This window comes from Canis lupus, chromosome 9 (assembly GCF_003254725.2).
Source record: "Canis lupus dingo isolate Sandy chromosome 9, ASM325472v2, whole genome shotgun sequence".
NCBI classification, from domain to species: domain Eukaryota; kingdom Metazoa; phylum Chordata; class Mammalia; order Carnivora; family Canidae; genus Canis; species Canis lupus.
Window position 1 is genome coordinate 26,579,529 of NC_064251.1, and position 144,179 is coordinate 26,723,707.

Genomic DNA, 144,179 nt, shown 5'->3' on the forward strand with positions numbered 1-144,179 from the left:
CCTGAGCCAAAGGCAGATAGATGCTCAATTACTGAGCCAGCCAGGTGGCCTGAATTTTTACATTACTTTAAAAGACTAGAATATGAGCACTGGGTGTTATATGCAACTGATAAATCACTAAACTCTACCTCTGAAACTAATAATACACTATATGTTAATCAATTTTAAATTAAAAAAAGGTTGGAAATAAGAGAAATATGCAAGCAAAGGGATGAGCAAAGAGTGCTTCAGGGAGATCCTGGAACTGACTTTCTGAGGGGCATAGCCGCAGCAAGGCCATGAACTTGCAGTGTGGCTTAGTGGCCACTTTGCTCCAGGACTCAGTTTCCTTACCTATAACATGAGAGCCAAGATTCCAGGACCCTGGGATCATGACCTGAGCCGAAGGCAGACGCTCAACCGACTGGGTGTCCCTACAGAGTTCTGACTCTTGAACCTGTGGCTCACTGCCTGATTTATTCCCCTGCTGTGTGGAAAACAGTGTGCCCTGGTGACTGTCTTGCACATCAGTCTAGAACACCAGGGTGAAGGAACGTGGTGAGGGTGGAGAAGGAGAAGCATGTGCTCAGGGCCCAGACCTCAATGAGTGTGTGCAGAGGGAGCATTGGGAGGGTGGTCTCAGGGACAGGCAGAGGGGCTGTAGGACATGGTGGTGGGTGGCCCGAGGGAAGCCGGGGAAGCAGAAGGGCTGGAGACAGATCTGCCTGTTGCTGGTCATGTGGTCTTGATGGAGCCTGATCTCTTGTCATTCCCACAAATCGTGGTTCCATTTGCGAGGTGGCTCTTGGGATTCACCAGAGTGGGTCCCCCACTTCGGTGGAGGTTTGAGATTCTTCATCATTGGTGTCTTGAGCTGAAGTCCCCAGCTCTCTCTCTGACGACGTGTCTCCAGGGTCTAAAAGCTTGGATCATAAAGAAGTGGAAAAACCCAAAACCCTTGAAAAAGGTGCTGTTCTTTCACTCAAGACAGTGGGTGTGAGTCCTAATAAACCCAACCCAAACATGTCACATCATCCCCAAATACATAATTCCACTAATTCTCCTTGTGGTAGGGATCTGTGCAAAAAAATGCCCCCCCCCGCCCCCCAACCACGACGAGGAAGGTAAATAAAAGAGTCTTAATTTGTAACTAGCTCATGTTTGAAGTTCTAATTTTGTAGCTTTCCAGGGCGAGCATTATTCTGTGGTCTAAGATTGTCTGGGATCTTATTTGCTACCCTGTTATTCACCTCAGCTGGCCTACATTCCTGTTCTTTAAAAGTTCTGTGGCTCCAGGCCTGCATCAGGCTAGCATTTTCCCAATGAGTTCGATGGATTTTAATCCACCACCGTTCTGGTCTCCAGCAATGACTGTCCTCTCACCTGGGCCCTGCAGGAGACCTAGCAAAGACCCAATTGTGAAATCAGTGCACCAGTCAGAACAGCTCAGAGCCTTCCTAAACGGATTTTCACAAAGTCACAACTAGAGAGCAAGAAAAGTAATTTCCACACACGGAATACCCACTGTTCTCATTTTTCAGTTCAATATTGCTGACTCCGGGGGAGCATTCCTCATTACTCTGACTGGTCAATCTATCATTCCTCTGCTTCTGACCCCCTTGAGGCGGTCACTTCACACATGAGGGACTGCTGGGGGCTGTGCTTCTGCATTCATCTTGTGGCAGGCCCCTGTCCCCCTACCCCAAACATCAATGCCTGTCCATTTACCCAAGGAGGTGCGTGTCGGGGGTACTTCCCAGCAAAAGTCTTCTTTGGCTTGATCTGTGCCCACCCACTCAGATTGGCCACACTCTGTGGGTAACATTCCTGTCATCCACTGACAACAAAACCAAATGTGACTTACCTACCATTTGTGGTTATTAACACTGCGCATCAGTCGGTAGCACAGAATCCTAATCTGCAGGGTTGTGGTCCTGCATGGGTTTCTTGCCTGGTCTTATCTTTTTACATCAGGTGCATATTAATGGATACCACACTACAGGTTGTTGGGATAGATTAGCTGTGGCCTTAAGCTGGGTTCCCTGGAAACGTGATTTGGGAATAGGAGGCTTACTGCTCACGCCACTACTACTTCTTTTTTTTAAAATTTTTTTAAATAAGCCCTCAGATAGTGATGCTGGCACAGGCCCTGTATCACTCAGGGCTCTACCAAAGAAACAGACCAGGAGGAGGTATCTCTCCCTCTAGCTGTATTTTTATCTTCATATCAATCTGTATCATCTATCTCTCTGGAGATTTACTGCAATGAACCGGCTTGCACAGTTTTGGGGACCAGCCAGACAAACCCAAAATTCAGCAGGCAGGCCTGCAAACCGAAACTCTAAGGCAGGAGGGAACATGGAATTTGTTCTTTAGGAAAACTTCAGTGTTGATCATAAGGCCTTTCAACTGATAGGATGGGGCCCACCAAATTATCAAGGATGATCTCCTTTACTTAAAGTTAACTGACTATAGATGTTTTGTTTTGTTTTGTTTTGTTTTTTTTGACTATAGATGTTAAATAGCATTACAGCAACACCTAGATTCACATTTGGCTGAATAAGGGTGCTTTAGCCTAGCCAAGTTGGCACATGGAACTAACCATCACAGGCCCTGTGGCAGGAAAGGCAAACCCATTCTTGGAACACGTGTTGATTACAGTCATGGTTAATTGTTGCCTCATCAATTGGAAGGTATCCAATCCAATCAATTGTCATCAAGTGGCTAGTTGATCTTTTTGAGGGATGGTGACGCCATATTAGGGGCATAGCATTGGTCTCTTCTTGAGAGATTGGTTGATAGTAGTACTCTAGATGAATTGTGTTGAGTGGGAGCTCATGCTAGTTGGCCCAGTTATAGCTTTCATTAGTTACTCCCACGGATCTCCATTCATGCACTTGTTGAGTGAGCACTGGGCTGACTGGTGACAGGGGCTGGTTAATGTCAATTGGCCAGTTAGTCTACTTAGTTGTGTAAGTGCATCCTCATGGTAGATGCCCTCTGATGGGTATGAATGTGTAATATGAAGATCTTCGCATCTCATGCCCATTCCCACAGGCCCATCCTCATGTCTCTTTACCATGCCTCTTTGCTCCTGATCTTCTAAATTTTGTTTCTCAAGCCTCTGGCCAACTACTCAAGCCATTTGCTGCTATCCATGTCTCTAGTATATTCTTACCTGGGACTATTTTTTTTAATTTTTATCTATTTATGATAGTCACAGAGAGAGAGAGAGAGAGAGAGAGAGAGAGGCAGAGACATAGGCAGAGGGAGAAGCAGGCTCCATGCACCGAGAGCCCGATGTGGGATTTGATCCCGGGTCTCCAGGATCGCGCCCTGGGCCAAAGGCAGGTGCTAACCCACTGCACCACCCAGGGATCCCTATTTTTCTTTCCACACTTAGTGAGTGTCCAGGTGTACTGCCAAAGCTCTACCCACTGGGAGGTTCCCCTCACTGCTGTTTTTCAGGATCACCCAGAGTAGGACAGTAGTGTAGGCAACGTCTATTCCCAGCTTACATCCAGCAAGCCAACCCATCTATGAACCAAGCTCTGTGTTTTTACCCTCTACCTTCAGATGATTGTAAAGGACCCTCCACCTCCACTCCTGCTCCCGAGTAGCCATCACACGTGTAAGCTAAAGAGAGGTACCAGTGTCATTGTGGAGGATCGCATGGGTGGGGGGCCACATGGTTATGTAGCAGACTCACACATCTTACTTGTGTCCTCTGTTTTTGCCCGAGTTCACTCCTGGAATATATTCTTTGCGTCTCCAAGTGCTGCTAGACCCATGTAACTTTATGAATTGGTGGGTCTGACCGAATTGAGCTCGTGAGGGAAAGTTCTGGCTGCACAAACACTGATGGCTCTGATCAGGTGTTCTGTTTCTATCAGGATCCAGCAGCATTCCAGCAGCTATTTTGCAAAAGGTTTCCAGTGATCTTCTGCAGATGGCATGGGCCCGTGTCTACATAATTCTAATGGGGCTTGCCATAATCTCCACATAATTTCTTCATCGATGCCTCTGATGTTACAGCTGTGTGGCCCTTCCCTGGCAAGTGGTAGGCCTGCTTACACCATGGTCCGGACCTGCTGAAGGACCTTTCCTATTCTGGACCTCACTCAAAGTTGGCATCCCTCTGTGCCGTCAGCTATACGAGTTGAAGCAGGATTACTCAAGTGTGCAAAGATGCCTCCAGGATCCAGAAAGGCCTACCAGACATTGCACTTCTTTCTTTCAGGGGGTAAATGCAGGATGAGGTAATGTGTCCTTTATTTCAGATGCCCTGAGTCCTTGGACCTATAAACATTTCACTGGCACCACAGGGCCTTAAATCTTAAGGCTTACTTTCCACCCTCTAGAATACAAGTGTCTTAGCAAAGCCTCAAAATACTTCCCACTTCTAGCCCATCCAGTCTGATTAACATAATGTCACCAATGCAGTGGATCACTGTGATGCCCTTTAGGATGTCAGGTAGTCCCTTGGGACCGTATTATATCAGAGGGTGGGAGAGAGGTAACACAGGTGGGGGGGATTAGACCATTATGTATACTTTTATCTGTCTAAATGAATGTAAATTTTTCCTGCCTCTCCTTGGCAGGGATGGAGAAGAAAGCATTCCCCAGAACAGTGACCACAAACCAGGTACCCAAGGCCACGACAATCAGCTCTAGCTAAGATGGCCCATCTGGCACGGCAGTTTCAGCAGGCCTACTACCTGTTGAGTTTGCAGTGGCCCATTTGAGGCTCCTCGGCTCTGTCTGGTTTTTGAAGGGGCCAGACTGGTGAACTTAACGGGGCGGTAATGGAGATTACCACTCCTGACGTGTTCTTTTTTTTTTTTTTTTCTGACGTGTTCTGTTCATCAGCTCCGCAGCTCTCTGCAGATCAGCACCCTTCCGCCCTGCCCCACATCTGACACGGCCACTCATGAGAATTGAACTCACCTGCTTCTGATGCTGGCTGCCATCTGGCCTCTATTATGTAAGGATCCTATGATCCCCATTGCCGTTGGGGAGTCTAATCCAACCTTATGCCACTTTACACCCACACCCCTTGATCCAAGCCCGTACCCCTGTCCTCGCTCCTATGGGTCCAGAGTGGCAGGGTCCTGCAACTTCAGGATACAGAGCCTTGTGTCAGAGTCCAGTGAAGAGACAGAAACCACACAGTCCTCAGAAGGGGAGAGTTTAATATGTAAATAATGAAGTCTAACGGAACTGGAGTAATGGAGCACTGGCTAGTAAAAAACAAAGAGAACTCAGAAGTATATAAGAACAGCAGATAAAAGGACCAGCCACTGGCCCTAATGCTGAGATAGAGCCCTTAAGTGGCCTCCCCAGGGCTGAGACCTAGATCTCATTAAGAGGACACAGTCATGGCTCATCAGATGATGGCAGGAAAGTCGTCACGCTGAGCAGATGGGTCTTGAGGGAAATTTGCCCTGCAGAACTCCCCAAAATCTGCCCTCTAGGGTGCCTGGAAATCTCTGCATGAGGAGATAGGTCACTGGAGGCAGTACACACTGAAGTGCCTGAGGGGAGTGCTGGGGAGGCTGTTGGCCTCTGGGTGCTGCTGACTGCCAGGTCTTAGAACCAGACAGTGGATAAGCTGCCCAGGCTGTGGAAGTCAGATGCTGGAAAAAGCTTCAGGAGCTTGCCAAGAGTTTCACCGTAAAATGAGGAAGGGACCCCCTTTCTCCTGCAATGAAACAAAAATTGACAACTGGCCCAGTCCTTTTCTTCCTTTAGAAAGGCCAACATTTCCCTAGCTAGGTTGTGACTTGACCCTAGTTACTGGTCTGGTGGCCAGGAGAAGAGGTGGGGTAGATATCCAGAGAGGTGGACCGGCAACTGCATTCAGCAAGAGGGGAACATTATCCTTTGGCCAGGAGGGGTAAACCACTTCTGGCTTCCCTGAGGGTTATAGGCGATCTGGAACTCACTGGACCCAGATGTCCCCGTTACAAATGTCAGAGTCCCACCCTTGCCCAACCAGACCCCTGACCTTGCCATAGTAGGTTCTCCGTGGATAAGAATTCAACTTTATCTGGAGCTCTGCTACTTTTATAATCAGGTTTTGGGCCTGATATTCAGCTTTTCTGCTTGCTGGCTGCAAAAGATGAGAGCTGCTCCTTATGTTGCCAAGGCAGTTAGTTTTCTGTTGCTGCATAAAAATGACCACAAGCAGGGTAACCTGGGTGGCTCAGTCAGTTAACCATCTGACTCTTGGTTTTGGCTCCTAGCTCATGATCTCAGGATCGTGGGATTGAGCCCTGCATTGGGCTCTGTGCTCAGTGCAGAGTCTGCTGGAGATTCTCTCCTTATCCCTCTGCTCCTTCCCTTGCTCATATGTGTTCTCTCTCTCTAAAATAAAAAAATAATATCTTTTTTTTTAAGATTTTGTTTATTTATTCATAAAGACACACAGAGAGAGAGGTAGAGACACAGGCAGAGGGAGAAGCAGACTCCCTACAGGAAGCCCGACGTGGGACTTGATCCCGGGTCTCCAGGATCATACCCCAGGCTGCACGCGGTGCCAAACCGCTGTGCCACCGGGGCTGCCCAATAATATCTTTTTTTTTTTTTTTTTTAAATGACTATAAGCAGCTGCTTAAACACCCTCCATTGATTATCATGCAATTCTGTGGGTTAGGAATCTGGGCAGGCCGGACTGGGTACTGCTTGGGATATCAGGTCAGCTGTACCATGAAACACAGCATTATCATGGAAGTAGAATTTCATCCTAGTAACAGGTTTCAGGGATTACAGTGTGGAATCTTGGGGGGCCACTTGTAGACTTCTGCCTACTACAGGCTTGCAGATTCACATCCCTCCCAAATGCAAAATACATTCACCTCCCTCTCCAGGTTTCCAAGAGTCTCATCCTGTTATAGCATCAATTCAGAATCCAAAATCTCATCTAAGTATCCTCAGCTCAAAAGTCCAAACTTGCATCATCTAAATCAGATATAGATGAGTCCCCCTGAGTATAGCTTCTTCAGTGCAGCTCCTGGACACAGTTCCTCTCCACCTAGGGACTCATGAAACTAAAGAATTAGTTAGTTACATGCCTCCAACACTCCCAGTATATGGGGTGAGAGAGGCATAAAAACAAGTCATATTCTGGTTCAAAAAGGGGAAATGTCACCACTCTGAAGAACTTTGAAAATCAAGTTGAGCAAACTCTGTTAGCTTGTAGGGCTTGGGAATGACCCTTCATGGCTCAAGACTCTGCTCTCTGGGCTCTTGTATCCACCCTCGGAGTCACTCTTCCTTTCTCGTGAAAGATAGCACATGTTTACTGCATGTTTGGTCAACTTGCTTTCTGTTAGTAAAATTTGGGGAATCCAAAAGCTTCTTTCAATTTCTATAGTCATTTTTGAATTCATCTATACAAAGTTTCTCCAGGTATAAAGTTTTCAAGAACCCATGGGCTTTGCATGGAATGTATGGGTATCCATTCATTAGACAAAAGGCTCTCCCACAGACCTTTCTGGGATGATCTCTTCTCTCTATTTGACTTCTGCTGAGAAGGCTAAGAGGCAACACCCCCTAACTTCCTTGAGCCCCCCTGCCCTGGTTTGATTGAGATGATGAAGAATACCCTTGATATAAATTGAATTGTGTCCCCCCCCAAAATTCATATGTCAAAATCTTAACTCTCAGAACTTCAGATGATGACTTTATGTGAAAGAGGACTGCTGCAGAGGTGATTAGCTAAGATAAGGTCAACCTGGAGTAGAGTAGACTCTTAATCAATATGCCTGGTGTCCTTATAAAAATGGGAAAGTTGGACACACACAGGGGAGCAGCCATGTATAGATGGACGCAAACACGGATGACACTCCAACAAGCCAAGGAATCCAAAGATTGCCAGCGGTCCACATGATCTAGAAGAGAGGCATGCAGGGATCCCTGGGTGGCTCAGCGGTTCGGCGCCTGCCTTTGGCCCAGGGCGTGATCCTGGAGTCCCGGGATCCAGTCCCGCATCAGGCTCCCGGCATGGAGCCTGCTTCTCCCTCTGCCTGTGTCTCTGCCTCTCTCTCTCTCTATCTGTGTCTATCATAAATAAATAAATCTTAAAAAAAAAAAAAAAGAAGAAGAAGAAGAGAGGCATGGGACAGATGCTTAGCTTTGGAAGCAACCAACTCCACTGACACTTAGCTCTTGGTTTTGTAGATGAGACAATACATGTTTATGAGAAAAGCCACCCAATAGGTAGTATTTCATCGTGGCAGCCCTAGCAAATCGGTACAACCCTTGACCTCCTGTGACTGGCCTTTGTATATTTCTCAAGTTTCAGCAAAAGGTCATAGAGGCACATACCTGAACTTATCTCTACACCAGTGTTCAGTGGACATTTCTGAACGTTAGTATCTTTTGCAGTCTGGATAGGCTGAGAATTTCCCAAATCATCACGTCCTGGTCCCTTTTTTAAGTTTACTCTCTTAATTTCTTTCTCTCTTCTTGCATTTTAATGTAAGCAGCAAAAAGAAATCAGACTTGGTCTAGGAAATCTCATTGAAAACATCAGGTTTATTGCTTCTAAGTTCTGTTTTGTACGTAACCGCCAGACACAATCCTGCTAAGCCTTCTGCCACTACGTAACAAGAATTGCCCTTCCTCCAGTTCCAATAATGTACTCCTCACCTCCTTCTGAGTCCTGACCATCAGTGTCTTCACATGCGGGCTTCAGGGTACAGCACCGGGAGCACAGTCAGTGGTATTGCAGTCGTGCTATGTGGTGACAGGTGCACTTGTTGGTGAGCGCAGCATAGTGCGTAGACTTGTGGAATCACTAGGTTGCACACCTGAAACTAATGTAAACTGCGTGTCAAACCTCATTCAGTTAAAAACAAGACACAACAAAACACCAACTACGGCAGAAGCAGCTGCCTGGCACAGGATGTGAAATTATCCTAAAGCATATGGGATGGAAGAGGCAAGTTCATTCCTTGTCATCACAAAAGTCATTGCAAGGACAGTGGAACACCTGAACCGATCTGCTATTGTTTGGACAAAATGAGAAATCTTTGTTTTTCTCTTTACAAATATATATCTCGCAATAGCATTTGCCATGAAATTTTTTATTACAATTTTTTATCAAAGATTTTTTTAAAAAGTCCAGGTTTCCACCAACAGTCTGCTCATGGAGAATGAGCCTGTCTCTAAGGCAGTTCAGGGTCGAACTTTTCCTCATGTTCTTCTGACCAGCAGTGTCTTTAACATACATATTTCTACTAATGGTCTGTTCAGAGCAATCTAGGCTTTTTCTCGAAGCCCAGAATGCTCCTCATAATTCCTGCAGCCTCCACCCACTGCCCGATTCCAAAGCCATTCCCATATTTTTAGGTATTTGTCATGGCACTCTGCTTCTAGGTACACACATCTGTTTTTATTTGCTGTGTAGCAAATATCACAATACAGTGGATTTAAACAACCCGAGGTCCCATGACTTTCACATTTGCCTTCCATTGGTAATTAAATGTCAGCCACTCATCATCTTTCCCTGCTGTGTCAGTGGCACTCACCAATAGCCTTCAGATTCTGCTGTCCTTAGAATTAGTCCTCCCCTCGACCTCTCAAAAACCTGTGATATTGCCTTCTCCCCACACTAAGTGCATCCCCTTCTACCAGTTCCCCACTAGTGAAAGTTTGAGCAATCCCACCACTTCAGCACAAAAGCCTGTCAGTTCCACCTACCACTAGTGATGGGGTCAGCAGCAGCAGCTGCCCAGCGAGGGTCCGAAGTCCCATCTCGAACTGTACTTCCCCAAATCAATCCAGGCACCAACTCTATCAGATCAGGCTCCTTAGGAACTGACTTGAGTGCTGAGGATCAGAATCTGGAGAGGGCCTCAGATGAGCTCTGTTGGCACAAACACTCTTGAGCCTCAACTCTGAAAGGGGGAGAATCTGGGTGGTATCCCACAGCATCCACTATAATTATTGTCTGTATCTCCTAATAGCTGGTATTTGTACTTTGTATTGTCTATTGTTGCTTAATAAGTTACTTCCAAACTCAGTAGCAAAGAACAGCAGTTCATCATTCCATAGTTCCTGCTGGCCAGGAATCTGAGCTCAGCTTAGATGAACATCTCTGGCTCAGGTCTCCCATTAGGTCATCAAGCTACTGGCTCAAGGCTGCTGTGGCTGGCGAGCCCACTTCCAAGCTCACCCATGTGGCTATTGGCAGGCCTCAGAAGACCACTTCCAAGTTCACTCACGTGGTTGCTAGCAAGCTTCTGTTCCTGGCCACGTCCTCCATAGGTGGCCTGTATTTTCATGACAGAGCAGCTGGTGATTGGAAAGAGAGGCCACGCCCAGTCTTTTTGTAACTAATCTTGGAAGTGACATCTCTCACTTTGGTCATATTCTATTCTGTAGAAGCAAGTCACTGAATCCAGCCCAACAAAAGGGGAGAGGACCGCACAAGGGCACGAATACCAGGAGGCGGGGATCACTGGGGCCATCTTGGAGCTGCCTGTCACAGACACGGCCTGCCAGACACTGAGCTCAGCATTTTACCTGCATTGCTTTATTTAACCCTCACCACGACCTTAAGGAAACTGCTATTAATATCCTCTTTTAGCAGATGTGGAAACAGGCTCAGAATGGTTAGACAGCTTGCTCACCACCACACAGACTACTGTGTGGGAGAGAGAAGATGGAGCTCAGATTTGCCTTTGAACAGCCTGCGTTTCTCTTTTACTACAAGGTCTCCCTCAGTAACATCTCCAGAAGGATCAAAGTTGTGGCAGAAAGTTGGAGCTAAATAGGGTGTCACTATGCTTTCAGTGCCGGCATGGAGGCTGAGAGGTGCCAATCAGGGCTCTGAAGCCTGGCGTTCCCTAATGCAAGAGGTTCAGGAACCAGACTGGGAACACAGAAGAACAGGCCAGAGGACTGGCTGGAAGGGAACTTTGAAAATCAACTGTGGACATGGGGAAACCCTCCTTCCTTTCCAGTTTGCAGCTGCTAAGTATGGACTGCAAATGGGGGGAGAAGGAGCCTAAAAACAAATGAGCTATAACCAGTATTCAGGTGTGGCCAGGAAAGGTTAAGCTTCTTGCATAAGGAACTGTGCAAACTTACAAGCTTTTAGTAACTAGTTTGACCTAAATCTGAGGGCTGTTCTAAGTTATCTACTGCTGTGTGAAAAAAACACCCCAAATTTTAGTGGCTTATTGCAATAATTTACTGCTAGTGATTCTTTGGATTGGCTGGGCAGTTATTCTGCTAGTCTCGCTTGGGCTTCTTTTTGTTGTTGTTGTTGATTTTATTTATTTATTCACTAGAGACACACAGAGAGAAAGGCAGAGAGAGAAGCAGGCCCCACACATGTAGCCTGACACGGGACTCGATCCCGGGACTCCAGGATCATACCCTGAGCTGGAAGGCAAACACTTAACCACTGAGCGACCCAGGCATCCCCCACTTGGGCTTCTAAGCACACATTGCATCGGAGGGTCAGCTGAGCTGAAGGGTCTGCGATGTCCTCACCCACATGTGTAGAGTCTAGCAGGGACAGCTGGGACCTCTCTCTCCACACAGGCATTATTCAGTAGTCTTGCCTGGGCTTCTGGTCTCACTGGGCAGTCATATTCCAAGAAAATAAAGGCCGAAACCACATGTTATCTTCAGGCATGGGCTCCAGACCTTGCACCACATTTTTGCCATTCTACTGGTCAAAGGAGCCACAAGAGAAATACAGATTTGAGTTGAGAATGACTATACCACTAACTGGGAGCTTACTGGGAGGAAGGTTGGGGACACATGATAATAGGGTGGGAACACAAGGGTATGAGACTCATCCAGGGTATTATTCCTATTTACAGTGGAGATCTTGAAAGGGAGTTTATCTTTGAATTGCCATGAAGTACAGTTGACCCTTGACCCACATGGGTTTGAATTGCATAGGTGTGGATTTTGGGGAAACAGCACAGTACTGCAAATGTATTTTGTCTTAACGATTTTTAAAAAAAGATTTTATTTATTCATTCATAAAAGACCGAGAGAGAGAGGCAGAGACATAGGCAGAGGGAGAAGCAGGCTCTTTTCAGGGAGTCCGATGCAGGACTTGGTTCCTGACCAGGATTATGCCCTGAGGCGAAGGCAGATGCCCAACTGCTGAGTCACCCAGGAGTCCCTCTTATGATTTTTTTTTTTTGTAAAGATTTTATTTATTTATTCATGAGAGACAGAGAGACAGAGAGAGAGAAGCAGAGACACAGGCAGAGGGCAGAGGGAGAAGCAGGCTCCAGGCAGGGAGCCCGATGTGGGACTCCAGGATCATGCCCTGAGCCAAAGGCAGACGCTCAACTGCTGAGCCACCCAGGCATCCCATCTTATGATTTTCTTAATAACGTTTTTTCTCTGGCTTACTTTATTGTAAGAATATAGTAAAACTGTATATACAGTATATATATAAAATATATGTGAACCGACTGTTATCCGTAAGACCTCCAGCCCACAGGCTATTAATAGTTAAGTTTGGGGCACGGGAGTCAGAAGTTATTTATGGATTTGTGATTGCACGGGGGGGTCAGCACCCACAACCCCCATGCTGTTCAAGGGTCAACTGTAGTCCCAGTTACTCTCGTACTGGCAGTGAGGTGCAGGCCCCAGGAGAAAGGACCGCAATGTGCCTGTACTTTGAACCATTTCCACTGCAGGGAGCTGGAGTAAGCAGTGGGCTAATCTGTGTAGGGAGCTTCAGAGTTGGGATCTAGTCAGGATAGAAACACGGAAGGCTTAAGATGTTGGAAATTCCAGTTACAACTAATTCTGTATGAAAGTGAATTCAGGCTGCTGTTGGAATAAAATAATACACATTATACACTGCTCTAGAACAGGATTCTTCAAATTGCAGGTGGGACTTAATGAGATTCATCTTGAATTTTTAATTCACTTAAATAAATATACTTATAGATCTGTATATTTGATTAGCTAAGTAATGAAAAGACACATTTCTTTACTATGGGTCACAGTCAATGTTTGAAAGCCACTGATTTAGTATATGTTGAGGTGGGGGAGTATCTACATCTACAAAAAAAAAGTGTGTTTAGTTCATGAGTCAGAGTTTCGAGATGATAAAGAGCAAGAATGGTAATTCTATGATTTAGGACAGTTTTGTACCATTCTATGAGGCCTTAAACAAAGGGAACTTGAACAGTAAGATTTCTTTCCTACATCCTTCTACTCCCTCCTGGAATCCTCCTGCGGGAACAAAACAGGGTGGATCCCCCGCGGGAAAGGCTTGTGACCCAAAACAGTTGATCTTCCAGTTGGCCAAGGTAATAGTTCTGAGGGAAGCCTCACCCAGCATCTCGCTACCTGACGCTGTATTAGGTCATTATTTGTTTATTGTTGAGTTTCTTCCACTGGGGACATGAGCTCCAAGAGCACAGGGTCTCCCTCCTGTTTACCACATGAACTCCCAGTGGCTAGATCAGTGCCCAGCTTATACTGGGCATGCAACGAACATTCAAGGACGAATGAATGGGGGTAGGTGGAGGAAGAAGAACCTCAGCCCAAGTGCTGTAATTCTGATCCTTTGCTTTTCACCAAAGTTACTTTGGTAATAAGCTCTTTCCATCTGGGCTTCCTTTTCTTCAGACTGCTTTAAATCTCAACACGATCATCTCCTCAAATACTGTTTTCCAGGGTATGTTCAGACTTTCATGCAACTGGACAGGGTAGTGTTTACCAAAGCCAATAGGCACTGAGGCAAGCAACCCTGGCAGATGAGAACCAGTCACTTTAACTGTGGCCTGCAGACCTGGAACCATGTCATCCTTCAGATGGAGGTCGGAAGTCGGAGGTTGTTGGGTTTGTGAGCTGGGCCGGACCAAAGGCCACGGATGACAGCAGATCAGGACTGTTTGTCTCATGGGGCGGGGGTGGGGGTGGGGGGGGAAGGACAATTCGCTGAGCAAGGAGACCTCAGAATGTCGCTGACAGAGGGTGAGGAAGAAAGGAAGTTAAGAAAGACACAAAACAGATATGGTTACTTTTTTTTTTTTTTTTTTTTTACTTTGAACATTAGCATTAAGTTTGTTACCGTACACATCCAAAGGCCCAGCATGTCGGAAATATCATGAAGTGGCACACCTTGTACCAGAGTCTCACAAGAATAAAATAGACAATGCTACATTGAGTGGTTAAAAATACACAAAAAAAGTAGTTTTAACAGTCTATAAATTTTTTATACTTAAAATCATGATTGAGTTGAAATAAAAAAAGTGCATTTCAATTGCTAAAAAAATAATATTGGTATAGTTAACACAAGGGGAAAATCAGTACGTTGAGGGATCTGACAGGATGCTGGAATAGAGATGACTCAGGGAAGCTAGGCTAGCTTGGGGATTCAGGGGGAGTTTGGTTCTGCCTCGCCACAGCTGCCTGGGGCCAAGAGCTCTTCTCTCCCCCGTATCTTCCCCATCTGAAGAGATCCCATCTTACCTACCTGTCACCTCCCCAACTGAAAGACTCCTCTAAACTTTTTTTGCAGCAAGAGAGGTACCTGCCCTAACGCGAGTCCAACTTGACCTTCAATTACGTCTTCGCAGAGGTAGGAGAGGGACACTGCCCCCTTCTGGACTTGACACGAGTACCCCAGCCACATGGTCTTAATCCTTGCGACCTAGCAGGCGGAACAGGGACCAAGCAGCTTCTGTTTTGTCAAACTCCTTTGGACAAATGTTCAACATTCAACAACAAGCTTTGTAAACCTAACGCTAAACGATTCCTGGCAAGCAAACTGGATTTTCTTTTCTTTAAGAAATGAGGAAAAGTGCAAGTGATTTCAGTACTGTTGGGGAAAACAAAAATAACCAACAAGTTACACCTGACCACCTGTTACCTAAACCAATCACAGCTTCAGTTTTGCTGTTGAGTGTGGGAGTGGGTCAGACTTAGCCAGGCAGGAAAAGGAACCAGGCAGAGATTCGGTAAGAAGGCCATTCCAGGTGCAGATGCCTCTTGCCTCTACAGGGTAAACGGTTTCTATCGGGTGTTTGCCCCCAGTTACTACTGACCAGCCAGCCCCTTGAGAGGAAGATGTTGCCGTGAGAACAAACCTCGTAGTAAGGGCACCAATGAAGGTCACGGGCCCCAGGACAAGTCCTAACCCAGGACTTGCTCCCTGGTGTACCAGACATCCCCTGGAGCAGAGGTGAGAGACACTTCCCCCTTCAACCTCCAGTCAGCCCTGCTGCTCTTGTCCCTCTCAGAGATGTGATCCCCCTGCACTGCTGGCAGGATGTGTAAGAAAGAAGGGCTGCCTTCCTGCTCTGCACTTCTGTGCCCCCAAGGGTGGGGCTTTCCATCTCAGGGCATCATTGTTTAAAGCGGATAATTAAGATGCGGAACCCACAAGGACCTGTGACCGCTCAACAATCTTTGCATCCTGAAGGCTGAGCAACTACTGGACTTAGTAATAAAGGAAGATGTCTTAAAAACAAAGATCTATAAATAAGCACTGAGCCAAGAGAGGATAGTCTATGAGAGACTTTACAGCAGGATCTTTCAAAGTTTGAGAATGGAGAAGCTAAAGTACTTTGTTGCTCTCTTGTGGACAAAGCCAGTACTGCTGATGGAAGAGAATCCCACAGCCCTTGACAAGAAAAGAGTAAGATGCATATTGAAACTAATGAAGATTGAGAGGGATTCATCCGCTTTTCAGAGGCTGCAGATATATCCTTTGGGATACAACTTTAGAAGTAAACACCAAAATCATGCCACACAGTCTCCTTCTTTTTACGTTTTGGAAAAACCTAATGAGTTGGATAATCAACTCATTAGGATATTTCCTAATAGGAAATTAGGAAAGGATATTTCCAGGAGTGTAAGAGATTCTAAAATAATGAACTTTCAAATGCAATTAAACACAGCCTTGAGTCCTATGCAGGATGTGATGTGACTTCTCTGTCTCTGCCCTTGTGATCACCTGGTCCCTTTTCACCTGTAAAAGGCAGGCAGGGAGGAAGTTGTGTTCGCTCAGAGGAGATGGATATTCAAAAACAACTTGATTCTTTGGCACATTCGAGTCAGAGATTGGCTCTCTGGCTGATCAAAACCAACGAATGTGAGCATTAAATTTCCTTTAGGACTGAAGCAAAATTCAGCTTCCATCCCTTTCTGCCCTACCACCATTTTTTATGCATCCCCCCAAATTGTTTCTAAGTAATTTGTAACCTCTCTGATCTCACTAGAGAAGCTCGAATATTGTGAAATGGACCCAGACACCTCTCAGGAGCAATGGCCCTTTGATACCTGCACCAGGTGTGCCCTATTAGAGAAGACTTGAAACACGCCAACAGTGAGTCTTAGGGATGTGGCCCATCCAGGTGAAAGCCTGCCATGCCTCTCCCCAGTTGGCTGTACTGCCTGTGACTTTGAAGAGAAGCCATACATTTCAAAGCAGAGACTTTAGGTAGCCAGTTACAAGGAAAGAGGCAAACTTCCAGGCCAGTAACGGGGGCTGTCAGGGCAAATGAAAATGAAAAAGTATTTAAAACACAAAACTCTTGTTGCTTATTTCTGTAGTCTACTTTTTGCATTTTGTAAGCTGGTCTTTAAATTCCAAAGAGCCAGGGAGGCTTTCAGGTGTCTTGAATGTATTCATTACCAAACATAACCAATTCTCATAATTTTGCACTATCTCATCAAATAACATACTGCTGCTAGACAAAAGGAGTTAGGAATTTATTAACAGCTGCCTTCATAGACTCCCACTTTGTGTGGTTATTAGTCTTGAAAACCTGAGTATTAGTATTATTAACTTTAAGAAAAAGGGACATGGCATTTTTGGTCAGATAGGAAAAATTTCTAAGACCAAAATACTCAATAGCTTTCATTTCCTTAAAAAAAAAAAAAGAAGAAAGAAAAAAAAATGCAACCCAATTTCCTCATTTTAAAGAGTTCTTTTTTCTATTTGTTTTCAGCTTTGGAGGAGAATTGAACAGGAGGCAAGAGACCCGCACAACAACACACACATCAGTTTTGACTGTGAAAGATTAGCCGACTGCTACAATGGTTTATCAATAAGGTGCTCATATCACATGGAGAACACACTGCAACCCCTTTTTATTACATCCTTCATATATTATGTATTAGTCATACTTTAAAAATTAATGAGAACAAGTTAGAAAAAAAGGTAACTGGAAGTTTCTGAGGGACAGGAAAGAAGGTAACTGGAAATTTCTGAGGGACAGGTGGGTGAGAAAGGCAGAAGGACAGCTAATAGACTTCTGATACACCCAGAGAGTGATTTTAAATTCATTGGACTAAACTAGAATTATGGGCACAATCTTCTGGAACGTTCCTGGAAGAGAGAGGGCATGTAGGAGCAGGGCGCAGCAACAGCAGCGTTCAAGATCCTTTAGTCAGAAAGGGGAGGCATTCAGGGAGACCCACGATGAGGAGATGATATCCAAGAGAAGTGCTCTGTGACCTTTAACTTTAAAGGAACATCTCACTTCTGGTGAAAGAAAAGAAAGTGAGGAGTAAGGATAAAACCTTTCATCATTAGTGATTTAATAGGTCAAGAAATAAGATAGAAGCAAAAGTGTAAAACATAATCTACAAGTGATGTAGGGAGACAGAACAGGAGTAGGTCCAGAATTCACATCCAAGGGTCTAGCTAGTTTGTAGAGCCCAACCAACTGGAATAAGGGTGACTTCCAACACTTCAGGAGAATGAAATAAGCAGAGGTAGGATTTAGACCAGGGAAAGAATGTTTCCGGGATGCTGGCTTTTTGAAGGCACTCAAGAACAGAGTGAAAGATGGAGCTGCAGTGAGCTAATGGGGAGTTGTGGGGTGGTGTGGACTCACTGATCTGTCACAGGAAATAAACACAACTCCAGGAATGATGTGACAATACATATATTATCGAGTAATACATAGAGTAACAAGGTAGTAGAAATCCACTTCATAAGTAGTTTCTTACAACAAATATAGCTTCTACTTAGGGAATAAGAAAGAGAAGTCTGTTTTCTGGATATGCCACTCTGCAAAATAGCTGTGATTTAAATCAAGAATTGGAAAAACGGTACACTATCTGGTTCTTTAAACAAATTTACTGAAGCAAAAGCTTCAAAGTTGGGACAACCAAGGAGTTTGCTTTTCCTTTGAATCCTGCAAAACCTATCCTCTAAGACAAAAAGATCTGATCATAGAGTCTATAAAAAGTCTAAAGAGTATAAAAGTATAGAACTATGAAAGTGGACATATTGATGGCAACTTTTATGGCTTCCATAGAAAGTGTGGAGAGGATCTCTGGTTTGCTTTATCGAGGTAGTGTCCAGGGCTGGAAGGCCATTGTTATTTAGTATAAATGCTACAGATGACAGGAGCAGGGTAGTTCGGTTGTTCTTATTGCATAAAAATGCCACTGTCTCTAGTGGCTAATGACCTTTCATTCCTGAAAAAAAAAAAAAAAAAAAAAGATCTTTTGGGAAATTTCCTATCTTGGTTTAGGCAAAGAGAAATTAAAATCCAGTATTTATCTGCTCAATTTTATTGTCTGAAGAATTCTAAACAAGCTGTTTTTTGTAATGGTAGAATAGTTGATAAAATTCTTAAATGTAACTTATACCCTTTTCATGAAATACTTCCCACATAGTCTAGAACAGCACTGAAATGTTCATCATATGGATCAGCAATGTAATAAAGGTTGTCACTTCTATACAGTAGTTCAAACAGAAGGGTTTCCCTAACTTTTGTTTTCTTCCTTCATCTTCCTCTTCTTTTTACAAAAAATCCCACCTACCATTCTGTTTCACTGCCTGAAATCTGCAAGATGGGGAGAATAAGTATCATTGGCAATGGATTTCTATCTGCCCGATCTTCTCATAATTTAAAACTTCCAGTGACATAAAAATTAAACATATATATCCATTCGACAAACGTTAAGTACTGAGAAAAATTTCAAGAACTAGAAAATTCAAAGTTGACAAGCATCTCTTTAGCGTATTTTGCCTTCACTTAGTATATGAGGGACAATCAAATTATAGGGAGCCTTCTAACCACTATGAAAAGGTACTTCCAACAAATGTAGTTTCTAAAAAGGTGGTACAACCATGGTAATGTCATGCTCAGTCATTAATTTAGGACAATTCATGTAAATGGTAGACTGTGAAAGTAGACATAACTGATTTGCAAAGATTTCTTTGAACTTCCATAGTCTTACATGGAGACTCCCTGCTTGCTAAAAATAAGAATCAATTCACAAATATATGCGGAGATGAAGCTACGTGGCTTTAAACTGCTCATCTTATTTTCTTCATTCAAATTAAAAAAAATCTAACTCCATATGAGCCTACCTGCCTCAGTCTGAGAAAGTAGCAAGCAGCCTTTCGTTAAGGCTAAGGAAGAATTTAAACTTGAATGACCAATCTATGAGAACAGAACAGAAAAAGAATAATAAAAAAATGCAATGTCAATTCAAGAAAGCCCTTGAGAACTTTCCTTGAGTAAGACTTAACCCTACCAGTGATACAAGCCTTTAAAGAATGGTAAAATCAAGTAATGAGAAAAAGCCTCAACTGGATATCTATATAACGCTGAACTGCGGCCTTTGTTGTCTTTAAAAGACGAAGGACAGGTAAGGGCTAAGCACTCAAACTCCCCTGTTCTTTTTTTCATAAATGGATGGTGAGCAGGCATGAAGTTCTGAAGTAACAGGTTGCTGTACTCTATGTCGGAGGGAACATACCACAGAATGCAACTTTCTTCTTAGTGAAGGACCCCAATCAAATTTCCAACCCTGAGTGTGAGTCTTGAGCGTGCTAAACCTGATGCACATATGTTTAAGGCTTAATCCTGCAGTTGTTGTATTCAGAAGCATGAATGTTGCGAATATTCTTAATGCATTTCATTATTTATATGTGATAGGACACTGGCGAGGAGTCATTATGTTCTGAGCAGTGTTCCTGAAGACCACAAATCCCAAGTCAGGGAAGGGATACTTATGTAGGGGGAAAAAAGAAACGAGAAGTTTCCAGATTGTTCCATAATACGTTTCACTATGAACTGTATTATGTGACAATGCTGATTTAAAAAAAAAATCTTTTTTTGCTTCTGTTAAGGGTGGTGGTGATTATTTGCTTAATACTGGTTTTCCTATGTAGTAGGCATTTTCTTATGGCTATATTCACTTGGATGAAAAATCAAATATGACTACCTGAATTTTCCAGTTTATGATTATAGTACACTTCATAAAATGGTTGATTTAATGGTCTCAAGACTAGAATTCAGAATTGCTGCCCAATACGGTAAGTTTATGTAGAATAAAATAAGGTACTATAGCCAATTAAGCTGCAATTTACATCTTTAAAAAAACCATTTTAACATTACAGGCTTGGCCACTGAATAATGATATCTCTACATGAAGGTGTACATCCATCTACAAACTTGTCATGGAACGGGAAGGAGGCTGTGGAGTTAAGGGGAAGCAGCCACTAAAGAAGTAACAGTCACAAACAAGAAATTAACTTTCCTTATTAGTTTGGGTACCTGGGTGCAAAAACTGTATACAAAGATTTAAAATAATAACATTCTTTAGAAATTACATCCAAAAACAGGAAGAAAAGTAGGTCTTGAGATACTTTTCTGCCTCATTCCAAAAATTTTCCTATGCTCATTACAGAGGACGAAAGGCAGTAATTGGAAGGAAAAAATGAGGAAATTTTCAACCAAAAAGCTAGTAGAGAATGTGATATTTACAAAATAGGGACTTGACCTCACTTGAGAGTTCCATTTTTTCCTACCACAGAGCTAATCAGCCAGAAAGTGCTTGAAGCATATCTGCACATTTACTATTAGAAATTAAAAATAAATAAAGCCAGGGTTCTGATTTAGGCAACGATCTAAGAGCCTGAGGAAAGAAGAATGAAGAAATGTCCACATTAAAACACAGAGGAAGAGGGAGAAAAAGCAGACCCAGCTTTGGAACTCAATTCTCTGAGATGGAAAAAAAAAAAAAAAAAAAACCAAACCACAATTTTTAGCTATATAGAGTCTGGAGAAATCTAATCAGTTAAATATGAGCAATAGGTTAGCCCTTCTAGTCAGCCTTTTCTATGTAAGCTCCTGATTGATCATGCTCTTTTGAAGCTTCTCAAACCTGAAAAAGTAACTTATCTTAACGGTGTTAGAGATGCTGCTCTCACTGCCTGTGAACACCACTGTCACATAATTATCTGCAGAGAACAGGGCAGCACAATGTAGGAATTTTCTTTCCCTTGCTACAATTTAAACCGTGATAGGATAGTCAAAGTCGTGGATCTATCCATAGGTGAACAGATATTTAAAAGCTCATAGTCAATTTGTTCTCATCCCAGCTTCTCAGCTACTGTCAGCAACATCATGTTTGTGATTTTAGTGTACTATTTTATCATGTCACAACCATTCTAGGAAAATACAGCAACCTCAAAGCGAGCAGTGTATTCTGAGACTTCCACTTGTCGTTGCCACGGGTGGAACGCAACCAAGCTCTGGGGAGAATGAGAAACGGACACGAGTGAGAGCAAACAATCCCCACTGCTGCCGCCTCCTGATGGGGAACAGCTCTACTCCGATTTTTAATACCTGCAAGCTCTAGGTGACTTCCCTGGGAAAGGTCCAGCTCCCTGCAAATCATCCCATTTAACATGGTAACCAAACCAAGTGAAACATGGAGGACAGGAGCGTGTCAACAAGCCTAACGTGCTGACACACTGAGTGTGAAGCCAAGGTTTAAAAGCTAGCAAGGACTTCGCCACGTTCTGCAAGCCAAGCCTCACTGTGCAGTAAGCTGGTGTCTGGAGACCCTTTCAGATACAGCTAGTCTCTGAAGCACCTTTGAGTGGTACGGATGTAAGAATAACTTTGAACGATAGAAGTTATATGCATCTTTAAGAATCACATTTTGATGATTATAAAAAATTTTTTTCCTATTTTACAACATAGGCCCAGCTACACTGAAAAAATTACACCGCTTATTGAAATACATTTCATTTTAGAAACAGACCACTAAAGAAGTCTATACAAAAACTCTAAAATAATTTCTGTAGTAAAATAAAGAGTGCGTTAGGAGAGCTACACAAAAAGAAACTTCCCGTCTTTCTCTATAATGCTGGATATACTGGGAAACGCAGCCGGCTCAATTCTGAAGCCAGCACCGAAAGCTGCAAAGAATTTGTTAACGATACACAGTGATACAATTAATGCTCTGGATTAATCTCACAGCCTTCCCGATTAGTACAAAGGAAACCGGGCCTGTCCCCTCTTTGAGGAGAAGTCCGGAATATAAAAGCAAGCATACCTCATCAGCTGATATGAAATTATAAAATTCCACAAGTCTGAGTATTTGAAATTTATAAAAGTCACCAGAAAATGCACGCATATTGGGCTTTAGTGCCGCGGTTCCCCTGGTTTAGATGACCGTTCCCTCCGTGAGCTCAAGGGTAGTCTCGTTCACTCTTGATGTGTTGATTCCCCAAGACCATGACGGGGCTCCCGGTGGAGGCGAGGGAGAGCCTGACAGCTACCGAAAGGCTCGCCGACTCCCCCTCTGCACACTCACACGGGGGCACAGCTCATGGGGAACTGTGCATGGAAGGAGGTGGGTGTTAATGGTGCTGTGCTGGACTGCTCTTCTCTGCCAGGTGCCGCAGAAAGTTGTCCTCACCCTGGCCTCTGTGATTTAAAGGCTCGCTCTTGAAGAGAGCTGGAGGTGGGGGCAGGTGTGGGACTGGGGGGATAGGAAGGTGGTGTGGGTGGTGAGGGTGCGGGTGGATGTGGAGGTGTGAGAAGGGGTGGGGGATGGGCCGCGGGGGAAGCGTGCTCACAGGGTTCATACTGATTGGAGGGGTGGGGGTGGTGGGGGTGTTCACCACAGAAGGAACCGGGGTGGCTGGGGAGCTCGTGAGTGGGATCTGGACGGCAGGCGGCACGTTCACGGGGCTGGTCACCCGGAAGCACTTCTCCTTGTGGGCCTTCAGCATGTTGGAGAAGCGGAACCGCTGGCCACACACGTCACATGGATAGGGCTTCTCGCCTGTGTGAGTTCTGCGGTGCCTCTTCATGTTGGGGCGGCTGGTGAAGCTTTTGCCACAGATTTCACAGATAAAGGGTTTCTCTCCTGAGATGAACACAGACACAAAAAAAATGATTAACATCCTAGGCGGTGATTATGTGCTCACGCTAGTCCTCATATTTAACGAGGAGATTACCTCTCCTCTCCTTTATGGTATATTATATTCTAAGGGTCATAAAAAGAGTCTCCCCCAAAGCTGGGACTTAACAAATAAGAGCAGATAGGAGTAAAACTTACATACAACCTACCATCTGGGCATGGTAAAAAAAAAAAAAAAAAAAAAAGACTCAGGCAGTAGTGATCCTTCACATCCGACATGAAGAACTGTTCAAATTGTTCTCCTGCACGCAAGGCAGCTAAGGCTACGGATGTATCTCTGCCTCTTAAATTTAGGCAAAGTTCGTCTGTTAGCAATTTCTGAATTCCAAGCAAAAGAAAGACTGCTAAAATGTCCTGTGGAGCAAATAAGTCTCTTTGTGTCTACTTGCCTATAATCCTTAGCATGTGGCTTACTTTTTGGTATTGGACTTGGGAAAAGGCTGGATGGCTCATTGTCACCAGGAATCTTATGCTGCAGTGGCTCCCAGTGGGAGAGCTAGTGGCATTTCTGCAGGCAATTTCTTCATTATTTGGGACTACCTGGCATATCTGAAGAACACATGGCATTCCTGGCACCAGCCTACTGACTGCCTCTAAGAGATTCTGACAACCAAAAATGTTCCTACACCACTCCCAAATGTTCACGGGTGTGGGGAGGGTTGGCAGGGGCGCTACTGGCCCTGGTTGAGAAGCATGGATCTATGAGTCAAAAAGGAAACAATATTTCATAATTCTGAAGGCATCTAGACAGGAAATAAGGGTTTGATTTTTAGGGTCCCTTAACTTTCCTTTGGACCACCATACGGTTCCATGCTGTCCACCTGCTTTTCTACCTGGGCTATAGGGAGGAAACAAAATGGTTTCTGAACATATACAACCATTAATCATTTTCATGCAGATTGCTGTGGTGAGTACCTCTGTACATGTGCTTCAGTAACATATGCTTGCATTTATTAATTCCTTCATCAATTCTCAGTGTATGTAGCTTGTACCTTTACTGTAACTCCAGCTGCAAGAGGCTGGCACCTCACCTCAGTTACCATTCCCTTTCGTTCTGTCCTCACTCTACTCAGTATAAATAATAGCTATGGTGCTGGAGCCTTCCTGTGTGCCTAGTACCATTCTAACTACTTACATCTATGAACTTTGGTGATCCTCACAGCGACAGCCTGTATGAGGTAGCTGTTGTCATCCCGATCTTACTGATTGGAAAATTAAGAAACTTGCCCAGAGTTCTACAGCTAGAGGACAGCCAGGATTTCAAACTGCAGTCTGGTTCCATCCTGAAGTGTGCTTTTTTTTTTTTAAAGGAAAATTTATTTTTTTATTTATTTTTTATTTTTTTAATTTTTTTATTTATGATAGTCACAGAGAGAGAGAGAGAGAGAGAGAGAGAGAGGCAGAGACGCAGGCAGAGGGAGAAGCAGGCTCCATGCACTGGGAGCCCGACGTGGGATTCGATCCCGGGTCTCCAGGATTGCGCTCCAGGCCGAAGGCAGGCGCCAAACCGCTGCGCCACCCAGGGATCCCCTGAAGTGTGCTTTTGACACATAAAATACAGGCACTTCCCACATTGAAGCTCTGTGCATCCCTGTGCGTATGAAGGGAAATAACATCCCTACTGTTCTACATTCTGGGACCCCTCCGTACGCGAGGAGAGAACACCTCTTCACCCATATCGTACTCATTTCTTTTCTCTGCCTTTGAAAACTGACAGTTCCCATTGCCCTTCTTCAGTGGAAGCTAGAATTTTCCTTGCTTCCTCCAGAGACTAGACTGTGCAGTCAGGAGGAATTAGTCTTGTCTGTAATCACCAGAACTAGGTTCTAACATATTTTGCTTATCTTTCAGCTTTTCATTATACATTTGCTGCTGGTGGTAGGCTCTTCACTGTGATTCATATTCAACTTTCTTGATAACTTCAGAGCTCACCTTTTTTCCTTTTTTATCCGTTTCCTCCAATTACCTTAAGAATTTCAAATCTCTGTTAAACAGAATCAACTGAATCAACATGGCATACCCATCTGATGGAAAGCGCGATTAGAAACAGTACTATGGAAGTATAGAAATAGAATTACTAACACGAAAAAAATGGGTACAGAGGGACGCCTGGGTAGCTCAGTGGTTGAGCATCTGTCTTCAGTCAGGGTGTGATCCGGGGTCTGGGATTGAGTCCCACATCAGGCTCCCCACAGGGAGCCTGCTTCTCCCTCTACCCATGTCTCTGCCTCTCTCTGTGTCTCTTATGAATAAATAAATGAAATCTAAAAAAATGGACATAAAAAATATGGAAAGAACTACAACAAATACCACTGATTCTCTCTGGGTAATGGGATGATGAGTGATATTTTATTTTTTTATGCTTACGTGCACTTTGTTTTTCTCAAATAAACACGATTTCCATGTATAATTTTTTAAAATTATATTTATTTAGCATCTTTTTTCAGAGACTCAGTACTTTTTTTAAAGATTTTATTTATTTATTCATGAGAGACAGAGAGAGAGAGAGGCAGAGACGCAGGCAGAAGGGGAAGCAGGCTCCATTCAGGGAGCCCGATGTGGGACTCGATGCCGGGACTCCAGGATTATGGCCCCAGCCAAAGGCAGGAGCTAAACCACTGAGCCACCCAAAGATCCCTATATATATATATTTTAAAAGCACATCTAAATTTGACAACCTCTCTAATCCCACTGGGCCTCTCCCTCCTGGACTCCCCATAGTTAGTACTCTACTCCCAGCAGCTGTATGGAAACACAGCCAAAGGACTCACTCTCTGAATTATTAGTCTAATCTGAGCAAAGACTCTCCACTTGATCCACTTGATTCATTAATCACTTCTCAGGCACACGAGACCCTGCATTCACAAACAGTACATATTCATTGTAAACTTACTGAAATTTATGGACATTAACTTCTTTTTTTTTTTTAAGATTTTATTTATTTATTCATGAGACACACACACACACACACACACACACACACACACACACACACACACAGGCAGAGGGAGAAGCAGGCTCCATGCAGGGAGCCCAACATGGGACTCAATCCCGGGTCTTGAGGATCAGGCCCTGGGCTGAAGGTGGCGCTAAACCGCTGAGCCACCCAGGCTGCCCCGACATTAACTTTCTATTGCCTGCTCCAACCTGGACCAAATTTTGAATTTCTAGTCATCACTCACTTGTAGTCTTCTGGGCTATAATGATTTGCCATAGAAAGGCCAAAAACTATTAGAACCTACCTACCAGAGGGGCACCTGGGTAGCTCAGGGGTTGAGTGTTTGCCTTTGGCTCAGGTCGTGATCCTGGGGTCCCAGGATTGAATCCCACATCAGGCTCCCTGTGGGGAGCCTGCTTCTCCCTCTGCCGATGTCTCTGCCTCACTCATGAATAAATAAAAATTAAAAAATCTTTAAAAAACAAGACACCTACCACAAATCCACGGATTCAAATTAAAAGTGGGTCCTTTTTATTGCTCAGTAATCTCTTATTCATTTCTTGAAGTCCTACCAAAATTTCTGCATTTGTTGTTCCAGATGTAAGCCTACAGTCCCACTTACCTCTAACTCTCACTACTCATCAGGCCACATCTCCTAATCATACTAATGAGTGATGTTAAGGTCTCTGGGAAACCTCAAGGTAAAATTACAGTGAGGTTGAAACAGGAAAAATAAAGATGTGACACTTGCAACCAACCACCTGCACAATGTCCTACTTTAGGAAGAGCTGGTAAATGGGTTGCTGGAAGATACATGAAAGCTAAGTCTATGAAAGTAACTAGAAAAGTATCTGTATCAACATCAATACATCTAAGGATGTGACCGAACCATTATACACAAAGCGAAGCTGATTGTAAGCAACAGTACTGTAATGAGTCTGAAGAAAGAATGTTACACATGAAGGCAGAGAGTCTATAGGGAAGATAGAAAAGAACAAGAATTTGGCTGGCTAGTTAGTTGTTTGGTGCACTGTTTGGTACAGCGAATAAGTGCTGACTTCCAGTCTGCTTAGTACAAATATCCTCGAGCAGTGATCAGAACTCTGTAGATCTATATATACAGCCGAAACCACTCTCAGGTCTTTAGCTTAAATCCATTTTGCAAACTGCCTACATAGTATTTCCACTTGAAGGTCCTGTAGGGGTCTCAAAACAAACAAGTGCAAAATTCAATTCATTATCCTACTTAGCAAATCTGCCCCTTCCTCTCCTGTTCTTTATCTTGACAAATGGCATTCGAGATCCAAACCCTGGGACTATCCCTTGATTTCCCCCTCCCGTACCACCTTTATCCAGTCAGTCACTACGTTCATCTGACACTATTTGTGTATTGCTCTCACTTCATCCATTGCCATCACCACAGTCCATATCATCATCCTCATTCCCCTAGATTACTGCGACATCCATCTGACTGGTTTTACCACCTCTTCTCGCTCCCTGTCTTCTAGCCCATTCTCCACATGGTAGCCAGAGTGAACTTTCAGACTTGTGTCACAATCTGTTCAAAGCCACTCAAAACCTTCCCACTGTCCTTAGGATAAAGTCCAAACTTTTTTACGTGGCTTATGGGGTTTTGGGTGACCTGGCACCTGCCTACTGCTTTCCAGTATCATGTCTCATCATACTTCCTGCCTGGCCACTCTGACATCCACCAAACTCTAGCCAACTTCATTTAGTTCTGTGTACTTGCTATGTGCTCCTCAGTGAACCAGTGTTATGCCTTGTATGTCTAAGCAGCATGTCTGCAAGCCCTGTGAGCCCAGCAATGTTTCAGTCTCGTTCACTACAGTAGCCCAATTTAGTAATTCTTAGTAATGTTCATAAATAAATATTTATTAATTCTAAGACATGCATTCCCTGGCATATTGACATCTCTGAAACTGACACATACCTTATACTTGATGGCATGCCATTTTTTATTTGCAGCATTTTATTAGCAGTATACAAATTAAGTTTGTCTTACAAGGGGTGGCTTCTTGGATTTGAGGATGTATGGTACTCACCACTAAGATCATTCAATGATCTTCCTCTGCTGTAATGCCCTGTTCCTACCAATCTTATGATAATTTAGCTTCTAATATAGATTTTTATTTAGGCAAAGAACATGGTGACCAAAGAAATAAGAGTTCTGAACCATCTGCCACTCAGCTTTTTCACTGTAAATTAAGAAATCAGAAATTTTATTTATATATCATTAAGACTATTTAACACACATCAATTCCTCTGATCCTGATCTGCTTGAGTGCATGGACACATTCTGGAAGCTGAAAAGCAGACTCTGGGATGGTGCTTTTGCCCTCATGATGTCCTGCATATCCCTCCATTTTATGGCTTGCTATGTTAAATTATATTAGAATCATTAAAATATGTGGTTCTGGAGTCAGACTGCCTTGGACAAGTGATTTAATCTCAGAGCCTCAGTTTCCTAATCTGAAAAATGAAGATCATAATAATAGGTGATTGTGATAAATTGAAAATACAAGGAAAGCACTTAGAATAGTATCTGGCGGGATCCCTGGGTGGCACAGCAGTTTGGCGCCTGCCTTTGGCCTAGGGCGCGATCCTGGAGACCTGGGATCGAATCCCACGTCGGGCTCCCGGTGCATGGAGCCTGCTTCTCTCTCTGCCTCTCTCTCTCTCTCTCTCTCTGTGACTATCATTTAAAAAAAAAAAAAAAAAGAATAGTATCTGGCACATAGGAGACACTCAATACATTTTAGTACTGCTATGATTATGATTATGATTATTATCACCGCCATCACTGTCCCTGGACTGTAAGCTCCTTGAGAGCAAAAATCAGGTCTGAATTCATCCTTGTGTCACCAGGCACTTAGCGCTATACCTGGTACAAGATCAATCAGCAATTGTTCTATGTTGAATTCATCCCACAGTCCACACCATCCTAGGAAACACTGCCTCAGGGCTGGGCAGACTCCCTAGACAAGGTCTGCCTCACTTCTCTTTAACTGTAAAGAAAGAGCCCACTCAATGGCATTTCCTGTGATGGCCTTAATCCCCAACAAAACATACTCTAAATGTGGTTGCATCCAGCCTTAAAAGAGCTATCTCTTTTCTTCTTTAATGCTAACACTTCTTGTATTTTCCCAGGTAGTACTGTCATCCTTACTTAATACCAAGGAACCAGAGACTCACAGAGGCTGTAGTGAATGGCAGAGCCAGGTCTGTCCAACCCCATTAGCCAGCTACTTTCCCCATTTGAGCATTACAAGCAATATTAAAAGGCAGATGACAAACCAGGGGAAAGAACTTTAATACTGGTGTTTTTGTTTTTTAAAGATTTTTTAAAAAGATTTTATTTATTTATTCATGACAAAAAAAGAGAGAGAAAGAGAGAAGGGGAGAGAGAGAGAGAGAGAGAGAGAGAGAGAGGGGGGCAGAGACACAGGCAGAGGGAGAAGCAGGCTCCATGCAGAGAACCCAACGTGGGACTCGATCCCGGGTCTCCAGGATCACACCCCGGGCCGAAGGCAACACTAAACCACTGAGCCACCGGGGCTGCCCAATACTGGTGTTAAACAAAGTCCAGTATATGTAAATATACAGAGAGAGTTACTATAAACAATACAAAAAAGTCAAACACTGTAATGGAAACGTGAATACAAAAAAAGCGCAAGCAATTCAGGAAAGAAAATATACTAACATTCAGTAAGCACATGAAAAAATGTCCAATCTGGGGTGCCTGGGTGGCTCAGTGGTTGAGCCTCTGCCTTGGGCTCAGATCGTGATACTGGAGTCGTGGGATTGAGTCCCACATCGGGCTCCCTGTGAGAAGCCTGCTTCTCTCTCTGCCTGTCTCTGCCTCTCTCTATATATCTCTCATGAATAAATAAAGTATTTTTAAAAATTCCAATCTTATTTAGCTACTAACTAAATACAAATTGATACAATAAGAAACCATTTTCCACCTATCAAATCAGCAAGGATTTTATTTAGCACTGGAAAGGGTTGGGGAAATGGGTATTCTCACGCACAGCTAGTAAGAGTGCATGTGGATGTTATTTTGCAATACATACCACCAAGTCTTAAAAATGTGTACATCTCTTTGCCCTAATAATCCCATTTCCAGGAATTTGTCCTAAGTGAATAATCACAGACATGTTAACCACAAACCTCTTTATCACAGTATTATTTATAACAGTAGAAAAATTGGAAACAGAAATCATCTAAATGTCCAATAAGGAACTTGCTAAATAAAATGGAAACAACATCCTTTACTTTATAGGACTATTGTAAAAGTTGCATTGATTATATGAGGCAATGTATGTAAAGCACTTAAGATAGGGCCTGGCACATACGTGCACAATAAATGGTGGCTATTATTACAACAAATTTACCAGAAGGAATATCACACAACCATTAAAATAATATTGCTGTTAAGGACATAATACAGTAAAAAGGAAAAGCCAGTTTCAATAAAGACCCAATTTTTGTCTTATGTCTATATACATGAATACATCAACATTTATACATAGTATCAATCTATATGTGTATAAAGAAACTAAAGTATTTTTTAAAAATGTATGCCAAAATGTTAACAGTAATGATTTTTCAGTGATGATTTTTTAAAAGATTTTATTTATGAGAAACACATAGAGAGAGACACAGAGACAGAGACATAGGCAGAGGGAGAAGCAGGTTCCCTGTGGGGAGCTCACTGCGGGACTCAATCCCAGGATCCTGGGATCACGACCTCAGCCAAAGGCAGACGCTCAATCACTGAGCCACCCAGGTGCCCCCAGTGATGATCATTTTTATTCTATTTTCAACTTTCATATTTTCTAATATACTTTGTTAAGTATGTACACTCTTTTAATGAGAAGGATATTAGATGGCAATATTTCCTTGGAAGAAATAGGAAATGTTGAGTTTGCCAATTTGGTCAAAGAAGAATATTTAAAATAAAATTTTATTCAACAAATGTGTTAATCACAAAATATATACTCTGGTTTCATATTATGGACATTTAAGGGTCTAAAGAAAGAAGGACATAAAGGAAGGAAGAAAGAGAACAAAAGGCAGAAGGAGGAGGGAAGAGGGAACCGGGAAAGAGATGTCCAGAAGACACGCAGAGGAGAGGAGGGGACTGCCGAGGCAGAGGTTTCAGTGGTTCCACGCTCCTTCCAATCATACAGCAAACACTCATGGGGCACCTGCCACGTCCCGATAATCGTGTGTGAAAATGACACAGCTTTTGCCTTCAAAAAAGCTGATTTTCTATCTAGTTCCACAGCTTCCTACTTTACAACAAAAAACGGGATCCTAAAAGCAACTCAGAACTCTTAAATTATAAGAGGAGAATATGTTAATAACTCTGATATATCCTGCCGTCCATCCACTTAGGCTTCAAAGTTCTCATTACCCTTTAAGGTGTTAATTTATTTAATTAAACTCCCCTCATGACTCTTCATCTAGACTAATCCTTAAAGTTGGAGGGTGCCCTGCTCTCTTCTCTGAATGGGAAAGAAGCCCACCAGGCAGGCATTCTTCCTTGGATAGGAACCAGGACGGAGTTTCCTCACCTCTGGTTGGGCAAAAAAAAGAGCAAGGGGCTAAGCAAGATAATCTATTGTGGTTCTTTCTAGCTCTGCTACTCTGTGGACTAACAGAATGTAGACTCCTATGGCTATGATTTTATTTAGAAACCTGAAAAATGGCTCATACTGTTCAATTTGTACAAAGATAGCTAATCCCGGAATATCAAGTTAAGGCTGAGATACAACGACACAGTGTTTACAGGGGAAGCTACAAGATTCACATCAATGCTAGGACGAAAACCTCTAAAACACTAAACGGTTAAAATATGATTTAACCTCATCTGATGGGAGTTGTTCCTGAAAAGTGGTAATTTGGGGGAAACCCAATTCAATCAAACTTTAAGCAACTAAGAGGGTATCCTATTTAAAGCAGTGTTCTTCAGTTTTTAAAGTCCAGAAGACTTTCCTTAAAAAAAAAAAAAAAAATCAGGGATCCCTGGGTGGCGCAGCGGTTTAGTGCCTGCCTTTGGCCCAGGGCGCGATCCTGGAGACCTGGGATTGAATCCCACGTCAGGCTCCCAGTGCATAGAGCCTGCTTCTCCCTCTGCCTGTGTCTCTGCCTCTCTCTCTCTCTCTGTGTGACTATCATAAATAAATAAAAATTAAAAAAAATCACATAGGCACATACACAAAACAAGCTGTGTACAATTTCAGAAGATCCTGAGCCCTAAGTAAATAATCCAATGTCTTGAAGGAACCCCCAGTTAAAAGGTCTCACAAATAATCCTTTTAAAAAAATGAACAGAGTTATGAAAACCCAATTTTTCAGGATAATAAATCTGTATTTTTATACACTAGGTTTATTTCAAGTCGAATTTGCACTCAGAGTGCAAATATGCGCTTTTGTTTTTTTACATAAACAGACCTACAGGTGATCATCAACAGGTGCTTGAGACATATCTGAACTTTTCCCAAGAAATTCTTACCAGTGTGTGTTTTCATGTGTTCGTCGAAGTACTGCTTCATGTTGAAGTCCTTGCCACACCACTGGCACATGAACTGTTTGTGCCCGATGTGGATGCTCATGTGGGAGCGTAGCTGGTACTTGTACTGAAACCTTTCGTCACAGTTCTGCATTGGACACAGTGGAGATTTTTGAGTGCCAAGCATAGTAGCTTTACTTGAGCCCACCCTTACGAAGTCTCTGAGATTAGGGTTCTTTTCCACACTTAGAACAGAACGTGCTATGTCAACTACTTGGCTCTGCTGTCTGCCCGTCAGTTACTAACGAAAGGGAAATTTTCTCAAATGATTATCATGGAAGTACACCCAACTTCTCTGGTTTACTGAGTGAAGAAAAAGGATTCTTCATGTGTTATTCCCAGGTTTAACCTAGCCTAAGAGGGTCAGGAGCGGGTTAAAGATGACCTCTCTCTACCTGGCAGCGAGGGGACACACAGCACCTGGAACTCATCTAGAGGGTCTGTGGAAACGCAGCCTCATGCCTGTCTCTCACACATCTCTCCCTCAGGGCTTCACCAAGGAGATAAAAGCTTGTCCCGAGCCCTGGGCCTGGGGGGCGGCGCATTCCTTACCTCGCATCTGAAGGGCTTCTCTCCAGAATGCTGCAAGGAGTGCACCTTGAGGGACATGCTGCGTTTGAACGATTTTCCACAGGTTTCACATGTAAATGGCATGTCTTTTGTGTGTGCTGCAACACAGAACGCACTACACTCAAAATAAGCCCACAGAAAAGAAAAGCTCTGACTGAAAAGACTTCTGTCCTGCTGCAAGGTAATTGTGCCATCTGAACTTTCTATACTTTAATTTGTGAGGCCTTAATAGTAACGTTCTGAAGAGAAAAAGAACATCGTCGGGAAAGAAACCTGGGGTGGAAGACTGTCCCGTGCAGGTGGGTGACACTTAGTGAGGACATGCTGCAGTTGGTCTCAACAAGTCACAGTTGATGAAACCAAGGCTGTTCCTCAGAGCCTGCCCGATCTGCAGCATAAAACACACCAAAGGACAAGAAACAATTATAAGCATGAGGGAAAAGCAGCAGGAGGAACTTACCAACCATGTGTTTCCGCACATGAGCCATGGTATAGAATTTCTTCTCACAAATTTCACAGGAAAACTTCTTTTCTGCATATCCATGGACAATCTTGATGTGTTCATGAAGGGACCAGAGTTTCTTGAATGATTTGTTACAGGAAACACACTGAGCAGGATAAATAGAAATAATCTTTATTTACAGGGGCTCACAGAAACCCACAGCTGCCTACGGGCTGATGAAATGGGCATGCTTTAGATTCGTGCACAAGAACCAGAATCCAAACAGATGCCAATCTTCCAAGGAGTCCAGATGCCAACATCAACATCTGGATGTTCTACTTTTCAAGATGCATCTTTTAGAGATGCTTTGGGAATATGAAAACAATGGCAGAAAGCCAGACAAAAACAAATGGAAAGTTCCACCAATGTAGAAGACTTCTCTACTTTTCTCAGATTAGTATGGTACCAATAGGGAAGAACCAAGTTCTTAAAAATAAATGGATTACCAAGAGCAGCTGCTTCCTACACACAGGTCACTGTGCAGTTAGCAGGTATTTACCAGAGAGTACAAACTAATTTTAAGTTAGCACAAATAAAAATGAGATGAAACACACATTTAATGGTTATATAGGTCTGTGGAAGCATAACAATGTTTCCATATGTTAAGAATGCATTTGAAGCCTTCATTAACACAAATTATTGAGATTTTATTATATTTTCCCATATCTAATGTACTCTATGAAAGATTTCCCTCTGGCAGAATTTCCTGTAACTTTTTTTTTAAGATTTATTTATTTATGATAGACATAGAGTGAGACAGAGAGAGAGAGAGAGAGAGAGAGAGGCAGAGACACAGGAGGAGAGAGAAGCAGGCTCCATGCAGGGAGCCCAACGTGGGACTCGATCCAGGGACTCCAGGATTGCGCCCTGGGCCAAAGGCAGGCACCAAACCGCTGAGCCACCCAGGGATCCCAATTTCCTGTAACTTCTAAGCCATCAATATCCTCCTCCCTTCCCCTGATGGCCAGCACCAAATCTCTTTACACACATCTATAGAAAACACACGCAATGGCACCTAGCTCCTTATATTATGAATCACTAATAGTCTACAATATGAGGTATAAAGCATATAAGAATAAAGTGCTTCTGGTTAAAGCAAAACAGTACTAGAAAGTTCTAGGTAGCCACTGACTCTGAAACGTTTAAGGGAACAAGTTACAAGTTAGTTATTCACTGGAAGTAAAGATCTCTGAACATCATGGTCACTTCAGGAAACAAGGCCTCTGAGAGGGTGAAAAAAATTAGCCACTGGTTGGACCTGCTTGAGAGAAGGACAGACTAAAAAAAAAAAAAAAAAAGAGAGAGAGAGAGAGAGAAGGACAGACCTACTCCTACAAGCCACTGTACCAGGGCAGGGTTTTGATTGTTACTTGTTATTAGGTCACCAGGATTATGAGGATCTATATGTATGAACAAAGCAGTGTTCTTTAGGAATGTAAAGGGAGAGAGAGCTCTCTTAGCAGAACCCACAAAACATAAATGCAAATTTAAGTGCCTTACAGTGAGTAACAGTGAGGAAAGTCATAGAATGAGGATGCATTAAATGTTTTCTTTCTGTAACTTAACGAATCAAATTTAAGTAAAACATATAAACAAACACGGGTATGTCCAGGTAGGTTCAGTCAGTTAAGTGTCTGCCTTCGGCTCAGGTCATGATTCCGGGGTCCTGGGATCCAGCACCACATCAGGCTCCCTGATTGGCAGAGAGTCTACTCCCTCTGCCCCTCCTGCTGCTCATGTTCATGCTCCCTCTCTCTCAAATAAATATGTAAAATCTTAAAAAACAAACACTCCACTGTATACACCTTTTAGCAATGAGTCATCAGAAAACCCAAGTCTGACCCCTAGGGTGCAGCACCACTTCACACTACCCTTGGCTTGAACTATCACAACCAATTCATAATCAAGCAAGGGCAGTGGTAGTGACTGGAGGGTCTGGGTGCCATGAATCAACCTTCTTTGATTACCAAGTGTGTAAGAGATCAAGTCACAACTGATGAATCAAAAAGCAGTGAGTTGTTAGCAAACATAGTTTATATTTTAAAAAATCTCTTTAAAGTAAAGCAATATCAATTGTTGATTAAAAGCGAGAGGTAAAGTGAAAAAGGAGCACTCCAGATCAAGCGCATTCCAAGAAACAAACCAAAAACAATTTCATTTTTCAAAAGAAGTCTGGCTTAAATATGGTACAACACAGTTGTATATTATGTATCTTATGGAAACAGTAATAGGCTTACCTTTTATGAATACTTATTAATATGCATTCACATGGATGAATCAATACAGCTCAACATGATAGAATTCACTTGACATAATATAATTAACACACCTCTTAACCTATCACAATATAGTCCTTTCAATACATTAGCCTGGTTTGAAAACCACATTCTGTTACCTTAATAATACTGTACAGTAGCATTATATAACCCTACTGCCAGGAGGGCAACATTTTCAACCAGCTCAGCCTCTGTTTAAAGTTTGCATATTCCCATGGGCTCAGCCTCTTGATAAATTTAATGTTGTCATCTCTCCACTGGTAAAAAGCAAACTCACTCCTGGAGATCGTCCATTTTCACCGGTCTGAGTCATTATGGGTTTTGTCCCCATCAGCTGCACTAGAATCTGGCACCCTTTCAAACCTAAAAGGGGACCTCTCTCTATTCCTGACCTTTACTTGGAATTTCCCACCTTGACAGAGAAGATGCCAGAATGAATTATATATGACATGTCTCACAACAGTGAATCTCAGTGCAAAGTCGGTGTTGACTTTACCTCCCGGGCAATCAATCACCCACAACAGATTCCCCCTTCCAATGTGCCCGGGTTCCCACTAGTCCAGCGGCAGGTGAGTGTAATGCTTTTGAAAGAAAATGTTAAGCCTGGGTTTTGAAAAGACCAAAGCAGGAGCTTTTAGAAAGATAAATCGGTGAAAACTGTCCCTTCGGCCTCTACCGTATTTATTCTCTTGGGCAGATACCAGGTGAGTCTCAACAGCCAGGTTCTATCCTGGAAAGTTTGCCCTCTTGGTGATGAAAAACCTACCTGAATATTTTTTTCACAGTCTGTTTGCTGGTGAAGGGACAGCTCACTTTCCAGGACAAACTTCTTGCCACACTTATCACAAATCTGCATGCGCCTGTGGGTAACGTTCATGTGCTTCTCCAGGTACCAGCGAGTATTAAACACCCTGGGGCACTTCTCACAGGTCAGAGTCTCTTTCTCTTCACACTTAGCCTTCTGGACTGGTGCTTTAGGCTCCTTTGCGGCCCGCTTCTTCCGCTTAGGTGGCTCTACGCTCTTCCTACGTCCTCTTGTAGTCCTGGGAGTCGGGGAAGTGGTAGCCGCAGCCACGGAGCCGGCTCTCCTGGTTCTCCTTTGTGTGACAATGGCCTTCTCCGCTGTCTTCTCCTTCTTCTTCTGCCTTCCGTTCTCCCCATAGTCATTGCTGTCATCGGTGGCCTCTTCCTCACTCTCCTCCTCATCCTCCTCACTGCTTGTCTTAAGAACAGGAGTCTCTTTGGACTGAGAAGAGACACCCTTTTCCCCTTTAGATACATTTAACGTTTGATTATTAAGGTTTACCTCCACTATGATCTGCTCCCTTTTGTAAGAGACTTCCTCCTCCTCCTCCTCCTCCTCTTCTGTGTCATCAGAATTCTCCCGGTCTTCTTTAACAGCATGCACGTCAGACACTGCTCTTGTCTCCCTGAAATACGGCTGTTCCTCTGTTTCGTGGAGATGTGGTTTGCTCATCTTGGTGTCCACTAACACCGAATAAGGACTTCCCGATTCTCTTTTGTACACTTTGGTGGACAGGTCAAGTTCTTGGTTGGCACCATGATAAAAGGTAGATGGCACTTGACCGCGACGACTATCTTCTTGTGCCATTCCTGCTACATGCGCAGCACGGTTTTCAACCAGCTCTGGACAAGAACTGGCTGTGTGGCTCATGGGTAAGTGGCCCAATTAGTAAGCAGTTCAGACTATAGAGAAATAGCTTTCAAACAGGGTAATTATTACAACTCAAATCTCCCTCCATCCACAAAAAAAAAAGCACTCGAGTGAAGAAAAAGGTATTCCTGGAACCTGTGTGCAATTCTTCCAGTGTTGCAGCACCAAAGCAGAAGTCAAAAGGTTTGGTATTATGGCAAGAGCAGAGCACTAGTGATTTTTCTTTCGAGGAGAGCTGCGATTGACTTGGAGCATCTTATCTACAAAGAAAAGCGAAGAGGAGAAAAGGTCAGATACCATTATTTCCTTCCTACAGCCTATGCACGTACATCCTACAACACAGATGAAGATGACTGAATTATTTACAGAGATAATTCTTTATCCTGTTTCAGTGGTCCAGTGTGGGCTATTATTTTACTGGGCTACCAGTTTATTAAACTCAACATGTATTTTGTTAGAATGTAAATTCTAAGATAGCAGGAGTGATCATCTGTCCAGTGCAATGAGATATCCTTAGAGCTTAGCACAGTGCCAAGCACTTGGTAGGTATTCAGTATGTATCCAATGACAAAACAAATAGGTACGATTGCATGGCATCCATTATGCTAGATGCTATAGGACACATTGATACAGCAGAATATATCATCTCTGTCCACAGAAAATTTACAGTCTTGTCATAAGAACATGGGCAGGGATCCCTCGGTGGCACAGCGGTTTGGCGCCTGCCTTTGGCCCAGGGCACGATCCTGGAGACCCGGGATCGAATCCCACGTCGGGCTCCCGGTGCATGGAGCCTGCTTCTCCCTCTGCCTGTGTCTCTGCGCCTCTCTCTCTCTCTCTCTCTGTGACTATCATAAATAAATAAAAATTAAAAAAAAAAAAGAACATGGGCAATATGTGAAACACACCACAGCTTGACGCTGGCTGGCTTGGTTTTCAACATTAGTCAGTACCATACCCACCACAGTTAGGGCTCAAAGAACTAAGCTGGCATAAGCTAGGCACTGTGGACCAGGGAAATAGGACAGCTGATTGACGTAATGACAGAAGAGGCAGAAAATGGCCTTACATAATGTCAAATCTCTGTATAGATGTTTATTATAGATATTACTGGTTTCAGGTTCATTAATTTCAAAGTTGGCCTTACATAATGTCAAATCTCTGTATAGATGTTTATTATAGATATTACTGGTTTCAGGTTCATTAATTTCAAAGTTGCTAAGTACTTCTAAGTTTGTTCCAGATGTACCTCACTAGATCCACTCGGCAGCTGGGGAATTTTTCATGTGTCAGTTGCACAGAAGTCTAAATTCTAAGAAACAGTAACCATCAGGTTGATATAGTTCCAAGAAAAATGAAACCATTCATTAAAAAAAAAAAAGAGAGAGAAAGGCACCTAACCTGCCTTGTGACATGCCTCACATTGCCGTTTAGCCAACCACTTCATCCCTGGGTCATGACTATCCCTGCAAGCGCATACCTCGTCCAGCCAGCAGAAGGAAGGACACTAGTATTTACTGAGTGCCTTCCATGTTCAACAGGCAAGGGTGCCTCTTCTTATTCCTACTTAGCAGCCACCACAAGACTTTGGGGTTGGCTTTTTTCAAACATTTTTTAAAAATTTATTTATTCATTAGAGACACAGAAGCAGAGACATAGGCAGAGGAAGAAGCAGGCTCCTTGCAGGGAGCCTGTTGCAGGACTTGATCCTGGACCCGGGATCACACCCTGAGCTGAAGGCAGATGTTCAGCCACTGAGCCACCCAGGTGTCCTGGGGTTGGCTTTTAAACTCATTTTCGATTTTTTTTTTTTTATCAAAGTGGTCACTAAAAAAAGAAAAGCACACATAGTTGTCCAAGTTGCATACATGGCAAGGTTTGTAAGAAGAGTCCTCCACCTACTCCATCCTATCTGATCCCGTAGGTGAGAGACGTAAATGTTCTTTTAAATGACAAAAGCAGGGGCACCTGGGTGGCTCAGTGGTTGAGCATCTGCCTTTGGCTCAGGTCGTGATCCTGGGGTCCTGCGATCCAGTCCCACCTCAGGCTCCCAGCCGGGAGCTTGCTTCTCCGTCTGCCTAATGTCTCTGCCTCTCTCTGTGTCTCACATGAGTAAATAAAATCTAAAAGAAAAAATAATAAATAAATGACAAGCAGTGTTTGACCCAGGCTGTCTGCCTCCATGGCTCATAGTCTACTTCTACCAGGACAAATGACACTCCAAAAGAATTTAAACTTGGTTGTCCCTGTAACCAAATATCTTTTCGCACATATCAAAATTTCACACCTCATATTTTAAGTAGGAAGATCCTAGTAGCTTTTAGTTCTACTTAGCCTTATTTTGCCTATGCCAAAACTTCTGACCCATGGAACTAATCTAAACTACTGCAAATACCATTAAACTTACTCACATTAATTATCTCAAATTAAGCAAGGGAGGAGAGACAGTAAAATTCAATTAACCAGCAAAAGCTAGGAATTAAACAAAAACCAGGAAGACAAAGAAAAATAATTGAGGGGAAATCCTCTGTGGTCATAATTAATATGTTCTTCCCAAAGACCTCTGGGCTCTCAGCCTTTTGGGCACGTGGCAGGACTGCATGTTCTGACCCTGTCCCCTCCTCTGTAGTTGGGTGGAGCCCCGGGACTACTTCTGGATGGTAGTACATCACGAGTAGAAGTGGCAAGCAGAAGGACAGGACATTTTCTAACTGATGAGACCTTCTAGACTGCTCTTCCCTCTGCTCCAGGAACCACCAATCTTCAGGATGACAACTGCTATCACCCTGGGTCCCGGAGTGACTATAATGACCTACAGGATATGCAAAGTGCAGTGGATTTTATTTTTATTTTTCATTTAATTTTACACAGAGTGTGTTTTTAAAACCTCTGATATCTTGCACTGGTTAGTACTCTAGAATCATGCACAATCTGGCCTTATCCTAGCTGATGCAGATGGAATCCAGGAGTGGGGTGCTGCTTCACCCCCAAAAAACTCAAATATATGGCAAAGGCTTAGGAGCTGGTGAAAAGGGGCAAGGAAACAGTTACCGGAGGCTAAAGGGACAGCAACTCTTATTATGCAGTGGTGCAATTATCGGTGAGACTATCACCTATTTATCTCAGAAGATAGAGAACTCACAGCTCTAACAGGAAAATGGACTGTTAGGACAGTGTGTTGGCTACTAGTGGCTGTATCTGACAAATCATTACATGAAAAGGATGGATTCAGAAAAGGACTGATGCGTTTATAATCAGGATTAAAGAAGTTCAGAAAGTCAGTGACTTGGAGGGTTAGAAGAAGCAGATAGATGCTTAATAAAAACAGAGAAGGTCTTGAGCTACAAATGCCAACTAGAATTCAGTCTTGAGGCAGAATCAAGGCAAAGATGTCCACAACCACTGATAAAACCTCCCAATGGACCAAGGCAGTACCCAGTAAAATAGCTTTTCTAAAAGAGACCAAGGAGGAGGTGCTTTCACCAAAGCAGTTTCTTGGTGTATTTTGCTACAAAGCCTATTTCTCTAGCGTGAAGTGGTTCGAATGCTATTAGTAGACGGGGAAATCAAAAAAAAAAAAAAAAAAAAAAAAGTAGACGGGGAAATCATGTCCGTGTAACACCAAAGTCCTGTTGGTTAAAAATGATATTTTCCCCTGTAAGTTAATGTTTAAAGGGATCAAGAGAAAGCTTTCTCACAATGAACAAGATAGCCTTAGCAATATATGAAGACTTTAAGAAAAAAGCCGAACATCCTACTTCTTCTGTACTTTCCTTAATGCAAGTAGTGGCTGGGTCAGCTGCTTCATGAACCATTAAACTTTCCATGTTAAATCTGGTGAAGTTAAATATGTTTCCCCTCCTGTGTTTAAAAAAGTTTTGTTTTTTAATATTCATTTATTTATTTGAGAGAAAGAGAGAGAGCACAAGCACAAGCAGGGGGAGGGGCAGAGGGAGAGGGAAAAGCAGACTCCCTACTGAGCAGTCTATTGTAAGCAAATGTCTTCAAGACCCTAATCTCAGAGGAGGAAACAGTCACCCAGGGGATTAAGTCTGTAAAGATTCAACTGATTGATACTGGGTGCATATGCCAATGGAGATTTAGTATACTTATAGTATATATTTAATATGTTTATTATATTTATAATTATTGTTTTTATTAATGTACTGGTTACAGTGTTTCACAGATTTTGAATGCTCTGCCTCAATCTGATTTTTTCCATAAGCCCCCACTTATTTTAATGTACAATTTTGTTTTTTTTGTTTTTTTTTTGTTTTTTTTTAATGTACAATTTTGAAGAATCCAGGAAGGCATATATGACATTATAGGAGAAATACCTATACTCAAAATTAAGTCAAGGGAGAAGTATGGGACCACTAAGACAGAGTTATGTAGCAAATTTAAGTATGATTAGGATCTTTTGTGGACGTGGCTAAGGCCCATGTTGCTGACTGGAAACTAATAAAAAGCCAATTAAGTTTTTGAGAGTTGGGATGCCTGGGTGGCTCAGCAGTTGAGCATCTGCTTTTGGCTCAGGACATGATCCTGGAGTGCTGGGATTGAGTCCCACATCGGGCTTCCTACATGGAGCCTGCTTCTGCCTCTGCCTCTCTCTGTGTCTCTCATGAATAAATAAATAAATGAAATCTTAAAAGAAAAAGTTTTTGAGAGTTATACTGCCAAAAAACCCCTCCAGACTGGGTTAAAAGAGACAGTTACTGTTCAAGACTTAAAATGGTCTCTGGGTTCTCAAGCGTCTATGGCAGGAAGCAGGATAGCTTGACCATTCCCCTAAGGGGGTATATTCTTCATTGTCCATTTCACATACAACCAAAGATGGTAATAGGAAAAGAAGAAAGGAGGGACCAAGAGGATGAAGCTAGGGAGCAAAGAAAAAAACAAGTGAGCTATTCCTAACGAGCCTAACCAGGGTCTATTCAAGAACATTCCCCAACCCTGAAGAGGCCCTCTCAATGATTGCTCAGAGATTTCAGAATTTCCTACATATCTATTCCTCCCCCTTACAAATGGAAGGATTTTTATTATGCTGCCGGTAGTCACGACTGCGTTTTGTATGTGGGGGTAGGGACCATGTGTCAGTTTCTTTCATGAGTCCGTGAGCCAAGAAAAACAACATCTGGATCCAACATCTGCACATCATCTACTTACCATCATCATACCCTGTGTCACTCAGAGATCCTGGACTTTGAGCTTCGTGCCATGACTGGATAGGCCCTTGGGTTCCCTACCTTGTGAAGGGAGTGAGTGTATTTTGCCTATGAGAAACAGCAGCCTGAGTGCCTGATGGACAAAAGGATGGTGCTGTTTATCAAGTACTTCCAGCTGTCTCTCTGGTGAAGGCAGTGGTATCTTCCCTGCCTCTACCATAGTCATGCGGGAATACCTGACTGGTTCTAGCCATGATGCTGTGAAATAAGAGATGTACATCAGCTCTGAGCTATTGTATTTCATTGCTAATGAAAGACCCTCCAGACCTCTTTTCTTAGGCATGGTAACCAGTAATGTACAAGAACATGGTTGTTCCATCAACCTGCATCATTGAGTGATATGAACAGAGCTCCCCTGCTGATTTATCACGGCCATGTAGTGAGAAAGCCTTCACTGATTTAAGCTGAGACTGGGGAGTGATTTGTTATGGCAGCATAACCTAGCTAATATAGTTCTTCATGAATATGTACGTGTATACATATTACACGTATCCGCTATCCCAGTCCTCAGCTAGATAGCATGAACAGAAAAATTAAGTCAAAAGTTAAACAATCAGAAAGACAAAGGGCTTAAATTCACAGGGGAGTTCTCTACTTAGTTAGAAAATAAGACCATTCTTTTAAAAAAATAAGTGCTTTATTCTATTTTAAATGATGTGTACATACATGCATTCCCATATGAACCTGACACTGGTATCTAAGGGAAATTCACAAACATCAATAAACCACACAATCACAAGAGAAGATGTGGTCTAACTGTTCACTTTGAAACACACATGAGCTTTCTGCACACATTTTACTTTTCTTCACTCAATTTTGGCACCTTTTATCTTATCTCAGTTTTGATGATAATCTTCCTTTATTCTCTTTCCAGAAGGTTTAAACTATCTCCTAAGAGCATAATCGAGTAACCTTTACAAAACCAAAAGCACATTAGGGAAATTAGAACATTCCATGTTTCATTATCCAACTCTTAATGTGTATGCTCAGTTCTAACTTACTCATTACATATAATCTTAACTTCATTTTTTAGAATACTCTCTAGGTGAATACACTGAGCTCTAAGAACCTGAAAGCAGACAGAAGCAGCAAATAAGAAATAGCCCTCATTGATATTTAAAGCTGTTTAAATTCATCTCTCTTTGGTATTAAAACAAGTTCTTAGAGATCATTTCTCCTGCTTCTTAAAATAAATTCCAAACTAAAGTGGGTCATTCTTTAGTGTCTGGTTATAATTAATATTATACAACTTAGGAAAAAATGTGGTATGTTTGTCAAAGGGTATACAAATTGAGAAGCAACCAGTTCTGGCACTCTACATGCTTGACCAGCTACTGGGAAGAAAATACAGTTTTAAGAAAAAAAAACCAGGGGCCCCTGGGTGGCTCAGTCAGTGTCTAACTCCTGATTTCAGCTCAGGCGCTGATCTCAGGGTTGAGATGGAGCCCCACGTGGGCACTGTACTCAGCAGGGAGTCTGCTTGAGATTTTCTTTCTGCCCTTCCTCTGTCCCTCTCAGAAAAAAGGGGGGAGGTGCCTGTATGACTCTAAGCATCTGACTTCAGCTCAGGTCATGATCTCAGGGTCCTGGGATCAAGCCCCATGTCAGGTTCCATGCTCAGCAGGGAATCACCTTCTCCCTCTCTCTCCCTCTGCCCTTCTCTCCACTTTTGTGCTCTCTCAAATAAATAAAATCTTTAAATAAATAAATCTTTAAAAAAAGAATTAGAAAATATAATAGCATATTATAGTCAAGTACAACTTCCAGAATGTGCTTCTTTTCTCATGCCATTTTTCCCCAAGTAGACTACAAACCAAGTTACATGGTCTTCTAGAATGTTTATTTATGTTTAGTCTTTAAGGAAAAATAACTTCGTTCCCTGAAAAGTTTTAAGAGTTAATTTTTGACAAATCCAACAGGGCTTTTTTTCTATAAAAATATGTATCTATTCATTCTCTTTTTATGTTAAAAAGGCTATTTGGGGCGAGTCTCTTCAAGTTAAATGGGTAACTGTGTAAAACATATCACTCTGCCACCTATGCTTATCCTACTTGCAGAACCACTTCCATTAACCTGTTTCCAAAGCTCAAACTATCTATGCACTGCCAGACCATGAGTCCTGCTAAATGGAAAGTTTTCTGAAGCGGACAACTATCCATGAGGATCAGGCCAAAAGTACAAACTACCAAGAAATGGAAAGGAACAAGAAGGGAAAGATAAGTGCATATCAACAAAATTCTTCCCCCCCTCCAAATTCACTAGGAAGAGTGGACAGGATGACAGTTGGGTCTGTGATAATAATGGTCTGATACTTTACTCAAAGCTTTATGGCTTTTGCAGAAGGCTACTCACTTCTTTCCTATTAGGAAAGTATGTTAGTGATACATCTGCCAAGTGACAACTAATCTCAATGTCTCTGGACAGTCAAATAATAGTATTTAACAACTATATACACTTGAGTAAAAAAAAAAAAAAAGGAGAAATCTGGAAATTTAGAAGATAAAAATCACATCTAGTTAGAGAACTCAGAAAAAGTCTGTGAAAGTCCGTGGATTTCAGAGAAGCTTGAATGTATGTATAACATATTACATGTAATAAAACAAACACACAATTGAGCAAGATAAAATAAATTTAAAATAAGTAAAAAAAACTGAAGTAGGAAAGATAATACCAGGAATCAGGATAAAATAAAAGCACAAACCATCTCATACTAAATATTCTATCAGTACTGACAAAAATAAAAATTTAAATATTTGACTTGTAATTTTAAAAATTTTACAAGAATGTGTACTTTATGAAATAACTATTTAATATCTCTACCTGGTAATTAAGTTGAGTTTAAAACTCATGTCTACACTAAAAGCTTAATTGTTTTCTTTTTTTTAAAGATTTAGTTTATTTGAAAGAGAGAGAAAGAGAATGAATGCATAAGCGGGAGAAGGGGCAGAGGGAGAGGAAGAGAGAGAATCCTCAAAGCAGATTCCTTGCAAAGTGCAGAGCATGACATGAGCCTTAATCCCAGGACCTCAGATTGTGACTTGAGCCAAAATCAAGAGCTGACTGCTTAACTGATTGAGCCATCCAGGCACCCCTAATTTTTTTCTTAATACAGTAGATTCTACTAGTCTAAAATGAAATTTCTCTGTGTCCTTGTCTTTTTCTTAAAAAGAATCTCTAAGAGTAAGACAACTTCCAAAATACCTATAGAGGACAATAGAAGTCTCACGACTTAAGATCCTAAACTGCTACAACATAATTTTAATAAGTACAGTAAGAATCATTTAGATCTCTCTGATCTTGTTCTTTTATATAAGACAAACTATATTATTATGGCAAAGAATGTGTGACCAAAAAGGCTTAGTGGGGACCAATAACTATAGTTCATTTTTAACCCAAGTTTTGGTACTGTCAACTGTTAAATGTTACCAATCTATACCTCAGTCTGTCAACATGAAAAGTGGGAGCCACGAAAACAAACTGCAAAACTGAAAGCTCAGTAAATTCTACTCTTTAATTTACAAAGTGTACATGGTATTAGTGATAATAATTTGCATTTATATGATGTTTTACAGTTTGAATAGAACACATTTATCATGCATTTATTAAACATTTATGAAGTGCCCACTATGTGTTTGGCATTGTAGGAGCTGGAGCCATCAAGGTGTTCAAAGGTCTAAGTAGGGGATCCCTGGGTGGCGCAGCGGTTTGGCGCCTGCCTTTGGCCCAGGGCGTGATCCTGGAGACCCGGGATCGAATCCCATATCAGGCTCCCGATGCATGGAGCCTGCTTCTCCCTCTGCCTGTGTCTCTGCCTCTCTCTCTCTCTCTCTCTGACTATCATAAGTAAATAAAAAAAAAAAAAAAACAAAAAACAAAAAAAAAAAACAAAGGTCTAAGTAGGGAGGCAGACATGAAAACCCATAATCACAGTATAGTGTAATAAGAACAACTACAAAAGACAGCACAGCACAGCCCAGCGGTGAAGAGCACAAACTGAAGCCTGACTGTCTGTATCAGAAATCTGGCTCCAACACATACCAGAGTTAGGAGGCCTTGGTTGAATTATTTAACCTATGTCTCATTTTCTGTATCTGTAGAATGAGGATAATAATTATGTTTGCCTCATGGCGTGTTACTGGGATTACATGAGTTAATAAATATAAACGCTTATAAGAGTACTAAGCAACAGTAAGCACTGTTCTAAGTGTTCTGTGAATAAACACACTCACCTATACACGCAAGATACAAAGGCCGTGTGGAAAAAGGAGGTGATTAACTGGTGTAAAATGTGGTGGATCTCTCAGAGAAGTTTCAGAGATAAGAAAAAGTTAGAGCTGGTTTTAAAGGACAAGCAGAAGTCAGAGAGATGGAGAAGGGAAGTAGGAAAGTTGCATGCAAGAAACTCAACATGAAAAAGACAGGAATGAAACCACATAGGGTTTTGTTTATCTCATTTAAGCATCATTGCCCTCTAATGACTTGGGACTGTTGTTCCTAATTCACAGCTGAGGCTCAGTTTAATAACTTTCCCACTGTCATTGCTGGTTAAGTGATGGAGCAAGCACTGGAAATCTGGTTTTCTCTTTGCCTCAGTTTACCAATCATCTCTTATGAGCTAAATAAAATTACTTCAAAAGATGTATTTAGGCCTTAAACAAAAACATATCTTGAATGACGCAAAGTAAAAAATAAAATTCTAGACTAGTGTTCAAGGGTATAAGTTTTAACCTTAGCTAGTGAATGCCCACTTCTTTCCACAATGCCTTGAATGTTCGATTAATTCACATGAAAGGGCAACTGCGTGACTTAGTCGATTAAGCATTTGACTTCAACTCAGCTCATGATCTTGGGGTCCTGGGACTAAGCCTCACTCACATCAGGCTCTGAGATCAGCGGGAAGCCAGCTTGTCCCCTGCCCCTTCCCTTGCTATGTATGCTCTCTCTTTCCCCCCAATCAATCAATCAATCTCTAAAAAAAATTCACATGGATACATTTCAGTTTTCAGTGTGACTCATCTGCACTTGGTGTTTCACAGTAACCAATCTGACCAAGTAAAGATTTAAATTATGTTTCAGTTTATTTTCTTGCAACAAAATCATTAAGTTTTCAATGGATGAAACCTAAAGAAAACTGTGGACTTTATTTTTTTTTTAATTTTTAAATTTATTTATGATGGTCACACACACACAGAGAGAGAGGCAAAGACATAGGCAGAGGGAGAAGCAGGCTCCATGCACTGGGAGCCCGATGTGGGATTCGATCCCGGGTCTCCAGGATCGCACCCTGGGCCAAAGGCAGGCACCAAACCGCTGCGCCACCCAGGGATCCCGAAGACTGTGGACTTTAAACTTGATGTGTAAAGAGCAAGTTACAGATATAAAATTGACAGTGAAAAAAGTTCTGTGTCACAAGATTAGTAGCATACTATAAATGTCCTTCATTTCCAAGGGTGCGCACAAAATCAACCTAGGTTGCACTAGAAAAGCTACAAACATAGCATGTGGAAGTCAACTTTACAACAAGCAAAATCTCAAATGACACACATCACTCGGCCATATTTTAGATAAATATTATAAAGTGCTCTCAGATGCCTATATTTTGTATAGTTGAAAAATACAACTAATTTTAATGCAATCTCACCTAATACAATTTCACATGTCAATTATTTTTTAAGCAGTCCACCTAATCCATTATCTGTAAGAAATGGAACTGAGAAATTCCTGTCACCTTCAGTTTTAGACAAAGCTTTTATAAAAATAAATTTTCACTGTAGTTATTTTTTCACATGCATTTAAATGAGACTGCCATTGTGTTTCCTCAATAATACGCAGGAGAAGCTAGGAGAAAGAGGACAAAGAAGGGGTACTCCTCCTAAGGTACTACCTAATTACCTTCAAGCATCAACAGTCCCCACATCTCCGTAGAAGACAATAAAAATGAATGTGCATTACTCATCACAGTGGCTTAAGCAACCTTAGCTTTCACCCGGAACCCCCTAGGGCCAAAGAAGAAATCAAATACTAAGTAGGCTACACTGCAGGACCTGGATGATCACACAGTATATTCAGAACATCTTTCCATTATTCAATTCACAAACGTCATCTAGAGACAGGAGAATGTAATTTAAACAAAGGAGTTCTTTTTCAAAGAAGAGTAAGAGTTTTGTATTACTGCTATCTTTTCCGTTAAAATCTGACAAAGCCCTGGCTGCAGGAATGCTCAAATGAGATTCTGTACCCTTAAAAACAGTCAGAACATATCCCCTCTTGTAGATATATAATCTTGGAAAGTCTCAGTCTAGCCTTGACCAAAGTTGTTTTACGGAATGCAACTAATTAATGCACTAGTCTGTTTTCAAAATGGCTATCTGTGTGAGTACCCTGACCATTATGAACCCTGATATCCTGCTTATTAGCTTTAAGAAAAATCAGAGACTAAAGGCCTTGTGAATCATTCTTGTTCACACTGTGGCTCCCTATAATGTAAGCCTTTATGGGAGGCCTATCTAATCTATATGTCTTGTCATGATGACAAGATTATCATGAACTTGAATGAAAAACTCATTCAGAAAATGAAAATAACTGAGAAAGGTCCTCATTACATTCTTATATTTTACAGAAATAAGAATCACAAATATTTTAGATGTGTAAACAACAAATATTTCAAATGCGTAAACAACACCAGGAAATGTTAGAATTTAGACCCATCAAGACTGTTACTATTTTCTAACTAACAGAGCATTTTTTACACTTCAAAAATTTAATACTTGGAAAGTAAATTTAACTGAACTAGTCTTCAACCAGCAGTTGAATTCTAAAACAAAAATATTTGATGGTAGATGGGAAGGCCAATATCCTACTTAACCCAGTTTACAGCTTTGGACAAGGCAGCTGATCTCACCCATTCCTTTTTTTGGAATGTTCCTCACCCGTTTTCACCGTGTCCCCCTGTAAAACTAGAATAACAGTACCCACACCTATATAATCTGATAACAGGCAAAGTTCCCAGTACAGGGGGTGTTTCACTGCTGGCTTCTTTCTCCTTCTTATTTGAGAAACTCTTTCTTAAAGAGGTTGTAAATTATGGGTGGTAGAGCAGAGATTTATGTAATTTTAGTTGGTTGCATGCATTTTTCCATAGTGAACATGAGGTAATGAAGATGAAAAAAAGCAAAAGATAGGGAAGGCAAAGTAAGTTTGAAAAATGAAATATGAAGGGTGCCTGGGTGGCACAATCAGTGAAGCGTCCGACTCTTGATTTCAGGTCAAGTCATGATCTCAGGGTTGTGATACAGTCTCAGGTTGGGCTCCAGACTGAGCATAGAGTCTGATTAAAATTCTCTCTCGGGGATCCCTAGGTGGCGCAGCGGTTTAGCGCCTGCCTTTGGCCCAGGGCGCGATCCTGGAGACCAGGGATCGAATCCCACGTGGGGCTCCCAGTGCATGGAGCCTGCTTCTCCCTCTGCCTATGTCTATGCCTCTCTCTCTCTCTCTCTCTCTCTGTGTGACTATCATAAATAAATAAAAATTTAAAAAAAAACTTAAAAAAATTCTCTCTCACTCTCCCATTTGCTCTCTCTTCCCTTCTCTAAAAAGAAATAAACAGGATGAAACTGGCTAAACAGACACATGAAAAGATGCTCAACATTGCTCATCATCAGGGAAATGCAAATCAAAACCACAATGAGGTATCACCTCACACCTGTCAAAAGGGCTAAAATAAAAAACACAAGAAACAACAAGTGTTGGCGAGGATGTGGAGAAAAAGAAACCCTTGTGTACTGTTGGTGGGAATGCAAACTGGTTCAGCCACTGTGGAAAACAGTTTGACAGTTCCTCAAAAAGTTAAACATAGAGTTACCATATGACCCAGCAATTTCACTCTTAGGTATATGCTCAAGAGAACTGAAAATAAATGTTCATACAAAAACTTGCATATAGGGGCACCTGGGTTGGCTCAGTAGTTGAGCATCTGTCTCTGGCTCAGGATGTGATCCCGGGTCCTGGGATCAAGTTCTGCATTGGGTTCCCCACAGGGAACCTGCTTCTCCCTCTGCCTGTCTCTCTGCCCCTCTCTCTGTGTCTCTCATGAATAAATAAATAAAATCTTTAAAAAAACTTGCATATCAATGTTCACAGCATTACTCATAATAGCCCCAAAGTGGAAACCATCCAAATATACATGAACTTACGAATGCATAAAGAAAATGCATATCCATACAATGTCAAAAAAAAGGAATGGAGTACTGATAGAGTGCAACATATATAAATGGATCCTGAAAAAATCACCCTAAGTGAAGGAAGCTACACATAAAAGGCTACATGTTGTGTAGCTAGCAAGTCCATGGTGACAGAGAGTAGATCAATGAGTGACAGGAGCTGGGGGTAAGGAGGAGCAGGAAGGGCTGCTAATGGGTTCCAGGCTTCTTTTTGAGGGATGAAAATGTTCTGGAATTAGATAATGGTGATGGCTGCACAACCTTGTGAGTATACTAAAAACCACTGAACCATACATTTTTAAGTGGAGAATTATGTGGGAGATGAATTATATCTCAATAAAAAGAGATAAAATGAAACAGACTATCTGGACACAAATAGTCTCAAGGTGGACTGAAAAAATAAGATTATCTGCAAATTGTGATAGTTTACATAAAAATGACATTACTGGATGACCTAGTAGGCCGGAAACGAAGGGCTAGGCTCTAACAGCAGTAATGCAGTGACACTGAGTGTAATTGCCAACATGTCCTACACTGCTGGGCAGGCTATTTCACCTTTCCGGCCCTGGTTTCCTCAACCAGACAGCTAAAGGATTCCCTCCAGCACTGACATTGACTGTGTTGATTATGTTTTCATTCTTTTGTCTAATTCATCTGGTCACTTACTGCCACACAGCCATTCCCAAACTTTTCAACAAGGGCTGTCACACACTCTTCTCTCCACCCCTAAATCCCCTGCCACATTCCCATGGAGCACTGCTTTTAAAATATTGTCTCAGAATTTACATTTAGATCATACTTTTTTATTTCTTACTAACCAAATATGAAAACAGCCATCAAAATGTTTTGTTAGATTGTCTGGCTTTCCCATATTTCCAATGCACTTTTGAACATTAAAATTATTTTATGGGGGGCCTGGGTAGCTCAGTTGGTTAAGCATCTGCCTTTAGCTCAGGTCATGATCCTGAGGTCCTAGGACTGAGTCCCACACATCAGGCTCCCAGGTTAACAGGAGCCTGCTTCTCCTTCTCCCTCTGCCCCCCACCCCTTGTGCTCTCTCCTGATCTCTCAAATAAATAAATAAATAAATAAATAAATAAATAAATAAATAAAATCTTTTAAAGTAGCTTATGAATCTCAGGTTGAGGATGCCTGGGTTAAGGGAATATATTATGTATGGTCTTGAAATAAGTATAATACAAATGAGATCAATCCTGCAACCTTATCCATGGTATAGGTTAGGTTTTTCCAAAAACAGTTTTTCCAAAATTGGGTCCACCACACTTTCTTAGGGCGGAAAGAGACAGGATTACGCTTAACGTCATCCCTTGGATGATTCTATTCAGTCCTTTGCCTTAGTAAGAAAGCATTTAAGGCAAGATGCCCAACAGGATGTGGAAGAAATCCATGAAGCCTCAGATACCGGCCAATATTCATTGCTACCTTTTCCTTTTTTTAATGGTCCTCTTTAAAAAAAAAATAAGTTAAAGGCTGAATGAAACAAAACCAAGTGACAATGCCACAACTGTATCAAAATTAAAGGCAAAAGTGGTGGCATAGAGCACAACTTTACTCAGTAGAGGTATTCTACATTGGTTGCTAGTAAAATGACCCAATGGATTCTCTCTCCCTTTTTTGGGAAGTAGAGATGACCACAGAGAAAAAAGGGATGACTTCACCACATTGAGTTATGGTTATGAATCTTCACAAGACAGTAGATCCAGCATCTCACAGTCTTGGAAGTGACGGGACTCTATTTAGTAAAACTGTTACTCAAACACAAGGTTTATTTATGAATGCCCAGATCTCCTGTTTTTCCAAAGAGAGAAATAGCTTTTTTTTTTATTATAAAGGTAACAATTATAGTTAAAAAGGGTTTATACAACTAAGCATTTTCTTTCTTTTTTTAAAAGATTTATTTATTTGAGAAAAGGGGGGGGGGGCGGAGGCAGAGGGAGAGTCTTAAGCAGACTTCCCGCTGAGCACAGAGCTCCAAGCGAGTTCAATGTCACGACCCTGAGATAGGGACCTGAACTGAAACCAAGAGTCAGATGCTCAACTGATCACGCCAGCCAGGCACCCCCACTAAGCATTTTCTGTCCAATTCTCACACTCTACTCTTTATTCACAAGCTCTATCATCTATTTATATGCAAAGCATCAAGCATCTAATATAAGAAGATATTTATTTACCCATTCCTTCAAATAACTACTGTTGGCCCTAACCTTCGCAAGCTTAAAATGTGTTTGGAGAGCTAGCAACTATATAGAAAAAATAAGTCGCAACTGCCAAATAAAACAAGTGCTATTTCTTTTAAAGGTGCCATATAGGGCAGCCTGGGTGGCTCAGTGGTTTAGCGTATGCTTTCAGCCCAGGGTGTGATCCTAGAGACCCGGGATCCAGTCCCATGTTGGGCTCCCTGCATGGAGCCTGCTTCTCCCTCTGCCTGTATCTCTGCTTCTCTCTCTGTGTGTCTCTCATGAATAGATAAGAAAAACAAAAAAAAACAAAAAAAAACGCTGCCATATAATTATTTAAAAGGGCAAGAAAGACGTAGGATACCCAGGCTATGGAAGGCTTGAGATCTGAACTAGATCCTGAAAATGGGAGGGATCTGAAAAGGCAGAGAGGAAATTAAAAGACAGTGGAGGAGAGGGCTATGTGAGTAAACTGTCATCAGGAATGAGCACAGTATATTCCAGGGGTGTGGAGACAAAGACCTAGCCAAAGGAGTCTTGCCGGGGATTAGGAGGTGGTAAGGTTGTAAATACAGAGGAGGTACAGAAAATGGAGGGTTCTGATTGCAGGGCTGAGAAATCCATGCAACACCAAAGGTGGCAGAGAGGCAAAAAAAGGAGAATTGACAGAATTTGCTTATTAGACGTGATGGATAAAGAACAAGATCATAGATGATGTGTGCAATCTGAATTTCCATTCCTAGAGCTCAGAAGAAAACACAGGTGGGAGAGGCAAAACAAAAAATATAAATAAGACAATCAGCCTCAAATTCAAAGAGGGTATGTCTTTTGCACAATGACTAGAGAAGTCTTTTGCTAAATACTGCTAAAATTCCTTTACAATGACGATTACTGCCAAAAAAGGTAAGGCCAAACCTTCTTCAAGAATAGAACCTTCACCTTACTTCTCTAATCTCATTTCCCTCCACATCACCCCACAAACCCTGTGCACCAGCTTGCGGGTCTACTCAACGTTCCCTGAGCATTCTAGAATTTCTCTACGTCAGTTATCAGTGTATCCTGTCCCATCAGCCAAGAATGCCCTTACCTCTCTCCCTAACAAGTGAACTCCACTGATTTTTCAATATTCAATTCAAACACAACTTATTCTTTCTGAAATTCTCCAACCCCATCATCACTTCTCCTGTATTTATACTCTGCCTCTACTACCTCTAGTATACTTATTCATTCTACTTTGTATAAAAATTGTTTACCTGTCCATATTCACATTGCCAGTGATTGGCTTAGAGGTGGGCCCTTTTTTTAAAAAAAAATTATAGATTGTATTTATTTATTTATTTATTTTGTTTTTAGATTTTATTTATTAATGAGACACACAGAGAGAAAGAGAGAGAGAGAGAGGCAGAGACACAGGCAGAGGGAGAAGCAGGCTCCATGCAGGGAGCCCAACATGGGACTCGATCCGGGGGTCCCCAGGATCATGTCCTGAGCTGAAGGTGGCGCTAAACCACTGAGCCACCGGGGCTGCCCTAGAGGTGGGCCCTTGACCAAGTTTTGGTTAGTGAGATTTAAGTGGAAGTCAGCTGGAAGGCTTCTGAAAAATATTTCCAAACTATTTATTTATTTATATTTTTAAAAGATTTTATTTATTTATTCATGAGAGACACAGATTGAAAGAGAGAGAGGCAGAGACACAGGCAGAGGGAGAAGCAGCCTCCATATAGGGAGCCCGACATGGAACTCAATCCCGGGTCTCCAGGATCCCACCCTGGGGCTGAAGGCGGCGCTAAACCGCTGAGCCACCGGGACTGCCCGATTTCCAAACTCTTAAAAAGCATAAGAAAGCAATAACCACACCCTGCTGGAACTCCTCTTATCTAGATATGATGCCTAGAATGGAGGTGCCCATCTCGTACCCATAATGGAAGATGGCCAAAGGACAAAGTAGACATTTCCTAGATGGCAGAGAGGTGGGAAGAACGTGGGTCCCTGGTGATGTCACTAAACCACAGACTTAAACCAATCCCAGACTGAGGCATCTTATTACTTGTAATGATACATTTTCTCTATTTTAAAATTATTTTGAATTGGATTATCAGTTCCAACCCAAAGCATCCTACTTGATACGGTTACATTTAAGATGGAAATTAGACATCTAAGTACAGATATCAAGTAGTCAGTTGGCTCCAAGAATGTGGAGATGGAGAGGAAGTCAGGTCTAGAGGTGAATATTTGGGAGACATCAGCATACAGAAAGAATTTAAATTTGGGGACTGGGAAGACAGCATAAAGAAAGAAAAGAAAAGCTCTGGGGCACCCTCAGGGCAGAGGAGAAAGAACCAACAAAGAAGAGAGGAGAAATTAACACACAGGTAAAAGGAAACACTAAACTGCAGGCCAAGGAAGTAGGGACATAAACACATTTTCTCAAGAAAGAAGAACTGGTCAACTGTATCAAAGCTGCTAAAGCACTGAGTAAGACAGAGAAAATTGACCACTGAATTTAGTGGCTGAATCATTCCCTAACCTGAAGGCCCCTGGTCCTTCAGAGAGACTCCTTTTCCCTGAAAACAAAAACAAAAACAAAAACAACACAGCAGTCTTGAGTTAATTAGTATACTGGCTCAGGGCTCAGACTTGGGCAGGGTTCTGGAGCTCCCACTCCCTAGCTGAGGGGCCTCCTTAACCAGCTGGCGAGGGTGTGATGAGGGAACAGAAGCTGAGGAACAGAGCTGGGGTTGGAGTCAAGACAGGGGAAAGGTCTGAATTTGGTGTTTAAAGACGGAAGAGACCTGAGTGTGCTTGAATGCTGATGGGAAGGAACACTTCTTAGCATAGGGTACCCATTACAAGAAAACATTCTGCAATTTGTTATAGTGGGAGGTTGGTTTGTTAAGCTTTCTAAAAATTGTGTATAGAAGAAAAGATATGATAAAACCACAATCTTAAGCTCCACCTCATTTTAGAACCTATCAACCAAAAGAAAAGAGATGGTACACTGCAAAAAGTAGTTAATAATAAATAGTAAATGAAAAGTGTCTACTTTTCTCTTAGTTATACTATAAAAATGGTTCTAATGTTAAAACACAAACCGGAAGTACTAAACCACAAAAATCCAGATATCAAAAGCTAAGGAAATCTAGGTAACAAAAGCGAAGGAAATCTATAATACAGCTACATAAAACCATTTGGAATACACTCCTAAAACAGTCAGTCTTCAATACTTTCTCAAATCTTAAGTATTTTTTTTTCTTTTGGTCTTATGGAAGAAATGTGTTGTCTGGAGATAAGCTTTCTATAAACTTGTGTACAACAACCACATAAGAAAATATTAAAACATTTTTATGTTCACTTCAGGAAATTCTAAAATTTAAAACCACTCCAACTTAAAATATGACCACTTCAAAGAATAAGGGATAATCTCAAAGTTAAGACCAAAACAGCTTTTGATACAAACCACTGCATGTTACAGAAACAGTAACCTAGTTTCATTTTGAGTGTAGTGTTTGTTGCCCTCAAGGGACCTACAACTTTCGAGCAAGGTTTTTTCATTAAATGCCAGATAACAGGTAAAGTATGGGGGGGGGGGGGTGGATTTCAATACATCTTCATGCTACAACTCATCTTAACTCTTCAGGTTAGGGAAGAAAGACCCAATTCCTCATGAACACACACACATCCACTTCACACTGACAAACCTCTGTTAGTTACTGGTGACAAAACACTGAAACTTTAATTCTAGGCTAACCTAACCTATAAAACATGTAGCGATTTAACAATCTGCTTCTAAGGAGAAAAACCCCAAAATACAAAACCCCTCAGCATTACACAAAATTATTCTTGGCTATTTGCTTCCTGGCCCAACAACTGTTCAGTAATAACCTGGGCAGGAAAAGCTGTGAAAGATGTTCAAATACAAAAGGTATTTTTCCACATAGAAATCTTAATTACCTTTCCCCAAAATACAATTCTCTGTATTGAACTGTGAACAACTGTACATGTTTCACTAGGACAAAAATCCCAAACATCCAGGTTTCTGAATGAATAACCTGTTTTAAGACACTATCTGCTCATAAACTCCAGAGAAGTTACTTTTAGGGTATGAAAAATTAATTAGTAACAATACACACTTTAGAGATTTATATTTTAACTGCACTGGAATGTCTAAAAAAAATGAGCCTATGAACAGCAAAGGCACGGAGCTCAAGAGGAAGTGAACAGACTCCTGGCTTGCAGACAAATGAGTAGGTGGGTGGAGGAAACATTTATGTGGGGAAGATGATTTTTATATAATGTTTCTTAATCTAAAGAAAACCACAGCTCTTCACAATATATGTACTATAAATAGATGTAATAAAAACTCTGAATAAATATTTACTTGCATGCTTGTTTTGTTTTTTAAATAACTTTTGTCATTACTCAAATCTGATGAGTGGTCAAAATGACCAAGCATGTTGCCCAGAGGCTTGAGGACGTATGACTAAATTTAATTCCCCTTCATCTATTTATGTTGAAGAAAAGATTTTAGTCAGTAATGTGGACTCTGACTCCACATATACTTCCTTTACCACAATCAAAGAATTTTCACAGTAATTCACATCAATGCAAATTTTCTATCACTACATTTGGCAATATCTTTAAGAAATGTGGCTAGGGTGACCAAAAAATAGTTCTGATCACAGAAACATTGTTCAAGTAATCACTCCCTCCTTCCTCAGCTCCTCCCCACTAAAAAAACCACATTTATCTAAGAGTCACAAAGTTCCTGTCAGATAAGTACTAGTCTCTTTTATAAATGGAGGAAACTAAGGCCCACTGGCTAAAAGGTGAGTCAGAGAGATTCTGAAAGAACAAGAACTAGTTGAATATATAACTGCTCTGCTCTTTTCTCCCTTAAAATCCAAGCAGAAGACACATGACCTTGGGGGGGGGGGCAGTGAAAGGGAGAGGTGGTGGGAAGGAGATTATTTAGATTTTCTCATGTTTTTATAATGAACATGTATTCTTCCTATAACAAAGCACTTAATAATACTATACTAAAAAAAATGAATTTATCATACCCATTCAGAACTCAATATACAAGATCATTTAGATGCAAGTGTTAATGAAAGAAAGTTGGGAAAAAAGTGCAATCATAATTTAACTAAGCACAAAAACATTTAAAATCTACACCAAGCTCCCAAATATCAGCAAGCTTTTAGTAATAGTCAACAAATACTTATTGAGTACCAACAATACATGAGATACCATACACATTACTGTGAACATAACAGAACATACCAGTAATCCCTGGTATGGATATTGTCAATTAGTTTATAAGTAAGGTGAGCATATGTTCTACTTTGCTGGGCAAAGTCCTGGTTTATACCTTTTTCTCACAAAGTAATTATTAATAATACCCCTCTCATGTATCCCCCCGTCTGGACAATAAATTATATGGTTATCTATTTATGCAAAAACAAACTACTCTTCCTATATGGTAATATGTTTGTAAAATGTGTATCATTTCAAGGTTTCATCTTTTTTTAAGTTAATTTTATTTCTTTTTATTACACATTAAATTTTCTTAAATTATAAAAAAGTAAGTTATTTTAGACATTCAACTTTCCTATATGTACTTGTTATACAATGAAGTCAAAGATTGGCTTTAATCAAGGAAGAGGAAATCAAAATCTGATTTTATCACATCAAAAAATGTACACAAATAAATCAAATTAATAAAAAATAAAAACTTCATATCTTGTCATAATGGAAAGCAAGGGAGCTATCAAAGACTATGAGGGTGCCTGGGTAGCTCAGTCGGTTGGTTGTCTGACTCTTGATCTCAGCTCAGGCCTTGATCTCAGGGTGGTGAGATCAAGCCCCACACTTAATAATAATAAAAAAATAAAATGCAATTCTGTGACACTGAACATTAAAAAAAGACAAGACTCAGGAGCCAGCCTGATAAGCTCCTAATGGACAAAGATACCACAACTGAGTCATCAACAAGGATTAACAACAGTAGTGGACTAAACACATTGAATATGCTTAAATCCACTGGTCACCTTTACAGGATGCTACGATAATCAATTCATTTGTTTGAAAACTGGTAAGTGAAGGGCAAGAATCAAGTATTTAGTCTGTCATTCCTATCTGATACATACCTTAAAGAAACTAAATACTTGTTGAAGGGAAAATTTTTTAGAAGTATTCCAGCTGGGCAGCCCGGGTGGCTCAGTGGTTTAGCGCTGCCTTCAGCCCAGGGCATGATCCTGGAGTTGCAGGATCGAGTCCCACATCAGGCTCCCTGCATGGAGCCTGCTTCTCTCTCTGCCTGTGTCTCTGCCTCTCTCTCTCCTCTCTGTGTATTCTCATGAATAAATAAATAAAATCCTTTTTTTTTTAAAAAAAAGAAGTATTCCAGCTAATAGTTGAAGAAGAAATTATAGCATTAGATATCATTTTGCAACCCCTAATGAGTTGATATGGGCAAAGATCCTCAATGGCTGATTAACAGTACCAAAAAAGAAACAACCAACACTATGCTTCCTGGCAGATCTGTATGCTAGCACCTATTAAATAGCCTTGCCACAAGAAAAACTGAACTTTAATCTGTCAAGCTTTAGATCTAAAAATCTATTTCTAAAAAATAAAAGGGACTGAGGAACATGTTAAATGACACCACATGGATGCAATCAGCAAAATCCAGACTCTCAGAAACTATACAACAAATGATCTGGATTCTTCAATTAAAACTGCAAGAAAAAAAAAAAAAAGAAAAGAAAACAGAGAAGAAAGGAAGGAAGGAAGGAAGGAAGGCCGGCCGGCCAGCTGGCCGGCCTGCTAATCACTCTTCTTTGAACCCTAATTCAACATTCTAGCCTGTGTCTGTTGAAAAAACAGGTTAAAAAAACAATTTTGAGTCAACTGGGAAATATAAACACCAACTGAATACTTACTGAATGTTCAAGGAGGTTTTTTTTGTAATAATGGTACTGCAGTTGTCTTTTAAAGAAAAAAATTCTTATATTTATAAATAATAGGGGCAGCCCCAGTGGCACAGCGGTTTAGCGCCGCCTGCAGCCCAGGGTGTGATCCTGGAGACTCGGGATTGAGTCCCACATCGGGTTCCCTGCATGGAGCCTGCTTCTCACTCTCCCTGTGTTGTGTGTCTCTGCCTCTCTCTCTCTGTGTCTCTATAAATAAATAAATAAAATCTTTAAAAAATATTTATAAATAATAGAATTTTTTAAAAAGTAATCTTTATATCCAACATGGTGCTTGAACTCATAACCTGGAGATTGAGAGTCAGATATTTTACCAAGTGCGCCAGCCCAGTGTCCCTTGAATTACTTCAAAGTTAATTACAGAAGGGAGTATAGTGAAGGTGAATGTATATATATACGTGTGTGTGTGTGTGTGTGTGTGTGTGTATATATATATATATATATATATATATATATATATATGAAACAACATTGATCATGGGAGATGAACATATTAGGTTTATCACACTTTTTTTTTATATTTGAGAATTTCTATAATATAAAAAGGTTCCCCCCCATCCCAAAACAGCACTATCTCCTTTGAAAGACCAAAAACAAGATAATAGGACCTTAACCTGACAATGCGGGAAAAAAACACCAAAATGACTACAATTAAATCTAAATTAAGTTTTTGGTATGACTAAGGAATTATAGAGGAAGTAAAATGTAGTGTGAAAATCCCTTCATATTAGGACTATTGTATATTTTATTGCTGTTTATACAACTTAAACTCATGTTTCTAAAAACTGTAATGCAGGCAATAGGGTAATATTTTTAATTCAATGAAACTTTAATCCCAAATATGCTCACATGTAACGATCAAATATAAAGGAAAAATTAAACATGTTAGAAGTAAAACAATTCACCTAGGAAGGTCACCACTCAGTCAAGGTCAAAATCCATCCTTCTAGACAGTAGCCACCACCATATTTTGCTTTTAATTTTTCAAGGACAGAATAATAAAACCAAATGCAGACCTGGCTTCAGGTAAGGTTGTAGATCTATATTGCTCAAGTGCATAGTCAATGTTTCCGCAGGAACTGGCTTGCAAGCTGACTTATAGGTGTTCTCTAGCTGATACACTATACAGTGGGGTCTGCCACTTTTGTATATACAGGTCCAACTAAGAGACAGCTATGCAAACACAGTGCACACACATTTATAGACATGTAGGTGCGAAGAAACAATCGTTTTAGATGGTTTTCTAAATTTGTCACACTGAGATGACCAGGAGTCTCTTCTTATTCAGTCAGTGTAGTGGTGATGGTGAGCAAAAGCGTTTGAAGTGTTTCACTGCACAAAAGTCAGATGTAAACACAGGTGATAACCACGGTTCTCACTGTTAAATAAAAACCCACCTTCTAAAAAAACAAACAAACAAAACCCACCTTCTTCCCTTCCTGGTTTGCTGCCTCAATCCTAAAACAGCAAATGTCATGTATCCTCAACTCTAAGCCACATATTTTATTGCTTCTAAATTTTTTAAGATTTTATTTATTTATTCATGAGAATACACAGAGAGGAGAGAGAGAGAGGCAGAGACACAGGCAGAGGGAGAAGCTGGCTCCATTCAGAAAGCCAGATGTGGGACTCGATCCCGGGTCTCCAGGATCACACCCTGGGCTGCAGGCGGCACTAAACTGCTGAGCCACCCGGGCTGCCCTATTTTATTGCTTCTAATACAAGAATACTACATATTTTCCTTCAGTTCAAGGATGCTATTAAGTTTTTTTTTTTAAAGATTTATTTATTTATTTGTTCATGATAGACAGAGAGAGGGAGAGGCAGAGACACAGGAGGAAGGAGAAGCAGGCTCCATGCCGGGAGCCCGACATGGGACTCGATCCTGGGACTCCAGGATTGCGCCCTGGGCCAAAGGCAGGCGCCAAACCGCTGAGCCACCCAGGGATCCCCTGATTTTAAGTTTTTATTTCATGGTCAAGTCTGTGGAAGATCCAAATGAATCAGCTATAGTCTCTGAGCTCCAAAAATCCTGCTCATTTTTGGCTGTTCCCTCTACCTTACCCCACTATGTAATGAACCAGCCAGTTCTAGTTTTACAAATTGCCCTGTCCTCCCCGTTCCATTTGCTAACACAACCTCCCAGTTCAGGCCTTAATCATCTAATGCAGAGGTAGCAGTCTCTCTGACTCCCTCTTTTAAGACACTTTACACAGACATCTTCTAAACTACATTTCCCTAAAGAATTTGATCATATAACTGCCCAGCTACAAAGTCTTTATTGGTTTCTAAAGCCTTGGAATGAAATATAACTCCTCAGCAGAGCATTCCAAAAGCCCTCCACCATCTGAGCCCCACTTTTTCAGTCTTAGCTCCCAAAGGCCTCCTCTCCTACCTACCGTCCTTGTGCTATTTCTCAAACACACCTTGATTTTCCCTACCTCTAAACATTTGATTATGTTACTCTTTCCTTCTACCTAAAACATTGCTACTCCCCCATCATTTGATTATAAAATTCTAGCCATCTTCCAAGACCTAGCTCAAATGCACCTTCTCCTTTTTCTTGACATCTTTGTTTCCTAGAATGCTTGAGAGTATTTTTTTCATCTTAAAAAAATATGGCATGTTAATGGAGGAAACGCTCAAAAGAGTTCCACTTATTCTGGGAGGAAAGTGATTCTTAAAAATCCACATATACTTGATGTCGCCAATTCCTTCTTCCTCTTCCATAAACCAAACAATTTCAAGGAATGATTCAAATTAATATCATGAGTTTAGATGTCATGGGTTGTCTCAGGAAAGAATCTTTCCATTACCAAGTGTGGAGTGAAAGATATCCAGGTACTTCCCTATTTATAATGGTATCCTGCCTCAAGGCCAGCACGTTTTTCTCGCATAACACTTAAATTCTCTCAGAGCCAGTCATTACAAGAGTGTGAAACCATCCAGCATATATTAGACTGGTGACTACCACTTGTGATTAACAGACAAGTTAATTTCCCAGTAAACAAAAGGTGGCTATTTCCCATGTGCTCCTGGAGACAGCAACTTGTAACTATATTGCAACGGGTACCACTGTGCAAGAGTTACACTTTTCCATATTATAGATCATGTTTTTATATGGAACACAGAGGGGTGCAGAAAAAATCTTCAAGCATACTCTAAAATGGCCTTGGGGAGAACTGTCTATAAATGTCAAAAGATAACTTTCAGAACTATTACTGTTAAAGATAACTTAAATTTGTCTAAATAGAGATCCAGACACATTATACACGGTGCATACCATGTATCACTAAAATTAATCTATGAATAGATATTCAAGCTCATTTAAGCATAGAGTTTATTTTTTTATTATTTTTTAAGCATAGAGTTTAAAAGCCTGATTTAGGATGTTTCCAAATAGAAAAGGGATATTAGCTGAAAAACTAGTGAAATCTGAATTAACTCTGGAGTTGACAGTAATATACCAATGTTGGTTCTTCAGTTTATGTAAGACTTTAACATGATTATGTAAGAATTTAACAGTAAGGGGAACTGGATAAGGGGTATACAAATACTCCTTCTGCAACTTTTCTGTACCTAAAATTATTCCAAAATTTAAAACTTATTTTAAAAAATTTAAAAAGAGGGTTACTTGGCTGGCTCAGTCAGTGGAGCATGTAACTCTTAACCCTGGGGTTGTGATTTCAAGCCCCACATTGGGGGTAGAGATTATTTAAGAACAAAACCTTTTTCTTTTTTTCAAATGAAATTAATTTATCTTTTTAAGTTTGAATGACATTTATTTTTAAAATATTTTTAAAAAGTTTAAAATGAGAGCTTATTGGGATAATACAAATTGAGTTATAATCACTTTAATTAAAAGATTTTCTTTGAATTAAAAAAGTAGGGAAGCCCCAGTGGCTCAGTGGTTTAGCGCCTGGCCTCGGCCCAGGGCGTAATCCTAGAGACCTGGGATCAAGTCCCAGGTCAGGCTCCCTGTATGGAGCCTGCTTCTCCCTCTGCCTGTGTCTCTTATTATTTATTTATTTATTTATTTATTTATTTATTTATTTATTTATTCATTCATTCATTCATTCATTCATTCATTCATTAGAGAGAGAGAGAGAGAGAGGCAGAGGGAGAAGCAGGCTCCATCCATCCATCCATTCATTCATTCATTAGAGAGAGAGAGAGAGAGGCAGAGGGAGAAGCAGGCTCCAAGCAGGGAGCCCGACGTGGGACTTGATCCCGGGACTCCAGGATCAAGCCCTGGGCCAAAAGCGGTGCTAAACCGCTGAGGCACCAGGGCTGCCCTCTGCCTGTGTTTCTGCCTCTCTCTCTCTGTCTCTCATGAATAAATAAAATCTTTTTTTTTTTAAAGTAGATTGCTTTATCTGTTTATTTTTCTCCAAAGTGAGATTTTTTAAAAACGGACTTTGTTTTTTTAAGCTTTGATGTTTTAAAACATTCTCGGGGGGTGAGGGGTGGAGGGGGCGTGGATCCCTGGGTGGCTCAGCGGTTTAGCGCCGCCTTCAGCCCAGGGTGTGATCCTGGAGACCCGGGATTGAGTCCCACGTCCAGCTCCCTGCATGGAGCCTGCTTCTCCCTCTGCCTGTGTCTCTGCCTCTCTCTCTGTGTGTATCTCATGAAATAAATAAATAAAATCTTAAAAAAAAAAAAAACATTCTCAGGTTTACTTGGTAAAGACTATCAATTAGCAAATGGGCTGTTTGTTTTTTTTTTTTTTCCAGCAGAAATCCAGGTACAAACATGTGTACATATGTTTCCTGGCTTGAATCCCAAACTGGCTAACACAAAGGTAGCCTGACTGATGTATGAAATTACCTGGCACAGCTAATTACCTAAGAATGGAGTAACCTTCCATAGAGGGGTTCAGTACTATTTTCCTAAGTGTGAAGTATGCATACTTTTGGATACAGCCATCAAAGAATTCACCATTAAAAGATAATGCCACAAGCATAAAAAGATGTGTATACAAGGGCATTCACTGAAGCATTATTTATTATAACAAAAGACTTGAAACACAAGTAATGGTACACACAGACATTGGCATACTACGCAGACATCCAAATTATGATAGACTTTATATTAATTGACACAGAAATATGTCCACATTGAGGAAAAAAAAGACTAAAAAGCAGTATCATGTCATCTGTAAGGACATGGTTTTATATGTCAAACATATCCTTACATATGTCTTTTTATATATGCATATGTCAGGATGAGGTGAGGGTGGGGAAGGAGATACTTTATTTCTTTATAATTTTCTGTAATTCTTAAACAGTTTTAAATAAGCATGTATAATTTTTTAGAAAAATAATAAAGCTTCTCAATGCTATATAGAAGTAATTTGTCTCATATTCAAAAAAGGCATTAAGGGCTAGTTCCTAAATATATAATCTTTAAAAAAAGTGATCCCCCACTCATGACAGGAAGTGGCAAAATATTTGTGATTAAATTTTACAAACTGTAACCCTAGAAAGCTAAGAAATAGTTATATTATAAAAACATTAGACATTAGCCAAAAGATTACAGGTTGTCAATGTTAATGGTAACATTAGCTATGTAATTTTTGCTTATAGATGTGACACACACCATCACAATATTATGTTTAGCTCCAAAAAAACTGTAGTTATAAAATCAAGTAATGTCACCATGGATTCTGTTTATGAATATGTATGTTGCTTACAGTATTTTTACTTTAGCTCAGAATATCAGTCAACAGACTTTTGGTGCACAGGCAAACATAAATCTGTCCTCTTGCCAAGGATCTCTCTTTCCGTATCAATGAATTTGGGAATTCCAGAACTTACAGCACATTCAATACTCCCTATTACATGAGAGACAAGGAAACAAGAGGCTCAGAAAGTTATTTAAAGGACTCCTTTGGGGCGCCTGGGCAGCTCAGTGGTTGAGGGTCTGCCTTCGGCTCAGGGTGTGATCCTGGAGTCCCACGATCAAGTCCCACATAGGGCTCTCCAGGGAGAGCCTGCCTCTCCCTCTGCCTGTGTCTCTGCATCCCTATGTCTCTCATGAATGGATAAATAAAATCTTAAAAAAAAAAATAAAAATAAAGGGCTCCTTTAAGGTCAACAGCTAGTTGGCAGCAGAGCTGGGCCTACCCCCTAGATTCTGGTCATTCAGCTCACAGTGAATTATTTCCATACATCTGTTAGAGCAGCTAAAATAAAAAATATTGACAATATCAGGTGCTGACAAAGATCCAGAACAACTGGAACTTTCACATTTCTGGTGGAGATGCACAAGAGCACACTGGCTCTGGAAGACAGATTGAGATACATACTACATGACACAGCTATCCCATTCTTATTCACTCTAGTGAAATGAAAACTCACATTCACCCCAAGACCTGTCCATGAATGTTTATAGAGGCTTTGTTCATAATCACCAGAAACTGGAAATGATCCAAATGTCCTTCAATAGGTAAATGGAGAAACAAATTGTAATCCATGCACATAATGGAATATTATTTGGCAATAAAAAGGAATTGCTGATACATACAAAAACTAGGATGACTCTCAGAGGCATTATGCAGAAAGAAGTCAGTCTCAAAATCTTACATGTGGTATGATCCTACTTATAAAACATTCTCGGGATGCCTGGGTGGCTCAGTGGTTGAGTGTCTGCCTTCGGCCTAGGGCATGATCCTGGAGTCCCAGGATTGAGTCCCACATTGGGCTCCCTGAGTGGAGCCTGCTTCTCTCTCTGCCTATGTCTCTGCCTCTCTCTGTGTGTGTCTCTCATAAATAAATAAATAAAATCTTAAAAAAAGGAAAAAAAGAACATTCTCATTCTCAGAAGAGAACAGGACAGAGATGAGCAACAGGTCATCGCTTGCCACGGATGCTGCATGGAAGAGTGTATGGAGGCAAGGAGCTGCAGCAGGGAGGTTTTTCAGGTGATGGAACTGTTCTGTATCCTGATTGTGATGGTGGTTACATGAATCTATAACATGTACTGATATTCACAGAACTGTACACACCAAAACGTCAATTTTACTGTGCATTAATTTAAAACTTAAAACAAAGGCTTTACTCAGTCCCTGGCTTCAAAAGTCCAGAAGTACTTACAGATTTTTTAATTCTATTTTTTAAACTTTTAAAATTTTTTTTAAAGATTTATTTACTGGAGAGAGAGTATGTGTGCTTGAGTGAGTGGAGGCAGGGGGAGAGGGAGAGAGAGAGGGAGAGGAATCTTCAAGCAGACTCCCTGTGGAGCCAGAGCCTGACGAGGTGCTCGATCTCACAACCCTGAGATCATGACCTGAGCTGAAACCAAGAGCCAGATGCTTAACTGACTGAGCCAGCCAGGTGTCCCTAAACTTCAGTTTTTAATTAACAAGATAAAATGATTTGTGTCCTTTCTTATAAAATCTCATTATCAAGAAAAGAACATATTTAACTTGGCAAGTTACATAACTTCACTTTGTCTCAATTTCCCTGCTGGTAAAATGGAGTAATAATACACTATCTCAAAGGGTTATACAAGGATTAAACAGTAAATGCTTTGTAAAGTTTGATGAATAACAAAAATACAGACTGTATATGTAACTCTGAAGATAGAAATGAAATACAATGCCAACCAAGTAACTTCTAAGTTTTATCCTTCTGGAAAACCAGGTTCTGATGAGTGCTTTTCAGAGCTGTCCCTGAAATACAGTACAACCCTGGAATTGGATTTTTACACAGAAGTAAACACTCACTACTGAGTCCCTGATAGATTTTTATTCTATAACCATTCTACATAAGCAAATTATTGTCTAAATCAGGGTCAGTGTTAAAGAAGGTCATACTACAGAGTTAAAAAAATCTTTCCCTATATTCATTAATCCCCAGTTCTACCTAACTTAATAAACAGGTAGATAGTGTGTACGTGTGTGTGTATGTCTGTGTGTACTAAGCAATGGTAGGTGTACTCCCTCTTGGAATACCATAGCTTAAAACACTAGGCAAAATGAGGATTCAACCTCAAGGCTTCTAAAGTTCTTTTTTTTTTTCTTTAAGATTTTATTTATTTATCTATAGAGACACACAGAGAGAGAAAGAGGCAGAGGCACAGGCAGAGGGAGAAGCAGGCTCCATGCAGGGAGCCCAACATGGGACTCGATCCAGGGTCCCCAGGATTAAACCCCGGGCTGCAGGCAGCGCTAAACCGCTGCGCCACTGGGGCTGCCCGCTTCTAAAGTTTTCAGTCTTTAAGAATTACCTTTCTAGGGGCACCTGGGTGACTCAGTCAGTTAAGCATCTGCCGTCGGCCAAATCATGATCCCAGGGTCCTGAGATGGAGCCCTGCATCAGGCTCCTTGCTCAGCAGGAGCCTGCTTCTCCCTCTCTCTCTCTCTGCCACTCCCCCTGCTTGTGTTTTCTCTCTGTCAAATAAACAAATAAAATCTTAAAAAAATAAAAAGAATTACCTTTCTACATGGAATAAGATCATAAACACAATGATTTTCTTCATGCCACATTTCTTGGATTTCTACTTCAAACTTATACCTCTAAGCATAGCTTTTAATTTTAGCACTCTCCCAACCCCCATTTATTTAATCCAGTAAGCATTTGCTTAGCATCTACTTTAATACTTTTTGTGATTTTCAAACTGCCTGACCCACCCTAATTTTGAAAAATGAAATGGAATAAAAAAATAACAGACTGCCTCACAAACAGTAAAGGTAAGTACTGTTTCATATAGCTTTTGTTTCAGGTGTGGGGGGGTATGAATGAAAGAGAACATACGTGACCATGTGTGCACTGCTTCTTACTGTGGGTCACAGTCAAAATGCTTTAGAAACAGTCCTATAGGGAATTCAATAAATAGTTCTGGAATGAAAACAACCAATTCTGCAATATTTGGCTTCTGTGGACAAATCTTTTAGTGCTCACTGCACCACCTGATCTTAGAGACAGAAGTCATCTTCAAAGAAAAAGAAAATTTAACTTTACATTTGAGTGGACAAAAAGGTTCAAGAGAGACGAGTAGGCAGAACAAACTGTCTTTTGGATATTGTTTTAATACTTGACAAGGTGGAATAGATGCAGAAGTGTATACATTCTGGGACACCTGGGTGGCTCAGCGGTTGGGCATCTGCCTTCGGCTCAGGGCATGATCCTGGGGTTCCAGGATTGAGTCCCACATCGGGCTCCATGAATGGAACCTGCTTCTCCCTCTGCCTATGCCTCTGCCTCTCTCTGTGTGTCTCTCATGAATGAATAAATAAAATCTTTTAAAAAAGATGTGTATACATTCCTTTTTAAAAATATTTTATTTACTTATTAATTTAATAATTTATTAATTAATTTGAGAGAGTGTGCGTGTGATATGGAAGGAGAGGAAGGGCAGAGGGAGACGGAGAGAAAGACTCTCAAGCAGACTCCCTTGAGCAGGGAGCCTGACATCAGGCCCCTGAGACCATGACCTGAGCCAAAACCAAGTGCTGGACACAACCAACTGAGCCACCCAAGTGCCCCAGAAGTGTATACATTCTTTACCACAACCTGACAGGAAGTAGTAAAGTAAAAAATAAATAAATAAATAAATAGATAGATAAATAAATAAGTAAATAAATAAATAAATAAATAAAGTAGCTATTTGAAAGTAGAAAAATTTTGTACTATGCATGTATATTCCAAATTTAAAACATTGCATCTCTTACCAATATTGTTTAACTTACATTATACAAAATTTAATTTTTTGAAAAGATTTTATTTATTTATTCATGAGAGACACACACAGATAGAGAAGCAGAGACACAGGCAGAGGGACAAACAGGCTCCATGCAGGGAGCCCGATGCAGGACCCTATCCCGGGACTCTAGGATCATGCCCTGGGCCAAAGGCATATGCTCAACCACTGAGCCACCCAGGTGTCCCGCATTATACAAGATTTAAATACATTTTATGTCAAACCACCAAATATTTTTTCTCTTTTTAAAGATTTATTTGAGAGAGAGAGGCAGAGAGTGTGCAAGACAGCGTGCGTGCACAAACAGGGTGGGGAGGCAGAGGGAGAGGAAGAAGCAGGCTCCCCACCCAGCAGGGAGTGATGCCAGGCTCAATCTCAGGACCCTGAGATCATGACCTGAGTGGAAGGCAGACACTTAAGCGACTGAGCTACCCAGGCGCCCCAAATATCTTCTTTTAGAGGAGAACAAGATATACCTTAGGATTATAAAAGTTCAAATATATCTGCTTTTGGAAAAAAAAAAAAAAAAGAAGTCTTCATGCTGTGTAACATATAATAAATACTTTTTCTCTTTGAATAATCTTGTAAATAAAAACTATCTTCCAGGGGAACCTGGGTGGCTCAGTTGGTTAAGCATCTGCCTTCAGCTCAGGTCAAGATCCCAGGGTTCTGGGATCAAGCCCCACATTGGGCTTCCTGCCCAACAGAGAGCCTGCTTCTCCCTCTCCCTCTGTTGCTCCCCCTGCTTGTGCTCTCTCTCTGTCAGATAAATAAATAAAATCTTTTTAAAAAACCCAAAAACTGTCTTCCAAAATCATCTGGTTCTACCCTCTAGGAGACTATAAGCAGTCTATTTTTTAAAAAGATAACTAGGAGCACCTGGCTGGCTCAGTCAGTACAGCATGTGACTCTCAGACTTAGGGTCATGAGTTTCAGCCCCACGTTGCTGGTAGAGCTTACTTAACAAAAAAAACAAAAACAAACAAAAATTTTTTTTTTAAAGATGACTTGTAGGGCAGCCCAAGTGGCTCAGTGGTTTAGTGCCGCTTTCAGCCCAGGGTGTGATCCTGGAGACCCTAGATTGAGTCCCACGTCGGGCTCCCGACATGGAGTCTGCTTCTCCCTCTGGCTGTGCCTGTGCCTCTCTCTGTGTGTGTCTCTCATGAAAAAATAAATAAAATCTTTTTTTTTTTTTAAAGATGACTTGTCTGCTAAAGCTTATACTAAAATCAGTTTTCATATTTAAAACCTTATTACAATTTAGACAAGATCCTAGCTTATTTCTTCTCTAGACTAAACTAAATATGACTTTCATGTGTCAAATCTAACAAAGTCAATGCTAAAACTGCTACCTGCCTTGTAGCATCAACTTAGCAAGTTGTTTTATAGCAGTGTTTCTCAATCTCCACACAGCCAACGTTTTAGACCAGATCGTTCTGTGCACTGTAGGATGATCCCACTGGATGCCAGAAGCACACCCCAGATCCCACTGTGTTAATCAAAGATATTGGGATCCCTGGGTGGCGCAGCGGTTTGGCGCCTGCCTTTGGCCCAGGGCGCGATCCTGGAGACCCGGGATCGAATCCCACATCGGGCTCCCGGTGCATGGAGCCTGCTTCTCCCTCTGCCTATGTCTCTGCCTCTCTCTCTCTCACTGTGTGACTATCATAAATAAATAAATAAAATTAAAAAAAACAAAAAACAAAAAAACAAAGATATCTCCAGACATTGCCCAATGTCTCCTGGAGGCAAAATTGCACTTGGTTGAGAATCACTGCTTTTTTTTTTTTAAAGGTTTTATTTATTTATTCATGAGAGAGAGAGAGAGAGAGAGAGAGAGAGGCAGAGACACAGGCAGAGGGAGAAGCAGGCTCCTTGCAGGGAGCCCAACGTGGGACTCGATCCCGGGTCTCCAGAATCACACCCTGGGCTGAAGGCGGCGCTAAACCGCTGAGCCACCCGGGCTGCCCAAGAACCACTGCTTTACAGGTTTATATTTTAATCATTATTTCCATGTTTGGGCAATAAGAGGGAAAAAAATGACAATAGTGCAAGTACAGCAAAAAAAAAAAAAAAAAAAAAAAAAAAAAGTGACCAAATGCACTTTTCAATAGAAGTAATGGCGCCCAGCCATGATTACAGAGCCTGGGCTCACAGGAGCACCTTACCTGCCCCAACTCCTCTCGCCCCCGCTGGGCGGCAGACCCAAGGCACTTCACAATATTCCAAATCAGTTAACTATATTTAAGTAAATTTCTCATGTTGCTATTTGTTTAAAACCTTGGGTTCCCAAAAAGTTTAAGTATACCACAGTTATAAAAATATTAAGTAAACATTTTTAATAATTAGCAATTCAGGAAGGATTATCATATCATTATTATGAAATGATGCAATGAAAAGAACCATGTAGCAGTTACAAAGACAAATCTTTCAAAATATGTAGCTATTTTTAATTTTTTTATTTTTAAAATTAAAAAAAATTTATTTATTTGTTCATGAGACACACAAAAGAAAGAGGCAGAGACATAGGCAGAGGCAGAGGGAGACACAAGCAGGCTCCATGCAGGGAGCCCGATGTGGGACTCCATCCCGGCACTCCAGGATCACACCCTGAGCCGAAGGCAGGTGCGCCTAACCCTGAGCCACCCAGGCGTCCCTGTAGCTATTTTTAAAAACATTCTCTGTCATACTTAACCCCTCTCTAAGGATAAAAGTATATAGGGTTTGCTCTCAGATGGACTTGGAAATTCTCTTAGTACTGTAAAAATCCAGGCTAGGTCTTTAAGAATGTACTTCAAAAAAAAATTAAAACTATTTTGCCCCAGCAACTATTTCAATATTTAATTTAAAACAGGACATTAGGGGGATCCCTGAGTGGCTCAGGGGTTGAGCCCCTGCCTTCGGCCCAGGGCGTGATCCTGGAGTTCAGAGACTGAGTCCCACATCAGGCTCCCTACATGGAGTCTGCTTCTCCCTCCGCCTGTGTCTCTGCCTCTCTGCCTCTCTCTCTCTCTGTCTCTCATAAATAAATAAATAAAATTAAAAAACACAGGACATTATAATTTCCCTATGGATTGTTGAGCAATACTTTTTAAACAAAAAAAATATTCGGTGGGTATACATTCACATGGATCAAAAATTTTAAGTACAGAAGAAAACACAGTGAATAGAGCACCATTACCCATGATAGCCCAAACTAGAAATAATCCAAATGCGCAACAATGGTAGAATGGACAAATAAATTATATGTGTACAACAGATTATTATATGAGGGAAAACTAATTATTGTTACACATGAAAATATGAATTGTATAAACTTAATTCTGAGCGAAGGACACCATACACAAATGAGTATATAAAGCATTCCACTTATACACAGCTTAGAAATTTTTCCACAACAGTAGTTTCCTCATTCTTTTTTGCAGCTATAAAATGTATTCTACTGCATGAATGTACCCTAATTTATTTATCCAATTCTATACTGATACACATTTAGGTTTTTTCCAAACTTTTGTTGAGTTTATTTAGATGAATTTGTATGCTTTTTATGCTAGAAAGAAAACTGTAGGGTTCTACAAGGAGGATCTTTCAGGCAAGGTAACTTCAAATCCCAGCTCTAATAGTATATTACATACAGGAAAAGTCTCTGGGCATCTGGGCTACAGACTTTTTTTTTTTAAAGATTTTATTTATTTATTCATGAGAGACACACAAAGAGAGAGGCAGAGACATAGGCAGAGGGAGAAGCAGGCTCCCTGTAGGGAGCCCAATGTGGGACTGCATCCTAGGAGTCCAGGATCACACCCTGAGCCAAAGGTAGATGCTTAACTGCTGAGCCACCCAGGCGTTCCTGGGCCACAATCTTAAGAGGAAATGGGGGAAAAACACAGATTCATCTATGCAATTAAGAGCACACACAGACTCTTCTCATCACCTCAAAAAAAAAAAAAAAAACCCAAAAACCCAACACTTCACCATATATTTCAATGTTCAAAGGCCACAGACATTACTTAAAATACATTAATATAGTACATTTGAAAGGGTGAAAACAATTCATAAGGACCTAGGGTAAGTCTCATTTTGTAAGCCAGGTAGTGTAATTAAGAAGTTGTAGTCCAGGGATCCCTGGGTGGCGCAGCGGTTTGGCGCCTGCCTTTGGCCCAGGGCGCGATCCTGGAGACCCGGGATCGAATCCCACATCGGGCTCCCGGTGCATGGAGCCTGCTTCTCCCTCTGCCTGTGTCTCTGCCTCTCTCTCTCTCTCTGTGACTATCATGAATAAATAAATAAAATCTTTGAAAAAAAAAAAGTTGTAGTCCATTGAATTTCCAAAACTGAATCAAAATTCCAAAGCTGAAAAGTCTAAATTCCAAAGCAGTTAAAGACTCTATTCTTCACTAGCATTAACGACAAAAGGAATCACCCAACACTGTATATCTTTGTGAAATCCAGTGAAGAGTAAGAACCCTCTGATGCTACATGCCTAGCAAGATCAAGAAATAAGGCCCTACAGCCATACTCTGCATCATTTCTATTTCTGTTCTCTTCCAACAATCCCTTCTCACCACACACTGAGGAGTTTATCAAGAAACTGACAGAAGCAACCAAATCTCTGCTAGGCCATTTGACTCTAGTAAACCAGAACAAATAAGTTAAGAAACAAATAGAACCCTCCTCCCCAGAAAAAGTTTATGTAGCAAAATGTATTATAGTTGAGAAAAAAAATATGTAGCTCAATCATCTAAATTTTATTTGTTTAGTCAGTCTGGGCTCACGCAGCATAAGTGCTCTTATTATTATTATACATGTGGCCGAGATTAATTTTTTTCAAGTGTTCTGCAAAATCTAAGGCAAGTCTAAAACCATTCTTTGCCAATCCCTCTTTATCAGCAATCCAATGCTAGTGACTGATTCCATTGATGGGAAAGCCCCGAGGTGGCTCAACAATAAAAGAAAATAAGGATTAGCAGAGTCCCTTGAGGTAAATCCTAATGCATTACTGATGTGTCTACCTTATCTGAAAAGTCTCTAGGTAACTCTTGTGGGTTCACAGACTTATCACAATGATATCCTACAAAAATGACAGAGTAATTCTACAGGACCCAATAAATTCTATTTTAAAAGCTCTCTGCACTGAATAAAACTGTATACATGGGGATCCCTGGGTGGCGCAGCAGTTTGGCGCCTGCCTTTGGCCCAGGGCGCGATCCTGGAGACCCGGGATCGAATCCCACATCGGGCTCCCGGTGCATGGAGCCTGCTTCTCCCTCTGCCTGTGTCTCTGCCTCTCTCTCTCTCTGTAACTATCATAAATAAATAAAAATTAAAAAAAATTTAAAAAAAACTGTATACATGGCCTTGAATCTACTTTCCAAAAGAATCTCTTAAACTATGCTTTAAAGAGGAAAAAGTCATATTTTACCATAAAATTACTTTTCAGACTAAAAACAAGGCTAGGGATACCACACACAATCTGTAGGTATAGGCCTAAAGTGGAGAGTTGATAAAATTTGACAGGTAAGGAGACTTTTCTTTCCTTCATCCACCAAAGCAAAAATGCCTAAGGCACTCAAACTTATAACCCTAATAACAGTTTATGATCAAAACCTCAGAAGAGCAATGGGAATTCTTTGGGAGAAAATGTTGATAAGTGTTTTTTTTTTTTTTAAATCAAACATAACTGCTATATAAACAAACAGATTAACTAAAATAAGCATCTGATGTCTTCACTGATTCTACCAAGCACTTTATGGCTTGCATTAACCATGAAAATTTACACAAGGCTTTGCACGTGATTCAACTCTGGACACAGAACTCATTGAGATACGTTAATGTCCTAAAACACCCTTTTCACCACACAAGCTCTGAATAGGCTTGAAACAAGCACAGCCTGTGGGTATCACTGCAGAATCTGGAGCTGTTTTACTGTCTCCACCACGTCCAGCCAGCCATAGAGCAACAAATCAAAGTTCCCATAAGCACGCTGCACCTGCAAGACTTAGGTATGCTCCAAGTCAAATATTTGCAATTTTTTCATCCCAAATCTGCACAAATGAAAGTATGCAGATCGCAGCACCAGATCTCTCATTAGCCAAAATGATCTCTATTTCCCACATCAGCCATGTCCTACCATTTATTGAGTCCTTAATATATACATGTGCCAGGAACCATGCTAGCAGCTTGCATATATTATCTCTAATCCCTATAACAAACCCCATTCTACTGTTGAGGTATCTGAGGCCAGAGAGGTCAAGGTGATTTGCCCAATGCTGTAAAGCCAGTAACTGGTGGAGCTGATTCAAATCTTGTTCTGCCTAGCTCCAAAGGCTTCCTGATCCTCCTTCAGCTAAATTCACTGACTGCAACACAGTTTCCTTCTATCAAAGTAAATTCAAGTGCTGTCAGAAATAGGGACAGTAGCTGAGAAGACTATCATACCTAAAGCTGGAGCACAAGATCCAAGAGTTCCCTGCAAGGAAATGCAATCACCTCCTTTAGAGTAACTAGTTCCAAAGGCAATGGTACAAAATATAAGAGAATCCACAGGGGTTTTTATTGTTGTTGTTGGCTGTCTCTTTAACTGACTTTTTACAACAAGGGAAATGAAACTCCAGAGTATATTCACATTTTTGTTGAAATTATCTAAAACCCTGAGTAAAGGGTGACTTTTTTTTTTTAACAGTTCACTTTTACAGTTTACTTCTTCGATAGGCTCCAGACATTCCAAAACAAAATCACATCAGTAGCATTACTAATCAACTTTTTCCCTACAAACTTGAAAAGTATTTTCTTACCACACTACAAGATTACTTCCCATACTTAGAGCAGAAATGGAAACAGCTCTGGGCGTCACGAATCAGATCTTGAGGCCACAGTTGCAGAAAGTAGGTGCTGTTTCCTTGAGTAGGAGCCGCTCTTCTGAAACCTCCTAAGGGAAGGGTGTCTGAAGAAGAGTGTTGAAGAAACTAAAGCAAGCTGTTTGTATTAATGAGTGAGCTGCTGGCACTACTACTCCTGAAGTGTTTCACTGCCATGCAATTGTTTTCCAGCTTCCAAGCTCTGAATCTGGCAGACAGAATGCTGTTCTCACAGCCATACATGTTATATGATCAGCTGCTCTGTGGTGTGTGGGTGTTTAACTAGGTAAGTGACTGGTTACAAGAGGTTCTGCAATATTAAATCAAGGAAGCACACTGTCCCCTGAGATTTTAGTGATCTATCACTATACCACGCTGACAAAGTAACATATTTGCAACTTTGAAATGGTTTGGGTTTAGGATAGGCAAATAATTTCTGACAGTAAAACTTCAGGCATGACATGAACAAAAAATATAACCTGTAATACAAGCCACTTCAAGCATGTTTATTAGATAATAAAAGATGCAATATTTGCAATCTCAGCATGCTTTCAAACTTCATAGGATACACTGCATAATTATCAGAATAAATGCTATTCTTCGTGTGTGTGGAATAGGTTCTACGCAAGATTCCAAGGCTCCCTTGCCTTCCAAAAAGCTGTTAATATCATGAAATCCTTAGCCTCTCAGAACCCCAAAAACGTTAAAAAAAAAAAAAAAAGGTCCCAAAGGATTCCTTAGGTAAAAAGTATTGTCAGAACTGTAAGCTCCTGAAGAGCTGGAGACTATGTTTCTTTAATGTCACTGCCCACCACAACACTATCACAAGCTGGAATAAGTCTCGCTTGATTGAAATATAATCAAACAGCAAAAGCTGGATGCAGAGTGATTTAAACAAGAATAGCTGATATTTATCCTCTGCTTGTTGATGGAATAGTGCAACGTTCATCCCTAGTTCTAGATCCTAAACATGGAGACAGAATTCCCTAACTACAATTAAGATCTTTCCATTAGAACAAAGTTTAAAATGGATAATTCTGATGGCAATGTCATCTTGAATAGAGACATGAAATCATATTTAATAAAGTTGAAAAAATCTGCACAAAGCAGGTGCTCTACTACAGGGATGATAAACCCTTCTTTTAAGAAATCAAATCAACCTCAATCAACACATTATGGATAGGCATCATGAAACAGACCATTGACTTTGCTGTTGAAATTTGCTACATTTAGAATACAGTGCAAGGAACATATATCATCAACTGGTCAAATTCAGACAAATTATTTTGACTCCAGTTTTAACCTTTTCTGAAATTCTCACATACATCTCCTTTTTATAGGAAGACAGGGAATGATACCTTACAAATACCTAACCTGCTGTAATCAAAGAACAAAACACAAGGAACGATACATATAATCTACTTTGTTGCTTACTGCTCAAAGTACTGTAATGCCAATCCTTAAGAAACAAAACTCAAGTTTCCTTTCACTTTTGCATAATATGGATCTCAACCTGATGTCCCAGGACTAGCTTCAAGAGGGGTATAACTGCATACAAAATGATGTGTCCTCACTAAGAGGACCCTAAAGGCTTCCATAATCCCAAAGAAAGGTTAGGAACCACTGAAGGAGACATTTCCAGAATCACTAAAACTCAGAGGTGAACATTTTCAACAAAATTACACTAAAGGTAGTCCCTATCCGAATACATGTGCACAGTCCTGATACGGGCAATCAACCTGCCTGCCAGTCCTAACCATCACAGTGCAGTTGACCACTCTCAAATCAGCCCTACGCGGGAACATCCCCTGCATTCAGCGCACACACACACATGCCAGCCACAGCAGCTCTTCATTCCTTGAGCAGACACATGTTGTCAACAAAGCATGTGCTAGTTGCCATTCCCAGAACAATACAGGCCTGGCCATCTCTAGAAGAAAAAAAAAAAAAAATACACCTTCTTCCCAAAACATTACCCTATTTATTTACTATGTCTTGACGATCGAAGTTAAATATTACAACAAAATAAATGAAATGCCCACACACCATTATGTATCTAATCAACTGAGGAAAAAAAAGCACCACTCAGGTATTACTGAGGGTACACGGGAGATGCAGATCAGGAAAACACTATGATAACGATGCTTGAACATGGGGATAATCAAAGACAGACTCACGCAGGGCCATCCTGAGAACATGGTTATGGAAAGAACCCTTCCCCAAAAGCAAAAGCACATTCCTTTGATTGGCACAAGCCATTCCTGACAATGGATCCGCAATGACAGGGGCTGCTCTGGCAATCAGGAAGTGTGTGTGTGTTGTGGGGGAGGGATGTACTAAATGTGATCAAAGACTGGCCCTCTTCAAAGAAGAGCATATGGGATCTCAAATCGTGCAGACAAGACTTCGAGGATGAGGCAGGGGCATTTATCATTTGTACAGGAGACATCCCTCTACAATGAACATGTTATGTGCAGATGTAACGGGGGTGTCACTACCTTTAGTGTTTCCCATCTAAGAATCTTAAGTAGAGTCTGATTGGAGGGGAGGAGAAGGTGGGGGGTGGAGAAAGGTCTGCATTACCCTCTGGGGTGAGTGTTGGGCGGGTGTACACTGGATGCATTTTATCTCAGGCAGCACAATACTCCCAGGGGTTGGAGGTTTGGGCGCAACCGCAGGGCCGGGGAGGCAAAGGGTGCAAGCCGCCAGCTGCAGGGCAGGGGAATGCTCGCAGGAGGACCGGTGCAAAGCCTCCCTCGGCCCGCTAACCCAGTCAACCCCAGCCTCCCCTCGTGTCTCGAGGCGAGCGGGCTCTCGGCAAAACTGGAGCCCGCCTGGGTCCGGGATGGGGAGGCACAAGCGGGCGCCCCCGGCCCGAGCTCGCGGCCAGAGGAGCGCAGCGCCCCGGGCCTCCCCGCCGGATGGGGGCTGCTCCGGCCTAGTGCACGCAGCTGCCTCGGCGAAGGGTTAACCCGGCGCCCGAGCCCCGGCCGGCCCGGCGGGCAGCGGGGAGGAAGGGCTGCTGCAAGGGGCGCAGCCGCGACTGTGGCGTGTGCGTGGGGGGCAGGGGCTTCTACTCACCCTGGCCGGCCGCCTCCGCCTCCGCCGCCCCGACCGCCGCCTCGGCGGTCCATCCCTGCGGCGGGGGGCCTGCAGCCGCGGCGCTCGAGTAACAACCGCCGGCCGGGCCGGCCCCTCCCCCCCGCCCAACGTCTGTCCTCAGGGCCGCTCCGCAGACCCGGCCTCGGCCGCCGCCGCCGCCGCCGCCGCCGCCGCCGCCGCAGCGCTACGTGGCCGCCGCTCCGACGTCTCGCGACTCCCTTCCGAGCGCGCGAGGGCGAGCGGGGCCGGCGGGGCGGGCGGGCGGCGCGCGGGGAGGGAGGGAGGGAGGCAGGGAGGCAGGGGAGGGGGTGTGCGTGTGTGCTTGTGAGTGCGGAGCCGGGGGCAGGGAGGGAGGGCGAGCGGCGGCGAGAGCGCGCGCGCGCCCGCGTCCCTCGCCCGCCCCCCCGCGTCCCCCCCCCGCCCAACGGGGAGCCGACACCTCCCTCCGCCCGCCCCCCTGGCATCCCGGCCGCTGGGCGCGGCGGCGCGCATGCGCAGCCCCTCGGGCCGGCCCCGGCGCACCTTTTCTCCCCGCTGCCACAATGTGAGCGCCCCGCCGCCCAGATAACCGCCGACTCCCGCTCCACCCCCGCCCTCCCCCACTCCGCCCACTGCCGAGCGCCCAGGTAAAGGCGTGCACTGCGCGTGCGCGCCGCTCGCCCTGGGTCTGGGGGCGTGGTTGCTGAAAGGAAGCCAAGACGCCGAGTGGGAGGGAGCCTGGGGCGGAGGGTGCGAGCCTCCCCGAAGTAGGGGCGGGGTAGGATTAAGGCAAGGTGAAGTGAAAAAGGGGGGGACGAAGTAGGAAAGTGGGCCCGAGTGAGACTTAGAAGCAGAGGAGCCTTCTTCGGCTTATGAAGCGAAATGTAAAAAAAAATCTTGACTGTGGCCTCTGGTGCTGGAGGGTAGGGTGAGTGACAGAAGGCAGAAATGAAGGAAGCAAAAGAGAAGCAGGAGTGTGTGTGTGTGTGTGTGGGGGGGGGGTCATCCGCCGGGGAAATGGAACAGCTAATAAAAACTAGAGAAATTTAGAGATTGCCAGAGTGATCAGAAAAACAAATTTAGAGCCGCGTTTGTTCTGTGGCCAGGAATAGGAAAGGGGATATGTGTGTGTGCTTGAGACATTGAGCTGCTGCAAGAAAGGAACCCTCCATTGAAAGTATTACAGCATTATGACTAATTAGCTATTAATCATTAATATAATTAATGGTACTATTAGCTAACAAGGTAGCATTTGTCCGAGTTCCAAGCCAAGAGAGGGTGTCCATAATTGCAAGTGCTTGGAGTACAGAGAGGGGAAGTGAGGCAGGCAAGGTGAAGGCCTTAGGGGGGTGGAGAGGACCCAAGACAGCAACTTGGAGGGTCAGCATGACCCTCTCCCACCATAAACCATACTTCCCTGATGTTCCCTAAATCTTCTCTCCATTGGAACTCCTCATCCTCTTTCCATTATTAGCAGCACCCTTAACAAATATCTCTGTCTTAAGACCTACCTCTCTACACCTTTTCAATACAGATGCGGCTACTTCTCTAAAATAGCCACTCCTCCCCCTCCCTTAAAAAAATCCCTGTAGCAAGTAAGATGACCTGAATCTGGGATAGGGTTAGGGAAGAGATTGGAACTTGATACACAGAAGGGTTCCAGGGCTAGCTAGCTCTGTCCTTGGCCCCTTCCGAAAACAGATGCTCGGTCTTTATTATACTTGGACTCCACACTCCAGGGAGTGTAATTTGGCACCTTTGGGTTGTGTTCCTCAATAGTGAGTGTCTTCGGTGGATAAACACTAAAAGTGACATCATAATTCAGCAGGTAGAGAGAAATATTCAGGCAGAGCAGGAGGAAATAAGCATACATAAGTAATAAAAAGAAAGACTTAGGGGTGCCTGGCTGGCCCAGTTGGTAGAGAACGCGGCCCTTGATCTCAGGGTTGTAAGTTTGAGCCCCACCTTGGGTATAGAGATTACTTAAATAAATAAGTAAAAAAAAAATTTTTTTAAAAGTAAGACTTAGATTTAATGTAAGAAAGAACTACTTGGCCTCCACAGGGACTGGTGAGCCCAAAACATCTGACTGAGAGGTAGTTTCGCCTCTTTGTGCTTTTAGGACATTTAATCCATTCCCTACTCTGCCCTGACAGGCAGACCAGTGTGCAGAGCTATGGCTAAAGAAGCAAGGTAACCTTCCAGGTATCTATGACTCTACACCCACAGGCCAACCCTCTGAAGGGCTCCTAGTAATTAGAATAGTAATATTATTACCTTCCACCTGACGAGTGCTTTATGATTTCTGCAGGGAGGTTATGTCCATTATCTCATGAGATCTTCCAACAACCCTGTGAGGCAGGCAGGGCAGGTATTATTCCCAATGAAGGAAATTTGGGCCAAGGAATGTTAAATGGCTCAGTCAACCACTCAACCCAGAAAACAATGGAGGGTTTGACTGAAAGACTGCTACATATTCCTGTGGGTAAAAACAGGTAGCCTTGGCATGTGATAGAGAATAATTTTAATGTTCAATTCTACATTTTTATCTCCTTTCTTTCATGTTTTTCCCCCCTTTTCTTCTCTCCAGGACCCTAGGACTTGCCCTTGTGTATCTGAAGCTTTGGTGACCAGTACTTTGGAAGGCCTTGGGCCACAGGGCTGGTAAGGATATCTCAGTTCCTCTGTTTCCCTCAACTCTCCCTTTTCATGCGTTTACCCACAGAAGGGGGCTGCCAATCAGTGTCCTCATTTGACATGTCATAAGAAGAGGGCATTTGCCCTCAGCCAGACTGCTAATCCCAAGTCTCTCTTCTTTAGCTGCTGGCACGACACCTGACAGTCATTGCAAGCAACATTTAGCACCCACACCTGGCCTTACTGGATGTAAGATCAGGCTTCAGTCATCCCCGGTATTCTGGCCTTGGATTGTTTTTCACTAATTTCTTCATTAAGGCAGTGGACAAAACCCAGTAGAAGCCATTTCTTAAAAAAAGTTTTAGTATACACACACACGCACACACACACACAGAGGAATATTACTCAACCATAAAAGGGATGAGATCTTGCCATTTATAACAAGTGGGAACCTAGGGTATTATGCCGAGTAAACTAAGTCAGAGAAAGACAAATACCATATAATATCACTTAGAAGTAGAATCTAAAATCAAAACAAATGAATAAACAAACAAAAAGTAGAATCAGACCAAAAATTCAGAGAACAAACTGATGGTAACCAGAGGGAAAGAAATGCGGGCTTGAGCAAGATGGAGGGAGGGAAGTAGGAGATATAGGCTTCTGTTTATGGAATGAATAAGTCACAGGAATAAAAGTCACAGCATAGGGAATATAGTCAATGATGCTGTAAATAGGATTGTATGGTGACAGATGCTAGCTACACTCATGGTGAGCACAGTATAAGGTAGAGAGAAGCTGAATTGCTATGTTGTATACCTGAAACTAGTGTAACATTGTCAACTATATTCAAATACATAAATAAATAAACAAGTTTTATTTAAAAAATGTGCTTTTAAAGATTTTATTTATTTACTCATGAGAGACACACAGAGGCAGAGACATTGGCATAGAGAGAGAAGCAGGCTCCCTGCAAGACTTGTTCCCAGGACCCTGGGACCACCACCGGAGCCAAAGGCAGATGCTCAACCACTGAGCCACCCAGGTGCCCCTAAATAAAAAGTTTTAGTATAAAGTTCTGCACACTTTGACAGTTCTGAAAACCTTCAAAGATTTCATTTAAATAGCAGTATACATATATGGTTCTTGGATGGTCTGATACAAGCTCCCTGCTCACTGCATTTCCTCACTCCCCAAACTTGCAGGAGTAAACCCACTGTTAGTGATAGTTTTTACCACCTGTATTTAAACAGGGGTAGTGGCTGTGGCTCCCTGTCACCTCATTAATATAACCCAGTCCCTGTACACTAGACTGGGGGTGGGGGCCCTGGCCATGGGCTCATAGGTTCTCATACTTGCAGTGCTGCAACCTTTGCTCAAATCCCTTTACCTTTTACACTTTGTAAAAAAAAAAGATGGGATTATCCGGCTTTTAGAGTCTTCCAGGTCTGATACCTAGGATTCTATTCTAGAAAGTTGACTTTGTTTGCTAATATCTTGCAATACCACTCCTTTGCTAAGAATCACTATCCAGTTCCTATTGTTTAGCCCTTCCTACAAGAAACTGCCCCCTTTACAGAATAGATAAAGCTGGCCTGGACTCTCCTGCTTTATCCACTTTTTCTCTAAGTGATGGTGTTTATAGATAGCTCAGAAAGCTGGACTTTTGGCTTTTCTGCCATAGGGCTTGCATGCATACGTGCCCTCATGCAGTGTGTATGTATGTTTATGTCCAATCTTAAAGGGATTCACTTTCAAGGCACTTTCACTCTGTGCCCCCTCACTTCCTACCACCCCTGCTTGAATTCTAGTGAAGAAGCAAAATAAATGCCAGGATGTCCTAGAAGAAAAAGAGAAGACACCCTAAAGTCCAGATCCATGAATGCAGCTGTTTTGGTTGGGGATAGAGATGAGGGAGGCTATTGGGATAGCCAGTGTCCCTTTGGTCAAAGCCTGGTTTCAGCTGCAGCATGGCCTGGGCCATCATTTGGCTCATAGCCCTCTACAGCTATGGTCTCTGTACATCAAAATGCATTTTATAATTCTTTAAAAGCCATGTTCATGTGACAATTTCTACAAATCTTTAGTCTACATTACCTCATTTCATCCTTCCCTCAATGCTGGTAGGTAGGAAGGGCAGAAAATGATGTTTCCATTAAAAAAAAAAAAACAGACTTTATTTATTTGATAGAGAAAAAGTGAGCAGAGGAGGGGCCTGGGAGAGAGAGAGAATCCTTAAGCAGACTCCGTGCAGAGCTTGGAGCCTGATTCGGGGCTCTATCCCACAACCCTGAGATCGTGACCTGAGCCAAAATCAAGAGTTGGATTCTCAGGATGCCTGGGTGGCTCAGCAGTTGAGCGTCTGCCTTCAGCCCAGTTCGTGATCTGGGGTTCGGGGATTGAGTCTTTTTTTTTTTTCTTTAAGATTTTATTTATTTATTTATTTATTTATTTGAGAGAGAGAGAGAGAGAGAGAGAGAGAGAGAGAGAAAGGCAGAGGCATAAGCGGAGGGAGAAGCAGGCTCCATGCAGGGAGCCTGAAGTGGGACTTGATCCTGAGTCTCCAGGATGATGCCCTGGGCTGAAGGCAGCGCTAAACCGCTAGCCCCCCCCCCCCCCCCCCCCCCACCCCCCACCCCCCCCCCCCCCCCCCCCCCCCGGCTGCCCCGGGATTGAGTCTTGAGTCCTGCATCAGGCTCCCTGCATGGAGCCTGCTTCTCTTTCTGCCTATGTCTCTGTCTCTCTCTCATGAATAAATAAATAAAATCTTAAAAAAAAAAAAGAAAGTTGGATTCTCAGCTGACTGAGCCACCCAGGCACCCCCTGCCCATTTTCTTTCTCTTTTCTTTTCTTTTCTTTCTTTCTTTTTCTTTCTTCTTTCTCTTTCTTTCTTTCTAACAGCAAATAATAACGAGGCCTGGATTTTAAGGGTCACATGGCCAGAACTAAAACTTGGGTCTCCAGGATCCAAGTCCTGGACTTATGACACTGTGCTGCAGCCCTTTGCTGGATACCATACAAAGCAAAATGAACAGAACAGATGTGATCTCTGCTCTCTGGAAGTTTGGACTCCAATGGACAGCCACAATTCAAGCAAACATGAAGGGACAAAATTATTCACAGTCAATTCACATATGCCAGTAAATAAGTGAGTTAAATAGATCAGGAAAGCTATGTTTACTTGGTCTACTTTTTTTTTTTTTTTTAATTTCTTGTTAGAAAGGGCAATGTTAATGAGGCTAAAGTCTTAGGCTCGTCCTATCCTAACTTGGTTTGCATATGAAAAAGTACTGTAGTAGTGCTGCAGGCTCTTTCATTCTTTTGGCTCTTTGTCTTCCACATTGTGTCAGCTTTCCCGGAACATATACCAAGTGTCACACAAGGTGGGACTCAAGAATCATTACTATGAAATTATCTCTGCCCTTAAGTGACATCTTCAAACCTTTTCCTAAAGCAAAAGCTTCCATTCAGTCTGCCTCTACCATCTCTACTGTTGGAAAAAGGACAGATCCACTCAGTGCCCATCCTATTGTTAGAAGGCCTGAGATTCATCTTTATCCAAGCAAGACAGCCTGTTAGGACAGCGCAGAGGGGGACTTGGAATTTGAGGGGCATTGGTATGATCCCAGAGAAGCAAGGCCACCACCACCTCACCTGCAACAGCTTAACTTCCACGTATTTAAGCCAAGGCAGAGAGGACTTAGGTTACGGAATGTGGGCAGCTGAGGGCAGGAACCCCAGCGGGAGAACATCCTCCTATCTGGAACTATAGCAGCCCAATTCCTCCCCTGGGGGTTCTGCCTCAGGGTCTGTCTCCAGCACTGTGATCTAAGGTAGTTAGGTCCGAATTGTGTTTGAGTCTTTAAAGAGGCTCTCGGATTCTTTTAGGCAGCTTAATTATTGTCTGTAATTGATGTGACATGTGCCCCAGAGGCATGCACTGAGGTCCAATTGAAGTGATGGTTTTTTAAAAATTGGAATTAATTAATTAAAGAAGGCAGCTGTACTGGGCTGTGAGTTAGTGCCAAGCTCTGTAACCCTAAACCAGCCAACCCACCCAACCGGCCTCACCACCTGAGGTACAATCCTGAGGTTCTCACGGAGGTGGGATGGGAGACCCAGGACGCGGTGCAGGAAATGAGGGCTGCAAAGGGGGAAGTTGGGGGAGGGGGCTGTGAGTCAGGGGACCCTCTCTTAACTTTCATAACCCTCAAAAATCTCGAGAACTGTTTGGGTACCAAAAGAAGTGTGTGTGAGTGGCTAGGGAACTGCGGAAAGGGAAGACAAGGTTCAAGGATGTATGTGAGATGATGGGGAGGGGCAGTCAAGGGGCAGGAGGGTGTTTGGGGCTGGTACGGGATGCGGGGGAGGAGCTGTTGGCAGGAGCGAAGCAAGACAGACCTGCTCGGGTAAGGACTAGGAAGACTGGGGGTGGAGAGGACCCTGTGGGTGGAGCTCCGAGGAGGTAGGGCCCGGATGTGGGGGCGGGAACATGGAGCCTGGGGCCTCTGGCATTCAGAGGAAGTATTAATTAAACCCCTGACCTGAGGTGGTTAACAAAGCTGTGGCAACTTTTCTATGAGTTGAGTTAATAACAATAATAACAATAATAATAACAATTAACGATAATGAGACCTTATCTGCAGCAAGTTGTTCCTAGAGCTTTGTAGGCATTAAGTCATTAATTCCCTGGCCCCTCGGGCCACCTTTTTCTGGAAGTAATGGGAATCCAAGAGGACACAATCTTTGCACTGTTGGGCCTGTTGCCACTGGCTGGACAGGTTAGTTCATTTACAAAGGGAGAAAATCCAAGGTTCTTTAGGGCTTCATGAACTTTAATAAGTTTTTGCATTTATTTAGAAATGGTATTTAAACGGGATGAGTACAGAAATGTAGAACTCAGTCACCAGAAATGCCTAACCAACTTTGATGTGAAAACTCGATCCCAGGACCCCGGGATCATGACCTGAGCCGAAGGCTCAACCACTGAGCCACCCAGGTACCCCTGATGTGAAAACTCAAGCCCTCCCTGAGAGCATCAGGTTGAATAGTGTCTGACAGTGGAGAGTGACCTGGGGATGACCAGGAAGTGACCTGGAAGTGACCAGTGACCATCTGTGAAGCCCTAACTAGTGGCAAGGCTCAGCCTCTGCTGCAAACAAGGTAAATTGGAGGACTCCAGGTGGCTACCCTCCACAGACCAAGGAGGGAAATTTAGAGCAAAGACCCAAGGCCAGTAAAAAAAGGAGGGTTATCCTACATTGGGGGGGGGGGGGGTCACAAGGGACTGAGCCTGGGAGCCAAACCCTTGGGCATACCTGAGTGCCAACAATGGCCAGCTTTGTAGATTTCAACTGTTATTTCATTTTATGTGTTTTGCATAACAGTGAGTACTTCAAATTATATGCACCCAGTCCAAAGACAGGCTTTCATTTGCATCCCATAAACCGTGAGAGTCATCATCATTCTCCTAGTCAAGATCAAAGACAATTAGACCTTGCATTGTGCAGCACATTTTTAAACAAATAATCTCAATATACGTAAACAAGGTATCCTGGTGGTCTTTAGGTTTTTCTCTCCATTAATAAAGGAGACATGTGAGATCCAGAGCAGGAGCTGAGCTTGTCTGAATCTCAGAGTTGAGCAGCAGAAGAATCTGTGTTCATGACAGTGAAATAAGAGGGATGAGACCTCATTCTCCTGACCCTTGCTATCCTTCCAGAACCATAGCCTTCCTTCCCTTTCCTGTGCCACTTCAGAAAAAGTCACCTGCAAGTACTAGAACTTTCAGAACTTTGAAGACTGCATCAAAGAGCATACAGTAAAGTGTTACACGGTGAAGTTGAGAAGAGAATGTTCTGGTTAACAAAATAATCTGGTTAACAAAGTAGTACCTAACACTTAGTACTAAATACTAAAATAATCATTGTTTATCTGAAGTTCAGATTAATTGGTTGTCTTATATATTTATTTATTCATGAGAGACACACACACACAGAGAGGTAGAGACAGAAGCAGGCTCCATGCAAGGAGCCCGACGTGGGACTCGATCCCGAGGCAGCACTAAACCGTTGAGCCACCCGGGCTGCCCGGTTGTCTTATATCTTATCTGGCAACCCTACTTGTAGGTAAACTGCTGGGAGGTTCATATCCAACAACAGGCAGGAAAGAAATATTTCACATAGAACTAAATGGTCATTTCAGAGATCTCACAGAAGAACGCTTAAGACAAACTGTCATCAACTCTTTAGTATTATCCAACACCCAGACAGAAACCCAGCATAAAATGGGAACAGATCAGGGGAGCCTCTATCCTTCATGTCTTTATACCAACAGAGAGGAAGAAGCAATGTTCCACAGAGCAGTGTGCCATTCCGAGGAGCTGCATGTTTCCTCTGGTCCCGAGAATCCCCTGGTGCTTGGATACCTCCTTCCCTATCATGCAGATGGTCCTGGGGGAAATGGGCCCCCTAGGGGGCTAGGTTTTGTTTTTCATCACATTGACTATGAATGGCCTTTTCTTGATCAGGTCGCTATTCTTAGCACTTACCGAGCACCAAGGTGTTCCCAATTTGTTGAGTGCTTTCCACTGTCCTGTTTCACTTCTATTATCCCATATAATCCTTCCTACTGCCCTTTTGTGGGAGGCAGTCCCATTTTATACATAAGAAAACCGAGGCAGAGAGAAATGAAGTAGGAAATGATCCAAGGTTACAGAATTCTTTCACAATGGACTCAGGATTCAGCCCAGATTTAGACCTTTGAGCCTGCTGTTTTAACCTTGAAGCCTAAGACCCCAATTCAGTCACCCCAGCCTTCTCAAAATTCTTCAATGGTTTCTGTGGTAAGCAGAACCATGGCTCCCTAAAGATGTCCGTATTCTTTTTTAAATTTATTTTTTATTTTTTATTTTTGGAGTTCAATTTGCCAACATATAGCATAACACCCAGTGCTCATCCCGCCAAGTGCCCCCCTCAGTGCCATCACCCAAGATGTCCGTATTCTAAAGATATCCACATCCTAATTCCTGGCATCTGTGAATATGGTACTTTACTTGGCAAAATGGACTTAGCAGGTGGGGTTAAGTTAAGGATCCTGAGATGTAGACTTCATCCTGGATTATCTAGTGGGTCCAGTGTAATCACCAAGGTCCTTAGAAGAAAGAGACAGGAGCATTAGAGCCAGAGAGGGAGATGTGGCATGGAAGCAAGGGTCCGAATGAGGTGAGTGCCAGCTCTGAAGATGGGAGAGGAACATGAGCCAAGGAGTGTGGGCAGCTTCTAGAAATGAGTAGGCCAAGAACTGATCTCCCCTAGAGCCACCAAAAGGAACACCACCTGCCGACACCTTGATTTTGGCCTTGCCAAACATGTGACCACCAGAACTGTAGGATAATAAATCTGTGTTGTTTTAAGCCACTACGTTGGTTGTAATGTGTTACAGCAGCAGTAGAAAACTAATACAGCTCCCCATTACTTACAGGGAAACGAGAGCTACTCTCTAAGGCATTTAAGGGCTTTGGATTATCTGCCCCCCACCCCCTACCCTCTGCCTGCCAAGCTTTCCATGCTGAACTTCTCTAGGAGCCTCACAAGGTCTCTCTTACTCCCCGTGCATTTGCATGTGCTGTTTCTTCCACCTGGAACACCGGCTCCTCACTTGTTTGTCTGGCAAAGTTCTCATCCTTTCCGTCTCAGATCAAACAATACCTCCTCTGTGGAGCCTTTCCTGGGGCTCCTTTCCTGCATTTCATATGCACTCCCATTAAAGGACCTGTTTTTCCCTCCCTGGACTATAAGCCATTTGAGGGCACGGGATCTTTCTCCTCACCTTTGAACTCCCTTTGCATCCCGCATGGTCCCTGGTATGTGAAATAAAGGTCCCTAGAGACTAGAGCTTTTATCCTGACCTGCACCTTGGATGTGTTGCAACCCCTCCAGCCACATCTCTCCTTTGATAACAACCACTGGGGGAGACTTCCCATCCCTCGCCTCCCCTTCCCTCCCCTTCCCTCCCCTTCCCTCCCCCTTCCCTCCCCTTCCCTCCCCTCCTTCCCCTTCCTTCCCCTCTCCTCCCCTTCCCTCCCCTTTCCTAGTGAGAGATGAAGAATGAAGGAAATCAGGCATGGCAGTGTTTCAAATTCACAAAAGAAAAAGGCACAAATCGGGGTGCCTGAGTGGTTCAGTCGGTTGAGGGTCTGCCTTTGGTTCGGGTCATGGTCTTGGGGTGCTGGGATCAAGCCCCGCATTGGATTCCCTGCTCAGTGGGGAGTATGCGTCTCCCTCTGCCTCTAATCTCCTGCTTATTCTTTCCCTTCTTTGTCAAATAAATAAATTAAAATATTTTTTAAAAAAGAAAGAAAAAGGCACAAATCAAAGTTTTATAATAGTCCCATCATATCCACAGTGTAAAATGCTTCTTCTCCAGGTCTCGATTTCTTCAGCTGGAAAATGGATCTAGAGACAAGCAGCACAGGAACAGGAGCTGCAGTGGCTTCAAACCTCATAGTATCCCCCCACCACCACCCCATCCATGGCCCTGCTCTTCACTCTCAAGTGAATTCCCAGGTGTTGGTTGCTGGAGATCTTGGGGGAGCCTTTCCCACATTCTTTGGTTTCATGGTTTCTCTGTAATAGGCACGCCAATGTCGGGTATCGTCTTGAGCAAAGGTTTCCCCACAGTCACTGCATTCATGTAACTGAGTTCCGGAATACTGAGTCAGATGCACCTACCGAGCCTCCAAACTCACCTGAGGGCTCTCCCATGGACACATCAGATACAAAATTTCTTTCCAGCAGGAATTCTCTGATGTTGTATATGATGGTTACTCCACCCAAATAAAGGCTTATTCACATTTATTACACTTATGAAACTATTCCCTGTATGAATTCTCGGATGTTTAATGAGAAGTAAATGGCAAATGGATGTCTTGATAAAGGCCTATTACGTACCCAGCCCTGTGCTCAGTGTTCGGAAGGAGTTCAAAACGTAAGGAACGGCCTCTGCTCTGTAGAAGTTTGCAACCTGGTTGAGGAGACAAGATTCGTGTGCATGAAAAAGCGGGGGAGCACGAGATGCTGTGTAATCATACCAGGCTACGGAGTTTAATGGAATTAAATGAGAATTCAGAGAAAGGAGCATTTGACCAGAGATTAGGGAAAAGATGGCATGAAGGATGATGCTAGGCTTTGGCTCCACCTGAAAGGATGATAGGGCTGAGGCTGGAGGACAGAAGAGGAAGGGGTTTGGGATGTGGCTTTAGAGGGATGAAGACATACTTCTGTAGGAACTCACTGGTTTGGATTCTGGAGGAGAGAGGGAGAGAGGGACGGAGGGAAAGGGGGGGAGGGAAAGAGGGAGGGAGGGAGGGAAGAAAGAAGGAAGGAAAGGAGGGAAGAAAGAAGGAAGGAAAGAAGGAAGGAAACTTTCCAATATAGTGAGTTGCTCCTCCATTTTGGAAACTCCCACAGATTTACATCAATAAAATTTGAAAATTTTATTTCTCTACTGCTTTTCTTGTTATAGACCTCCAACCACTTTCACTTTTACCGGGCACACCTAAAAAAGAACCCTCTAGCACTACAATTTATATGCACGGCCCGGTCCCCCACCCACCCCCAACATTCTTGGGGCCCATTTCAGTTCCTTGACCCTGCATATCACCCCAGGTGACAGAGGCACCAAGTGGGGAGAAATGGTCACCCAGGAGAGTGCCCCAGGCAGACACCCCTCCCCAGCCCTTCTGACCCTCTGAAACAGTCCCACCTGGGAGGTTGACACTAAGAGAGTAGAGTCATCGAATCCAAAGGCTTTTTACTTATGTCGGTTTTATAGATTTTCTGGAGCATTTGGAGTAGGGAGCACTTTATGACTCCTTGTTTTCTCCATTCTGCAGAGGGCGGCCGACAAGCAAGAGGGTGGAATTTGCAGTGTCTGTCTCGTCTGGGTGAGACAGTTGGAAGACGTTTCTACCAATTATAGTGGTTAAACACTGACTCAACAGCCAACAACCTCATGAGGTGTCAGAGCCTTCATTCATGGACAAGTTTCAAAATGAGACAGGATAGCACAACCCATCATGGGCAGTGCCGTCAGAGAAGAGAGGAGAGTGGATTTCACACACAACAAGGTGGTTGTTTTCTGGATGGATCTCACCTCTCAGTGGGGGTGGTGGGGGGACAGAATGGGGGCTGGTGCTTTTTTTTGGGGTCTTACCACGTGGACATCCTGTGGGAATATTCCCCCCTCCTCAGCAAGATACACTCTGCTCTGTGAAGAATCCAGGCCGGAGTACAAGAGATCTATGAAGCTGCCGTGGAAGTCCAGCCCAGACTGCTCGGGCCCTGGGTGGCCATCCAGTCTGACCACACACACCCCATTCTACTTTCAGCATTGGTGTCTGTCCTCCCTGAGAGTTCATGGGCTCCCCCAGGGCAGGAGGCATCCTAGTCACATCAGAGCCAGCTCAGTACCTGTCACAGTGCCTGGTACACAGCTGCCGTTCAGTAAATGTTTGCTCAATAAATCAACTATAAACTTGGAAATAGTTCCCTTAAAGAGCTCCTCGCTCTTGTTCAGAAGTAGAGTTGTACTGCAAACGCTGGTGTGCTGGGGATGGGAAGGGACACTGTTGGGTAATAATAATAATAATAATAATAGTTAGAAACACGTGGCAGGCCTTGGGAAAGAGCCCAAAAGTTCACATTGTATCTGCTAAACAATAGGGAGCCAGTGCAGGTTCTTCGGGTCACCCACAGGAGCAGGCAAACAGGTAGAGGCTTTAACAGGCTGCATTTGGCCTGGAAGAGGGTAGGGTCACCAAAGAACAGTGCCTCTTGGAGTGACCTGATCACTGTGGCAAGCTCAAGAGCTGACTTTTGTGGCTGGAAGCTGAATGGTTCAGCTGGGTGGGTGTCGAGATGAGCGCAGTTCCCATGTGAATGTGGAGAGGTGGCCGTTGGAACAGCAGAGGCCAGTGCAGTCACAGCCAAGGAGGGCCAGGGAGGAAGAAGATGCCTTGGGAATTCTGGTGTCATATTCTGTGGAGTGGAGGTGAAGCCAAAAGGGAAGATTTGTCTTTCTCCAGAGAGAGTTTCCTGAGGACAGAGGACATGTCTTTTTTTTTTTTTTTTAGTTTATTTGTTTATTAATCTGTACACCCAACTTGAGACTCAAACTCACAACCCTGAGATCAAGAGTTGCCTGCTCTTCCAACTGAGCCAACCAGGGACCCCAGACAGAGGCCATGTCTAATGTATCTACACTCACAGCTCCAAGCAGAGTGCCTTGCACATAATAGCTGCTAAATAAACACTTGATAAAGCAATGCTTGGCTGGTTGGCTGACTCTGGGAGGCACTGAGGATCTGAGAGCCTGTGGAGGCCCCCAGGAATCTCGGCTCCAGATTCCATGGTCTATTCTTCTGTGTCATCTCACCTCTGTTTTAAGCCAAAAGATGTTCCCAAAGATTGCTACTCTCTAGGTGGACAGCAAATAGCAGAGAAGGTGACTCTGGCAACTACAGGCTGAGTCTCAGCCTGCAGCTTTTCAGGCCACGCCCTCACTTCTCTTGGGGCTCCCAACTGCTAGACTGGGTCCATGCATTTTATAGGGTCCCGCTCAGTCCCCCACCCAAGCATCAGGTCATCATTCACATTTTCTTCCAGTCTTTCTCTCTTTGATCTCATCTTGGCAAACAGTGGCATGTCACCACAGGAGACTAGGGTGAACAAATGCAAACACACACACACACATGCACACACACATGCACACACACATCACACACACACACACACCACTTTCCTTGTCTCTGAGCCATTGTCTGTCCCTCTGCCTATAGGCCTGGCCCATCTTTACAAGACTGTTCCCCTCCTGGGATGCTGAACATGGCCTCTGATGTGAGAGCGCTGGGCATTTTGCACGTCTGCAGTGCTGGCCTCCCTCAGGGGGTTGGGAAGATCCACCCATATGGCAGGACCTTCCAGGGAGACGCGAAACCAAGAGCCTGACCTCATGATGCCCGCAGCATCTGGCAAGGAGGGTACCCACTCTGCTGTCCTGGCCACAGTCCAGTTCTCTTTGCTAGAATCTACACCTTCCCTGGCTCCCCTCCAAGCTGACAAGATCTGCCCCAGTTGGGGAAGGATAAGCATGGCCTACTGAGTAGCGGATGGGAGGGGAGGGAGGGGTCTCTGCTATAAGACCTAGGTCAAGTTCCCCTGTTCTGTGACTCAGTTTCCCCCGTGGGAAATTCTGCACATGGTTCTAGGGTTAGGAAGCTGTTCAGCACTAACAAGTTCCCTGAACTCACGGGGGAAGAAACCTGCAGTCTTGTTGTGTTCCCTTGCAGCCAGGATCCGCCCGCCCCGCCCCGCCCCAGGAGGCCTCGCTAGCTGGTGAGGCTGGGCCAGCCAGGCAGGGTCCTGCAGGATGAAAGCTCGGAGAAGCCAGAGCAGGAATAATAATGATAATCATCAGCTGCGGCGTCTTAACCATCCAGGAATGCAAGGCCCCACGCCCTGTGCGCCTCACACCCCACGACATTCGAAGGGCTCCTCTCCCTTCATTTTATTGCTGTGATCCCACACTCTGCCATTCCCAGCCCAACCCATTTGGGTTCCCAAGGAGCGCAGTCCAGCCCCTGGTTCATCCACCACCCAGGTTCCATGGGAAGATTTGGCTCAACCGGACCTAAGCCAGCAGAGGCTAGAACGCCCAGCTACTCGGAAACTCAGGCTCTGGGCTTTCCCAGAGAAGCGGCCTGCCGCGCCTGGCCCGGAGCGCTTTCCCACAGACCCATCCGTGTCTGGTCACTGAGAGGTCCAGGAACTTTGCCTGTGTCAATACGACTCTGAATTCAAGGCCTGGTTGGCTCACAGACTGACTCGCTAGAGGACCATGGGCAAGCTTTGCTTTGATTTCTTTGGGTTCACTGCCTTGCCTGCCCCCAAAACTTTCCAAGACTCCCCCATTGCTCACTGAAGATGAACTCTGGATCTCATAGTCTAGCGTGTGGCTGTTTAAAATCTGGTTCTAGGGGATCCCTGGGTGGCTCAGCGGTTTGGCGCCTGCCTTTGACCCAGGATGTGATCCTGGAGTCTCGGGATCGAGTCCCATATCGGGCTCCCTGCACAGAACCTGCTTCTCTCTCTGCTTGTGTCTCTGCCTCTCTCTCTCTCTCTCTCTCTGTCTCTCATGAATAAATAAATAAAATCTTTTAAAAAAATCTGGTTCTAATCCACTTTTCCAGCTCCACTCTTCTTTTTTACCCACAAGATGCCAGCCGGAAGTAACTACTCACTGTTGCTTTTACATATCCCATGCTTTTTCATTTGGGGCTCCAATCCTTGGGAAATGTCATTTCCTTCATCTACACCTGGCCAGACCCCACCTAGGCTTCAATTTTTTTTTTATTTTTTATTTTTATTTTTATTTTTTTATTTTTTTAAAGATTTTATTTATTTATTCATAGACACAGAGAGAGAGGCAGAGACACAGGCAGAAGGAGAGGGAGAAGCAGGCTCCATGCAGTGAGCCCGATGTGGGACTCGATCTCGGGTCTCCAGGATCACACCTCAGGCTGCAGGCGGCGCCAAACCGCTGCACCACCGGGGCTGCCCTCAAATTTTTTTAAATTAAGATTTTATTTTATTTATTCATGATGATAGAGAGGGAGAGAGAGAGAGAGGCAGAGACACAGACAGAGGGAGAATCAGGCTCCATGCAGGAAGCCTGACGTGGGACTCGATCCCTGGTCTCTAAGATCAGGGACTCTATCTCCGGTCTCTAAGATCAGGCCCTGGACTGAAGGTGGCACTAAACTGCTGAGCCACCCGGGCTGCCCCCCACCTAGCCTTCAAAGCCCAAGCCAGAGTTCACTGCCTCCATGAGTACGCCTGATCCTCATCCCCCTTTGGGACGCTGGTTCCTGTTTGTGTGAAACTCTCAAGCTCTGGTGCCCACCTCCTGTGGTGCTTGCCTGCATATTTTTAAAAAAGATTTATTTATTTATTTTAAGATTTTATTTATTTATTAATGAGAGACACACAGAGAGAACCAGAGACACAGGCAGAGGGAGAAGCAGGCTCCATGCAGGGAACCCAATGTGGGACTCGATCCTGGGTCTCCAGGATCACACCCTGGGCTGAAGGTGGTGCTAAACCGCTGAGCCACCAAGGCTGCCTTATTATTTATTATTTATTTATTTATTTATTTGAAAGAGAGAGCAGGGGAGGGGCAGAGGGAAAGGGAGAGAGAAACCCAAGTAGACACCGACCTGAGAGAAGAGCCAGACATGGGACCTGATCCCATGAACTCAGAGATCACAACCTGAGCTGAAAACCAGGAGTCGGCTACTCAACTGACTGCGCCGCCCATGCACCCCGTCTGCGTGCATATCTTAACTCACCCCGTGGATCATCACCGTGCTGAAGTCCCATTCAGCTCTGTATCCCCATGTGCCTCGCAGAGCACCTTGTACATGAGGCACGCGCTCAGTAAAAAGGTGTTGGACATTAAATGTAGCCGATAATCATCCCCACCCTATTAACTTCCCCCACGCAAATGTGCTTTGAAAGAGTAAAAATAATTATTTTAATAAAAAAGGGTATGCTTGTGCGTTCCCCCCAGCTTCCTCTCTAGTGGGGTGTGAGCACCCAGGTCTTTCATGAAGACATAAGCTCCAAGGCTTTGGCTCCAGGGCTGACCTGTGGGATGCTCTCCCCTGACCAGTTGCCCATCCAGTGTGACCCTGCATCTTGCCCAGGAGGAAATGAGCCCTTCCTTCCTCAGAGAATGGGCAGTCCCACCCTTTGGGAGCCTCAATTTTTTGAAGCCCCCCGCCCCCTGCAACCTCCATGCTCCATAGGACTTACACATCAGAAGGCCCCCTGGGGTCATGAGTGATGAATGGTTAGATGTGTTTAGAGACCTCTCACCTGGATCCTTGTTAGAACCCTTGGAGCGGTGTTCACCTCTGCTGCCTATAGTGTTGTTAATAATAGTAACATGACTTCAGCCACACCTTGTAGTTACCGAATGCTTTTCTCCAGGGAGCTCAACTAATCTTTGCCTCCAGAAGGAAGAGAGGTACCAGGGCGATGAAAGAGAAGTGAGCCATTGCGGCCATGCTTTGAATATAAGCATTCTTTGTTCTAAGAGGTAAATGCAATGCGTAGTATTGCAGATGCATAGAACAGATAAAGTAGGAGACCAATTCATGCTGGGAACAGAAACGTGTGACTTCAGAATTTTTGCCCAACTCAAATCTTGTGTGAGATGACAAACTCTTGGGCTGAGAAGTTACATCTCATCAGTGGTAGGATTTGAGCATGCACCCCGAGTATGTGTTCAATTATTTACAAGTTGTATTTGTGGCCGACTATCAGTAGTATCTCAAGACAATGTATACTTGGGGTGAGGTTCGTTTTTAACAATGGTAGAAGAGTAAGGCCACATTTCTTTTATTCTTTTTTTTTTTTTTTAAAGCAAGCCCCAGTATAAGGCTTGAACTCATGACCCCGAGATCAAGAGTCACATGTGTTACTGTCTGAACCAGCCAGGTACCCTGGTTAGTTCACATTTCAATATAATTGCTGATTACAAATTACAAAACAGTTCTGTGGCTCTCTTTATGTCAGACCTGATCAGACTTTTGCCGTTTTCACATTGTGATGGGTGCTAACAAAGAGCTCATGCGAAAAGCTCCAGCTTTGCCACTTTTTCTAGTGCTAAATTTGGAAGATCTTTACCTTGAGGTTTCTTTGCAGGAATCTCTTTTCTTTTAAGATTCATCCATTTATTTGAGACAGAGTCAGCAGGGGAAGGGGTAGAGAGAGAGGGAGAGAAGCAGACTCAGGGGGGAGCCCTATGCGGGTGTGGAGGGTGGGTGGGCGGGCGAGGAGCTCAACCTCAGAACCCCACCCCCAACCCAAGATCATGACTCAAGACCCCAGCTGAAATTAAGAGTCGGCAGCTCAACTGACTGAGCCACCCAAGCACCCCCAAGAATCTTTTTAATCCCCCACCCAGGTCCATTCTGTGAAGGTTTAGTTCAAATTAGATTACACAATCCATAATGTCATTTAACCAGGTAATGTAAATCATGATACTCTGCAGTTTTTCAACCATGATCTATAAACAGTGAGGGAGCTTTGTCCACCTCTCCAACACACCCTCTTGCTTCCCCCAGGAGACCCCATGGGGTACACATGGCCCACAGCTTGGTGTCCAGCCCTATGTTAGAACAACAGTGAAGCTTCCTTGACTCCAGCTGAAGGGGGCTCTTGTGTAATCCCCCTCTCATTTCTATCAGCGCATGTACTGGGTTGATGATCTCCAGGACACTCCTGGGTCTCTCAGCCATCTCAAGGTCAATTCCAAACTGTCTTTGTAAAGCCCATGTCTCTCCCTTTATTCCCTATGTCCCTTAAGGGCCTCACTAAATGCTTAGTTGTACAGACTAGAAACCACAAACCAGTCCAATGTCTAAGGGCCCGGACCATTGCTGGGGCCCTTTAACCGGTTGGCCTCCCTGCCACTATGCACTTCCTTTCATTTACCCTCCCCATTTTCTGCCAGAGAAATCTTTCAGGTACACAAGTCAGATTTGGGTCTCCCCTCTTCCTAGCCTCTCCATTTGCCTCGTGCTTATAGGAGAAAGTTATGAACTCTTGGCCTAGTGTTGCGAGGCCAGGCCCACTGACGCTTCCAAACTAGTCACCCCTAGCCAACCACCCAGGAGCTGCCAAATACCATGTTCCCTCTTACTGAGATAGCTTTCCATGTTCTTTCTTCTCTGCCTTCTTTTTTAAAAATTTTATTTATTATTGTTTTTAAAGTTTTTATTTATTTATTCATGAAAGACACACAGAGAGAGGCAGAGACATAGGTAGAGGGAGAAGCAAGTTCCCTGTGGGGAGCCTGATGTGGGTCTCGATCCCAGGGCTCCGGGATCACGACCTGAGCCGAAGGCAGATGCTCGACCACTGAACCACCCCAGTGCCCTGCCTGCTGAATTCTATTCCTTAACCTCCGAGACTGGCACTCCTGGAAGCTTCCAAACACTGAAGACCGAGAAAATGACTCCCATCTCTCTGCACCTTGACACTCGGTCCGAAACTCTCTTGTGTATGCTGAAATGTGATGGTTTAATTGTCTGTATCCTCCCTCTGCTGTTGGTTCCTGAACACTTGGAACACTTGGGCACAAATCTTTCTCCCCCCCCCCTCCTCTTCCCTCTCCCTCCTAGCTTGGTACAGTGGCAGGCTCTCTGGCAAGGGCTGTTTCACTGACCTGAGGGGTCAGGCACTTCATTCCCGTTGTCACCTGTACTGCCTTCTATTCTAACCCCTACCCCTGACCCTGGGTACTGTCCTGGCCACCTCGGGTCTGTTAGCTCACTTAATCCTGACCCCGGCGCCCACTGTAAGGTTGGCACTTCCGGTGTCCCCATTTTACAGATGAGGAGACTGAAGCATGAGGAAGCCTCCTGACGGTCCTAGATCATGCAGCCACTAAGGGGCACAGCCGGGAGTCAAACTCTGCCCCCTGGGTCCAGAGCCCCGGCCGTGACCTCTAGGGCGAGAGTCAGCGCCCTGGCACGAGCTCGCCCTCACTGCCCTCGACCGAGCGGCTGCCCGTCCCAGGCTGGCCGGACGCCCTCCAGCCCCGTGCAAGGCTGAAGGACTGGGGGCTCAGCTGGGTCTGTCCCCGCAAACTTGGCAGGCGCCGCTATCTCCCTGGTGTCCTTGGGGGTGGCCCTCTGTCTGCTTCGCTCCATTCCCGGGCCAGGGCTCTTTGGGGAGATCTGAAAAGTGGCCTCAGCGGGACCGCACCCCTTCCCTCGGGCAGGGATGCTCCCCTGCCCACCGGCCGGGCACCTGGAGGGCGTTCCCCACCTGTCCTACCTGCTCAGCTTCCGGCCACTAGTGACAGCTCATTCTCCGGGGCTCTGTCTCTCCTGCCTCCCGCGCTTCCTTCCTGTTCTTTCTCTTTACAACACGAGCAGGTATTTTTAGCCTGAGGTCTGCTCACCTGTCACTGTCCGGTTCAGCGGGCAGGGCTGCGGGCTGCCAGCGGCCTGGAGCCCCCCTCCCCTTCCCCACCTCTCCCTCCTCAGCTTCGGGAGCAAACACCCCAAACTTGGCTTGTTGGGTTGAGGTTTTGGAAAGTGTACGGGACACACCGGAGCCGAGCTCAGCCCCAGGGGATGCTGTGAGGACCACATGCGTTGCTGAGCCAGGCGCAAGGAGCCCCAGAACATCGCCCGTCCCTGGCACAGCCACCGGAGCCATCTCCCAGGCCACCTGTGCGACTTGCAGTACTGATGCCCTTTGGAGGCTTTAGGGGAATTTCTGGGAATTCTCTCAGCTTAGGACATGCAACTCTGAGAACTTCCTTCTCCCTTCCCTGCCTCCCTCGGAACTTCTGGAAGGTCTCTCTGCTACCAGGAAGCTCGCCCCCCTTTTTAAAAAATTTTATTTATTTATTAGAGACACACACAGAGAGAGAGGCAGAGACACAGGCAGAGGGAGAAGCAGGCTCCATTCAGGGAGCCCGACATGGGACTCGATCCCAGGTCTCCAGGATCACACCCTGGACTGAAGGCGGTGCCAAACCGCTGAGCCACTGGGGCTGCCCACAGGAAGCCCTTTGTGCTCCTAGTTCTCCTACCTCTGCCCCCAGCCTGGCCCACCAATCATTCTCCACTCTGGTCTCCCCTGCTGGTCTTAGCCCCCACCCATCTCACCTCACAACTTAGGCTTCTCTGCATCCTAGGAGCTCAACAGAGAAACTTTTGTTTGGAGCCTCAGCAACTGCAAAGGGGAGATAACTGGCCTTTCAGGGTTTTGTCGTAATTGTTTGTTTTGAAGTTGGGTTTCTGTACCCAGCTTTCTTAAAAAAGAGAACAGTGGTAACTAAACAAGTTGGTATCAGAGTTTTTTTTTTTTTTTTTTTTTTTTTTAAACAACTGACAGTGACTCACTGCAGGCTGCTGGGCCCACGGCTAATGTTCTCTAAAGTAAGCGATAGTCTTAATGATGGCCCAGGGCACTGCTGTGTCCTACTGCACGCTCTGAGTCACTGCCATGGATCAAATAGCTTCAGCCTTGTTTTTACGTTGATCGTGTTTTAAAATTCCTTAAAAACAAGCATCCCAGTGCAACGTACCACTGATTGAAAATCAGGGAACAGATTTTCCACGGAGTCTAGTGGGCCTCGAGGACTTGCTGTTGAGACAGGATATCTGCACCTTTCATCTCTGGCCTCCGTCCTGGCCACACCTCTGCTTCACACTCTGGTGACTGTCCCCACCCTTCTGTCTTGTTCAACTGTCCCAGGGTCCCAAGTAGTGAAGCCTTCTGGCCCCACTGTGAGCTGTGGCTGCAACCTTTTTTCGTCTCTTTTGTCCCTCACCTCCCTTCAGGAGTTGGTCCGTCATCTGGTCTACAAACATTTCTTGGGTGTCCCCCTTGGGCAGAGAGAGGCATGCTGGGCGGGTACTGGGAGAAGGCAAAAGAAAGTATGTCAGTGTTGCCTTCAGGGAGAAAACTCTCCCACCACAAACACCTAGATTGCTGCTTACTACAGGTTCAATTAAACTCCATCTCAGAACAAAGCGGTGTAGGGGAGTCAAACATGGTGGGATTTATCAGCAAAGACTTCCCAAAGGGGAGAGGTCTGAGCTTAAATTTGACTCAATAAGGCTGTCCCAGCTAGCTGGGCACAGAGGAGCACGGAGAAGGGGAGTCCATTCTGGCAGTGGGACCCAGAATTCCCCTGTCACCTCTGCCAGGAAGCCGCCTTGTGAATCCTGAGCTGCCCCTTCCCCTCTGGGCTAACAGGCGATAAGGACAAGGGACCAGCCCCAGCAAGGAGGAAGTGGACTGGCTTCCTGTTTGTTTGTGAATCTCAGAGCAGCCCTGTGCAACCATGAACACCAGCTGAGCAGAGCAACCAGCTAAGCAGAGCAACTTTGGCCTGAGTGAGCCAAGAGTGCCAGGGAACCTATCCACCAACCCAGCAAGCCCTCAAACAGCCGGGAGATGAAGGGACTGTATGCCAGGGTGGCCATGCTTCAGATGGCTAGCCCAGTAGCAGTTATGCCAGCTGAGCAGGGACAGGAGGTGGAGTAATAACTTCCCTAAAAAAGCTAGAGTCACACATTCATAACACAAAGCCTCTGGACAGCTTGTGTGTGTGGAGGTGGGGGAGTGGGGCTCAAGCATTACCATCTCCTGACCTCAAAGATTATTTCCTAGGACCCTGGGCACAACTCTTCCGCCCTCTAGGGAAATCTTGTACAGAGATCACCGATCCCCAGGTCCTTTAAAAAAATCAGGCAGCATGCACAGTGGTTTTGTCTGCAACAGCAAAATACGTGAAAACCACCACCAAGTCCTCCAAAAACCAACTGGTGACAACAAAAAATGATAAATCAATAGCAGAGAAAATGCTGTAGCCATTCAAAAGAATGGGGTGGATTAGTATGTGCTACAGTGGCAAGATGTCCAAAGGTATTTCCATAAATGAAAACTGCAAGGTGCAAAACAGTGTGATCCCTTTTGTGTAATTAGAACAGCAGAGGACATGTTCATATAGGCTCACAGAATGCATGATTTTTCTTCTGGAAAGAAATGTAAGCAACCTGACAGTGGTTATTTTGAGGAGAGGACCTGGGAGAAAAGGGTGGGAAGGCTTCACTTTTCATTATTTATCTTTTGGTACTGTTTGCATTCTTTAGTAAGGTTTGTATATTTCAAAAATACTACCTATGGGAAATGGAATTCTGGTCCATTTTGTTTTCTTATTTAGATGTCTCGGTATCATTTAAAATAAAAAAGGATTGGGGTGCCTGGCTGGCTCTGTCACAAGAGCATGCAAATCTCCACCTTGGCGTTGTGAGTTTGAGCTCCAAGTTGGGTGTAGAGATTTCTAATAATAATAATAATAATAATAATAATAATAATAATAAACAACTAAAAAAAGGTATTGAACCACTAAGTATTATTTATTTTTAAAGATTTTATTTATTTATTCATGAAAGACAGAGAGAGGCAGAGACATAGGGAGATGGAGGAGAAGCAGGCTCCATGCAAGGTGCCCGATGTACGGCTTGGTCCTGGAGCCCTGGGATCATGCCCTGAGCCAAAGGCACACGCTCAACCACTGAGCCACTCAGGCGTCCCTAAGTATTATTTTTAAGGCAATTTAAAGATTCAGGCAGGGGCACCTGGGTGGCTCAGTTAAGCATATCCCTTCAGCTCAGGTCGTGATCTCAGGGTCCTGGGATTGAGGTCCATGTCAGGCTCCCTGATCAGTGGGGAGTATGCTTCTCCCTCTCCCTCTGTTCTCTCATTCTTTCTCATTCGCACTCTCTCAAATAAAATAAATAAGTCTTAAAAAAATAAAAGAAAGAATCAGGCACTATGTATTTACTAAATGAAGCAGGTAGAGCTCAGATCACACATTCTCCAGGAAAATTTATGGGAGAAGATGAGAAGAATGTTTTGCTTTCAGATCTGTACACATCAGTAACGGGCAGTGTCACCAGTCCTTCATTCCACTCTGGGGACTCCTTACGGCCAACGTTTGAGCTGTCTCTGGCTTCCTTCCAATCACCCCCATTCCCAGTTTCATTCCCCATTTCATGGCTTCATCATTTAACTTTTGACTCAAATCAAACAATAAGGAGGAGAAATCTGAAGGGAAGAAGAAGACAATATAAGTAAGGCACTTAGATACACATGACCCGATCACCTGCCATTTGGACTATGTTGTAGGAGGCTCTGAATAAAGGACCTGTGTCTGATTCATCTTCTAATCCCAGGACCGTGAACAGTAGGTACTCAACAATCATTGGTGGATGCACGAATGGAGCTACTTGTGGAAATAGTACTTGTTTTCCGCAGGTCTGTTTGCTCCTCCTTATGAGTGTTTTGAGAAATTGGAAGGAAACTCCTGGAGCCCCAGAAAGAGAATCTGATGTCTCCCTTGTGTTTCATTAATTCATTAACAACTGGATGAGCTCCCGGGATGGACCTCAGTACCCAGCTCCTTGGGAGCCTCCTGGGTTTAAGAAAGAGGTAAAGCTGAGCTGGGTGGCAATCTCCCACCTGGCAGAGGTGTAGCACCAGTTTGGCTGGTGGTTGGGGAAGGACACTTGGTATATTTACAGCCACAGATGCCCCAGGGGTTGTATATCAGGAAGTCACCTGCAAAGGGTCACCTCGACCTATTTACTTATCCTCAGAGCTGGCGCTGACAGCCTGCTAGTCTCTTCCCTGAAATCTTTTTCTGAACATCTTGTACTTGGCAAAGCTTGGCACCTGCCGCAGCAGGCAGGTTGCTGCCATCTGGTGGAGAAGAGAGGCCATAGCCTTCCCCGGCTGGCCTGAAAACAGGAGATGAGCCTCTGACAAGAGCTTCCAGGACTGTGGATTTCAATCTTTTGCAGCCATGGAACCCTTCCTTCAAATGAGAGCAATGACTAAGGGCTTCCTGTTAGACGGATATATTCACTGCTCTGGCTGTAGCAGGGGAGGGAGGGACTCAGACCCCCTCCCCCGCCCCCTGGGACCTGCTTGACACTCCTGCAAGCTCAGTTGCTGTCGTTTTAAGGATGGGGAAGATGGAGCCTTGAGAATCTGAAGTGACTTGTGCAAACAGCAGCATCGCAAAGACTAAAGCACAGAGCCCCTTCGGCTGAGGGCATGATTCCAGGGTCCTGGGATCGAGTCCCACATTGGGCTCCCTGCAGGGAGCCTGCTTCTCCTTCTGCCTGTGTCTCTGCCTCTCTCTGTGTCTCTCATTAATAAATAAAATTAAAAAAACAAAGCACAGAGCCCTTGTACAAAATGCACTTGGACATTTGCCTAGCTGACTGTACCCTCACCCTCAAACAAAGGCCGAATGCAGCTTCCTGAGTGCTGGGTCAAGCCACCTATCCCAAGACATCTGGGTTCCCGGGGAGGAGGAGCCCCGAACCCAACTCCTCCTGCATCTTCTTGTTTGAATCAACCTGAGACCAGACCCATGATGGCCCCTCTGTTCCCTTCTCAACAGCCAGCACTTTTAAAAAAATATTTTATTTATTCACAAGAGACACAGAGACATAGGTGGAGGGAGAAGCAGGTTCCCTGCAGGGAGCCCGATATGGGACTCAATCCTGGGACTCCAGGACCATGCCCTGAGTGGAAGGCAGACACTCAACCGCTGAGCCACCCAGGGATCCCCAACAGCCAGCATTGAATCAGCAGCACAGAGATGCCCATTGCTCTCTTAGGATTCCAAAGAAGTTTCCTGGTCTCTGACATTGGGAGAGGCAGGCAGTCCCCTAGACCACAAATAGGGAAGGGAATGAGAATATTTTGAGCATCTACTGCACACTGAGCCCTGTGCTAAGCATTTTCACATCACATCTGTCAGCTCATTTAGTTCTCCACAACACTGTGGTGTAGATATTCGTGTTCTCAGGTTTTAAAAAATATTTTATTTATTTTTAAGATCTTATTTATTTATTCACGAGACACACAGAGAGAGGCAGAGATACAGGCAGAGGAAGAAGCAGACTTCCTGCAGGGAGTCTGATGCAGAATTTGATCCCAGGACCCTAGAATCTCACGACCTGAGCCGAAGGCAGATGCTCAACCACTGAGCCACCCAGGCACCCCTTACTTTTATTTTTTAAGTAATCTCTACACCCAATGTGGGGCTTGAATTCACGATCCTCAGATCAAGAGTCACATGTGTGGGGTGCCTTGGTGGCTCAGTTGGTTAAGTGCCCAACTTTTAGCTCAGGTCTTGATCTTAGGGTCTTGAGTTCAAGTCCCTCATTGGGCTCTATGCTGGGCATGGAGCCTACCTAAAAAAAAAAAAAAAGTCACATGCTCTACTGTGCCAACCAGGTGCTCCAATTTCCTCAATTTTTTTGCTAAGGAAAAAAAGATGCTTGAAGTCTTTAAGTAATTTACCGAAGGTCTCCCGAGTTAATAAATGGCGGAATCAGAATCTAATTCCAAATCTTTCTAATTCTAGAACCCATGTCTTTCCAGTAAATGGAGTGGAGTTGCCTTCTGGAGCAAGAAATCTGGGAAGTCCAGCCCAGCCCAGAGTTCCACTGTGTCAGTCAGGATTACTGCAGTTCGCTGGCCTGTGGGGCCTCAGAAAAGAAAACCCATCGTCTCTGCCTCTCACCTGTGATAGTCTAAATGAGGAAGAAAGTGTGCTGGTGAAAATGATGAAGACTTCACATGCACTCACCAACCTGTGAGTGCAGCAAATAGGGGTTTATAGGACAGGGGGCCTCAGATCTAGAACACCTAGAAGCTAGAGGTGGGATGGAAAGAACAGTAGACAGAGAGTCTGGAGACCTGAATTCCACCCCTGGCTTTGCAACCTGCATCCTGTGGGACGTCGGGCAGTTCCCCCCAACCCTCCTCACTTACATGAAGTGCTTGTTCCCGAGGATGTGAAAGTCTTCTGCTCACTTCTCTACTGTTGTAATTTCAGTGGGGGCGGAGTCAGACCAGGAAGGAGCCCTGAGGAAGTGAGTTTTGGACAGGATCTTGAAGAGTGGAAGGTTAGGGACATGGAAGAAAGAAATGCTCACACTGAGAGGTTGGCAAAGGCAAGCAAGGACAAGAAGCAGTTGCTGGCTAGAGATGGCAAGCTCATCTGCTGCTGAACGCTGGGTAGAGATTAGGTTTGGCACATCTGTAGTTCTTTTTTTTTTTAGGATTTTATTTATTCATTCATGAGAGACACACACAGAGAGAGAGGCAGAGACACAGGCAGAGGAAGAAGCGGGCTCCCTGCAGAGAGCCCTATGCAGGACTCGATCCCAGGACCCCAGGATCACAACCTGAGCCAAAGGCAGACACTCAACCACTGAGCCACCCAGGTGCCCCAGCATCTGTAGTTCTCTTGGGGTCTCTGGTTATCCAGGTTAGATGTGGCCTTAAAAAAAAAAAAAGATTTTATTTATTTTAAAGAGAGTGAGAGCCAGCACACAGAGGGAGAGGAAAAGCAGACTTCCCACTGATCAGGGAGCCCAACATGGGGCTTAAACCCAGGACCCCATGATCATGACCTGAGCGGGAGGCAGACACTTAAGCAACTGAGCTATCCAGGCGCCACCAGGATAGATGTGGTCTTAACTAAGAGACTTCTCTGCCCAATGGCTAAACTCCCAGAGGCCCCTGTTTCTGGGAGTCATTGAGCACTGGGCTCCCTTTCATAGCTGTGGCCTCCCATGGCCTTGGAAGGGCAATCCAGCAGCAAACCCCTCCTGGAGGGCAAAGTGGTGGAAAGGAAGTACTTTTTACCCCAGGTCTGGAGATTCTCAGACCTCTAGGGGACCATCGGGTCCTTCCTTCCTAATTCCCACCTGTTTGCTACCGCTATTCCCACCTTCTGTCTAGTTCAGAAACATTGCAAGCCAAGGAGAATGGTGAGCCTTATAAATTTGTGTGCTGGGGCCCCTGAGTGGCTCAGTGGTTGAGCGTCTTCCTTTGGCTCAGGGTTTGACCCGGGGGTCCTGAGATGGAGAGACTCTCTGTAGGGAGCCTGCTTCTCCCTCTGCCTGTGTCTCTGCCTCTCTCTGTGTCTCTCATGAATGAATAAATAAAATCTTAATAAGTAAATAAGTAAGTAAGTAAGAAAGTAAGTAAGTAAATAAATAAATAAATAATCCGTGTGCCAGGGCCCTGTGTGACTTCGCTCTCCAGATTGCCAAAGCCTCGGACGCCAGCCAGAACTCTGGTGACAATTATGCCATATCAGACTTAAAGCCCACAGCCTGAGACTTCCAAATCCCAGGGTTCTTCTCTTCTTCTCCAATGTTGTCCAAGCCCCTAAGTCAGAGCTCAGCAAACTTTTCCTGCAAAAGGAAGAAGAGTGAAGACTTGAGGCTTTGCAGGCTGTGTGGGGTCTGCTGGAACTCTCCAGCCCTGTGTGTGAACATAGCTATATTCCAACAACACGTTACTTACAGACACTGAAGTTTGGATTTTACATAATTTTCATGTGTCACCAAATTGTCTTTCTTTTTTGAACTTTTCCCAACCATTTAGAAGAGTAAGTAACTGTGGGGAGCCTGCTTCTCCCTCTATGTCTCTTCCTCTCTGTGTCTCTCATGAATAAATAAATAAAATCTTTTTAAAAAAGTGTAAATACCACTATTAGCTTGTGAGCTGTACAGTTGGGCTGTACTTAGCCTGCAGGCATGGCTTGCGAACCCCTGCATGGTTTGCAGCTGATTCAGCCAAACTCAGGTGGTCCAAGCCTTTGCTTGATCCTGGCTTTTCCGGCTAAGATGGTTTGGCTTAGCCTTCAGGGGTGACACCAGCTTTCAGCTCCCCCACAGTGGCCTTGTCCTTTTGGCTTTTTGCTCTCTTCCAAAGTAGCTTGAGTGGAGGGTGCTGGAAAGATATCCTCTCCCCCATCCACCCAGGGTCCCCCACAAAGTTGTTCTCTTTCATCTGTCAGGTGGGTGCCCCGCACCAGTACAGCACATTTCCATGTTCTCTCTTCCAGCTCTGAGCACCGGGCCTTGCCAGAGCATCCTGGCCTCTACTAGCTCGGACAGGCCTCGTGACTTTTATCTTGTTGAATTCTTTTTTTTTTAAGATTTTGTGTATTTATTTTATGAGACACACAAAAGAGAGGCAGAGACACAGGCAGAGGGAGAAGCAGGCTCCCTGCAGGGAGCTCAATGTGGGACTTGATCCCAGGACCCCAGGATCATAATCTGAGCCAAAGGCAGATGCTCAATCACTGAGCCACCCAGGCACCCCCAGTGTTCTTTTTATAAAGGGAGACCTTATATGCTAGGAAAGCTGGGGCAAGTCAGCCAGAAGTGAATTCTCGGGAAGGAGGGATTTTAAGTTGGGCTCCAGACAGCAAGAAGGACAGGGATTGAAGGAGGGAGAGTGAGAGGAGTTCCAGACAGAAAGAAGCAGGAGAGCCTGAGCTGTGAGCATGTGGCAGTGAGGGGAGAGGCCCACCCAGGGGCCATTTGAAGCAAGAAAGTGAGGACACTGGGAAGTCAGCCCGGGTGGCACATGAGTGGAGGGATTGGTGTACTACATCCCCAGCAACTGATCCAGATGAGCTTTTTTTTTTTTTTTTTTTTCCAGATGAGCTTTAAGGTAACTTAACAGGATGGTGTGGGAGGAGAGCTCAGGGGCCTGGCTTCCCACCCTCCATGCAAACCTCAGTCCTATGCAGGTGACTCCTCCATCTGTTTTTTCGACAAACACCCAGAAGCTCCCACCCAGAGCCAGGCATGTTTGACTTGAGGGAAATATCAGGGGATGGTTGGGGGAAAGCAGAGGAAGGAAGAATGTTGAACCACATAAAGGTCCTGCCCTTTAAAAAACGTAGAGTAGGAGAGAGAATACACACACACACACATTACAACCCAATGAGGATAGTGCTAAATGCCTCATGGGAATGTGGATAGGAATTCAGGCAAGGTAGAGGTAATGAATAGGGGGCAGAGGACATGCGCAGTCACATTCTATGGAAGAGAAAATATTGGAGGATGGCCTATCTGGACCTGTGATGTGTGGGGGAAGGGCTCTTCAGGTTGAAGGGACCCTGGGTAAAGAGGATGCAGGCAAAATATGGGGCAGTGTAGACAAGAACTCAGTTTGGCATGAGTTTTCAATGCGGGGGGAGGGTGTGTGTATTATTGGCATTACTTGGGGGCAATTCTTCATAGTATGAGTCTGTCCTATACAAAGTAGGTCTTGTAGCATCCTGGCCACTTCCCCTGGTCCTCCCCTAATGCCAGAAGCTGCTGGCATTCTCAACACCCCCCAGCCCACTGGAGCCACTAAGTAGGTTTGTGAAGGCAAGCAGGAAACTATAAACTCTTGGATTAGAAAGGTAGCCAGCAGTAGCCAGACCATGGAGGGGCTTGAATACCAGGACAAGACCTTGCCCTTTGGGAAATGAGCAAGGAATGGCCTCTGCACATTTTCCAACAGGGAGGAGGTAAGATCCGCTTTAGAAAAATGAATTTTGGAGCAATGTGCAGGATGAATGGAAGGCCTAAGAGGCAGAGAAATCTGTTACAACCTCTTGAGATCTTTTCACCCAAACAATCTTCAGTCAGGGTGGGCTGCTTTGCTCACTAATTATTGGTGGATGTCAAAGGTCAAGGGGAAGTCTTACCAGCTTGTCACCCTGCTGATTGCCGGGATTTAGCATTTGCTAAATCAGGATTTGACTAACATTCCCTTTGCCTCTTCCCACCTTTCAAATCAACCCACCTGGGGATGCAACTTCTCCATTGGTCTACAAGGGCAGAATTTGTGTAAAAGTAGCAGAAGTAAGGAAAAGGCAACCCATTGAGAATCCTTCTCTCTCCTGCCCATCCAGGGTCCACTGCCTTCTTAGTAAGTGACCTCTCAGTGCTGGAACAAGGAAGCAATTCAGGCTGACCAAAGGAAGGAGGAAGGCACTCCCTACTCTGGCCCTTCCCCGGCCAGGACAGGACATGGCTTTTGATCCAAGGCCCAGAGAATCCCGAGCTGATAGAAGCCCATTGTGGCAGCTTCTGAAGAAACCTAGAGGCCGTCAGGGGGCTCTGGGGCTGAGGAGCCAGTTAACATCACTTGAACATTTACGAGAAGAATTACTTGGAGGAAGTCAAGGCAGAATGAGGCCCCTGGGCTGCCAGTGGCATCACCCACAGCAGGCCAGCAAAAGGCCAACCCAACAGGAAATGGCAGGCAGGCCAGGAAAGGTCAATCCAGCAGGAACCTGGTCTGTCTGCAGCTAGAAGGGCTGGCCTCGAGGCAGAGAGGACCCAAAAGCTGTGGAGGGCTCCCTTGCAGGCACCTGGAGGAAACCCAATCTCTCGCCTAGTGCAAGAAACACAACTGCTCTTTTTTTTTTTTCCACAACTGCTCTTTTTAAAAAGGGCCTAGAGGGGATCCTTGAGTAGCTCAGCAGTTGAGCGCCTGCCTTCCGCCCAGGGTGTGATCCTGGAGTCCGGGGATCAAGTCTCACATCAGGCTCCCTGCATGGAGCCTGCTTCTCCCTCTGCTTGTGTCTCTGTCTCTCATGAATAAATAAATCTTTAAAAATAAATAAATAAATACATATATAAATACATAAAAAGGGCCTGGGGAGGAGGGAGTCTCCTGCCCTGCCCCTTGCTGCCCTCACCCCCCAACCCCCCCCAGGGGTGTCTAAAGCAATTAACAGCAGGAAAGGAAGAAGGCAGCAGCGTGAAAGCTATTGAGAAATTATGCTCCCTGCTCAGGTTTTTGTTGTGCTTTGAGTACAGGCACCTCATCATTTGCAGGCTTTGCTGTTCTTACAGCAAAGAACAAGTAGGAAGAGACACCCGTGAGATAAAGGGTGACAGGGCAGGTGAGTTGGCTAGACAGGGGTTCACGGGTGCCAGGACCAGGCTTTGGTGGGAGATTTAGCCAGGCCCATAACACTTGTCTGAGTGCTCCAGGAGGATGGGAGGGGATTAGACATACCCATCACCCCCCCATCCCCGCTGGAAGGCCTGGGAGGGGAGCAGGTGCAGGGATGGGGGTACTGGGTCCCTGCCTTTCCTGGCTGACCCGTGGCCCTCACTTGGGGGTAGGGGTCGTGAATCCAGATCGGAGACCAGCCTGCAGAGTCCTCTTAAAGACTGTTTTCCTCAGCCAGGGGGTGAGCCCAGGGATCAAATTGAGTGCAGAGATTAAAGCATAGTCCACCGGAGTGCTCACTGCACTGCTGTTTCCCTCTTGTTCCAAAAAGGATTTCAGGTGGGTGATTGGTACATTTCTCAGTGGTAGGTTTGCTTTCCCTCACCATCATCCAAAACCCATCAAGTTGGCCCCCTCAAATGCCAAATCATTTCTACATCAAGGCAAAACAGAAAGCAATATAAACCCACGTCAGAGCACCTGGAGCCATTCGGTGAACATCAAAAATCAAACTGGTGTGCCCCAGAAGCAACTGCACACGCATATCCTGTGCCATTCTCTCCCCTCCTTTGAGGGTTGGGCATTACTGACAAGGTGGTGGGCAAGTCCACAGCAACCAGTTAGAGGAGTAGTGGCACCAAAAGCCAGAGCAAAGGTGAACTCATCTCCATTCACGTGGCCTCCTAAGAACCCATCTCATGACAAACCTCACCCAACACCACGGAGATTTTCTTCAGGCTGGGGCGGATCTGGAACACAACACAAAGCTAGGTTTTCTGAAACCAAAGCATTTTCTACCTTGCTGGAGGCTCTGTCCCAGCTGGCGATGCAAACACGTGCACACAAAACTGCTAGAATGCTCTGTTCTGATCCCAGGGCTCCCACGAACAAGAAAGCAAACCCCCAAGACTGAGCTGGAAGGTTCTGGGTGTTATTTATTGACAGCAGTTTACACACATTTTTTTTCTTCCCACGGCCATTTCCTTCAAAGCCCAGGCACAGAGCCCTCTGGAAGGGCAGTCTCTGAACAAGGGAGCCAGGAACGCAGGACGCACACGTCTTTGGCAGGCGTGTTCAGACTCGGCAGGATGCAATCCTTCAAGCTGGAATTCCGTCGGGGATTTTGAGACACCGAGGTGGGGGGTGGAGAGGAAGTCTTCAGCAGGACTCAGGTCAGCATCCAGGCTTGCCTGCTCACTCTCCAAGTCCATCCCGGCTGCAGGACTGTGGGGGGCAGCACATCAGGCCCACCCACCTTCACAGGGGCAGACGCTTCAGTCCATGCCCCGCTGTTCACACCTGCTTCCGCTGGCCCCGCAGTTAAGAGAGAATCAGCCTTATGGTGAGAGACAGATTACTTCCTCTCTGACCCTCCCGGCAGCTCTTCAGCTGGGTCTGTGAAGAACCCCTGGGAAGCACAGAGACCTGCACTTCTGGTTCAGGGGCGTGTGCCGTCTTCCTCAAATCTTGCATGGATGACAGGCTGGAGGCTATAAGCGTGCTCAGGCCAGCCACTGAGTTCCCTGGCCCAGCGTGCAACAGCCCTGCCTCCCCTGCCAAGCACCAGTACCTAGGCTGAAGTGCCAACCGGCCCTGGGCTACGTAGGCACTTGGCAGTTTGGGGGGGGGGGGGGGAGGGTGGTGGATCAAAAAGTGGATGGAAATAGGAACAATGAAAAGGCTTCATCTGATAGTGATTAGAGATCTGAAGTGATTTCACTTTTATTTCCTTCACTTTAAGCCAATCATGAAATTTCACAGTGATTTCTGGGGTGGGGGCAGAAGGATGGTGGTATAAAGAGTCGTCAGGGCTGTGGGGGCCCGAGGACAGGCAGGCCAGGCAGGGCTCACTGAGGCAGCTGCAGGAGCACAGACTGCCCAGCCGGCAGGTAGGTGATATTCCGAGAGCGTGACAGCTGGTACGCGATGTCCTCTGCAGCCTCCAGCTTGCGCAGCTCGATGAGGCCGTCGCCTGCTGTGGCGAGCGAGTTGGCAATCAGCTCAGCTGCCTTGGAGTCGCCCTCGGCGGAGATGATGGCCGCCTTCTTCTGCTGCTCAGCCTAAGAAGTGGGGTTGGGGGAGACCAAGATCACACCTTAGGGCGCTGGATGGCAGGCAGCGGCCTTGGGAGGACCAGGCTACACACCCTCATGGGCTCCTGCAGGGACTCTGGGACTCTACCTCCGCCTCTTCCAGACTGAGCTCAACAAGCACTGTCCACCCACCGCTCCTCTTTCCTGCAATGCAATGCCCGCTTCTCTCCAGTGCAGGGACGCATTTCTGTTGGCTGTGCAAGTATCTGCCTTATTTCAAAGTCCTTGTTAACACTAATGGCAATCTGGCTCAGCCACTTTACTCTGAGCCAGGAGGATCCAAACCGAAGAAAACAGGAGAGAGAAAAAAGGTAGGATCCATCCTCAGGCTCGCCTTTCCCTCAGGTCCCAAGTCAAACACACGTGTTTGAGGAAACGGAGCAGCTGAGGAGCAGCAGGCACATGTGATGCTCCCTGGAGTTGCCCCAGAGCTAACCTGGTTCCTGACCAGGAATCCCAGCAAGAGAAGGAGCGCTCTAGGATTTCCCTACCCCGTATCAACAGGATGCCCTCTCTTAGCAAGGCACAACTTGGTCGCAGGAAGAGGGTACAGTAGCAACAAATGTTAACTGAGCAGCTAGTAGGTATTCCCAGGTACAATCTTAGACATGTTCTAGGCTCTGGAGTCAGGAGAGAAAAGAAAAAACCCAAAAAAGTCCCTGCCTGCACAGTTTACATTCTCTAAAATTAAATGTTGGCCACTCACATATTGCTCTTTTTCCTGCTTCAAAGGACTAAGGGTTTCTGGATTAGAACGAACCCGAGAGAAGCTAGTAGTGGGGAGAAGGGACAGCAAGAAATGAATATACTTTTGCAGAGACCACAAGACCAGGCTGCTATGCAAATACATCATGTCCCATCACACTCTGCCACATCTGGATGGATTTAGTGCTTGAAAAAAAAATCCAGTGACGATAGCGCATCTGGTGCAACGTTTGATCCTTTCCCGCTGTCAGCTTTCACTGTGTAACTACGGTTAAAAATGATTTCTCAGTGAAGCTGAAAATATTCCAGGAGAAAACATTTTTATTTGCAGGAGAGTGTTTTTGATCTTAGGGAAGTGGAAGAAAAATGACCCTTCGGTGATTTAGGAACATAACTTCACATATCCCTGACTAGCCCCCAAAGACTCTGGAACCAATTGTAGGAGTACGGTCCCTACCATCCCCTTCCGATGATCCCGGAAGAAGAGATGACAGATGATGAATTTCCAGGCCACCCAGCAAACCGGGAGGCCGAGCACAGGAGAAAGGGGAGAGAGGCTCCTGCCATCTGGTTGAACGCTCACCTTTTCCACCACAAATCTGGCTCTCTCTGCTTCCTGCTGAGCCACCTGTTTGGCTTCTACTGCTTCTGTGAACTCCTTCCCGAAGGTCAGATGCGTCTAAGGGGAGGGAGAGTTCGCGAGATGAGGCCGTGTAATTGCTCGGGCAGTACTGCCGCGAGGCCCCCATGGCCGCTGGACGGAAGAGGCCAGGAATGGCTCTAGCAGCTGGAGGCCTCTGTGAGGCCAGAACACCGTTCCACCTACACATCCGTGTCCAAACTCAGTTCACACCCCAGAAGCCTCGGCCTCCCTCACGTCATTCTGTTGTCCGCAGTGTGGAGATCTCAAGCAGAAAAGAGCCCCTGGGCACCGGAAGGTACCTGCTCAATCGACCACCTCCCAAGGGGAGGAGACTGTGGGTTCTAGGACCCCCGCCTCTAACTAGTGCTCATCCAAAGTCCTTTGATGGCCTGTTCGGAGCCTCCAGAGAGGCCAGATGGAAAACTGAGCCCCTGAGAGGGAAGGATACAGCTGGTTCTCAGGGATTCTAGGGCGTGATGCTCTCTGCTTATGGCTTAACCAGTCCACTTCTTTCTCATAGCAGCCCCACCACAAAACAGGAAGAGGATGAGAGACAGTGGAACGCAAATCATGGTATTCCCCATGTGTGAGTGCTTCTGGTAAAGGGTTTAAGAGGGAAAGCAGGGAAAACTATTGTTTAGGGTGAGGGTTTACAACTCTGACTACCCACAGACCTTCCCTACTAACATATACCACTGAGACTTGGCGATAGTCCACAGTGACAGTGGAAATGGGATAGAGCTCAACTCCTGATGCCTGGTCTAGAGCAATTTACTCATTTATCCAACTTTTTATTAAAAAGGAAGAAGTGAAGGGAAGGATAGTATTGGTTTTGCTATCAAATCTATTTGCTTCCTCTCTCTTCCCTGACCCTCCCAAAGTTTGCTTTAAAAAAAAAGAAAAGAAACATAAGCAGCTCAAAACTTCTCAGGAGTAAATCCTAGTCTGTCTTCCACAACTTTTATCATGCCTCACTCTTAAACTGCAGCTGTTCTACTTTGCCTGTCCCATTTCTGGACTCGTGTTCAAAGTCTGGGGAAGAAACTACAGTCCTGAGAGTGAAAAATGAAATGTGTAATTAAGAAATAAAGTTTCTTTCTAAAAGGGCCAGGTGAGGGCAGCAAATTCCCCATGAAATCTGATTTTCTTCTCACACCTCTTAGATATGGTTTCTTGTGGTCAGCCCACATTTCCCCAGAATAGAGAATGTGGTTAAAGTCTAGCAAAATGCCAAGCTTCTCCGTAGGTTTTACTTAGCATTTTCTCACAGTCAACCTGTTTAGGTTAACAGTGAGTGGAAGAGCAGCCTGAGGAATTGCTCGTTAGAGCCGAATGGCTGCAGCCTGGCATCTTGCCAGTAGAGGGAGCGCATAAGTCCTTCGCAGGCCGCCACAACCACTACCGCTGGCGACCACTGACGTGAGGTGGAGCAGCACCCTGAGGGTCAGTGCTGGGTGTTATGGAGCAGGACTGTTTAAACAGCTGCACAGATGCTGTGGGGGGAAATGGTGCCTTTCCCTAGCGATGCACAGGAGAACCAACAGGAAACACTCTACCTCACTACCTGAACAAATCACTCCAAATGATTTTTCCCAGAGAATCCAGAAACACGACCCCTTCCTCTCACCCTCCTTGATCTGAAATGCTATCCTGCCTGTATTGTTTTCTGAGTTATGGCATTCAACGTCCTATAAATATATACACTATACAGTCTCCAGAGGCTAGCTTACACCTCAGAGATGCCCCTTGCCCCTCACACCAGCTTTGGGGGAGTAGAACCACTCATTTACACTCTATCACCTTTCACCAGGGGTTTCCAGAGGTCACTCTGCTGAGCTTCAGACTGTAAGTGTTAGGAAATTCCCAGGAGTTAGGCTGGGAGGTCTGCACCAGGGAAGAGGACTCTCTGAGTCCTCTCTAGCCTCCTCAGACAGTTTCTTCTTGCATCAAACAGGGCTAACGACATTACTTCCTAGCATGCTCCAGAGAACACACTCATAGCGTTGGGAAGGTGAAAAATCTAGTGGTTAAGGACCCTAAATCAGGTAGGGTTAGAAGTCAAAAGAGAAATGTGTATGGTAGAGGGGAAGCAAAAGAACCTTCATCTGAAAACAAACCCAAGGAGACTGCCTCATAGTCAAGAAGTTTCTATGTTTTGAGTCTCACATCTAGGAAAATAGAAGGCAGGACCATTAGTGTCCACAAGGAAATGGAGCCAAGCACCTGAACAAGAACCACAGCCCCTCCCTCCCAGGCTCCCCAAGGATCTTACCAAGGACACGTCATCCAGGATGAGCCCAAAGGTTGCTGCTCGCTCTGTTAGGTCATCGCTCACCTGTCTGGAGACCAGCTCTCTCTGGGTGATCAGTTCTCCAGCATCAAAGCGAGCCTGGTTCCAAAGAAGGGCAGAGGAGCCAGTCAGGATGATGACGAAGCAGAAAGGCCAGGAAAAGTACTGCATGCCACATGCCAACCTACCCACTGCCACACTCTTCCTGCCACCTATCTCTTAGGGTCTGGGCTCTAGGCTCCAGGCTGAGGCCCTGTCACTCACCACCACTGACTTGAGGATCTCTGTAGTGATAGACGGTAGCACCCGCTCATCATAGTCCTCCCCAATGCTGGTGAAGATGCGAGGAAGCTGGCTGGCGACTGGTCGGAAAAGGATGCGCAGGGTGATGTTGACATTCTGTAAATCTTAGGGTAGGGGACAAATGCTGGAGTTACAAATTAAAACCACAGTGGGCTTCCAGATGACCTCTCCTATGCTAAATTTGCTATAATTTGCAAAGTAAAGTTGTTGATTTTAAGACCCTAGAGGGCAGGAGTCCCTATGCATAGCTTCTGTGCACAGGGACTCAGCAGAGCACCAGAGTTAAGAATTCTTAAAGGTTTATGGTGAAGACAGCTTTCAGTAGGTCTTCTCCTGCTGCTCTGATAGAAGCAATACAGCTTACTTGTCTAATTTGTACCATGGGATGTTTGAAACAGCATGTTTTAAGAAAACAAGCCAATACCAAGAATATTTGGTGAAGCCTTTCCAAGGCCCCAGTCAGAAGTATGTCTTGGAGAGGTTATCATGGGTCCAGCAGAAACAGTTCACTCTGGCTGGACCAGCAGTCCAAAGGCCTGGGCTGCAGTCCTACCCTGCTGTTTACTAATTATGTGACCTAAGACTTAGCCAATCTCAGCTTATTGCCTCCCCCCACCCCCCTGACATTTCCTGGTCTCATCTGCCTTCCAGGAACATTGGGGGTAAAGTGAAGGAAAAATGAGATACAACAGCACCATGTCAAATGTGCAACAGATGTTAAGGGGTTATCAGACTCATCTGGAGCATGCTTCTCATTACTTGTCCCAAGCAAAGGAGAAAGAGGAGGGTGAACGACATTAATTACTTCCCCTGACTATTCAGGCCTGCCTGAGGCTAAAGCACAGTCAATGCGCTTGCAGTCATCAAAGATATGGACCAACTGCCCACCGCATAGTTCTGAACCAGGCACCCAGAAAAGTGCGAAATGCAGACACACTAGTTCCTGATTTCTGGAAATTCCTATCAACAGTTTCGAAGACGAGGAAGTAATGTATCCTTACAACAGTTGTAAAATAGCAGGGAAAGCAATCCTGAAGAGGCGCCAAGTTTAGAACTATGCTTTTCAGTTAAATTTTTATTTTTCTCGATTAACCTCACCCCACCTTTGATCTCTTATGGGAGGCAAGCCAGACTCCTGACGGGCCAGGAGCTACAGGCCAGGTTATGCAATGCTAACTTACCTGTCCCCTCTTTTGCTTGACACTCATCTCTTACTAAAGTCCCAGCTCAAACTAAGTTCCTCCCAGGAGCCTGTGCGGTCACCTGTGGGGGCTAATTGCTCTCTTCTCTGCTTCTCTTGGCCCCACGTCCTTGGCTGTAGAACTCACTTCAATTACTATAACTCCTTGTTCACGTCTACATCGCTAGCAAAACTGAGCTCCCAGAGGCTCCTGCTTCAGTTATCTTTGAACCACCCCCACCACGCAACCCAGCACAAAAGCAGGCACGGTCATTGTAAGCACACATCTTCCAGAGAATAGCACCAAAGGCATCAGATGTTAGCGAGATACTAAACCAACATCTACACAACCCTCGCATCCTGCTGCACAGAAATGTCACTGAGCCCAGTGTCTGCTAATCCGTTTACTGCCTGTGTACTTCTTTGTGTATGACGGTGCGAGAATGGGGACGGCTCTTCATTTTAGGCTCACTGGAAATACAGTGGCATGTCAGCCACCAGGAGACTGCTCCCAGGGACTCAGGTCCCTGCCTATGAGACAACAGGGTGAGAGGTACCCGGGTGGCTCAGTCAGTTGAGCAGCTTACTCTTCATTTCAGCTCAGGCCATGATCTCAGGGTCATGGGATCCAGCCCTGTTCTGGGCTCCCCACTGGGCATGGAGCCTGCTTAAGATTCTCTCTCCCCCTCTGTTTAAAATTAAAAAAAAAAAAAAAAAAAAAAAAGAAAAGAAGAGATAACAGTGTGAGGCCAGCACACTGGAGACAGAGGCCTTGGAGAACAAGGCAAAGTGCAGGTTGGCAATGAAGGCACACAGAATGGCTGGAGCCTGGTTTACATAGTTACTCTGGGGTATGAGAACTGACAGGAAGGGTCGACTGAGGGTGCAGAGGCACTTTTAAATTTCTTTGAATCTGGAACACTACATACCTCTTGAAACATACTTCTGTGTATTTCTCTAAATGTGTACAGCTGTCTGTGCATGTGCCTTAAACATATATTCCTATGAACCTGTGCTAAACTTTTCTAGAAAAATATGTAAGGAATTCTTATTAGGTGAGGCTCAGCTTCTTCTGGATCCTATAGCAACCCTTTCACACACTCTACTTTGTGTGACCCACACACAAGACTCACCTTTGCTACCAGTGATTACTGGCACATTACGTGGTCGAGAGCGGCAATCAAAGATAATAGGTTTCTGTACCCAAGGGATGAGAAAGTGAGTCCCTTCTCCTACCACAATGTCCTGTACTCCACGGAACCGGTCAAAGATGACAGCTCTGTGGCCAGCATCCACTAGGAATGAAGGATAATGACAAGTCAGAAAAATCCCTTCATCTTTTAACCAAAAAGCCTCTCTTTGAAAACTCCTTGGTGCTTTCCGATTATTTATTAACTCTCCCCTCTCCTGCTGTCTTCTCGCACTTCTGATCTCTAGCAGCTTCTAAATAGCTACAAAACTCAGCAATCCCCTCCTCCTATCCCAATGTCTCTCCAAGGACTCTGGTAATAGGATCTATTCTTCAGCATCCTTTCTCCTTGAAACAACTGGCTGCTGATTTTGATTAACTATCCCATCCTCCAACAAATCTTCAGGAAATCACCTCCTAAAACTTCCTTCCAAAACTCACCAAAGCCTTCACCATTACCACATTCCATCCTGGTTCCAATTTAAGTCAGTGTTCCCAGAAGAAGCACCCTCACCATGGAAATCCTAAAATGCAGAAGGTCCCACTCTTTCCAAGAGCTTGGTTTCTCTCAGGTTTTAAGGGATTACAGAGCTGTTCTTTTGATTCAGAAAGAAATTAATGATGGTGACTACTGTCTAGTTGTGCAGAGTGGCTACAAAGATAGCACAGAGCACAGAGCTGTGCCACTTAAACCAAGTAAGCTTTTCTTGTCAGCTGCTGTCTCTGCCTTATTAGACTTCAGAGTTGCTCCAAATATCTTCACTCTGAAAAGTAATCTTCCTCTTGCCAGACAGTCACACATGAGGCAGATCAATCTACTGCTGCTTCCCAACCATGAAAGTCAGAAAATATGAGTTGGAAGCAGTCTTAGAGGTAAAACCAGTTGAGTCTTACTGTTTGACCAAAAAAGAAGCTGAGACCTAGAGAGGGGGAAATGGCTTGCCTAAGGTCACAGAAGAAAAGTCAGCTTAAGCTCCTGCCTCACTGTTAAAAGCTGGGCAATGGGCAGCCCAGGTTGCTCAGGGGTTTGGTGCCACCTTCGGCCCAGGGCGTGACCCTGGAGGCCTGGGATCAAGTCCTGCATCAGGCTCCCTGCATGGAGCCTGCTTCTCCCTCCGCCTGTGTCTCTGCCTCTCTCTCTCTCTCTCTCTCTCTGTTTCTCATGAATAAATTAAATCTTAAAACAAAACAAAACAAAACAAAACAACAACAACAACAAAAAAAACAGGCTGGACAATGCAGGTATTTTGTCTGGAATGATCCAAATGCAGCAGAGTAAAAGTTCCTGCTCAGGTAAGGTCACCAAAGGTGACCACACAAAGCAGAAGGGGATACGTGAGATCTCCATTTCAGCTAGCCAGTGAGATTATTTAATCTATTTAATTTAGCCAGCAATTATTTAATCCTCACACCAGTGAGATCCTGACACTGTGCTGCAGCATCACTTCAAACCTGTAAGAGCAACTGGGAATGTTTAACCAACAAGTAGGCTGGGAAGCTCTTTGGGAAGAGAGGCTGTGAGAGAACCAATGGCTACAGGACAGAGGCTCAAGTGACAATGCAACCATATGGTGTAGGATGGCAGCAGGTGACCCTTTGGGTCACAAACATATTCACAGACAGTGGTGGCCACCAGGAGTGTCACATCGGCTGTGCAAGCCAATAGAAATCCTCCGACAAAGGGCAGTGACTCCCTTCCCCCAGTACCTCACCATTATACAAGGCAGAATTCACCACTCCTCCTGCAACAGCTAAGGCCAGGCCGAACTTGCCAATGGACTCAAACACTTTGGCAGCCATATCTCCTTCTGCTGGACCCACTCACACCTATGGGATAAAAACAAAACAAACAAAACATCTTGATCTCAAAATTCTAAGAGAAAGCCCTGAGACACCATATTCACTTCTCAAACTGGCTATTTATTTCCCCACTTTTTTTTTTTTTAAAGAATTTATTTATTTGACAGAGAGAGAGAACCATGTGCACAATTGTGCAGAGAGGCAGTCAGAGGGAGAGGGAGAAGCAGGCTCCCCGCTGAGCAAGGAGCCCAATGCAGGGCTCGAACCCAAGACTCTGGGATCATGACCTGAGCTGAAGGTAGACCCTTAACCAACAGAGCCACCTAGGTGCCCCTATTTCCCCATTCTTCAAAGCTCTAAATCTCGCATGGAGGGACATCTAATAAATAACTCTACAGCTTGGAAAAGTGCAGTATTAATTCCTCTGCTTTCAAAATTTTTCCATTTCTTCTTTCTTTTTCTACCACTAAGGAAAAGGGGTCTGGGACACTTGATTCAATAACAGGAATGAGGTATGGGCTTGCTACCCACAGAGAATTTCACACCACACTAAACCACCCTTCCACTTCCTGGACAAGTGGGCCCCAAGACGAAGGTTGTATATGGTAGGGTCTGTGCAATTCTGGTTTGGAAAAGTAACTCAAAGAATGTGCTACATGGTGATTCCAACAGCATAAGTGACACTAGCAGCTACCTTTAATACCAGGAGGCAGTCTTCTAATGGCAATTATTTAACCCTCACACCAAACCCTATGAAGCAGGTTATTACAGATGAGGAAACCGAGGCACACAGCAAACTTACAAGATAAGCGGAAGATCACAAAGCCATTTCGTAGTGGAACCAGGACTAGAACCTGGAGGTCTAAGTCTAGGGTAGGTATGACTTAACTCCTCACCATACTGTGTTTCTCCGCTCCAGTATTAGGAATGACCTGCCATGGGGCACCTGGGGGGCTCACTGGTTGAGCGTCTACCTTTGGCTCAAGTCATGATCCCGGGGTCCTGGGATCCAGTCCCGCACCAGGCTCTCCGCAGAGAGCCTACTTCTCCCTCTGCCTGTGTCTCTGCTTCTCTCTGTGCGTGTCTCATGAAATTAAAGTCTTGGGAAGAAAAAAAAAAAAAAAAAGAATGATTTGCTATGATGGTAGCAGGATCTGGGGAGCATCCTGGGACCAAGATACCGGAAGAACCAATGGGGCAAAAAGGCTCTCCAGAGCTGCACTGCAAGGGAGAGGGCGGGGCTAAGGTCACGACGGACCTAACTTCAATCTACTCCCGCACACAACTTTATTAATGCCCCGCCCCAGCGTCGTCGTCCACTTAGATTCAAATCCTCCCCCCTCCCTCCCTCTCAGATCTGAGGCTTTCTTGATCGCTCCCGGTGTGCTTCACTGTTCCTAACCTGAGGCCAGGACACACAGTTCGGACCTCTCAGCTTTTCCATTTCCAACAGCTTCTGGATTATTCCTCACCCCGCCCCCATGCACGCCTCCCTTACACGACGCAATTCCTGGCTGGTCCCGGGCTCACCCCCCTCCCCTCCGACGCGAGGCAGACCGACGCACGCATCCTGCCCGCCCAAATTGCGAACGGGAACGCGGAGCGGAGCTGCAGAGGCGCCCGAACACCAGCCGAACGCGTTCCCTCCATTCTCACCTGCTTCCACTCTGACCTCCACATGAATTCCCCAGCCACACGTACCGCGCATGCGCTGGGCAGCCCCTTCTCTTCCCCGCCCCCCTTCCAAGATCCGGGCCTCCGATTGGTGGGAAAGAGCGCTGTGCATTCTGGGAAGGGTGGCTTGCGGCCTCACCCTGGTTCCCCTGGTCTTCGCAAATGAACTACAATTCCCAAAGAGCCATTTAATGTCGGGCCCGCGCTGGAAAGCCTTTCCTCTTTGGTGGGTAACGTCGAAAGGTTGTCGCAAAGCCTTTTGGGGGCTGTAGTTTTTTGGGGATAAATGCACGTGCTTGTCCTGAACCTGTGCTAGAGCCTGCAGGAAGGTGGACCTTAGGGCCCTCGGAAGAGTCGCTGGGCATGCGGATGGTGGCGGCAGGGATGGGCTGGGACAGGTTTATGGCTGACGAAGGAGGACGGGTGGACACCCTGGGGAAAGTTGTAGGTAGATAACTGGTGGGCTTAGAGACCTTGAGGGGAAGCACACGGGGCCACCTTTCCAAAGCCTTGTCAGGAAGTGTCCTGAGTCGCGGGACATTGGTTACCACAGCCAGAGACTACCTTAGAAAAGAGGTTCTAGAAAAAGAGGAAGGGATTCATTCAGGGTCATGCACCAATTTAGCAAAGGGGCTGGGCTTAGAGTCCTGTGTTCCCTGTACACTATTAAAAAAAAAAATGGAAAAGTGGCAAGAATAAAACAACACATATATCCCTTACATTCATCTATGGCTAACGTTTTGTTTCATATATTCTATCATTTGTGATGTGGGTAACAAAAGCAGAAGAGAAATTATTAAATTTCCTTACTACCTGCAGTCCATTGATAAGTCCTTAAAATAGGCAGAGTGATGTTCCTCTAAGAGCTCTACTATCTCCATCTTAATACTTTGCTAAGGGCAAAAGGGAATCTTAGCTCCACCCCCAGGACTCTGTAAATCTACTTTAACATATAAAAATTCCTTTGGAAATTTCCTTTTTCTCCCCCCTCCCCCCTCCCCAAGATATGTGCTGGCAATCATTCCCCAAGCATATGACCCACCGATACACATCTGAAGGGTCTCATGACTAAGGTTTTATTAGACAATAATAGATGACTTTTCCCAACAATAGGCAGCCCCCTCAAGATCCTGGAAACCCTGCTTCCAAAATTCCATAGAGACGCACGCTATCCCTAACCCCCTCCCAACTTGAAAGCATATAATGGGCCCCTCCTCAGGACCCCAGTACAGCTCTTTCTGCCCACAGGTCCTGCCCCTGTGCTTTCATATATCCAAAGATGTAGTAAGAATTCTTTCTTGGCTGTCGGCTTCAATCCCTAACATCTTTCCTCCATTAATTTGTTCTCTCTCTCTCATTTCCCATCTTATCTCTGTGTATTTTCTAAGAATAGGGGCATCCTCTTATATAACTTAAGTAAGCCTATCCTCTGCATTCCAATTTTATCCATTGACCCAATAATGAACTTTATAGCAATTTCCACACACCCCCACCCCCATACAGGATGCAGTCTAATATTAGGTACTGTATTTATTTCTCATGTCTCTTTAATCTCCTTTAATCTGAAAATTGTCCTCAGCCTTCCTTGTATTTTATTACATTAAAACAAACAAAAAGCATATTTCTCATTTTAAGTTTGTCTGATGTTTCTTCATGATTAGATTTAGGTTTTGTGTTTTTAACTAAAGTACTACCTAACTGGTGTATGGACACTTAATTTTAACAAAACTAGACCCATTTCTGGATTCTAGTAGGATTGGATTCTTTCAACTTTTCTTACAGTTCTCTCTTCTCTGTCCTCTTACTTTGTCTTCACTTGGAGCAATCAAATGACGAGATATAGCCACAGCAGCACTCTTCAAGTGGTATAATTTTGCTGTCACCAACTACATTCTTTTCTCTGACTGCCAGAATGCAATCTCTATGATGGCTGAAGGTTTAGCTAGCTGTCTTCCTTGGTCTATTCCCAGAAGAACAGTGCTTGGCATCTGGAGAGTCACTCGCTGCCTTAGAGAGAAAACCACCACTGGATGAATACTAATGCACATAAAGCTTCTGACCAGTTCTTCAGTGCTTGAATTAGTTGGGATATTATTTAGAATAAAGTCTAAGTTGCTGTACCAAGGAGATCCTCAAACACAATGCGTAAAAAAAAAAAAAAAAAAAAAAAAAAAAAAAAACACAATGCGTAGATGAAAGAAAGATATAAGTTAATTTCTCTTTGCTCCACAGGCCATTCACAAACCTAGTTTCCTTTCATCTCATTCGTTGGCCATACCCTAAAGAGATTGTCTTTACCTAACCATGGGCCATCTGTGTTGCAGCCTGCGGGAAGGAGAAACAAATTTAGGACAGCAATTTTGTTGTTAAGCAAATGACTCAGAAGCAGCACCTATAAATTCCACTCTATTTTATGGATGAAAACTTGGTTACATGACCTCATCTAGTCACAAAAAGAGGCTGAAAAATGTGTTCTTTAGCTGGCAGCCTAGAAGCCAGGAAGAAAGGATTTGAGAGCTAGCCAGCAGTCTGAGTATGTGTATGTAGAAAATCCTAAAAAATATATTTAAAAAACTATTATCGAGGACAGCCTGGGTGGCTCAGTGGTTTAGCACTGCCTTCAGCCCAGGGCCTGATCCTGAAGACCCTGGATCGAGTCCCACATCTGGCTCCCTGCATAGAGCCTGCTTCTCCCTCTGCCTGTGTCTCTGCCTCTCTCTCTCATGAATAAATAAATAAAATATTTTTAAAAATAAATAAAAAACTAAAAAAGCTATTAGAACTAAATAAAACAAAGCAAAAAACAAACTTATTTGAATTCATAAATGAGCTTAGCAAGGATGCAGGACATAAAGTCAATTTACAAAAACCAGTAATAAACATTTGGAAATTGAAAGTTAAAAATACCATTTACAATAACATCAAAAACATGAAATACTCAGGGATGAATTTAATGATACCTGTACAGTAAAAACTACAAACATTGGGGTGTTTGGGTGGTTCTACACTTGATCTCAGCTCAAGTCTTGATCTCAGGTCTTGTGAGTTCAAGCCCCATGTTTGGCTTCACACTGGGCATAGAGCCTACTTAAAACAACAAACAATAGCAATACAAAAACACCTACAAGCATTGCTGAGAGAAATGAAAGAAGACTGAAATAAGTGGAGAAATGTACACCATATTCATTGAAGAGAAAATTCAATATTGTTACAATGTCAATTCTTCCTACTTTGATCTATAAATTCAAAGCAATCTTTTTTTTTTTCATTTGAGAGAGAGTGAGTGAAAGAGTACAAGCAGGGGGAGGGGCAGAGGGAGAGGGAGGAGAAGCAGAGTCCCTGTTAAGCAGGGAGCTCCGATGTGGGACTTGATCCCAGGACCCTGGGATCACAACCTGAGCTGAAGGCAGGCACTTAACCATCTGAGCCACCCAGGGTCCCTGATTCAAAGCAATCTTAACCAAAATTCTGCCAAGTTTTTTTTTTCTGTAGAAATTGACAAGTTAATTCTAAAATTTAGATGGAATTGCAGAGAACCTAGAATTGGCAAAACAATTTTGAAAAAGAGAACAAGGTTGAAAGGTTTAGTGTGCTTGAAGGATAGTATCCACTCATCCATAAAACTACAATAATCTGGAATGTGTGGTATTGGTTCTCAGCAGAACAGAATAGAGAATTCAGAAATAAACCCAGACATTTATGTCAATTGATTTTTGACAAAGCTAACAATGTTATTCAGTGGGGGAATAGATAGTCTTTTCAAAAAATGGCACTGAACCAACTGAATATCTACCTGGGGAAAATAAAAGTATTTGACCCTTATCTCATACAATACACAAACGTTAATCTGAAATGGATCACAGACTCAAACATAAAAGCTAAAAATATCAAACTGGGGCACCTGTCTCGCTCATTCAGTAGAACATGCAACTCTTGATCTCAGGGTTATAAGTTCAAGCCCCATGTTGGGTATAGAGCCTACTAAAAAATAATAATAATGACATAAAACCATAAAACTTCTAGAAGAAAAGCAAGAGAAAATCTTCACGGCCATGGTAAAAATTTCTTCTGTAGAACTCAAAAACACAAACCTTTGACTAAAAAAAATGTGATAAATAGGAGTTGCAGAAAATAAGAAAAGAGAAAACAGAGGATGATATGATCAGATAAATAATATGAACATAAGGACATGAATTTCAGATTAAAAGATCATTCCAAGTAGAGCGCAAGGGATGAGAAAGGCTGACGCCAAAACTCATCATCATGAACTTTTCCAACAATGAGGACAAAAAGATTCTAAATACAGAGAGGAAAGAACTAGAATCAAGATGGTATGGACATCTTACCAGCCCTACTGTAACTTAGATACAAAGAAGCAATGCTTTCAAATTCTAAGGGAAACTAGTTTGCTACCTAGTTTTCTATACCCAGCCAAATGATCAAGTGAGATGCTAAAATCAAGACCTTTTCAGAATACAAGGTCCCTGAGACTTTATCTCCCATGCATTATTTCTCAGGAAGCTACTTAAGGAGTAAAAAGAAAGAGAGCAAAAATTTAAAGATAAGACATAGGATTCAGGAAGTAGGAAAGCCAAACATGAGAGAGGCAAGAGGGGGCTTAGAGGACCCCAGAAAGCATCCAGACCAGATGGAAGCTGAAGGAAACAGGGTTCCAGGAAGGATGTTGCAAAGAAAGAATTTTTGTTTGAAAATACTGACAATTTTAATTAGTGTCAGAGAATGTGGGGATTAATTAGCAATAAGTACAGAGAAAAATAAGCACATTTTTTTTTAAAGATTTCTATTGTTAAGTAATCTCTACATCCAATGTGAGGCTCGAACTCACAACCCTGAGATCAAGAGTAGCATGCTCCACTGACTGTGCCAGCCAGGTGCCCCAGTAAGCACATTTTTAAGAAGAGAGACAGGGATCCCTGGGTGGTGCAGCGGTTTGGTGCCTGCCTTTGGCCCAGGGAGCGATCCTGGAGACCCGGGATTGAATCCCACGTTGGGCTCCTGGTGCATGGAGCCTGCTTCTCCCTCTGCCTCTCTCTCTCTCTCTCTCTCTGTCTGTGTGACTATCATAAATAAATAAAAATTAAAAAAAATAAAAAGACAAATTTAATTCCAGGAGAAGTGGTTATTTAAGATAGGATTTAAGACAGGAAATAGTATCATAGTATACTACGTGACTCAGCTATGAATAATATTTTCATAGTCATAATAACATAAGTAACTAATGATCTCAAAATATGAGGTGGCAGCTCCATGGGGAAGATGAGGGAAGGGAAGGATCCCCATCTAATTTAGCTCATGGAGATGAGCTTAATCTCCATCTTCCATTACAGGAAGGCAGCAAGTAATACTTACAGCTGAAAACTCAGTAAATGAAAGGAAATACCAAGAGAAATAAATAAAATAAAATCTTAAAAAATTTTTAAAAGATTTTACTTATTTATTCATGAGAGACACACACATACACACAGAGGCAGAGACACAGGCAGAGGGAGAAGCAGGCTCCATGCACCGGGAGCCCGACGTGGGACTTGATCCCGGGTCTCCAGGATCACGCCCTGGGCTGAAAGCGGCGCTAAACCACTGAGCCACCCAGGCTGCCCGATAAAATAAAATCTTAAAAAAAGAAAAAAAGACCTCATCAGTTGAGAGGAGGGCAGAGCTGGAGGAGAGATGAGAGGGAAGGGATATTCTGTGGAATGGAAGCAGGACTGAGAAATACGGCATGACTGTCAGGCAGAGTCCAGCCCGTATGAGGCTTGCGAACATAAATGCAAGTGACCCTGGTCAACCGTGTGAGGCTCTCCCACAAGGGCCAGGCATGGAGAATGCATACAGAAGACTGCATCCAGGCTTAGGGTTTTGCCAGGTGAGTTATGCAAACAGAAAGAGGGGAAGCAGAAATGGGTAGAAGCATTGCAAGAATCTAGAATCCTAGAATGTAGGCTGGGCAAGAAGGGGGATGTCAGGAAGAGCTGATGGTAGTTGGAAAGTGGTATCTGTCCAGGAGGTCTCAATGAGCTTGCAGAAGCATGGCCACAGGTAGACCCGAACAAGGCAGCTGGAAAGACAGGGTGGTGGTGGTGGTGGTTGGGAAGGGGTTTTTGAAATTATAAATTTCAGAGGGGGTACAGTTTTTGGTAAAGATGAGTTTCAGGGAGATAGGGCAAAGAATAGGAACAAAGTGGGGAGAAGGTAAATGGATCACAGGGGCTTCAAAGGATCTGGGATTTTTTTCAAGGATTTTATTTATTTATGAGAGACACACACAGAGAAGCAGAGACAAAGGCAGAGGGAGAAGAAGGCTCCCCATGGGGAGCTCAATGAGGGACTCGATCCCAGGATCCCAGGATCATGACCTGAGCCAAAGGCAGACACTCAACCACTGAGCCACCCAAGTGCCCCAGGATCTGGGATTTTTAATGAAGGGACAGAGGAAGAGAAAGCAATGAGAATCAAGGAGTACTTTTCTTTTCCTTCCAAGCTCCCAGGAAGGTGTAAGATATTCAGTTTGAGAGAAGAAATTCTTCCATTGAAAAGGCTTCTGGAGGCTGCCAGGAGGGATGGGTGTTCTGGGCAGAGGTAGAGATAGAAGCGGGGTTGCCAGTCATAGACCAGAACACAGAGGGCCCCATGGGGAAGCTGAGAGGGCTAAAAGGGATGAGGTTTGGGGGGGAAGTGGGTAGCAATGGAGGTATATAAGGCAGCAGGAAGGATGACAGTCCTGGTGACATGAGGTGACTTCTGGTTGGATGGAGGTGAAGAGGGAAATAAGGCACAAGGAAACTTGTCCATCTTGATTTAACCCCAAATTCCCAGATCCATTCTCTGTCCTGCCCTATAGGCAGGGTGAAGGGAGGCCCATCTATTTGGCCTGAGTTGACCCAACTTGTTTACCAGCTACTTCTAGGTTGGGGAGGCCAATGGGGAAACACTGGCAGAAGATGGAGTGGGAGGGAAATTGGAGTATTTCTTCATTGTTCCTTCATTGCTTCTTGCTTTGGACCGTGTTTCTGGCAGTGGCCCAACTGCAGCCTCTATAGGTCCATTCCTCCTTATGGCTCTGGTTCTCAAGAGACTTTGGTAACACACTCCTCTGTCCTATCTTCCCCTGCGCCTATCACCAACACACACAGATTGGGGGAAGACACTCTTCTGAGTATCCTAGGATCTCAAACTTGTGGCCAAGGCGCCAGGGGCCTCCTTGGCAGTGGCAGTCACTGTGGGCTGGCTCCTCCCTTCTTCCAGCACAGCTACTGCCCAGGGGCTCTGTGCCTGGCCCGGTGCTGGGACAGTGTTTGGAGAATGTGACAAATACATGGTTCTTGCCTTTCAGACTTTCCTGGACCTCAGGGTCTAATGCCCAACACATAGAGTGCATATGTTGGAAGGAAAGAAAGGGCAGGAGAGAAGAGGGACCTTGTGTCTGAAGCAGTCCCTTCTATCCATTCTCTCCGCATTGCCAAGCCCGAGGTCATAACCAAAGTAGTCTCTGAAAGGTCATGGATCGTGTAAAGGCGGCACCTCTGTTGTAGTGCAAAGGCATTGAACTTAAGAATCAGAAGGCCCGGACTGGGTCCCAGCTTTGTCACTCTTGCCAATCACCGTGACCCTGAGCAAGGCATTTGCCTCAGTTTTCTCTTCTGCTAAATGGAGGCAGGAGAACACAACTCTCGTGTTCACATGGTCCACAAAAGCACCTCTGTGCCTGTGCAGATGTTACTTGCCATTATGACCACATCCATTCCCCGTCCCCAGGCAGGCTGCCCTCCTCACAGAGGCCCCTTGCTTCTTGTTCCCTCAGTAGGGCAGTCACGGCCGGGAGTGAGATTTCACCCTAATCGGATGCCACGCGCAACCAATCCTTCACATGAAGAAGCAAGGGAGAGTCATGAGATTGCCTCACCTCCCCAGCCCCAGGATAGGTGAGGAGGCAAGAAACTTCCGCTTCTAAAATACTCTTTGGAAAAAGAAACAGATGGGCTCCGGGGGAAGTGCTGAGGAAGCCTTGTGGAGGGCTCCAATCACCTCTGCCCTCCCAGGTGGGGTGGAGGGGTGTGGAAGGACGTAGAGGAAGAGGCTGGGGCCTGGAGGGATGGGGGCCAGGTAGAGACCCCAACAAGAAGCTGGTTGCGGTTCTAGAAGCGCTTCTCCATCTCCACTGAAGCTTGGAGCGACCTGGCACTTGCCATGATGTGTGACCAGTCTTCTTTGTAAAACGGAGAAATTGATGATGAGCTGAAACTGAGTGGTTCAGGGGTGTAGACAGCCCCATCCTGGGAGTGTGCACATGGGGCAAGGGGTCTTCAAGTCCCAGGACGGCTGCGTGGGGGTGGCCTTGAGTCCAGGTAGAAGTTTGTTGAGCACCAGTAACTGTGAGGCTCTGGGTCAGACCCTAAGGAAACAGAGGTGAAGTAAGCGTGGTTCTTTGCCCTCTCGGGGCTCTCAGTATAGCGGGAAGTATTTGGATATGATGGTGTGGGATGTGGATCCTACCCGCTTGTCATCAGCCATGGAAACATATCCATCATGGCCCGGGAATCTGACCTGGAGGAGACAGTGTCTTGCTGGGGTCAGGCCTCAAGAATTAATGTCTCCTACAGGGGCAGGCAGAGAATCTTTCCGGGACTGGTAACTGGTACTGGGCCCATCGTGGAGATTGGTCAGAGGGAATGGAGTCGGATGCTCCAGGGACTGGGACTCCAAGCTGACCTGGGACGGGGAACAGTGCTCCTCATGGCCGCTAGGAGGAGCCAGTGTCCTCATGTGGACTCCAGGGTGGTGCTCTCTAGGGATGGGGAAGGGATGGCATCACAGGTCTCCAGTCCTCTCCCAAACACCTCTCTGTTGACGCTGGGCTCTCTTTCTCTATCACACACATGGTTGGAATGGGGAGTGCGGTTTCAGGTTCTATGAAAATAGGCAGATTGTGTGTAAATCAAAACCAGCCTACACTAGTTTTCCAACCCAGAGCATGAGCAGCTTGGGGGGGGGGCAGTTTTAGCCAGTGCCTTCTACTCACCTGAGCCTCAGTTTCCCGATCTGTGAGATGATTTCTGAGGCCCCATGCTCCAGTTAAAGCAAGGATTTCATAACCATGGGGATCCTGCAGTTTGCATGTTCCCAGCATTGGCCTCTCCCCTGGCCCCTCCCCCTTTAGTGACTTCTGCAGGTGCACACCAGCCCTTCCCACCACAGAGCTCCCTGCCTCCTTTTCTGCCTTCCCTGCCCCAACTTAAGGACATTCCTTTGTGTGTAGGGGTAAGAGACAGAATCTCTGGGACACTGGGGACCTCTGCCAAGATCAATGCTCCTGACATCACCTGGGCCTCTCAACCCAAGTGCAGATGGGGTTCCCATCTCTTAAGCGGGCTCTCTGCCTGCACATCTCTCAGGCACCTGCACACTAACACACACCCTGACTCCAGGCTGCTCTTCTGCTTGAGCTGTCCATGTCAGGCGTGGTCCCGACATCCTCCCAATGAGCCAAGCCCAAGGTCTGGGTGTTAACATCAATCCCTCCCTTCTCATGCATGAGAATCCCCCTTCCCTATCACGTGACCAAAAGTCCAGACACCTTTACTTTGGATGTGTCCACTTCTTGCTCTCTGGCTGCTCTTGCCCTACTTCAGGCCTGCATCATTTCTTTCCGGAACCAGTTGGTCTCTCTGACTCCAGTCTGTCCTCTCTCCAATCTATCACCCATCTGTGCTGCTGCCAGAGAGCTCTTTCTAAAACACAAATCTGATTAAGCACATCTCTGCTTCAAAATCTTGGCTGTAGCCTTGTGGCCGAAAGATAAATCCGAAGTCCTTAATAAGGCTTCCAAGTGCACTCATGGTCCGACCCCTTGTTTCCCAGTCCAAGCTCGTCTCCCAGCATGCCCCTTGATCCATCCATACCACCCTATCCCTCATCTCCCCCATCAGCCTGTGCTCATTCAGGGTCATTGGCTTTGCAGACATCATCCCCTCCACCAAGAATTTGCCCCTGAGTTTTGCTTGGTGAATTGGACTTCTTCTTGAAGACAAAGCTCAAGGCTGTGAAGCCTTTCCATGTATCCCATCACACTTCTCTCCATCCCTACTATCTCCCTCGCTAGACTGTAAACCCCTATTTAGATCTTATTTCCATATCTGATCAATGATTGTTGGGTGGTAGGATCCAAAGCATGAGTTTGAATGAACAGCCTGGGAGACTGCACACTGAGTTGAAATCTTCCCTTTTTCTCTGCTGGAGTCCACTAAGCAAGGGAAAAACAAGAGTGACAGGAGATGAGGTGAGGAAAGTTAGGAAGACGAGACCAGCCTGGGCTTTGCAGACCAAAATAAGGAGTTTGGATTTTTTTTTCCTTCACTGGAATCTCAGGGACACATATTTAATCAATGAGCTCATACTCTCAGAGGGTGAGGTGGTATGGGTCAGGTATGAACACCTGACTATGTTCTTGGTCTGTCCCTCACACACAGTGAGAACCCCCAAACATTTATCTCATGCAGATCTTCTATTCTGCCTACTTGTACTTACAGGAGAATTTGAGTTTCATTCTTGAAGCAGTGAGAAGTCTTCAGAGGCTTTTAAGCAAAGGAGTGACATAATATGATTTTCATTTTTCAAAGATTGCTGTGTCTGCTCTGGAGAATGCATTGTAGGGGGCATAGTGCAGCTGGGAGACCAGGCAGAGGCTGTGGAAGAGGCACAAATGAGAGATGGAGTGAGCTGAAAGGGTAGTGGTGGAGACAGAGAAAGGAGACCTGTTGGCATAGGTTTGGAGGGAGAACAGATCAGCTTGGCCAGAGTAGGAGATGTGAAGATCCGGAAAGAAAAAGATCTTAACAATGAAGATTCTAGAATTTCTATATAGAGAGGTTTGGGGGGGGGGGGCAGTCATTTGGTTAGAAGGGGGGGCAGCCTTGGTAGCTTAGCAGTTTAGCGCTGCCTTTAGCCAGGGGTGTGATCCTGGAGACCAGGGATCCAGTCCCACGTCGGGCTCCCTGTATGGAGCCTGCTTCTCCCTCTGCCTGTGTCTCTGACTCTCTCTCTCTCTCTCTGTCTCATGAATAAATAAATAAAATATTTTTTTTAAAAAAAGGGCAGTGGGGAACTTATCTAGAACCTGTGTGCATGGCAAGCACAGTTTTTTATTTAGACTGCATTTATATGGAGCAGGTGAAGAGGGATGCTTCTGGAGATGATGGAGGGGGAGGGTTTGTCCCTCCAAACCGCTCAAACATGGCCACAGGCGACAAGGTCTTTGCACAGAAGGCCCTTGCCTTGCTGAGACCTTGCTGGGGCCTTGTTGGAGCCTTTCTAGGGCCTTGCTGGAGAGATGACTTCTGCCCTCCTCTCCAAGGATCACTTGCTTCCATAATCTTACTTAAAAAAAAAAAGATTTTATTTATTTATTCATGAGAGACACAGACAGAGAGGCAGAGACATAGGCAGAGGGAGAAGCAGGCTCCCTGCAGGGAGTCTGATGCCAGATTCGATCTCAGGATCCCGGGATCACAACCTGAGCCGAAGGCAGACGCTCAAGCACTGAGCCACCCAGGTGCTCTCATACTCTTACTTTCTTTGCTGTACTTATCAAAGTATTGGCCTAGTTCTCTGGGGCAGTCCCCTTCTAGAGCTTTTGGTGCATTTTGAAGGCTCCTCTCATCTCTCTTGCTTTAGGGACCTTGGCAGGTTTTGATGGAGAGAGATCTAAGAATGGAGCCTTTGTGAGGGGCTGGTGCAGGGGCTGCACCCCAGGAGGGGAGAAACATGAAGGCTTTAGACTTTCAAGTTGGAAGAAGTCTCAGGCCCAGAAGGTGGTAGCTGTCCCCCTACCCCCAGACTCACCCCCTCCCCCAGCTCAGCCAGCTGGAGAGGGAAGCTGGGGAGGAAGAAGGAAAGATGATTAAGAGCTCCGGTTGTCAGGGTTGGGGCCAGGGGGCACGCCCCCTGGGTGACATTTTCTCGCATTGTGTCCTCAGAACAAAAACGAGTCTTATTTGACGAGTTGGAGGGGGGCGGGGGCAGGGGGCCTAGGCCGCCAAGTGGAATCGTGGCTCCAGGGAACAGCGATTACTCATCAAAGGCCAGGGCAGCCCGCGTCTTTGTGTGCCCTCCACAGCCGCCCGCCCGTGCCTGGCCACAGGCCCCTAGCCCTAGACCCCCCCACCCCCAGGAGCCGGGCTGGAGTGGGGGAGGGGCTGAGGATCGTGTGTGGGCAAAGAACTGCCACGGGCCTAGCGGGAGGGAAGGAATGACCAGGGTGGGCTTCCTGGAGGAGGAGAATGGCTGTGAGCTACGGGGGCCAAACAGAGTGGGTCCGGAGACCAGGGGGTGAGGGCAGGAGAGGAGGAGGGGGACAGAACCTCTAAGGTGTCAATTCAGCCCCCGGATGCAGAGTCCTGGAGGGGTGGTGGAAGGGGGGGCTGCTTCCTGCTAGGACGGCTATTTTGGGGCCTGAATCAAATCAAATCCGCCGCAGCCCCCAGAGCCCCCAGCAGCTGCGTAGAACAGCTGTCCGGCCGGCCGAGGGCGCAGAGCGGCTGGAACCTCGCTTCCTGCCCCCCACTGATCTCTCCAGGCTGCCCGGGGATGTGGGCTGCGAGGGAAGGGGGAAGAGGAAGGGAAAGGCCTTTGGTGTGGAGTCAAAAACCTGGGCTAACACCTTGTACGGGTCCTCCTCTTGAGCTGTGCTACCTGGGGGACAGACACTGGCTTCTCTGTGCCAGGGCTTGAGGGGCTCCAGATAACAGGAAGGAGATCACCCCAGAAGCCCTTCCTTGCACCCTCATCCCCCTCTGAACCTACTATTGTCCTCAGGCCCGGATGGTCCCTGCCCAAGTTCCCTGCCCAGCTGTGCCCTCCCCCCTCCAGGAAGCCCTCTTAATCGGCCCTTTCTTCACCTGCCCCTTCCCCTTTGCGGGATGGCAGAGGGTTTGTGCCCTCATGTGTGCAATTGCCCCCCATGATACTGACCCTTCCTTCAGTGAGGAGGGGTGCTCTCAGAGTGGGGGGATACTTAGCAAGGAAGGGAAGAGGGGCCGAGACTCTCATTAGATCAAGGCTCCCAGGGAGGCTGCGGACACATCTTCCCTGCAGCTCAGCGTTCTAGGGTCAGGGCAGAGCACTCTGTCTCCTGTTAGGCTCTGCTTTTTCCTCTAGCTGAACCTCCCAGCTCTCTACATGGGGTTGACCTGCAGACACTTGGGTGTCGGCACTGGGGGAGACAGGTCAGCTGCAGGTCAGGTGCCCGTTTGGGCTCCTGATCGCACTGAGGGGAGCCCCAGCACACATGCCAACCAGAACCAGGGTGTATCAGGGAGCTTGGGGACAGCACTGGACCCCCTCCCCCAGGAAGCCTGAGGCGGGAAGGAGAGCCTCTCTTTCTCTTTGGTCTATTCTGGCTTGAGGCCAGTCAGTGTCCACAAGTGTGACCAAGATTGGGGTGCACCCTGCGGCAGCTCTGTCCCTCAGGTCACAAGTCTATGACAAGGTCCCTCATGCCCATCTTGTACAGAAAGAGCCCCATTGTCCTGGGGGCATAGCTGAGGGGTGAGTTCAGAGCCCAGAGACGTCGGTTGACCACTGGGCTGGTCACTGGCTTTCTGACCACAGCAGGAGGGAGACAGGGCATATCTCTGGGCTGCTTGCTGGGGAAAGGGGCTGGTGCGCATAATTGCACAGCCAGAACCATAAGCCGGGACGGACATGGCCATCCTCACAGAGGCCTATCCTCTCCTAAGCACCTGTGCACGCGCACACACCTGCCCTCCGGACAGCCCAGCAGAACTGATGACAGCCCCTCCTCGGCTCTGTCCGCGTTCCTGATGGCAGGTGCTCCATTCTTTCCTTCCCAGTGCTAGTGAGGCAGATTCTCCCCACCTTCCGGGGCTCCGGACATAGCACCCGCGAGGGGAAGCAGGGCTGTGGCACCTGTCCCTGGGGGCCGGGGTGCCCCTGGAGCCCCGCCCACACGGGGATGAGAGCCCATGGTGGCCTGATCTCCTGAGCAGGCTGTGTTTGTGGTGGGGGCTGCCAAGGTAAACAGAGATTGGCAAACCAGGTCTTTTGGGCAGCTCTGCATTCCTAAACGTGTTTCCAGATCTGGGTCCTCATCTTCCTCCAGAACCCCCTCCACTAATGGAATTCTCTGCCCTCCCTGAGCACCTAGCTGTAGAGAACCAACCATCCCACTGAATTCCCTTTCCTCACTGAATTCCCCCCTATGCTAACCCTAACTCTGAGTCCCTCTCTGTGGGAGGGTAGCGTTCTTTCCTTCTGCACTCTGGGGGCCCCAGAAGGTCTAGTCTACAATACAGTGCCCAGAGATGGTGCCGAGATAGGTTATATTGGTCTGCCCGTGCCCAACCCCCAAACCACACACACACACACACACACACACACACACACACATACACAGAGTGCACCCATCACCATCACCACCACCACCACGAGGACCCAGGCTGGGGAGGATCCTCTGGGCTTTTGTAAGGTGGGGAGGCTTGATCACCAGAATTTCAGCAGGTGGGACCATCAGCTTCAAGTCGACCAGGAACTAGAGAGAAGTGGATGACCAGGGGGTAGTCTAGTAACCAAACTCTTGCTTTACTTGGTTTGGGTTGAACTTGATTGGGTCCTGACTCTGGATGACGTAGGGTTCTACAATCCACCTGCAGGATCATTCACACAAATTACTATTTCCCCCGAAAGCTTCCTAAAAGTGAGGGGCTCGTTCCCCATTCCCACCTTCTCCCACTCAGGGATGGCTCACCCCAGAGGGGCAAGGCCTTGGTTGTCAGGGAGTCACTGGACTTCGGATCTCAGCCCTTCCTGCTGTGGTGGAGGCCCCACCCTAAGTGAAGCAGGGACCATGGAGTGTGGAGTTCAGGAAGGGAGGGAAGTGCTAGAAGCAGAGAAAACCAGAGACAAAGACAGAAAGCTTGAGAGGTGAGCAGCGGTGATGGAGGAGATGAGAGGGAGGTGAAGGAAAGGAAGAAGAACTGAGCAGAGGGAAGGGATGGGAGGTGGGGGGATGGAGACCAAGAGTGAAGAACATGGAGCCACGAGATGAGAGGGAGGAGGCTCTCTGCACACCCCCTCCCTCCTTCAGCCCGGAGGCAGTGCCAGGCAAAGCTCCAGACACAAATGCACTGGGCGTCTGGCACCTAGCTGCTCTAAGGTCCTCCTGGGCTCACCTGGCCAAGGTGTCAGGGCACTCGTCACCCATCACTCCAACACAACCAAGGAACAGATACCTCGAGCCCTCCTCTGAGGATGATCCTGGGAATCCAAAAGAAGCCAAATCTGCCCCAGTGTGCCCAGGAGGCTCAGTCAGCCCCCCCATTGCTGGGAACCCGCACCCTATACCAGCACTGCACTAACCACTAGGAGCGCAGACCTGTTGGCAGGAACAGAGACACCTCCCCACCCCCTTCCGCTTTGCCAAGCCAGTGACTATTTGCTGACTGTCTCTTTCATGTCGCTAATCGCCCGGCCCCATCTAATTGGTAATTAGCCTTGAGAGCCCAGCCTGTGCTTGGCTAATTGCAGTTTGTCTCACCCTCATCTCCGGCAGCAGAGCTGTGCCAACACCACTGCCTGGGCTCTATCCGGGCTGCTGGCATCCGTGCCAGCCTCCGTGGGGGTTTCTGCAGCCCCACCCTGCTCTGCTCTGGAGGGCTGCAGGGTGCAGCCTCTTCCAGCAGTGAGCTCTGCCCCTGAGCTGCTCCCCAGCAGTCCTTCGGGCAGCTGAAGACTGTGTCCTCAGCTTTCACCCACATTCCACCCCCGCTTATAGGAGACAGCTCTGAGCAGGCCATGGTCCTTGCTTGGGAATGGAGTCTGGGAGGGCTCCTGGGAGGACGAGATAGCTGAACTGGGAGCTGGAGTGCATCTAGGATTCAACCAGCAGTGGAGGGAGAAAAGATGTTCCAGTCGGAGGGAATGACGGGGGGCTGCTTGTAAAAGAAGGCTCCAAGGCAGGGCTGAACGAAGGCTGTTCGAGGACCTAGAGGTGGTTGACCCAGTGTGACCAGAGGGTCTGGCATGTGGAAAGGGAGGCTGGAGAGGCAGCGGGGTAGGGAAGTGGGGATCGGATAGTGGAGGACTGGATTTGGGGAGCAGACTAAGGAGTTGAGTTTATGCTCTGACAGTGGGAGCCATGGAAGGTTTTTGGGTGGGAAGAGGCATGATCTAACCTCCTCTGAGGGGTCACTATGGGACCATGGGGGGGATGAGGTCTGGTGAGAGGAGAGACCAGGAAAAGGAGAGCACCACTGCTTCGGTGCTGGAGTAGAGAGGAGGAGAAGAGCAGAGAATTGTTTTAGAAGGCCTTGAAGGACTTTTGAACAAGTTATAAGCAGGAGTCATCGATGGAGACCACATCATGCTACCATGACCCACAAAGGGTCATCTCCTTCCTCAATAGCCCTGTTAGGAGCAGGGCAAGACACATCTCAGATGTTTCCCATGACTCAGAATTGCTTGGGCCTCTCTTTTTTGAGAACCAATCTTTCTGATCATTTTTGGAGCCTCTTAAGGAAATGGTGCCATTGTCACAAGAATAGGCGCTGGCCGGGCCCCCATCACAGGCCAGTCACCAAGTGCCCACTTCTCAATTTACCTTCTTTCATGCTCCAATAATCCCAGGAGGAAGCTGCTATTCCTCCTTTATTTTTCAGATGACAAAATTGAGGCTGGGAGAGATTAAGCCACTTGCCCAAGGCCACACAGCTAGTAAATGACCAAAACTGGATGCAGACTGAGGTCTAACTGCTCCACCAAAAATTTAAAGTTGACTTTAGAGCTCTTCCTACCCTCCTGTGACAATGATTCTGGGCTAGGGTTTGTCCTACTGATTAATTTATCTTAATTATTATAGCACCAATCAGCTTGCCTCCTCCACCTGGAATCCTCTCCCCTCTACAATTCTGTCCACATCATATTCATCCTTTTTTTTTTTTTTTATTTATGATAGTCACAGAGAGAGAGAGAGAGAGAGAGAGGCAGAGACACAGGCAGAGGGAGAAGCAGGCCCCATGCACCGGGAGCCCGACGTGGGACTCGATCCCGGGTCCCCAGGATCGCGCCCTGGGCCAAAGGCAGGCGCCAAACCGCTGCGCCACCCAGGGATCCCCTTATTCATCCTTTTAAGCCAGGGCAAAGCATGCTTCTTCTGGGAGGTCATCCTGGATTTTGTAAGGCTTCTCCACGCACTGGAGGTAATTTGTCAAGTGTGCTTGCTTTCGAACCTCATGGCAGCACTTCTTCCTCTCTTCCCCTGTCCTGGAGTCCTCTAGCTGGGGAAGACCTGCCCTGTGTGAGGTCCTACACCCATTGTCCACGCTGCCCTGGACTTCTTGGGATGGGTCTTTTCCTTCCACCAAATGGTGAGTGTCCCAGATCCCTTGGTCATCTTTGGGCCACCCCCCTGGCCGCCCCAACCTGGGACCACACCCCCAGTAAGTGCCTGCTTCAAGGTTGTGTGATGAATGATGCTGGCCCACCTAAACACAGGAGGCACCTTCTTGCTCACCACGCTGGACCCCAGTGGCTCCTGCTTGTCCCCCAAACTCAGCTTCACCCCTCATAGCCAGAAGCTTTCCCTTTGCCCAGGAGAGCCAGAGGCCTGAGGGGCTAGCTGTAAACAGGAGCTCCCCCCAAATGGTGGGGGGCTACTCGGAAGATTGCTTTGAACGGGATTACACGTGATTCGATGAGTCCTGGCGCTTTTATCGAAACCATCAGTGACATCTTGTGCTCTCCTTGCAGGCCTTTATTTCCTCCAGCAGTGCTGGCTTCGTGCCCCAGGAAAAGAAAAAAGAAAAAAAAAAAAGGCACTAGAGCTTTCCACCCAGCCTGGAGGGGCCTTTGGTAGAAGCAGGTGGGGCTGCAGTAAAGGCAGATGAGCCCATTGTTCCTGGCCCCCAAGCAGGCCCCAGACCAAAGAAATCTAAAAGCTATGAATTGGAGACCACAAAGAAGGCAAGATCCTGGGAAAAAATTTAGAACAGTGTTTTCTACTGTAATTGGGAGAGAGGTGGGGTCCTTGGAGGTGCCTCGGGAACTGCTGAGGGGGTTAAATGGGCATCATCCATCTTACTCTTCCCCAGAAGCATCCTTTCACTCCTGGCTTTTGGAGTCATTGTGGACCTGGGCTCTGCACCTCAGCTGCCTGGGTTTGGCTGGCTCCGCCCCTTCCTGCCTTTATAACCTTGGACAGTGTACCCAACCTCTCTGTGCCTCTTCTCCTCACCTGCAACCTAGGGATGATGGTAATGATCTCATCTCCTTCATGGTGGGCTGTATGGTTATAAAACCCATAGCATGATGCCCGGCTCTCAGTAGGACTTTATGAAATGAGCTTGTATTATTTTAGCTGTCTGCTTGTTTTTGTGTTTTTTAAAATTCTCTCTAGCCTCTCTGCCAGGCAATGGGAACAGCTTGGCACCAGGCAGGCAAGTGCCGAGGATGCACCAATATCTGTCCCACTTCCTGGGAAGCCTTCTTTCCGGCCAGCCCAGGCTTCAGGCAGGGAGGCGGAGAAGAGCCAGGTGTCCCGTGGACTAGTCCTTCCGGGAGACCCCTCGGCCCTCCCACCTCTGAGAACATTAGGCCTTTGAGACATGGCCCCAGCCTGCCCCCAACCCCCCCAGGCTGACAATGGGGGCTTCAGAGGGGACGGGTGGCAGGACACAGCCCCCTCTGTGAACTGGAGCTGACCGCCAAGCTGGTGAGCCTCAGAGGACACATTCCTCAAGGGGCAGGGAAGGACGAAGGGAGGGGGCTGCACACTGGCCCCTCGGCCTGGCCCTGACCCAAGGGGGCTTGGACAAAGCTCCCCTCTTCCTGCTCTCTGTCCTCTTGGCGCCCACCAGGGAATGGTGCCAACAAGGGTCTGTCCCAGGGCCAAGGAGGAAGACAGGAGATTGGTGTGTGGTAGGGGGTCACCTCCAGGTTGGAATAGAGCACCCACAGCACTGTGGTGGGGAGGTGGACACAGGGCAGGCAGCCATCCAGGGCCCATCGTCCTGGCCTCCTTCCCTGCATTCTCAGTCCTCAGCCTCTGGACCGTCTCTTGGACACCATCTCCATCATTCTCAAAGTTCTCCTCTCCCCCTCAGGTCTTCCTGGAGTAATCAAGGGGTTGGTTTCCTGAGGCTCTACTCAGTGTTAGCAAAGGAATTCCATAACATGTGAAAAGCCTCTCTCCTCACCAAGTCAGCATCTAGATAGCCACGTTCCTTACCCTTGGGCAGGGCAAAGAGAAGTCTGAACAGGGAGTCCACCTCCCCCTAATAGCACCGTCTCCCTTGGGGAGTGGCTAGCTAACATTTACCAAGATGTTACTGTGCAGCACCAGGCCTTCTGTGCATTACCTCATTTAATCCTCTGATGGTCCTGGGAGGTAGGTAGCATGATTATCCCTGATATATAAAACTGAAGCTTAAAGAGATTAAGCAACTCGCCCAAGGTCATACAAATAGAAAGAGGCAGAACTGGGATCTGGACCCAAGCAGTCTGAGATTCACCCGGCTGAAGCAGAAGCCCCGGGATGATGTCCTAATCTCTGCAATAGGCCAACTGTGCCAGGACCCATGGTTGCTTGGCTCCTGATGAAGGTATGACAAGGAAGACCGAAAAATGAGATTGACACCAATGAAGAATGGTGTATCAATAAAGAGGTGATTCTAGAAAATTCTTGCCTAAGGGGTCATTAAGCTGTTCATTAATTCTATCATCCATCCAATGAGCTCAGTAGGGTACAGTGGTAAAGAGCATGAGCTCTGGAAGCCTGACATGACAGACTGAGTCCAAATTTCTGCCATGATTCACTGTGTGATCTCGAACAAGTTGCTTCACTTCTCTGAGCCTCAGATTCTGCATGAATAAAATACTCTCTCTCTCTCTCTCTCTCTCTCTCACACACACACACACACACACACACACACACTTGCTCATTTACACATATACTCATATATGTACTTGCTTACTTTGCAACATAGTATAGCAACCAAAGTTTAGGCTTTGGATGTAGACAGACCTAAATTGAAACTTTGTGACCTTGGGTTGGTTAAATAGTCTCTTAGTAAATCCAGACTATCAATAATATTTACCTTACAGGTTTTTTTTTTTGGTGTACTCTCTGATGCATTGTGCTAATCACTGTTCTCCAGAGAAACAGAACTGTGTGTGTGTGTGTGTGTGTGTGTGTGTGTTTCTGTGGA

At 44.8% G+C, this 144,179-nt stretch overlaps 2 protein-coding genes and 1 long non-coding RNA gene across 7 annotated transcripts; 1 reads left to right on the forward strand and 2 right to left on the reverse strand.

The window, feature by feature from the left end:
* Window positions 1-17,854: 17,854 nt before the first annotated feature.
* On the reverse strand, window positions 17,855-80,151 carry ZNF652 (zinc finger protein 652). Of its 4 annotated transcripts, none has more exons than XM_049114786.1 (7): window positions 79,997-80,127; window positions 39,691-39,845; window positions 36,814-37,982; window positions 33,730-33,877; window positions 33,252-33,367; window positions 32,643-32,787; window positions 17,855-23,109 (listed from the first exon to the last, which is right to left on the reverse strand). In XM_049114786.1, the coding sequence occupies exons 3-7, from the start codon at window positions 37,720-37,722 to the stop codon at window positions 22,598-22,600; spliced, it is 1,830 nt and encodes a 609-aa protein (XP_048970743.1). In that variant the 5' UTR covers window positions 37,723-37,982; window positions 39,691-39,845; window positions 79,997-80,127; the 3' UTR covers window positions 17,855-22,597. The 4 variants fall into 4 exon arrangements, with proteins under 4 accessions (XP_048970743.1, XP_025295395.1, XP_025295394.1 ...); XM_025439610.3 differs by lacking the exon at window positions 79,997-80,127 and adding an exon at window positions 76,853-76,983; XM_025439609.3 differs by lacking the exon at window positions 39,691-39,845 and having other exon boundaries at window positions 79,997-80,151.
* A 351-nt stretch (window positions 80,152-80,502) lies between these two features.
* On the forward strand, window positions 80,503-93,174 carry LOC112655415 (uncharacterized). Its single transcript, XR_003133657.3, has 3 exons — window positions 80,503-80,643; window positions 82,587-82,660; window positions 92,526-93,174. It is a non-coding gene; the product is annotated as an uncharacterized LOC112655415 (long non-coding RNA).
* A 19,809-nt stretch (window positions 93,175-112,983) lies between these two features.
* PHB1 (prohibitin 1) lies at window positions 112,984-124,056 on the reverse strand. Of its 2 annotated transcripts, none has more exons than XM_025440091.3 (7): window positions 123,928-124,056; window positions 122,184-122,298; window positions 120,416-120,577; window positions 118,064-118,206; window positions 117,782-117,898; window positions 115,450-115,545; window positions 112,984-114,128 (listed from the first exon to the last, which is right to left on the reverse strand). In XM_025440091.3, the coding sequence occupies exons 2-7, from the start codon at window positions 122,269-122,271 to the stop codon at window positions 113,916-113,918; spliced, it is 819 nt and encodes a 272-aa protein (XP_025295876.1). In that variant the 5' UTR covers window positions 122,272-122,298; window positions 123,928-124,056; the 3' UTR covers window positions 112,984-113,915. The 2 variants fall into 2 exon arrangements, with proteins under 2 accessions (XP_025295876.1, XP_048970747.1); XM_049114790.1 differs by lacking the exon at window positions 123,928-124,056 and adding an exon at window positions 123,246-123,366.
* Between the last annotated feature and the right edge of the window lie 20,123 nt (window positions 124,057-144,179).

Bases quoted from the DNA above. Each gene is read 5' to 3' on its own strand.
- ZNF652 (XM_025439609.3), bottom strand. From the start codon at position 37,722: ATGAGCCACACAGCCAGTTCTTGTCCAGAGCTGGTTGAAAACCGTGCT. The intron at 33,368-33,729 runs GTAAGTTCCTCC...TCTGTGTTGCAG, and splicing joins TGTGCGGAAACACATGGTTG to CACACACAAAAGACATGCCA. The intron at 23,110-32,642 runs GTAAGAATTTCT...TGTTCATCTCAG, and splicing joins ACACATGAAAACACACACTG to GAGAGAAACCCTTTATCTGT.
- PHB1 (XM_025440091.3), bottom strand. From the start codon at position 122,271: ATGGCTGCCAAAGTGTTTGAGTCCATTGGCAAGTTCGGCCTGGCCTTA. The intron at 118,207-120,415 runs GTGAGTCTTGTG...CCCTACCCTAAG, and splicing joins AGTAATCACTGGTAGCAAAG to ATTTACAGAATGTCAACATC. The intron at 117,899-118,063 runs GTGAGTGACAGG...CTTTGGAACCAG, and splicing joins AGATCCTCAAGTCAGTGGTG to GCTCGCTTTGATGCTGGAGA.